Genomic DNA, 138,125 nt, shown 5'->3' with positions numbered 1-138,125 from the left:
AGGTCCCTGCTTTGTGCAGATACATCAGGAAAGACCCTTCAAAGCCTGTGTGCTGGAGAGAGAAGTTTCTCATAGTCTCACTATTGCCAGGACTGGCAGAGGCAAAGGGCTTGATTGTGAAATATGACCTGTACAAAAACCCACACTGTGTCCTGTGTCCATCCTGGAATGTCAGAAGTGAAGATGCTAGTCTTGTTTGATGGAGTTTTACACCAAAGCCCTGAACCCTTATGTCTGATTGAGGAATGGGTCAATTAATCTCCCTTTATCGCTTGTGCTGAGCAGAGTGGTTGTTCCCGGAGCTCCCAGTCTGTCCCTTCCTCATTGTGCCATTGGTTTGGTAGTGACATTAAAGTGAAGCTACTTGCTGATTCTGTTCTAGTCTGCTGTGTTCACGTGCTTCAAGCTTTCAGAAATGTTCTCCTCTTCAACTGCAATTTGCACATTTGGCCTCTGCTGAGAGCTGATGCTTCAATGGGATGCTGAAGTCTGGTGGTTGGAAAGCAGTGTTTCTAGAGACACACTGAAGCTGTCTTGTTTTGCATATGTGGTGCCCACTACATTTCCGTTGCTTAAAGGTCCTATGTAGCTGCTGGATGCTGGTCCACAGTCTGCAAATACAATGCTGGAGGGGGTGGAGGAGGAATCAAAATTATTTTTTTACCTGACAAAGTGGTTGGAGTTTCTTGCAGAGGGAAGGCTAGTACTGTATCTGGCTTGCAGAATCATATCAAGAAACCTGGGGTGATCTTGTTGATTTGTCATAAGGACATGGCTCTGCTGTGCTAGTCCATCATGATATCAACAATTCAGACTCTAGCTAGGGAAGGACTCTGAAATCAGGAGACAGATTTAACATTTTAATTTTTTTCCTCTTAAAGTCCTCCAAGAAAAGTGCATACTGTCTGTAGTGGTCTCTTTCAGCTTTGTTCAGCCACACTCCACAGTTTTCTGATGCTTGCTTCCACTTTGGTGCTCTCATCGGTGAACCTTTCGTTATGCCTGTGTCGGTGCTTGTGTCCTCAATCTCCTTGCTGATAACTGGATTTGGGAAAGAGCAAGCAGCAGGCGGTAAAACCAAAAGCCATCACCTGCTCCTGGAGTTTGCTGCTGTCTGCAGCCCTTTTGATTTACACACAGCAAACGTCACTGAAGCAACAGGCCGTTTTGGCATGTTTGCTTACCCTGTGTATTGGTTTTGAGCAGCATGACCTGTATGTGGTGTCATTACTCAAGAACGGTAAAATGAAGCTGGGGGTGGGTTGTAGCAGCAGGACCCTCAGTTCTCATCTCTCTGCAGTAAAGGGCAGGAAGGCCATAAAGCCCATGCCAGCCTCTTCCTGGGCACTCTTGGCCACTGTGGAGCCTTTTTGCTTGCATTTATGTTGGTAGCTGTATTGGGACTGGCCACCAGCAGGACCATCTTCTCCTTTCTTTGGCCAAAGTGGCTCGGAGAGCCTGAACACCCTTTCCAAGGAGAAACTTGGTCTCTCTTCTGAGCCACAGACCTGGGGGATGATGTCATTTGCTGACACAGCAGCAGCATTGGCAACTCTGCTTGGGTCCTAGGCATGAAGATTTTGAGAATCCAGACTGGGAGCGCCTGTATGTCAGTGCTGGCAGCAGATGGCAAAGCAGGGGGCTCCCACAACAGGAGGCCAAGGTCCCTCTTGATGAGGTGTCTAGTCCCATCCCAGGGTCATCACCCTGGGAACGGGTGGTTTGCCTTTCTGCACCATTAGCTGTTGCTGCCCTTAGATCTGCTCATGGCATTTAGAGGTCTCATCTGCTCTGGGCTGCTATGTACCTGCCTGCAGCTCGCAGGAGAGACCCTAATAGCTGAAGGTGGAGGACGACAGTGATTCCTCCCTGGACAAGGCATGCTAGTGAAAAATAAACTGGATCTGGCCAGGTAAAGTCTTTGAATGGCACCTACAAGTACTGACAGGGCTGCTCTGTGATGGCTGCACCTCCAAGGGTCTGTGTCCCTTTGGACTCAGCCAGGAGTTGTTTGCAATGTGGAGGAGAGTGGCAGGCATCATTCGGCTTGTGGGGAGTATGTGAGAAATGTGATGGAGCTGGCAGAGTAGGGAAAGCCTGTGTCTGTCTGTCTGGTACAGGCATACTCCCCGGGCAGACAGGGCAGAAATGGAGCAGGGCCTTGTCACCTGTAGTAGCGTTTACTGGTGTGTGTGGGAAGAGCCAGGATCTGCCCTTCCTTAAGGGGAGGCGAGAGGACCCGCAGCACTCCTCGCCTCTGTGCGCAGGGGAAGGCAGTGGGGCTGGCGTGCCTCTCTTCAAACTGTCCCATCGCTCCTGGTCTGCAAACTCTCTTCTGCTTGCTAGTTAATATTAGTATTCAGTTTGTGGAACGGGCTATGCAATTAACACAAAGGTACAGTCATTCATTCTGACTGGAGGACTCAAGGGATCAGATGTACTGGGGATAGGAAGCGGAGGCTTTCTGCTGGGAAAGAATGTCACAGCACAGCGGACACAGAAATGAAAAGCTATTAATAATGATCCCGGAACTTCACTTCCATCAGCTGTTTATTTAAAGGTGCTCCGTATTCAAAGCCTCCTGATTTATGTGGGCAATAACACTCACAGTCCTGGGATCACTTTTTTAAGCAAGGCTAATGGGGTGAAACCATCATACTGCGACAGTAGAGATCAAGCTGGGAAAATGATACTGGAGAGAAAAATAAACTATTGCCTAGATTATCCAGGAGCTATGCTGGGCTGGGAGTTGGTGTGAGCTCTGTGCTCTTCCAGCATTTATTAAGGCTTTTACTTCCTTTCTTCTTGTTCTTTGTGAACAGAATTTACTGGGCATGGAAGGATATAAAAATTTGATTCTACCGGACAGGATGCTAAAAGCTTCTGGTTTTGCATTCAAGTGAAGTTTTGTCTGTAGTGCAGCCATGTGTAGCCGTTCTGTCACACAAGGCCCCGGGGCAGACAGCCTCCCTGTCCTTGTCTCCAGGGGTTCCCACCCTGACCCAGCCCTGCTCCTGAGGGACTGGTCCCTCCGGGGAAAGGGGGTTCTGCCCTCTTCTGTCCCTTGCTTGGTTTTTGCTTGCCCAGCTGTGGTATCAGGGCACCTGCCTTCAGCTGTGTGCCTGGAGGGGTAGAGGTGAAATGTTCAGGGTTATGGCAAGTAGGGGGAGAAGGGGCCGCTCTGCTCTGGGGGGAGGCCGCTTTCCATGCGGATTCTCTTCACGGGGCTGTTTGCCCCGGCACTGACAGTGAGGACTGCTCGGTGGGGCCATGAGCGCTGGGCAAGCACTGCCCTGGCTGATGGATTTGGCACAAGGTTGTGATGTTTACCTCTTCCTGCAGCAGGGAGGTTGGGTTGTGAGTGCAAGAAGGGCTTGGGGCGGGAGGAGTTGCGAGAGTGCTGTGCCAGGTTCTTCTGAATCTGCCAAGCGAGCTGTTGGGGGACAGTAGTTGGTTTCACCAGCTCCCTCTGGACACCTGGCAGTGTGCAGAAGGAGTGCCAAAAGTTGGCCATCCGGAGTATACCTGATTTTGTGGTATCTGCAAGGGAGTGAGCAGCTTTTGGCAAAACCCGCCTGTTTTTCCTGGGGAAGTGAAATAGCACTTAACGCTGCCAAGCTGTGGTGCTGGCAGTCGCGGTTCGTGTTGCTCTGGACAGGGTCTGACTCCTGGGACGTGACTCCAAGTGCTGTGCATCATCAGAAGCTAGTAGTGGTGATGTAATTAGTAGAATGAAGCAAACGATTCCAAATAAATAATGCATCTGTCATTAATGATCAAATGTGACATTTAGCCTATTGCTGTTGTCTGCAAGTTGCCTACAAGGGGGTTGTAATCTTGTGGTCTGTCATAGGCTGGAGAAAGCCTTTTCTTCTACAGCTCTTTGGTGAACGGTGTGCTGTGAGGATTGCTCGCTTAGAGTCCTAGCCCATCTGCTCCAGCATGTAGGTCTCTGGTCTAGCAAGAAGGTCACATTCCTCCTGGTGGTGCTTTGGGAGGCAGAGGTGGGCTTTGCTTTGAGCGAGTCTCTACCTGGGTGACCATCCAGAGAACCTTTTCGGTCTGTGAAGCTCTGGTGCCCTTTCTCAAGAGCACCTGCTCGTTACTGGCGTGTTTCTGCTCAAACTGCAGCCTTAGACACCCAAGGAGGGACCTAGCAGGGCTCTGATCGCCTGGGGCAGCCCCAAGGGGTGTGCGGTCCCTCAGTTCTTGCTGTGCTCCTCTTAGAGACGCAGACTTTCAAATAGACTTGGCCAAAATGTGCTACCTGTGTAGGAGACTCAGCTACCAGGGATTTCTGCCAATTGTGGTGGATTTTTCTGGGCGGCGCTGCATCTTAGCAAAGCATATTTGCTTCCTGTTTGGGGGATGAGGCTGTGCAACATTCAGCTTCAGGTTCCTGAATTTCTGTGGTATCAAGATTCCTTCCTTTCTCCCCAGTGTGTTTGCTCAGGAATTTCTGGAGAGCAGGAGGGTATGAGGCTGGAGCCTCTTCTTCCACGTGCCAGAAAAGCCTGTGTTTAGGCAGGGCAGTATTGCTCACGTGGTGGTGGTTGATGGTGATGACAGTGCATTTGGGAGTGATGTGTGCTGGCGTGGTGCTCTGGCTGCGGCATCGATGCTACAGGGGCAAGTCTGGTAGCCTGGGTGGCTTAGGAGTGCAGATGCAGAGCAGTGGATTTTGGCAGGGTGTTGCTGCAGAAATAATTTTCTTATCCATTATACTATCTTGTTTCTAATTCCTATTTAATGAGCTCCTCTGAAAATAGGAAAATCATTGTAACAGTTTTCTTAAGTGTGAAAGATCAGTCTGAAATTGGCATTAAAGAGACTAATTACTCTCATTCTTCCACCTTTCTGACAGCTGTTTAGTGCTGCAGACCTTGTCCTGAAGTGCCAAGGAAGCCACTTGCCTCTTCAGGCTGCTTTTGGCCTAAGGTACCTGCAACAGAAACTTGGTGCCTGCTTCAAATCTGGGCTGTGCACAACTTGATCATCCTGTTACATGGGAAAAAAGCTACTAAAGCTGCAGGTGTGAGACCTGTGGTGCAACTCCCCCAGGTCTTGCCCTGCTTTTCACTGCTCTCTTGTCCTCCCTCGTGACCTCCCCACTTCAGTGTGGGTCATCCTATGCTGACTTGGTCTTAGTCTCAAAATGACAGTGTGCTGCCACAGGGAGAGACTTCCTTGGTCTCACACACTCTGTAAAGAGGGATAACACGCCTTCTATCATGAGGACTGAGAGATTTCCAGGAACAAAATTGCGAAATGTATAGGGAAGAAGAGTGAGCAGCAGCGAGACCTTCCTGAAAGTGACATGTGCCTGCCATAGTATTTATTTAACCAGAGGACTGAGTCTGAGCCTGACCTTGAACCCTGAGCAGCAAATTGAAGGAAGTTTCTTTGAACCCTCCTGGCTCAGTAGAATACCCACTTGTTATTCTCTGTAGGAATTTGGGGAGACTTTCATGAGAGGTGGAATGTTGCAGACAAGAAGCTATGAACATCTTCAATTTTCCATTTAATCACACAATATTGAATGATAAATAATTCATGCATCTGCCAAACATTTGCTTAAAAGAACCCAATTCCCTCCACATTTGTCAAAGTGTAAGAATTCCTTTTTTTTATTATTTTTTTATTTTAATCTATCCTTTGACTCCTATCCAGATGCCCACTCATCTGGGCTATCAGCTTTGATTCCACTCGCCTGGTTTTGGGCAGTCCGGTGCTCGAGCCTTTCCTTTCTTGTCACTTCTGCTGGCCTCCGAGGTCCAAAGAAGTGGCAGCTTGCAAGAGGGGGAGTGACGGTGGTCCCTGTGCGTCCTTGGGCTGTGCCACGGGGACCAGCGCTGGTGGTCATGGTGGAGGCTTGTGGGTGTTCTCTGCCCTGCTGTGTGGGAGCATTTCTGGCTCCTCATGAGGTAGTGGGGCATAAAAAACGCGAGGCTGTTGGGAATGCAACTTCTGTACAGGGCGTTTGTCAGGGGATGACTTTCAGATGCGGCTATCTATCCAGATCGTGAAATTAAAGACCTGCTCTGAGCTCTGGAGCTTTTTCTCCACAGCAGGAAGAGAACTCTGTCCACCCCAGCAGTTGTGGCAGAGATGCTGTGATGGCTGCAGACATCTTCCCCGTAATCAGCACCGCTCACCCTTGGCCTGTGGGGGCAAAGGATCTCTGATGCTTGCTCTGCCAGTGGTGCCAAGCCTAGAGCAAGGCTGTGCTGCAGGCAGGCGTTGGAGGAGCAGCAATGTCGCCTTGTCCTTCTGCCCAGCTAGAGATAGGGTCTCCTTTATGTGCTCTCTTTCAGCTTCACCTGGGTGTTAATGCCAATTTGGCACTGACTTTCAGTTCCTGTTTGGCCAGTCCCCTGGCTCAGTCCAGTTCTTCAGAAGTTTCTCGCAATAGCCTTGACTAAGATAATCTCCTGTCGCTTATGGATTTTGCTTCCTACATGGGGTCCCTTGTCATTTTCTGCCAGGTCATGGCTGAACTCATTGCTTGTTTTTTCCCTTTCAGTTTTTGTATCAGCTTTGGATTTGTGGCGATGGGTCTTCTCTTTTTTTTGTTTGGTTGGTTTTTTTGTGTCTCCTGTCTCATTTTTTTGTCTCCCCTCAGCTGTTGAGAACTCTGATTCTTCTGCCTCTGTTAATGATTCTGTTCACAAGCCTTTGAGAAGCTGGACAGATATGTCGTGTTTTCTTTCTCTGCTGAAGCAATTGGTGGGTCCTAGCATGCACAGTGCTTAGCAGCGTACAGCTTTCTTATGCAAAGGAAAGACTAGCCGTGCCCTGTCAGATCTGAGTGCTCAAGTGCTTTGTTTTGCTTTTTTGCTAGCACTTCAGGCAGTTTGTCAGGTTCCCAGGAAAGAGTGACTCGTCTGCTATCCCTTGAATCATCCCTTGGGATCAGCCTTCTCTCTCCCATTGGGTCAGAGATGCCAGCACTCCTGATGTGTGGGGCTCAGTGGGATGGCAGCAGGGGTTTGTGCTCCAGGTGTTTTGCTCTATGCCAGTGTGTGTCCAGCTGTGCCAGTGCTGATGGGTGTACCCTGAGCTGCTGGATGCCCAGGCTTCAGTACTGCATCAAATCGGCAGAGAGGGATGAAGGGGCCAGTGCCTGCTGGTGCTGTGCTGTCGCTCGGGTGTCAGAGGTTCTGCCTCTGGACCTGACTGGGGATCCGTGAGGCTGGGGAGACTTCCCCTCTGGGAAGCAGGAGGGAAACGCCTTCTGCTAGTGCTGCTTTGAAGCTGCGCTGAGTGTTGCATGCATAACTGCAGCAAGCAGGATCCTGAGGGGAGCAACGGGAATGTCCAAGGAGCAGGAGGGACTGGCGTGGGGCTAGCAGAGCTGGTGTGTAATGGATGGGCTGTGCAAGCACTTGCAGTCCCTGTGCTGAACGGCAGGAAGGGACCTGGTGTGTTCAAGGGCTCAGAGCGTGAAAGCTGGAAAGGGGAAACCACAAATGGCATAGAGCAGTGGCTGCTGTCTTTGGGGTCACGCAGTTCCTAGGCTCTGGACGTGGACAGCAATCCTCTCTGGGGCTGTGATTTCTCCCATCTATCTTACTTGCCTTCTTGGCACTCAGAGGCAGAGTTTGTGCAAGCTCAGCTGGGACAGCAGTTTGTCCTGGAGGCCGATTGTTCTGCCTGGTTAGTCAGAGCCTCCTGAGACCTGTGGTCAGCTGGCTCCTTGTCTGGGGATTGGTGCAGATATGCTGGCTTTGCTGGTGCAGCTTGCTTTGCCCGATGTGACTAGCTGCGCTGCAGCCTGCAGAGGTGTTAGGTGCAGGGCGGCTCCATGCTTTCTGTTCCGTCTTGGCTTGGAGGTGGTTTCTCCCAGGCCTGGCAGAGGGAATAGCGTATGTATTCAGGGCCACAGGAAGATGCCTTTGCTTCCACCTCCCCTCAGAGATTGTTTTTAAAGGCAAATTAAAAGTATTGTGTTCACGTAGACAAGGCATGAAAATTCCATATTTGGAAAAGAATTGCTGCAGAGCGAGACCGTTATGGCTGTAAAACCCTCTTCCCTAAGGCATGCTTTGAGATTTTCTTTGCAATTAAAATTTCTTTGAAACTTGGACCAAAGAAGATTTGGAGGAAAAAATCTCCTGAACTTTGAAAAGACTTTTTTCTAAACAATGCTTGTGTGAGAGCTTTAACACAAATACTGTTCCTCCCAGTGTGTCTGATAGCAGAAAGTAACTGAACATGAGAAGTCAAAAGGTTGTGAATAGCTCCTGCTCTGACAGTTGTTATGCTCTTCTATTAGAATTTCTCAAGGCAGCATCAAAGGGGACAATAATTAAACTTAAAGCGACTTAAAAAGAAGGGATAAAATGGATGTTTAGTCATACAGTCCTGAGCATTGTGTAGGTAGAAATTCCTCTGGAAAAACTTTACCTGGACTGTGTGCAAGTTTATCTGAGGAGAAAAGCAGAGGAAGAAGTCCCCTGCTGGGAGAGTAATTCCAAGGAAACAGAAAGAAGAAACCCAGAGATTTACTTCAAGAACAAGCATGACTAAACTTTTACTAAGTATAATGAGCTTTCTGCCCTGTTGTCAAAGCTGAGGCTAGGGTGACATTAGTGAGAAAACTTGATTTTATCATTATCTGCCTGTCTTCTGTGCTCTGTATCAGGGCTGAAGACTTGCTGAAAGGCAGATTGCTATCAAACATTGCTTTGCACAGTCTGGACCTGCACTTGGGATGTGTTCATCCAGTAACTGTGGTTACACAAGCCTTTCACTGCATAAGTAAAAATAAAAGTAATTTAAATATCCTCTTTCAAAAGCCTCTACAGTGTTGAATCCCTTGGCCACTTATCACCAGCATTTGTACACACTGTGATGCTATGTGCCATCCAGATCAATATCTCCAGCCCTCTCTTACTTGATTGGCAAAATGCATTTCAGCAGAGGGATGCTATGGGGTTTCCAGAGCTTGCAGTGGTGAAAATCTGTCTAGCTTGCAGTTGCTCTCTGTAGCATCACGGTTTTCTGACACGTTGTCCAGCTTTCTTTTATCTGAATGTTGGGCCTTAAATGCCACATCGCTGATGGGATCTGCTATGGAATGGGAACTTGCAGTGCAGTGGCTATGATGGTAATCTGTCTTGATGTGAGCGGGCATCCCGCACCTTTGCTCTCGCCAGTGCTAACGTCCCTTACAGAATTAGCAGTGTGTGTTAACATATTCCAGCCAAAGGCACTTGTTTTGTGGTGGCTGTGGATACTGCAGTGGTGCAGAGGGAATTGGAGCAGCAGCCAGGTTGTGGTGGTGGTCCCTAGTGTTTTAAATCTGCAGAGCACTCCCTGTACGCCTGGGGCTGGATGCCCTGACTGTTCCATTGCCCAGCCAGAAGGCATAATCATAAAATGCCTCTTGGATGCTAGGAAGGAGCTGTGGGAAGTTATGGGGATATAGGTGGGCATGTTGTCAGAGGCAGCCTGTGGGATGTTGGATGCCTGCATGTGATATATTTGCCGTGTGGCCTAGTCTGGAGTTGATAGTATCTTATGTCCAGCAAGATTGCCTCCTCCCTCGTCTCTAGATTTCAAGGAGAAGTTCATAAAAGAAAAAAAAAGTATCTTTGCCTCATCTTGTCTTACAATATCCAGTAGAGAAAGTGAGCTCCAGAGAGCCTGAGTTCATGTCTTAGCCCTAGGCCTGGAGATGATGAACCATCTTCAAGGTTTGCAGCAGCCTTGCCATGCTTGTATTACCTCCATACAACAGATACTGGAAGCATGCTCTAGCCAGCCTGTTCCTTTTCCCAGGAAGGGGAGCATTAAGTGGATTTGAATTCTGTTTAACAGGAGGAGACGTGGTTACACACCGTGTGCTGCATTGTAGGCAGTATTAGAGAAGAATTGCTGCTGAAGTAATTGCAGGCTTTTTGCTGCCCCGTTTCGCAGCAAGGTCTGTCTGAGGCTGGGCTGTCATGCCGCCCACGCTCTTGGGTGCGAGGCAGGTGGGCTCCCTGTGGATGCAGACTGAGCTGGCGCTAGCGTGGTCCCCAGAGCTGCTGTTTTGCTTGCACGTGGCCTCAGCTGTTCCCTTACGGCTGATGCAGCTGGCACGTGTGGATGGTGCTGGACCCAGTGTTTACCCTCTGAGCTCTCAGGTAAAGGCACATTGGGGTCAGGAGGTGCTAGGCAGAGAATGGATGGGCCTGGCTGGTGCTAGAGGTCTGCCCTGCTATTTGGAGAGGGTCTCCAGGTAGACTTGCATGTTTGGGGAAGGAGCTGGTGTGAAGCTGTGCTCTTGCTGCTCCAACAGCAAGGCATGTCTGGCTGCTTGCTGGGGAGCCTAGCAGGAGCTTTTGTCCATCTGACTGCTGTTCTGGGTCGTCTCCAAAGATGCTGTAGTCCTGCCTGTTGGAAGCAGCACTGCTAACTGCTGACAAGGTTGTGTCATACATCTCCAACCTGCCTCTTGCATCTCCCCGTGCTCTTCTCTCCACCCTCCCTGTGTAGCAGCTACGCTCAGCGCCAAAGCTGACAGAACAGTGCTGGACCAGCGTGGCTTCCTCATGACTGCGGTGAGAGATACCAGCTCCAGACCAACGAGGCAGACCTTGGGATGCAGGCATGCCACAGCTCTTCCCCAGCCCCCTTTGTCATTGCGTGGTCTACCCTTGGGAACCCAGGGGAGAGCGCAGTGTGAGGAGCAACTGTCCAGCAGCACGAGTCCACAAGCTCCCAGTTTTCATCTGTGAGGTTGGGCTTCTGCATGCAAGTGCTGGAAGCAACTGCTAGACCCTCCCTGGAGGCCATCCCTATTGTGCTGCTGTCTGCTCCTTCCTTGTCTTTGTTGGATAATGGGGCTGGAGCTGGGTAACTGGTACTCCCAGTTTGAACTCATTCTGCAGATAGCTAACTGAGCAATGAGGGCCATGTCCAGGACCATGGGGGTCAGGACTGAGCCACTGTCTCTGGGCAGTGACCTTCCTGCCGTAGCCTCCATTTCCTTGTGTCCTTTGGGGTATGGGTATGCCATGGAAAAGCAGGAGAAGGTCCAAGCTTTAGGGAGCTCCTGTCTTATGCTTGGTATGCCTTCTGTGGGTCTGCCTTCCCAAGGGTGGCACAAGCAGTGCCTTACTCTTGCCTTACTCCTCAGCAGCTTTTGTAGCATCCTTGTGGCTGTTCTGAACAGACAGAGCAGTCCTGATGCTCATGCAGGTAGTTCATGCGACTCTGCTGGGAGGTGCTAAGAAGCCAAGGCAGTGCATCCAGGCCTGCATTAGCTCAGGTGGCAAGCTGGGGTTGACAAGGGAGAGCTCTCCTGCTCTGTTGCATCTTTTGTAGCTGATGGGGAGCTCTGCATTTTCTGCTGATTATAAGGGCTTGTCTCAGAGGAACAGTACTGGCGTGGCAGTCCTCCCAACAGACCTGCAGGCACGGGGAGCGCTGTATGAGCTCCCAGGGTGCTCGTCTGGCCTCTGGTTGGGTTCACCCCTCCCTGGGCTCCTGGGGTACCACTGCCCTGACTCTGGGACTGCAGCAGTGTTGGGCAATAGTATAGTCTGGAGGTATAGGACTGTAATGTATTGGGCAGTGCTATCTTTGCGTGCTGTTGCCTGCGTCTTCCCCCTCCCCCTGCCTGCTTTCCCCTGCATCAGCCTGCATTTGTAAAATGAAATAAATATTGACACGGACGGGATGCTATTCAATTTGTCCTGATCACTGGGCTGCGGTGAGTTCTGACAGAGCACAGTGTAAAACATAAGCTCAGGATGTAATTTCTACTGTCAACATGATGTACAGTATGGCTGTGCCAAACACACACCGACAAACTGCACAAGCTCTTGGGGGGGGGGCGAGTTGTACTGATAATTGGGAAGTGGGGATGACAGCCACAGGAGAGAGGGCATCACCCTGGACCTGGGGTCGTGTGAGAGTCTGGGGCTTCATTGCATGCATGAAAGCCTGCCTGGCACAGCAAGTGCCTGGGCACTCTGCCATGTGGGTGCATGCGTGCTGTGCACCTGCAGCAGCATGCTGCTGCCTGCTTGGGATGCTGTGCTGCAGGCTGGTTCTGGCTGCAACGGCAGCAGCTCCCACTAGTTATTTATGGCTCCGCTGCTCACGTGTGGCAGAGAGAAGTGGCGCTTCCAGCTGTTGCTGAAAGGTCTTCAATAACACAGGGAAATAAACGTTGTGCTAGTCTTGGTTCCTGTGCACGGGACATTCTGTGGTACTTTGCAGACCTGGGGTACTTTGAACCCTGCTGCAGCGTGTGCAGGCTGCCGCAAGGGCACAAGCAGGACTTGGGTGGGGCTCTTGGGTCTGCTGCCTCTGGAACAGGTCTGTGATGTGACAGCCAGAAACTGTGCACACCGAGGTGAGACATGACGCTGACCCTGGCTGTGGCCTGAATCTGTGACAGAAGAGAAAGAGGCTGAGAATTTATGGGTGGAGAAGAATCCGGTTTGTGGCAATGAACCTTGCCACAGATGCGTCTCTGGGTCGGTGTTTCTGGGTGGCTCTGGGTACTAAAGGCTGGAGCTCGCAATAGGTTGTATGGATGGGCTTTGCAGTCTGGGACCCGAGTGTCTTAGAGGTGCATCGAGGCAAACTGGGTTACACCACCTCCATTGCTGCCCACAGAGCCAGAGCATGCAAACAGCTCAGCTGAGCGTAGCTGAACTTTGGACATGCGAGACAGCCACCAGCGAACCACAGCAGTCCGGATGTAGCAGTAAGATGAGAAATCTGTTAAATGTAAAAAGCAGCATAATGTCTGAGACTCTAAACACAAGGTTGTGGTTCCCACAGCAACGGCAGCCCAGCCCATGCGTGCTCAGCGGGACTCTCCTTTCCGTGGCAGTAGCTGCTCTGTGGAGTGCTCAGATGCAACAGGACTGAGCAAGTTGCCTTGGGAACTGTGGGCCAGCTTGCCTGCCAGCCGGGGAGCAGCTCTGCTGGAGCTGTGCTCGCCCACTGCGGCATCTTTTGCCCTTGCTTCCTCTTCTCTACCTTGCTTTAGTGTGTGCATTTAAATTGTTGCTTTTACCGGTTTATTGATACTGTTTAGGGTTTAGCTGCTTCCGTTTATATGCTGTAACTCTAGCAAGGCTGAAAGAGGCAGCTCGGTGCCTGTCCATCCCTGCCTGCACGTAGGGCTAGCTCCAGTATGTGGCTTGGGTAGTCAGGTCATGGAGGAAATCGGCAGCTTGCAGCTGCCACTCGTGTGAAATGGTGCGATGAGGGGAATGCGGATGGCTCCTGCTGCCCTCACGGAGCCAGTGTCGGTGCTGTCTGCCAGCTGCGTGCCCTGAGCACTGTGTGCTGGGGACAGCCAGGGCGATGTGCTGCCATCCTGCCAGCTTGGTCAGGGCCCTTGGATGCTGATGTTACCTGTAGTGCCTGGACTTGCACCATTGGGCTGGCTTTCTTTCAGCCTCCCTATGCGTTCAGGAGGTCTTCAGTGGTTGCAGAACTGCTCTTTGGCAGTGGCATTGCTGCCTTGTCAGGTTGCTGGCAGGGCTTTATAAACCAGCGTGGAGTAGCCTGGATGGCAAGGAGAGGGTGCTGGGGTGGGCAGAGTGGGAGACGTCAGCAGCTGGTGACTGCCTCTCCCCAAGGCTCGCTCCCCTAGGTACAGTCCCTGATGTTAAATATTTTGATGTTTGATGATAGGGCTTCTCACCAGATGTGGTAGTCCTTGAGAACATGTGCAAACAGACTGTTTGTTAAGTTCTCTTTCCAGCAGTTGCATTTACCAGGTACAACCCATTTGTACTCAGACTTTGGACACATGTGGAGGCATTGCCTGCAAAAGTGCTGCAGAGTGGCAAGGGCAGAGATGCTGGATAGGATGTTCTTCCCACAATTACTGTTTGCCCTGGGTGCTGGCCTGAAGCTCTTGCTCTAGCACAGCTTGTGCTGTTCAGTTTATTGACATCTGTCACTATCTGGGGAACTTACTCCAAAATAGCTGCAAATTTCCCAGATGTGAGAAATTGGAGAGATGCTGTTTGTGGCAGTGGTGCGCTATATCTTGTTACACATATCTTCTAGATATCTATGTAAGCGTGATAAAACAGGTTTGTACGTGTCCTGTTATTGTCATCGTGAGTGTCTTGCTCTGAAGTCTGCTGCAGGTGGGGCAGCCTCAGCTCTGCTGCTCCAGAGCAAGGTCCTTTTATAACTGTGTTTGATCAATGAAGGCTGCAGTTACCTTACCCTGTGAGATTCCTGACAGTGGGAAGGAACAACTCAGTCTGTCACCCATCTACAGGTCACCTCGCTCCCCTAGGTACAGTTTCTGATGTTAAATATTTTGATGTTTGATGATAGGGGTTCTCACCAGATTGGCAAGAGTAGCTGGCCCTTCAGGAGCAGCGGCAGGAATGGCTTCTGTGTGGGGAGGCCTGACTGCAAGAGGGAGTCATGCTATTGCCAACGACCTTACGTGGCTGGTGCGGAGATGTCTTAATGACAAACGGTCTGGCAGAGAAGAGGGGTGGGGATGAATGCTAGTGCTTCAGTATCGTGATTGCTAACATAAAAATACACTGGAGACCCTGTGTCCCTTGGAGCATGAAGTGCACAGGACTTGCACACGTGACAGCGGACGTGCATGTGTGCATGGAATATAGCACGTGTATATTGAGGGGAAAACATAAGTGTACACCCAAATGAGGGACAAATATGGACAAAAGAGCGTGCCAGCGTGTATGAGTGCAGTTAGCTGTGCATGGGATGGAACATGAGTGCAAGCCCTTGTGTGTGAATACGTTTGTGCATGTTGCATGATGCACTACTTGTGAACCATAGGCAGTGTGGAATGATGCCTGGCACTAATGCCCCGTGTTTCTCAGTAAGCGTTTGTCCAGACGGGCAAATGCAGAAATGACAGTGCAGCTCACTGGATACTTTGGGAAACTGCCCTGTTGGTGCAGTCACACTAGGGGAATGGCAAGTGCAGGGAAGAGCTAGGGAAATACTTGCGAGCTGCCCCTGCTCTGAACTGCTGGGGCTGTTTAGAATCATGCTGGGGGCTGTGCAGAGCACAGTCCAGCTCCCCTTCTATAGGGAATAGATGGATATCTAGTCCAGGATCGTCCTCCTTTCCATTCATCCTCTTTCTCCCTCCTATTTAGGGTAACAGATGACAGGAGATTATTTCTGCAAACCGGTGAAGATGTGCATGTTTCATGAGTAGTTCTGGCTGTGGCTGGTGTCGCAGAGCTCTGGTGGAAGCTCAGCATGTTGGTGCAGGGAGAGATGGATGCTGCATACCCATCCCCATCTCCTGATCAGGCCTCTTCTCCCCAGGTGCTCACTGAATGCAGTCTACCCTTGGCCACAGGTCTCATGTCTTTATCCTTAGTCCCTTGCAGGTGGCTTGAAGCTTACTCCAGAGCCCTTTCGTAAACTCTTAGCTTTTAAAGTCAGCCAGGTGGCAAGTCCTTGAACAGATGCTTTTCTCCTAGCCCATGGATGCAGAAGCGAGATGCCAGGAAAACTTCTGCCAGGAAGACCAGCAGCAGTGGCTGGACAGCCAGCACATCCCACTGTCAGGCACTGGCATCCCCTGGCATGACTCTCGCCTGTGCATGCAGGACTGGTGCGGTCTGGCCCTCTGCAGGCAGCAGCAGCTGTGCAGCGCCAGGGGTGCTGCCTACACATCTCCCACCAGCACTGGCAGCGATGACCCCCGCAGCAGCATACCTCGCTCCCTTTGGCAACCAGGGCAGTGTGGAGAGGAGATGCCTTCGACAGCAGGGCTCCTTGGTCTCGGAGTCCCTGCTGGAGCAAATGTCCATAGTGATGAGAGTGCTGCAGCTTGCTGCCCTCCCTTCTGGGGTACCTGCTCTAGCAGGACCTGCAGGACTGGGCTCTGCTGTGGGGAACCTGGGGCAGGACAGGGTGGGAGATACTGACCAAGGCTGCACGGGCAGCGCGGGGGGGCATGGAGCCCTGCTCTCACACCAGCACTGACACCTTGGCCTTTTCCAGGCTCCTGGGGATGCTGCCAGCTGCCCTGTACCTCCCTGCGTGAGCCAGCAGAGGATGGAAGTGACCGGCATCAGCTGGGCAAAGGACGCTTCGCCAGGTGCTGGGATGTCATCCCCCTGAAGATGGGAGTTACAAACGGGCTTGTGAACCGCACGTGCGGCACAGGCGCCTGTGCTGCCAGACCCTTTGCGCAGTAGTCCAGGGCCACCGTGGGACAGGCAGACGTTGGCCACAGCAGCTCGTCCTGTTAACTCCTCTGTGAAACCGCACGTTGGAAAAGCTTCCCTTCGCTTCCCGCGAATGACGGTTGTGGGTGCCCGTGCCCTGCGCGCGGCTGTGGAGCTCCATGCCTGCTGGCAGGGTGGGCGGCAGGCTGTGCGTGACCCCGCTCCCCAGTGAGACCAGCGGCAGCTGAGCACGGAGCCGTGCAGCTCTGTCCCCAGGGACAAATGCCAGCTGCCAGACTCTTCTCCGGAGACCCAGGAACAGCCTGCGAGGCACCAGCGCTGGCTGCTCCCGTGCTAGCAGCGGGCAGTCCGGGACGCCTGTTGTTACAGATGTGACTCCAGCCTTACTGGGACAGGAGTGCTCCAGCTGCAGGACACAGCGCTCAGCAGGGATGGGGATGCTCTGCGTTGACCGGTGAGCCCCACGCTGCTGGTGTGGACTTTCCTCCTCCTCTTCCCTAAAGGATGCTAGTTGCCTATCCAAAAGCTACTGCTCATGCAGTCTCCTAGAGTGCCATGGCGAAGGGTCTGCAGGGCTTCTCGTGGACCATGCTGCTGCTGTTCTGCGCCATCCAGGAGCTGGGGGCCTGGGCCATGCACACTGCAGTGGAGGGTGCTGGCCTAGGGCAGCCAGGGGACCCTGCGCTGCTGGCCGGCGGGCGAGTGAAGCGTGGCTGGGTCTGGAATCAATTCTTTGTGGTGGAGGAGTACACGGGCACGGAGCCGCTGTATGTGGGGAAGGTAAGGTAACCCTGTGTCTCCATGGGACTGGCCAAGCCAGTGGCAGAGCAGGGCATCCTGGCAGCATGGTCGAGCCTGGTGGGGGAAAGAGGGCCTGCATGAAGGTTGCTCATGTGGGCCTGGTTAGAGGAGTACTCTGTGGACTGGGATGGCAGGAGCCTGGGCCCTCCTGGGGGGTTGTGAGGTTAATGTGCTCCCAGAGGCTCTAGGGCAGGAGCACGCCAAAAGTCACATCTACGTTCTTCCAGTCGTGTGCTGGGTTCCTGTGGTGTTTGGGGAGCGTGCAAGAAGGGGTGCAGCTCTGGGTGTTGTAGAGGCTGTGGGGAAGGCTCAGCCCCATCTCTGTGGGGGAGGACCTGCTGGGCTGGAGCAGACGTGCAGGGCAGGCATCTGCTCGTGCTGGTCCCTGCCATGTCTTGGGAGCCAAAGTGCTGCTGTAGCACCAAGGGCCTTCCGGACCCAGCAGTTGCTGCCGTAGTTGCAACCCCGACTTCCCGACGATGGTCCATCCCTGGCCTGTAGCCCTTTCAGCGTGGGGATAACGTGGTGGGTTTTGTTTCGTGGCCCCTCCCTGTGGCTCCCTCCTGGTCCTGGAAGGACTGTGCTCTGTTGGACCCGCAGGCTACAGCGGCTGTTGCCGAGCTGATTATCTCTGGAGATGGGGGCTGGCAGAGGAGATGTCCTACTCTGGCTGTGGCACAGAAATCCTGCTCTTGTTTGTGGCCAGAGCGAGGTTGTTGCAGGATTTATGTATCTCAGGCTGGCCTGCATAGCGTGGTGTGGAAGGTGCTTGGTGTGGGTATGCAGGGCTTGGAGGGACCCTAAGGGCCAGCACTGGTGAAAGAGCTTTCCTGGGGATTGCCAGGAGCTGTGCCCATCAGGCCGGTACTGTGGGCACTCCTGTGTGCCAGCTGGGAGCCACACTGTGTTAGCAAGCTGCTCCCAGGGCCAGATCCTTGCTGGGCTTTGCAGAGACAGCGGCACCGATGAACTTGCAGGGAGAGGTACTGGGAGGCTTCAGGCTTGTTGTAACCAGTGCATCCTGCTCTGCTGTGAGAAGGTGTGATCATGGTCACTGGAGCACGCTGGTCTCCCTGTGCTGGAAGAGCCCTGATCTCTCTCCGGCAGTCTTCCCTCTCTGCAAGGGGGTGGCTATTCGTGCTGTCCTGGCTCTTGCCATTGCTTGCACGCCCTGTGGAGAGGAGTGCCGGCAAACCTGGAGCTGCTGGCAGATAACAGTGCCTTGCTGGGCAGGACTGGGTCTGTCCTTGGGAACTTGCTGTTTTGCTGGTGTGTGACCTCCTGGGGTGTGGGGAGGCTGGACGTGGACCTCTGCTCCCTCTACTCCTGGTGCCCTGAGGCTGAAGGAGCATTTTGCCTTGGGGTTGCTGGGCTTTGTCCTTTTCTGGGAGCTGTGGAGGAGATGCCCTGTGGCTCCCATGTGTTGGGAGGATGTGCTATTTGTATACCGATGAAGGCAGTGCTAGCTGTTGGGACCAGTCAAAGCAGTATGCTGCAAGCCAGCTAGAGCTGCTCCTGGGGCATGGGCTCTCCTCAAAGGAAAATGCCCAAGAGCTCATGCAGCAGGGCTGTCTGATGGCCTCAGCCGTCTGGTCATGAGTGTAGAGGAGGCTTGAAAATGGGCTTCTTGGCTAGGGGCCAGCTGGGATTTCAGTGGTGATTTGTGTCCATTTCAGCAGACACTCGAAAGCCGCACTCCTCCGCCACGATGCTCAATGCAGTTACAGCTAATTCACAGCTCCCCTGGGAAGTGACTCGAAGCATCAGGCCCTGTCAAACTCCAGAGGTAGCCTAGCAACCGCCTCATCTCCAAAACGAACCCAGGAACCTACAACTAACCCATTTTACAGCCCCTTTCCACATCATTCACCGCATCACCCAGCCCGCTCAGAATAAACAGCCAGCCTGCACTGAAATCCGTTCCCCACGAATATTGCTCCCGAGGGCTGAAAGGAACCTGGGGCCGGGCTTTTCCCTGGGGCTGGGACAAGATGGGGTGCCCACCTGGAGCTGCCAGGGCTGGGGTGGCCCCCAGCTGCCCAGGGCAGTGTGCCAGCCCTCCTGGCACAGCCTGTGGGTCCGGGAGCCTTCCCACGCGGCGGACCCACGGCTCCCTGTGGTGTAGCTGGGGCTTGCCCTCCGTGGATGCCTCTTACACACCTATGTGTGCTTTTTGAAGGGCCGATACCATTTCCATAAAATCTGGGTTCTCTAGCTAATCCTTCTTCTGAACTGTAATTTCCCCTGAGGCTGCTGTCAGTTTGATGTGGATTTCTTTGGGTTTTTTAAATAGAATTATGGGGTCAGCACTAGTTACAAACTTCTGCATGTGGACAGATCTATTTTAGATAGAGGAGAGGATTAAAGGGAAAAAAGCAGATTTAATTAAGTTGGTAATATTTAAAGAAAATTGATGAACTTGGGCTTTATGAGTTGGAGCAAACAGAGTGCGCCTTTATTACGGGCTAGTTTTTATTTGATTTTCTTTCTTTTCCAGCCCCAGAGTCATTTTTTATTTGTGTATCTGTGCTTTCTGTTTAATCACTTTTAATAAGGAATGTGCACCTCTGTTCACATTTAATTTTGATTTAATTATTAGTAAGTAATTAATGGCTTCGTAAAATTCCTGGTTGTAGCCTTTTAGGACAAGGAAACTATTTTCCTGTTTTAACACACTGAACAGATCAGCCTTTTGTCCACCTTCTGGATGGCCCTGGCTGCTGTGGACCCTCTTGTCCTTGGCTGGAGGAGCTGAGCCGCGGGTGGGGGATTCCCTCTGCCCCTGGGGTGCAGTGCTGTGGGTGGCCCCCCGGGCTGGTGGGAGCTGGGGGGAAGGTGCAGTGGGGCCCCAGGGCTGGCACGGGTCTGCACTGTGCCAGGGCTGCCCAACTTTGCTTGCCTGCTGTGGCCGGTGGCAATGGGGGTCCCCAAACCTGCGTGGGAGCATGGTGCTCCCTGAGCCTGCCTGCTATCATGACACGGCCGGGCAGGAGAGAGCATCCCTGGGATGTGGTCTGGGCCTGTGGCATCTCCCCTCAGATGTCTGTACTCTGTTATCCAGCCCTCCCCCATTAGTTGTTGTTTAGCCAAGCAGCACAGATTTAGCTCTTTTAATCTTCCCTTGTAAATCAATCTCTACAGCCCCTTGAGCCCAGGCTCCATTTTTCTTCCTAGCGTTCCAGTTTGCAGGGATGCTGGTGTCTGCTCCAAGCAGTCAGCGATGAGTAAATATGTAAAGAGGATGTGCTGAGAGCACAGTGTGGTTCTGGGAAGAGGTGCTGGGTGGTTTCTCTCTGGCCTAATTATTAATCATGAGTCTGGTGTTCAGCAGAAAAATGCAGGTTTCTGTTACCTGTGCTGAACAGACCAGGTGCACCTTTTTCGTTCTGAAAAGCTTCATCTCTAGCATAGTAGTGAATGTTAGGGAGAGGATTATAAAGTGGAGGGGGCAGCAAGGTCTCCAGCAGCCAGTGGGAAGGGCTGGGGCAGGATCGCCAGGGCAGGATGCTCCTGCAGACGAGGGCAGACCACCCCTGCAGGCACTTTCGAAGAGGTGCTGCCCTGGCAGGTCTGTGGCCAAGCCACTGCAGCGGTCTCAGAGCACTGCTGGGCTCACAGCCCAGTTTGCTAGCTGAGTGAAGGTCTCCTTCCCAGACAAGCCTTGGGAGATGTTTCAACGTGGGCAGTAATATGTGAATGTTGTGTAAAATGCATTGAATTGTCTAACGTGTGGGCCCCTCACTCGTGAAATAAATATATAAACTGTATCTAACAAGACAAATATAATGAAGGCGTCATAAAAAAGAGGCAGCTCTGGTATAAATTCTTGCTGGTAGAGCTGTATGTCTGAAAGGTGGATTATAGAACTGCAGTTTGGAAGATTGAATGGCCCATAAACATTTTCATATTTCATTAGCCGATTAATGGACGGCTTTTTTCTTTTTCGGGGGGGACACACATGACTTTGCTGATTCTAAGCAGAAATTGTAGGAAGCAAATGAAAGCAGCTGATGAAACCTTTCCGGGGGCCTGTCCCGTTATGGATTGTCCCAATTAATGCCCATGCTGCTCTCTGTCAAGATGCATTCTGCCTGTCCAGTTACTGTTAATAGATTTCTCATAAGTGGCTGGATTGTAAAAACCTCATAACTCAGTTTAATGCCACCGATAAAATTATCTCTGGACGTCTGGCCTGGATTCCAGTCAGCTCCTGGTCTGTGGGGAGCTGCTGTTTACCCTTTCTTTTCCTAATTTCAAACAGTGTCTTAATTAGAAAACGAAGCGGAGATTGCCTACAAAAGCATCTTCCACAGGGTCTGTTTTTCAACCTGAACATGGGTCTGATTTGCCACATTCTCCTGCAGGCTTTGCTCAGGTGGGGGGCTCTGGGTGTGATGTTGTGATGGGTTGACTCCCCTGTTACCTTGCCACGTAAAGCCAATACAGATGTGCAGCGAGTACGTGAGCTCTCAGGCAGGGAGACTTGCCAGCACCGACTGCCCAGAAAATGGAGGGTGGCTGTGGCTGGGGCAGAGCAGGCAGATGAGGATGGGCTTTGGGCAGCTGGCTGGGTAGATGGGGACAGATGCTGGTGGGGAGCTGCCTTTACACCCCAGTCTGCTGTGCAGCTTGGGAGAGGTGATGCCACGCTGCCAGGGTCCTGGGTCCTTGCCCACAGGGAAGCCTCTTTTTTTGGAGCACTGTTGAATTGACCTTCCCTTTTCCATCATCTCCTAACCTTGTAGTGGTGGGGTTCGTCCCTTGGTTTGTGGTGTGGGTGGGTGCTGGCAGGATTTGTGATCTGCCGAGCGCATGATGGCATAGGCAGGACTGAAGTTCCAGTTTATTGGGCCTTCCTCCATGCACAGGCATTGTTCGGTAGTGCTCTGTGCCGCTCTCCGGTCCAGCAGTAGCTGAGGGAACAGATGGGCATCATGCAGTGTCCGTGGGCACCTTGTGCAGGGGCTCCACAGCCATGCAGTCTCAGCCGTGGGGGCACAAGCATGGCCCCAGCCTGCTCCCACCCTCTCCCTCTTTCCCTGGCAGATCCACTCGGACTCGGATGAGGGGGACGGCTCCATCAAGTACACTATCTCCGGGGAGGGCGCAGGGACTATCTTCCTCATCGATGAGATCACAGGTGACATCCATGCCACCGAGCGCCTGGACCGGGAGCAGAAAACCTTCTACACGCTGCGGGCTCAGGCCCGCGACCGGCAGACGGACCAGCTGCTGGAGCCTGAGTCAGAGTTCATCATCAAGGTGCAGGACATCAACGACAGTGAGCCACGCTTCCTGGAGGGGCCCTACATCGGCAGTGTGGCTGAGCTGTCCCCCATCGGTAGGTCTCCTGGGTGGGAGGAGGTGGGTTGGGAAACCTGCGCCTCTCTCCTGTCAAACCTTGAGCCTGCTGTACCCTGCAAAACTGCCTGCAAATCCCAGGGATTCCAGCTGAGATCAGAGCTTGGGAGCCAAAAGGGAAAAATAAATAAGGTGGCTTAAGGAAAACAAGTGAATAAATCCTCTGAGCTGATTGCCAGCCTGTGGCTGAGCGCTCAGTCTCAGCCCTAAGCTGTGCCCTGGAGACAGGTCGTGGCAGTGCCAGCTGCCCGCTGTGCATTTACCCTGGTTTTGCACAGCCCCCTCGCTCCCAAATGCTGGGGGGGATGGACTGAGCCCTTGCGTGCCGGGGGGCTCACGGCTGCCTGTGGTTCAGATTAGCCTGAGTGGTGTTTCTCTCTGGCTGCCTGCGCCCCAGCCCCTCCTCAGGCCATCCTCTGTGATTCTTTGCTGCTCTCCAGAGCCCTGTGGCTGCCCGGCCATCCCCCTGTGCATCCCCACGCAGCACTGCCGAGCCCCTCTCACCTGGCTTCTGGCCTTCCTGCGAGGGGCCAGGCGTTGTTGGCTGAGATTGGGGAATTCACGTCCCCTGTGACAGGAGTATGGCTTCCCTGAGTTACCGTTAGCCTGCCCGTCCCCTTGCCACCAGGCATCTTTTAAGTCCATAGGTGATCGGCTTTGCTGAAGTGCTGATGGCCAGGCTGGGACGTGTGCCAGGAGGCTGCATGAGTCCATCCCCGCAGGCATGGCGGAGCGGGGCAGTGAGCTTTGCGCTCACCTGAGCCTCAGGAGGGGAACAGGGACGTGATGCGTGAGCTGCAGTGTTGCTGCCCTCGCTCTCTGTGCTGGCCCGATGGTGGGTTGCCATGCTGCTGAGCACAGCTCGAGTCCAGGGAGAGTGGCTGGCTTGCTGCACTGCCCAGAATGTCACACCGTTCCCCATCTGCATTGGGCTATCTGTTATCCCCCATTGACTAGCCAGAGCGCGTAGCAGATTGCGCCTGCCGGCATGCGCTGCGAGCAGGGGACTATAAATCACTGTTCTCCAACGGCTGCATCAAGGTAGAAGACAGCCTGCAAAAGACTGACATCAAAGATAAGGCAGGTCCCCAACATTGTCAGCAAGGGATGAGTCAGCAAAGGGGAGAGTGACAGTGCCAGGAAGGCAGTGAGCTCCCGGAGGGAGAGCACCGGGGCCGGAGGGGGGGTCCAGGGCTGGGGGACCAGGGCTGAGCCGCAGGAGGGGCTCGGCAGGTCAGGCGAAACACCGGGTGCTGCTGGGCTTGTGCAGGCTGAAGAGGCTGGCTGGCTGAAGAGGCGTCCTGGAAGCAGAGTACAGGGGATGGTGCTCGGGTCTGTGCTGCCTCAGGACAGAGCTGTGGCTCTCCACGGTTAATGTGCAGCATATGGTGAGACTGGTGCATGGCCTCCAGCAGGTACAGATGTGCAGGAACTGCCCACACCAGAGGAGCTGCTGCTGCCTGGATGTCTGTTGACGGATGGCGAACAAGCTCTCCTGAGGCATCCAAGCTCTCCTTCCTCTTCCATTACCTGCACAAATCCTTTCCCGAGTCAGAGAGTGACCCCTTGAACTACAGCCATGTGCTCCTGGAGAAATGAAAGACAACACGTGGGCAGCAAAGCAGGAGGCATCCTGTTCCCAAAGGGAAGAAAGAAATTAAATTAATCTATTTTGCTTGAACAACATTTAAAAAGGAAGGAATTCTCGACTCTGAGTATTAGACAAGGATCCCAGTTCTTTGAAAATCACTAACAATTATGGAGCTGCCTGATCAGACTGATGTGAACAAGACATATCAAAGGAGACAGTTTCTATGCGAAATTGGAGATCAGAGGGAGAAAGAAACACTGTTTCACAACATGAAAGGAGGCGATTCCTGCAAATTAAAATACTCAGAAGTTTAAAGTAAAGAGAAGTGCTGTGAATGGCGTGGGCTGTGCTTCCAAGCTGCATGCTCAGAGTGGGGAGCTGGAGCCAAGAGCCTGTTCTGCTTCCCAGGCTGATGTCTGTCTGTCTGCCTGCTACAGCTTTGGAGCTTTCTGTAGCCTGGCCATCCCAGGGAGCGTAAGGGCTCCTCTGTAGCAGCCTAGCCCCGGAGATGGCCCAGCTAAAAGGGCAGGGAGAGCTTCACACGGCATCAGGCGGTACTGCCGCATGGTCCCCTGCAGTATGAATGCAGAGCTGGAGGGTACCCACATGCTGCTGCTGCTGCTGCTGCAAGTCCCCAGCTCCCTCCCAGTTCTCCCTCGGCTTACCAATGGTTTGCCCAGGAACAGACAGCACAAAGAACAGGATGGACACATCCTGGGAAAGCATAAGCAAGCAAGCCTGAGAAGTAGCTTTCTCCTCAACCCTCTGGGGTTCAGCAGCTGCCCTGCTCCTCCACTGTGGCCCTGGTGTGGACACAGAGGGAGATGGAGCTGGTCATGGACCTGGTGTGTGTGAAGTTCAGCTCCTGCTGCTGTAGGAAGGGCTGAGGATGCAGGACATGGGATGCTGCCTGGGCCAGGGAGGTGAAGTTCAGGACTTTCTTATGGGAAATACCCTGGCAGGGTATTTGTGTGGGAGTGCTCCTTTTGTGGCATCAAGGCCAGATGCAGCTGTGATCATGGCCTTTTCTGTGATTGCTATTGGTAGTGATGTTTGCGGTCTCTGAGCTGGACACATAATCTCCCCTAGACCTGAGGGGTATTTTTATAAGAGTGAATGGGGAGCATGCCTTGCAGCCTTCCTGAGTGTGGATGGATGTGATCCTCTGTACTGGCCAAGCAGGGGTAGGAAGGCTGGGCAGCTTGGGGAGAACTTGGATTGGCTATTAATACATCAAAATGAAGGTCAAAGCCTGGGGACCTGCTGGCAAACATGCCTGGTCTCGGCTCCATTTGGGTGCAGATGTTTTCCTGGATCACCAGTGTTTTGGTTCAGCTGTGCTCTCTGCTGGGGAAGGGGCTGGGTTGGGGCCACCCCAGGGGGCAAGGCTACTCTCCAGCTTGGAGCTTGTTTGTAGGGAGCTGCTCATTCCCTGTCTCTGCTGCTCTGCAGCCCAGCCTGAAAAATGAAGGGTGGCTGCCTCCTTCTTCCTCTCGTGCTCCTGCCTTCCCAGACCTTGCTGGGGTTTGTGCTTGGGGCCGCCCAAGTGGGTGGTTTTTCTTCTCACTCATGGCAGCTATCAGCCGCAGCTCTCCATTCCCTGCCAAAAGCATAGTCCCAGCTCCCGGAGGTGCGTACCTTCCTGGGGCATAAAGAGGAATAAAACAAATACGGTCAGATCCGCTCTGTGACAGCAGGAGCAGATCAAAGGACATTATTTGCATAATGAAGGAGCACTAATTGGGAGGGAAAGTCATTTGATTTCCTAGTGTCTAAGAGGGAATAACAAATGAGAGAACTGCACAAACTCTCACAGAGTAGCTGGGAGTGCTTTGCAACACACCTGCCCCTTGCTCTGAGCTGGGGCCAGGACAGCACATTTTGTAGTGACAGCATACATGCTGCTTGAGACTGTAAGACTACGTCGGGATGGACTACAGGTCTCTTTGTTCCAGGATCTTGTCTTGACAGTGGCCAAAGTGGATGGTTACAGAAGAGGAGGAACAGCACACACAGCATGTGTGATGCTCCTCTTAATATTCTCCCAGCCAGCAACCAGTTTCAGCTTGGGGATTTCTTCAGCTGTGGGTGGTTTCTGTGGGTTTAGTCAGCTTCAGCCTCTGTCTTCCATGAACTCATCCAGACTCACTGTAAACCTCTGCAAAGGGAAAGGAAAAGGGGTTGCTATTGCTATCTGATGGATCAAAAATGGCAGACGCAAGACGGTCAGGAAGGTAAGGCCAAAGTCTGGGATTTGTAAGGGGCAGAGGTGGTGCTTGGAGCTAACCCCAGCCCAGAGAGCCAGGCTGAGCATGTGCTATGCCCCTGGAGAAGTCAGTGTTTTCTACACACAGAGCACAGACCTGAGGCTGGCGCTGAGCTCCTGCACTTAGAGGAAGCACATCCAAAATGGAAGCTGACCCAACAGTTTTACCTGGGCCCCCTTGGCATGGCAGGACCAGCTGCGAGAGCAGACTTCACATGACTTATCTTTAGAAAGCTTATCTGGTCTGGGGCTGCTGGAGCATCAGGAGAAAGAGCACAGCTGCTGAGGACCGTTTTGCAGACAGCCGGGCACAGAGCCGTGGAATGGCGCTGTCGGGGCGCAGAGGCGGCAGGTTTGACCTGGTGCTGTGTGAGGCTGGCAGGGAGGGCAGCTGGAGCTGCAGCGGGGCAGAGGGCTCTCCCTGCTCAGCCCCCCAGAGGGAGCAGAGCCTTGTCCTGCCTCAGGGCTGGCAGCAGCTGCTGGGTGCGATGCGCTGGGTCCACCTGGGCTGAAGAAGGCAGGGGCTGGTGGTGCTGCCTGGGACTGTTTCTGCTAACTCCCCCTGTGCCCGCCACCAGGTCAGGACAGCCGACTGCCACGCAGGCACGTGAGCTAGCCGAGGAGCAGTCTGTCTGCAGGACGGGGGCCTGAGCGGCAATCCCTGTTGCAGCCCCTCTGCTGTCCTGTCACCTCAAGAAGAAACTGGGGGCTAAGAGTTTGCAGGCTGGTCTCTGCTGGTAGCTGAGGCTCGGCCTCTGTGGGTACCCCAGTGCAGATCGCTCCAAAATGCTCGAGTTGAGCAGAGTCTAGTAGCAAAGGAAGAGACCTGCAGAAGAAGGTAGGGTGGGACCCAGCTAACTGCCTGGGAACTGCAGGAGCTTCACCTTGTAACAGGAGATGCTAAAATTAGCTGTATTTTGGGCTTCTTTCCTGAGCTCCCTGGGGTCTGCTTAACAGCTGTTTGCCGCACACAGGCATGAGCCCAAATCCAGCACACAGTGCCTTCCTGCAAGACAACTCTGTTGGTTGCACAGAGTGTGTATTGCTGCCCAGAGCTCACTTCTGGGCTGCTTGGGGAGCATGCAGAGCCTGGAGTGAGGGACATGCTGGGAAATGTGCATCCTTTCATCAGAACATCACTCCTCGGTGCATTTTGCACTCCTTATTTCTCTGTGTAGTACCAAGTCCAGATTAGAGACGATTTGGCTGTAAAGATGGAAACTTGGGGTCAAGCCCTGACTCTAGCACAAAGCTGGCTGAATGCAGAAGTAATTATTGTGAAGAGAAATTGTTTAATCTCCACACTGGAAGCAGAGAAAAATACTTTAACATGCAGCCAGAACACTTGCAGGCGGTCTGATCTTTTTTTTTTTTCCTTGATAGAAAGTGCTCAAAACACTTGTGTGTATCTGGAAGCTGTTGGGGCAGCAAGTAGCTGGGAGCTGGGGCTTGCCCTGCCTGTTGGTCCTCAGTAAGACCACCTCTTCCCCTTCCCCACTGCACTCTTGGTCACGGTGCAAGCCCTGAGCCCTCTGCCCTGCACGTCTGAGCACCTGCTACACCCTCTCATCCAGTCTGCATGTGCTAAGCCCCACAGGGAACCTGTGCCCCTAATTTAATGCTTTGGTTTGCTCCCCAAGACACCACGTTCACCTGCTTGGTGCCAGGGGCTGGGGTGCAATGGGTTTCTCTGGCCAGACACCCTAAAGGATGTTTCCATAGTTGTGTTTGAACGATTCCACCACAGCCAGGTTAGCTCCCTCGGGCTTGTCCTGCGGGGCATGAGGGCTGTGCAGTAAATCTCCTCTGGGTTGGATTTGGCTTTCTACCAAGTCAGGATGTTTCTGAGATTGCAAGAAACTCACTTCTGCTCCAGTAATTTTCAAGCTCTGGTTTATTTTCTTCCCTGATGTCCTGCCTGCTTGTTTCTGGAGTGCATCAGCCACTGCATGTGTTGGGGCAAGATGAAAGCTGTAAATTGCATTGTTTATAAAATCTTAGCTGTCCCCTGCCCCCACAGCAACCAGGTCCCTGAGATGGGAGTGCTGCACTCTGGCATCAGTCCAGGGCGTGTGGCTTTGCATGACAAAGCTCTCCTCTCGGGGTCCTTTATATTCTGCAGGGCTGAACTGACCATGTGCTGTCCTGGAGCTGGCTGGATCTGCACAGAAGGGTGCTCTAAGCAGGGGTAGAGAGTTGTCCTTTGGGCTCAGTCTGAGCTGGAGGTGCAAGCTGCGTCCCCAGAGCTGGTCTGGAGAGCGGCTGGAAGCTCCTACCCCTACCAGGGAAGGATGAAGGCTGCCATGAGGATGGGCAGTCAAATTTAGCAAGCATTGGCTTTTCCTGCTACCCGTTTGCCTCTTTGCAGGCCTGGAGCCTGGCTGTACTTCTGTCCCTGGGGAAGTGACAGGTCCCATCGGCTTGCTTGTGGATTCAGCACAGGGCCTCTTTACTCTTGGATGTGTTTAGAGTTTGCCTGTCAACGTTTCTTTTAGCTAAACGTGTTTGGAGCGAGTGGCATAGTAAGTGGTCTGGAGCCATTAGCTTTCTACGTGCAGGCGGATGACACCTCCCAGGATGGCTGAAACTGGCCCCAGAGGCTCTAGGTCCTGCAGGGAAGGTGGTGACGGATGCTAGGACAGGTCTGCATTAGTATTCCAGAGGCGTTCTGCAGAGCCCTGTCCATCCGAGCCAAGGCGCTCCGGGCTGAGCTGCTGTTTGCCAGGCCAGCCCGAGGACCGCTCTGCGCGGCAGCGTGCCGCGGCGGGGGCAGCTGCGGGGGGCTGCTCTCTGCGCTCACGGCCGCAGCAGGAAAGGACCTTGCGGAGAAACAGCTCCTTCATCCCCCCGGCTCCGGGGGGCATCGCCAGGTGCCTTTCGATGCTGGGTGCCGGCAGCCCCTCTCTGCGCTGCTGATCCCGGCTCCATGCTGGGTGCAGCAGAGACGGGATTAATCTCCCTGGCCTGCGGAGTCGAGGGCTGGCTGATGTCCCCGGCGGGTTTCCAGGACGGCTCAGGGTGTGGAATGGGGACAGCCCAGGCAGGGCTTGTGGAGCTGGAGGATGGCTGGTGGCCAAGGTCTGTGTCCCCTCCTGCACCCAGCCCGCGGGCACTGGGTCAGCCGGGTGCTCTGCGGCCCCAGCATGGGCTGTGGGGGAGGATTGCTCTGGGAGGGAGGGTCTTGGCCCCCCTTTCCTCTGGGGGGAAATGCAGTTCATTTGATCTGCTGTGCCAGATCGCACCTTTGCAGTGGGAGAGTAAGAGATGGACTCGACTTGTTAATTTTTATGTAAAATTGTTGGTTTCCTCTGGTTCTGTGGGGTTAGCTGGCTGGGGGAGGAACCGAGGTCTTCATCTTGTTTTACATGTCTAATTATCTCTCTGGATATAAGTTCAGGCTTCCTGGTTATGGGAGCTGGGTTATGCAGTATGTGATGGATGTTTACATTTTATTTATTGTATCTTTTATGGCTAAGGCACATGCCAGAAAACTAAACAAAAGCCGTACACGCTGTAGTTGCTGTGGGCAGTGCCATGCTTGGAGAGAAGGTACTAATGTCAGAGCAGGGGTGGGAGCCGGTGTTCCTAGGCAGGAAGGAGGGGATCAGGTTTAGCTGGAATTCAAGACCTATGTTCTTCACATTGAAAGAGACGGGGAGGGAAGGGTGGAAAAGTGATGATTGGGGGTTAAGAGAAGATGCTGGAAAGTTGGACTTCTAGATTCCCGATATCCTATAGGTGACCTTGAGCAGGCTGCATTGCATCTTTGCAGACTAGAAGTCAAGGCACAAAGCGGGGTTCATGTTCCCTAGCTGCCTGTTGTTGCTCTTCTGTTAATGAGATGCTATGGGAGCAGGTGAGGAAAGGCAGAACCTTCATCACCTTCAGGGTTGCTGGCTGGAGCATAAGGGCAGTATGCCATGATCCTGCTGCCTCTGAGCTGAAGGTGCCTTGCTGCAATGCTCCTCATGCTGCTTGGTTTCCTCCTGCACTGGAGTGGAAAGTGCTGGCCTCAAGCGTGAGGCTCATGCCTGGGACCCGGCAGCCTGGATCTGCCACCCCGCAGTCCTGTTGTTCCAGCGCTTGGGAGCACCCAGCAGCCGGAGGCAGCCCTGTGGGCCAGGAGCCTTCTGTGCTGCCTCTGGAGAACTGAGGGCAGCAACCCACCTGGCTTGTCCAGGGCATGGCTTAAAATGGAGAAACAAACCCCACCTCTGGGTGGGCATGGATCCTGTCTTCCTATTAGACACTGACACTGATGCAGTTTTGCAATGTTCAGGTACATACTGGAACACAAGGAGTATAGCTGTTTGTCAGAGAGATGGATTAGCTGGTGAATTATACAATTGAGTGAATGCATCTGGGGAGAAGCAGCATCAGATGCAGAGCCTGATGCAAACTTTTACTGGCTAGCCCTCCTCTTTAATGATCACTGGGCTGGCACCTGCGGGGTGACAGCACTGAGATGGCTGGGATGGAGGGTTGTGGCATAGTCCTTGGGGCACCAGCTCTGTCTGCATGCATGCAGTCCTGACACAGGTTATACTGTATACACGGCAAGTGCAGGCAAATAACTCTGGGTTCCTGTACATGTGGGTGAGTTTTTGATCTCCTAACCCTTTGCCTCCTGAGGTGCCTAGGCAAGACCAAGTGGTTCTTGGAGTGTGGGGTGTTTGTGCAAGGTCAGCAGGTTCTGCCTGTGGTGATAATGGGTGCAGGAGTGGGTGCTGCTGTGGACACTGGGCATGGACTCTCAGCTGGTTGCTGCCAGGCTGGGCACAGAAGGAGCCCTACCTGTTGCCAGGGGAAGGTGCTGCTTTTTGTGATTCTCGGACTTTGGCACCTCTAGCATCCCTAGCAGGGCTTCTCTGCTGCAGCTGGGAGAGGGATGCTTGGAGACCCCGGTGCCATGTACTTTCCCTTCTCTGATCCCTTCCTTCTCGGCTTTCTGAGCAGAAGCTTCCCAAGGGAACATGCCAGAGTGCCCAAGGGGATGTGCAGGTGCTGGTGTGGGGTGATCTCCTTTGGTCATATGTGGTGAAAGAGTTGTGTGATGGCACACAGGGGCAGGAGGAGGCAGGACAGACCCTTTCAAAGAAACACATGCAATAGTATTTCTTAAACAGTTGTTTGCGAGGCAGGGAGGCAGTGTCGCTGTGGTGTAATCTGGACGTGGCTGGCAGGGATGCACCATAACTTCACTGGAGACAGCAAAGCATAAATAAGTCGACTTGAACTAGCTTGTTGCTGAAGACCGATGAGGGGGATTCTCATGTTATCAGCAGAGCTGCAGCTCTAAGAAGACGGCCAGGGAGAATGAAAAGCAACCATGGTAACTGCTCATTTTCTTCAGTGAACACCCTTTTCAGGAGATCAGAAGCAAACTGGTCTGGGGGGAGCATGTGCATCCTAGCTGCTCACAGCAGCATTGCTATTTCTGCTGTCTTGTCTCCTGCCTGAATACAGGCTGGGTTGGTGCAGAAGCACCCTGGCTGCCTGGCTTGCCTGCAAGCTGTGGGCTTGTGGTCTTCTGACAGGGGAAGAGGAAGGCACCATGAAGTGGAGCTCCTCATTCTTGATCTGGATGGTTCCAGCTCCATTTCTGCCTATCATGACGTGGGAACAGAGGCTTCTTCTGGCTTTGTGTGTACCCCTGGTGTTTAGGAATGTAATGGGTCTAGACTCAGATGCTGACAACTAGTAGTAAGCCTGGCTCTGGGTTATTCCTGACATGGGTCTAGCCAAGACCACCCTGTGACATTGTCTTTGCAGCATGTGGATGGATGCGCTGCAGAACAGAAGGGTTTCTGGACCAGAGTGTGGTACCTCTTGTCCTCAGCTGGTGGCACAGCAGCCCTAAAGAGGTGTGCGAAGCAGAGCAGAACTGCTGGATGCAGCAGTGTGAGCTGTGAAATGCTCTCTCCTGGCCCTTTCAGTTTGGGCTGGTCTTATGCCCTGGAGTCAGCTCTGAAGCAAAACCTACCTTTTAACTGTGTATTGGGTTTGCATTGCAGGGTTCTGGTGGCAGGGGGGCTACAGGGGTGGCTTCTGTGAGGAGCTGCTAGAAGCTCTCCCTATGTCTGATAAGAGCCAGTGCCAGCTGGCTCCAAGACGGACCTGCCACTGGCCAAGGCCAAGCCAAGCAGTGACAGTGGTAGTGCCTCTAGGATAACATTAAGAAGAAAAAGAAAGTTGCTGCGCAACAAGAAAACTGCAGCCAGAGAGAGGAATGAGAATATGTGAGAGAAATGACTCTGCAGACACCAAGGTCAGTGAAGAAGGAGGGGGAGGACGTGCTCCAGGCGGTGGAGCAGAGGTTCCCCTGCAGCCTGTGGTGAAGACCATGGTGAGGCAGGCTGTCCCCCTGCAGCCCATGGAGGTCCACGGTGGAGCAGACATCCAACTGCAGCCCTGAGGAGATAGATGCCCAAAGGAGGCTGTGACCCCATGGGAAGCCTGCACTGGAGCAGGCTCCTGGCAGGACCTGTGGAGCTATGGAGAGAGGAGCCCACACTGGAGCAGGTTTGCTGGCAGGACTTGTGACCCCATGGGGGACCCACGCTGGAGCAGTCTGTGCCTGAAGGACTGCAGCCCATGGAAGAGACCCACGCTGGAGCAGTTCGCCAAGAACTGCAGCCTGTGAGAAGGACCCAAAGGTGGGGGAGGAGTGATAGAGCGGCTTTGGTGGGCACCTGGCATCCAGCCGGGGTCAACCTACCACAGACTGCAATCATTGCTGAGGGATCTTGTCCATTATAAAGGCTTCTCTGCCACCCTTGTCAGCTCTTGGCCCTGGCAGTATCTTGCAGCGGGGAGTTTCCCAGTTGGTTTGATCTTTCCTATGAACAGCTCAGGGCTCTTCTCCCCATCCTGTACTTCATCCCACCAGAGAGGTGACTCGTGCCAGTGCTTGACCTCTGGGTCAGGGATGTTCTGAGTCTGGTGCTAGAGGTGGAACTGGGTAGCCTGTCCTCACAGGTCTTTGGTCACACCATCTCCTTTCTCAGAGGTGTCTGTAGGTAGGATTAGGCTTCCCCTCCTTCCTCTCTTCTGTTGTCCCTGTAGATCTAAGTCCCTTTGCTCCTGGCCCCATTCTCATCTCCTGGGTCCTGCTTTTGTCAAATTGAACATGATGTCAAATTAAAACCATCACAGGGACAGTTGGAGTGAAGCACCCAGTTTAATGAGGCAGCGTTGAAAATCAATAACTTAATTGCAGATGTTTGATGGACTTTTATCCAATTTATAGTCCTTCTGCCCTGCTACGTGTAGAGCATGAGGACACAGTGCTGTGTCTGGCTCTGGGCACGCGAAAGCCTTTCCTCTCCCATGGTTGTTGTCCCTTTGCCGGTCTGTCTGCTGCAGAGATGTGGTGCTGCAGTGTGGATCAGGCCCTGGCTGGGATATCCCTCTACGGGCTGGAGGTGACTGTGTTGCTCAGTGCTGACAGGAAAGGGGCAGCTGTGGTGGTAACATCTTGTCCCCAGCTCCTTCCCAGATGGTCCAGCAGAAGTCTGCTGGGAGAAAAGCTCCCAGCTGTTCAGATTAGTGGTCTCCTGGAGAGCAGGTCCTGTCTAGACAGCAGCCCTGAGGCAGCCCAAGGTCCGGTCCCTTCTGCCACTCTGCAGGACAAAAGGGGCATTTGCAGCAGTATCTGGAGTCTTGGCTTTTGGGGGAGGCAATGCTGCATTTGCACCCAACTGTTCTCGTTTCCATCAGCATGTGTGAGTGGTCAGTGTTGGCCTCTGCTCTCCTGTTCTGCCAGCCCCTGGCCCTGAGGTTTGGGTTGCTCTTCTCGCCTCCTCCCTGACTTTTTGTTTTCCTCCTTGTCCCTGCTGCAGGCACCTCTGTGATGCAGGTGATGGCATCTGATGCTGATGACCCCACGTACGGGAGCAGTGCCCGGGTAGTCTACAGCGTGCTGGAGGGCGAGCAGCACTTTACTGTGGACAGTAAAACAGGTGAGCAGCACCCAGCTGGGCTGGGGCGTTCCGTGGGGGTGTCAGGAGACCAGACCGTGGCCACGCATCCCGCCTCTGTCCGGCGCACGGCTGTGTGCCAGCAGGCCTGTACCTCTGTGCTGGCCGTTGATGCTGGGGTACCCATGCCACGGGCATTCCTGCGTGTTGGAGAGGGAGCTCGACAGCTGCTGCCCGGCTCCGCGCAGTGCCTGCAGCAGGCAGCACCGTGGAGCAAGACCGGCAGCTGCCAGCCTGAGTGTCCTGCCTGTGCCTGCAGTGGCCAGAGCTCCTCTGTGTGCTCTATGCCCAGAGCAGGAGTGCACCTGCAGGCGCATAAAACATCAGTGTGAAAGGTTTAAGTACTACCAGAGGGGCCTTACCAAAGGCTGCATTGTTATCACCAGGGCTTTGATTAAAGGTAACACTTTAAATTAAGGATCGGTTTATAAATGTTCTATTAATATTTAATGAAAGAACAGTAGAAGCTGCTCCATTCCTTAATAACTTATAATAGAGCCTGTTGTAAAATGCCTCTGTAATAAATCCCTAGCAGATGATGCTCTGACATACTGGTTAGAGTAGACCATAACCAGGAGATGTCGGGGTATATATTCTCCTTGCCTCCCAGGAGTGTGACTCTCATTACCCTTAATGGGAGCCTTGCAAGCTTTCTAAGGAGGGAAGACACTCAAATGCTAATAAGAGGTATTTAAGGCACAAAGCATGCAGTAAAGTACCCACAGTTTAATGAAAAATTGTCAAAGGACAAGCAGGATGGGTAGCTGCAGCTCTTGTTGGAAAGCTGGACAGCAAAGTGTTTCCCCTCCCTCCGCTGCTGAACCACAGTGACCCAGGCTGAGATCAACCCCTGGACTTGAAGTTCCAAGTCTCTGTCAGGCTAACATGTGTCTGTGCTAATTGATATTTTCTAAGGCTGTTTTTATGTAAGAGTGAAATTTGTTTGGAGGCTCTGGTCCAAGGAGAGTGTAAGGAAGGTGTGTGTGCCTGAGCCTCTGCATCTGTGTGAAACCATGCACCTCCTGAAAACTGGTCTGGTGCACATGGGCAAGCCAGTCACAGCCCTGTCTGTGCCACCACCCCTGGTGAAAAATTTGGTAGCTCCTAAGCACACCTGACAGCAGAGCTGGGGTACACAGTGGAAAATGCCATTGTCTGGACAGAGGCTGGTATGGTGGGGAGAGTGCACAAGAAGCAGCTTGGGGCTGTACCCGCTCCTGGCCCAGAAGCTGTTGCACCTGGGCTTTCTTCTCTCCCAGATTTGCTTTGTTTTACTGCGGGGGGACCACGGTGGGGGAGATGGATGAACAATGGGTTAAACGCTGAAAATTCAGGTGCATGTGAGATCCTGTTGTCTGAGACAGTTATGTGTGAGTGGAAGCCTGACTACTAGAATGAAGAGGGACCACTGGGAGCAAAATGCACAAGCCAGGACGTGCAGAGGCTCAGCTTCCTGCAACAACATTAATGCTCTGTATTAAGGCATAAACTAAAATGTGCCCTGTGGGACTGTGGTGAGAATTAATGTCACTCTGGGAATGCAAGCTTCTTGATTCCTTGACTTTTTGTGTCTTAATTCTCAAGCTGGCTGTTTCATATGCTGGGGGGGTTGATTTACTGTTCTACTTGCTTGTGATTCATAAAACCAGAACTGCTGACGGTCTGCAGAAGAGCCCTTGGCCCCTCTTGAGCATGTCTGTTTCCAGAATATCCGACCACTAAAGCAGGTATTAGGGCTGACTCTTTGGTGATGTCTGAGCTGCGAATAGCCTTTCGTAGCTGCCTTGCCTGGGCTCCGGGAATGTGGTGTGTAGCTCTGCCCGTTGGCTACTTAAGATGCAGCTGCAGTCTGTCCTGCACCGCGTGTGGCTTCGTGCCTGGCACGAGCTGCGTGCCCCGCTGTCAGCGCTAGCCCGCATGGACGCACTGCTGGGGGCAGCAGGTACAGGGCTGGCGGTGCGGAGGGGGGATGTTGTTTCATCGTGTCTCTTTGGTACTGGCCAGGAGCCAGCACATCAACCCAAGCAAATCCCATCCCACTCCCGCTCTGTGCTTGAATAGGTTTTTAGTGCTCCACATGGGAGTCCTGGTCTGGCTGCCCTGGGTGGCCCAGCTTCTGCCCTGAGCATAAGATTTAATTATCCATAGCAGCAGCATAACTCTCAGAGCCACCATTGTTATTAATGGCCATAAAAAGAACCATAAAAACCTGGCATGTTACATTTCTTATAATATATGGTAATGAAGAACAATTTGTTTTCCCTTTTTGGTTTTGACCTCCTTCTCCGCCTTTTCTTGCAGGTCCGTACATGCATGTGCTGCCTTGCACACCACCTAAGCCTGTGACTCCTTCCAGAGCGGGTTCTCTCTTCCTTGCCTTTACAACCAGCTCTTTCCACACTGTGCTTCATAGCATAGGTGTTGCATGTGGTTTTCACACTTGAGTACAGGATATGGACCATGTGTAGGTTGCTTAGTTTGTCTCCTGTTCTTGGATGTTACTAGCTGTGGTATTTGGCTGGGATTTCGGATTCAATGGACCTTTCAAAGGCAGACCCAAACCGTCTGGATGCCATGCTATGCCAAGTCCTACCACTCAATAAGCCCTGAATTCCCATAGTGTCTTAGACACCTTTTTTGGAGGGAGACAAGCAACTAAATGGCCCCACCGGAACAGTGGAAGCTGCAGTATGGTATTTGCTGGTGTCCACAAAGCTGTGGAGAATAATTCCAGTTTCTGCAGTGTTGAATGATGGTGAAGAAAAAGCACAGCTAATGCATATGAGCTTTTCTTTATTTCATATACACCAGTCACTATGTCTCGTGCTTTGAGAAATAAGTTTCAGACACTGAAACTGTGAGTGGGTTTGTGTTGTGTACCCCAAATCAGGTCCCAGAACTTACCCTGCACATGTTGAAGGTCTAGGCTGGTGCTTTTGGTGTAGGAGTGGGGAGCTTTGTATGCACAAACTTTGGAGGCATGATTTTTTCTGTTAGCTGTGAGAATATCCCCTAGGCTTCTTGCAAGAGCCTGCAGGCATTAGCCATATTTAGGCTTTGTGCTGCCTTCCTCGTTTATTCGCCATTTGCAGATAGGGTGCAGCTGATCTTTGTCTGCTCTTTGTAACAGGTGAGCTGCATTGCACTGTTTTGTGGCTGCCCTGTTGCTGCTGGAGGAGGCTGTGCTTTTACAGTAGTCAGCAGGTATGTGTGCTTCGCTGCTTCTGTTGGGAAGCAGCCACTTCTGCCTTCAGCTCTGGGTGAGAGCGCTTCAGTCTGACTGCAGAGAGCCCCTCTCTCACCCTGCAGCAGGCTGCTGACTGGCTGTGGGGCAGGCTTGCCGCTGCAGGGGCTGTGAGCCCCGGCTTTGCCCAGCACAATGTGGGTCAGGAGGTTTAGTGCTAGTTCCTGTTCTAGCTCCAGGAAGCCTGTCCTCACCAAGATCCTTCTAACTTATGCTTTTCAGATGCTGAGATAGGTACAGAGAGTCCGCGACTCCCAGTGCATTTACATGAGAGGAGAAATCAGCGTGCATTTAAATTTGCAGGCCAAATTTTCATGTTGCTTTATATCACCCTGCACTCTCTGTACCTCTGCAGGTTATTCACCTTTATAGGGGCAAATATCTTCTTTGGCAGGCAGCTGTGCCTGCCTGCTCACATCCGTTCCCGTGTTCTTTGCAATGCCCTTTCTCATCTCTGGCCAGCATGGCTGGAGACTTGCTGCTACCTGCAATCCCTGCTCGCAGCCTCGGGAGGAAACCTGAAAATACTCAACACTCGGAAGGGGTGCGCAACCTGGTGCCCTGGGCTCCAGCAGTCTTGTTCATCCCTTTGCAGGGATATTGACTGCTACAGAACAATCATAGCAGGTAATATCATAGGCCTTGTGATATTTGGTGCTTTCCTTAAAAGCCCAGCTTGTCAGTTCGGGAGCATGGGAATCTTGCTTTTTACTGTAAAGGAAGAGGTTGTTCTTAAAATCTGTCATTCTGCTGTATGCAGGGAAAAAAAGACAGAAGGACTCAGAAGGTTAATTGAAATGCAGTCTGGCGTTTATGATTACTTAAAACAGCTCCTGAGTTCTAGAGCCTGTCTCCTGATTTGGAGACTTAGCCAGTGAGGGCTTAGAGGTACTTGTGCCAGGAAGAGCAGGACAAGAAATACTGGCCTGCTGGGATGAAGTTGATGGTTATTTGAGTGCAGTCATTAGTTGTTTCATCCTTACCTGTCAGCCTTGCCCTGTTTGGAGACTGACCACAGCCGTAGTCCTGGGGTAGTAACGGTGCGCTGGGAGAGGAGTTGTTGCTGGGAACATGCTGCATGCTGAATTGGGTTGATGAACTGTTGCATTTGTGTGATGCAGTGGTGGGAGGCAGAACGTGTGGTTTTTCTGCTGCTCTTGCCGGTTTGTTAAAAACGCTCCTCGGTGCCTGGAAACACAGATACCGGTACGTGCGTGTTTGTGCGCTCGTGGGTTTATGCAGGTTTGTGCCCCATCCCAGAAGCTTATTCACCAGAGCTGTGCACAGGGACAAGGGACTCTGAGCATGGGTGATAAGAGTCTGCAGAGAAGCCACGCTTATTTAAGGTGATTGCTCTTATTAGCAAGACTGAATGTTAACAGTCCTTTCCAGAGACTGGTGCAGGAACTTCAACTGGTTTGGGACCAAATTGTATGTTTGGTCATCTTGAGGAAATTAAGGTGTATCTACTAATGTGCACTGGGAATTAATATTAAACGATGAGGGATTTGGCTGCTAAAAGGGACAAAGGAAGGGTAAGTGTGCTGGCCCATCTGTCAGAGCTCACTGCGGGTGCCTCCCTCCAGGGCACTGCTGCCTCTGTGCTGGCATGGGCAAGGCTGATTCCAGCCAGGAACAAGGCTCTGCTAGGTGCTTCTCTCTGAGCAGTGGCAGTAGCTCTGTCTCTGCAGGTGCTATCCTAGGAGCTGTGGGGCACCCTGGTTTGAAAAGGACTTGGCCACCCGCTATGAAAGGTACTGTGTTAGAAATCTGCAGGCTGCAGCATCCCTCAGCCACAACAGTTGTGTGATTCTGTGCCCTTCCAATTAACTTTGCTTGGTTATGCTGATGCAACCATAATGTTTCCATTTCTGCATCTCAGCTCTGTACCTTATTTGCTGAAGAGCTGTGAACCTTCTGAACCTTGTGTCTAGTATCTTGCTCAGACTGCCTGTAGCTTCTGCCTCCCAAATTGTCCTGAGCTGAACGACAGGAAGGGGGGCTGTGAATGTAGGGTGGATGAAGTGCTGGTTCTTGGGGCTAAGATCCCATCTGCAGGGGGCTGACCTCCTCCAGGATGTATGCCTCAAGCAGCACTTGTGTCTTGGCAGATACGTTGGTATTTCTGTGTCTCTGCAGGCAGGTGTGGGCATAGGTGAGGAATCTGCAGTCTATTTGTAGGTGCCTTGTCACCCCTGGGCTGAGGCAGAGATCTGTTTGCTTTAACTGACCAAGGTGCTGGGAGGAGTGAATGTGTTTTATCCAGCTAAATGGGAGGGGATAGAGAAGACAGATTCAGACTCTTCTCAGGCATGCACAGTAAAAAGACACAAATGGCAGGAAAACTTGTCGCCATGAAGGTGGCATTTCCATCTTTGGAGATACTCAAAACCTGACTGGACGTGGCCCTGAGTAATCTCATCTGCCTTTGAAAACCAACTGCTTTGAGCTGTAGTTGGACCAGGGATCTCCTGAGGATACGTCCATGTACATCACTCCACAACTTTCTGGCTTTGTGGCAGGGAGCATGTTGCTCCTGACTGCCCTCAGCTGGAAGGTACCTTCTCCAGAGGGTCTTTGAGAATGTGGACATCTGAGCTAGAAGTATCTGAGAGCAGAGCAAAGCCCATAATGATGGGATTCCTGGAAGGAGGTTACCTGCTGAGTACTTGGTCCTGCTTTGTTTTTATCACCCAAAGAGTGTCTGCTGTTTGAGCAGATTTGATGGTATTTATGTGATGCCGTAAGTGTCCCCTTGCCTGGTAATTATACTGATTAGTCTGGATCATGCTGGAAAGCCACATGTGCCTTGTACCAGAGGGTATGCCACCATGCGCCTGTATTATTCAGCTATAACAGATGCTGACAAGAACTAGGGAGATGAGTCTGAGCTGGAGGTTGTTCTTGCTTTGTTAGCAGTGTCTGGGAAGGACAAAGTTTGGCAGTTTTTCCATCTGGAAAGAAGGTGAACCTTGGGAGATGATAGTGAGGACTTTTCCATGTTCTACGTACACCAGCAGAGGTCCCTGCCTCTTCCGTCTCTGCATCCTGAGAACAGGTCTGCCACCATCACTTGCTGCTGCTTTTGCAGAGCACCTGGGGGTCAGATTTTTGGAGCAGAGGCTATCCTGGCTCTACGAGATGGGGCCATGCAAGTTTGCTGCTGGTGGGTGTTTATGGCGGCACTTAGACTGCCATATTCAAGGAACCGGTACGGAGTGTGTCAGGAGACCCTGATTTGTCAAGGCCACTGGTAAATTGTAAGTGGTACCTCAGCCTGAAAGACAAAACCAGCCTGACGTTTGGGGTGGTAGCCTGGCGTGGTCCATGCAACTTTAGGGAGAACAGCTTTCTCAGTGACAATCCTGCTGGGGCTCTGAAGAGGCCTGGGGCATGGGGCAGTTCATCTGCACCAGATCCCCACTTTTCCAGGATGGACTTGGACAAACAGCATCCCGGCAGGAGATGGTTCCTGTTCAGTCTGCACCCCCACCAAAGACAAGGATCTTGTCTGCCTTGTGGCACTAGAAGAACCAGAGCTGGCTGGGGCTGTTTGTCTGCCCTGCTCTGCATGTGCCAAATGGCCTGGACTTGATCCCCGCTGGGACGGGTGACCTTGGAGGTGTTCTGGGAAGAGCCTGAGCACTTTCCTCCCATCTTGCATGGCGTATTATGAGCTATATCATTACGAGCAGCTCAGTTAAGTCATTACAGCCTTGGTGAATGCATGAGCTTTTTCCCTCTCATCCCAATTCATCACTATTGTGCTGACATGAATCATTTTCATTATAAAATGCTTCAGACCCTGTTAATTAACAGGATTGCTTAAATTCCAATGAGATAGTGCTTGCCCAGAAATAACAGTTTTGTATTCATAGTGGAGTGGCAGGAGAAGCCTATAAGCACAACCAGCTGAGGCCAGTCCCATGCAGCCCTGGGCGCTTGTGCAAGGCCAGTCCCGCCTGCTCTCCGGTGGGAGGCTGCGGTTCTCAGTGGGACGTTCATTGCTCCCTCGTGGGTGCTCCCTCAGCCCCTTCGGGTGAGGTGGGGTGGGACTCCTAGTCAAACGGCTTCCTCTGAACAGACCCGGGATGAACGAGGGCGCTGGTTCGGACCCCGGGCCCCATCACAGGGTCAACACCCGCTGTCTTCCTGCAGAGGGGTTGGGATGCTCCCTGGCAGAAATTCTGCAGTGCTCTGTGCTGCGTCTCACCTGCGTGCTGGCCAGGAGCGTGGACCTTGGTGATCAAGCAATAGAAGGGCTGAGAGTTACCTGAGTGTGTAAACAGGCAGATGCTGGAAGTGCTTGAAAGATAGTGGGTGAGACAGAGCCTCCTTTCAATTCGTGGGACTGAAGGCAGTGGGAGTCCAGGTAATTACAGAACTGAAATGGCAGAGGGACAAGGGAAGCTGGGTAAAATTGTGCCTATCCGTGAGAGCTGGGGGACTGCAAGGATCTGAAATGGTGGTTATATCTTTATTATAAATGCTAACAATGATAATCGTTGGAATAATTGCTAGTTTCAGAAAGCAAGGAGAAATAAATGTCTCCCGAACAGTGTTGCCAGCTCCTGCTGCACCTGTAATGTCATGTAAGGCTGGGGGGTGGGTGGGGTGCGGTGTGAATTTCCTTCTCCCGCCTCAGTGGCATTTCTGGCTGCCTTTGGACCACAGCACCAGTGGTTCCCTGGTGTGAGCCGTCCACCCACAGCCTTTTTCAGGAGGTGCCCAAGGTCATGCCAGAGGCATGAACGGGGAAACTGTGGCAGCCCGCTGGCTGTGGAGGGCTGATGCCTGGAAGCCTTGGGGTATTCCCCTGAAGCCACATCTTGTCTCCTTGCAGCTGCTGGCACCCAGCTCTCCCCTCTGCTGTGCTCAGGTTATGTTGAAGCTTCCCAGAAGTGTCTGCCTTGAGCCAGGTGGCTTGGATGGCTGTGATGCCCTGCCATTGCTCGCTTTGTTGCATGTCAGCAAATGTCTTGCAAGTTGCTGAGAGCAATTGGACGATTCTCTGCTGTTCGCTTGACAGGGGAAAAGCTCCTTGTTCCCTCCAGGTTGGACCCCCTCACTGGAGAGACACACCACACAGCCAGGCAACCCCCCTCCAGCATCCTCCCTAACACCAGGCAGGATTACTGGTGAAACAAAGCAAAGATGGATTTTGCAGTTCACAGCAGGAGGAGGTAAAGCTAATGGTTAAACAGAAAAGCCTGGAAGAGAGAGCAATTACAGAAACATAAACCAACGTCTAAATGTGTGGGAATGTTAAGAAACTGAGCTGGAGGGGATTTTAAGCTGATTCCTAGCTGTTCTGTGGTGTTGCTGGTATAGTGGGACTGTGCTGCTAATGACCTTGTATCCATGTATGTACTCATGGGTGCCCCTGGTGCCACCTCAGGGCAGAATCATTTCTTTCTTTCATTCTCAAAATATTTCTTCTCTGCTTTGTTTCCATGTAAATGAAACACTCCTGGGTGACATAGGAAGTCGGGACTTCTGCCATTCACAGTGTTTTCTGGGGTTTACTACTCTGTTTCTTGTTTTATATTCCTTTAAACTTTAGTTCTTGTCACTTCCCCAAACCCGGATGACTACTGAAGACCTATAAATACTTCTTTTTAAGAGACTTCATTTCATAAAAAGTACTAACATACCGTAGATTTTGTTAAGCTTTATGGTCTCTAGTGCATTCTCAGCCCCTGACACAGGACATGTGTATCATCTCCGGTCCCCTTAACTTAGAGGGACAGTTGAAAATGAGGGGTTTTGTGCAGACAGACTTTTGGAAATACACTGACACCCCTCATTCTCCAGATCAAATAGGGGGGGCCTCCGGGCATGCTTGGGCCAGGAGGCAGCTGTGAAATGGAGCTTGGGCTCGGAGCACCCGATGTTCTGTTAGGAACACTGCGGCAAGCCTGGCTCCTGCTTGAGCAGATAAGGATAAGTGGGCTGTTGCAGATTTGTGCCAAAGGGGTTTCGTGACTCAGCCTGGGCTTTTACACAGCCTTTCTGTGCAACCCTTGAGGCTGGCCCCAGTGCAGCCCCCGCATCTGGGTGAGTCCTCTCGCTCCTGTGCCTCTGGCTCCCACCAACCCTTCACCCCGCTCCTGGTCTCCCTGGAGAGAACAAACCTCCTCTGAGCTGGAGTTTAACCCTGTCAGAGCTACTGGCAGCCTGCAGTAGAAGTAGCAGTCAGGAACCTTCCATGCAACATGCCCATGAATTGGCTGCAGAGACTTGCTGGGATCAGGTTGGGCCTGTGGCCATTCCTGGGCTCTGAGGGGATTTTCAGGATGTTTCTGCCTGGCTGACAACCCCCTGGGCTGCTGCTGCTCTCCAGAGCTCTTTTCTCCACTCAGTCGGCTTTTGCTTATATGATCTCTGTAAGGCTGCAAAAGGCTTTGCTCCCCTTTGCACCGGGGCCCAGAAGATGCTGTTTGTTGTTGCCAGAAACGTGCTCCTATGGCAAAGGTGGCCAACGGCACCTAGGGCTGCGTTAAGAAGAGCATCGCCAGCAGCCGAGGGAGGTGACCTGTCCCTTCGACTCGGCACTGGTGAGATGATGTGAGTGCTGTGCCTTGTTCTGGGCTGCCAAACATGAGAGAGACACGGGCATATCAGAGTGAGTCCAGGGAAGGGCCGTGAAGATTGGTGAAGTATTGGAGCATCTGTCATATGCGGAGAGGCTTGGGAGATCTAGCTGATGCTGTTTAGAGCTGGGGCTTGGACAAGGTAATCTCCAGCAGCCCCTTCCAGCCTCACCCTGTCTGTGACTCTGCGACCTGCCTGTGCTCACACTGTCCTGCTGGTTTCCAGGTGTGATCCGGACAGCCGTGGCTGACCTGGACCGTGAGACGCAGGACCGGTACGAGGTGGTGATCCGTGCAACAGACATGGCAGGACAGCTGGGTGGCCTGTCTGGATCCACGACAGTCACCATCGTAGTCACCGATGTCAATGACAACCCACCGCGCTTCCCTCAGAGTAAGTCCTGACAGCAGTGGGGGTGAGCACTGGTCCTGGCCCCTTGTGGGTGCTGGGACAGACGGTCAGCTCCCAGCACAGCCTGGCACACATCTGCAGGGTGAGCCAGCCCTGCTGCTCATGCCACTTGCAGGGCGGCAGCACCGAGGTACCATAGCATGCTCAGCTCCTTGCCTGGGTCCGAATGTGTCCCTGCTTGGCAGGACGGAGGGGCAGCTGCCTTGGCTGAGCCTGTTTGGGGCCCTGGACGAGACCCCTGCTCCTGGTGCTGGTCCTGGGAGTGAGCAGGGGTGTGTGGTGGAGAGAGCAGAGCTGGCCCTTTCCTGACCCTCTCTGAGCAGTGCTGGGGGAGAAGGCAGCCTGGTCTGCTGTGCTGCTGTCTCCTGGGAGCTCGGGCAGGGACTCAGCTGTCTGCTGCTGGCCTGGCCTCTCCTGGCTGCTGTGTCAGAGCTTGGCACGCTCTGCCCCAACGTGAGGCACAGTGACACTGCCCACCTCGCAGACAGCAGTCTTGTCACAGGACAGCTCTGTTTTCCAGGTCACTGCTAGTGGCCTGTGGCTTGTGCTTGTCTAATCTAAAACCCTCCACAAATGAGGAGGGTGGGCGATCGTGCTGTGAAGAGTGGGCTGTGCAATCTCTGCAGTGCACACCAGCTGCAAAGACCAGCAGCACGTGGCTGGCAGACCAGAAAAGGTGCTGCAGCTGGAGGAGGCTCAGCTCTTTAGCTGCATCTCCTAGAAGTCAGAAATGGTAAAGTTTGCAAAGAATCAGAGAACACTGATTGCAGTGTTACCAAAATCCATCAGGGCAGTGTCCATACAGAGGAATCAGACCGGCACCTTGAAACATCAGTGCTCCCCAATTATCTTCTCTCAGCCCTTGTTTTTGGCTGGGGTGTGTGTTTCTCCTGGTAGGGCATTCTGGACTATAGACACTGGTAGAGTTTGGGCAGCCCTCATAGTCCAAGGGTGCCCCCAGGGAGGTATGCAAAGGGCTGTATCAGGCTGGAGGGGGTTCAAAAGCAGAAGCTGTGACCCTGGTACCTTTTTCTCCTCCAGAGATGTATCAGTTCAGCATCGTTGAAACTGCCCCTGTGGGCACTGCCGTCGGAAGGGTGAAGGCAGAGGACTCTGATGTCGGGGAGAATACGGACATGACATATCAGGTGAAGGATGAGGAAGGGGTGGAGATGTTCAAAGTCACCACGGACAGCAATACCCAAGAGGCTGTCATCACAGTACAGAAGGTGAGAGAGGAGGAAAGCTGGTGGGGTAGGGCGGGTACAGATCTCCTGGGTCCTTTCCTTTGGGGATTCCCTCTGCTGCATTTGAGTTAAAATAAATGCTCCTCTGAGCACTGCTCTAGCAGTAGCAGTTGCGTTTTTGTGCCTGCAGGTGCAGGAAGAGACCTGCCTCTGTTCTGCCTGGATGGCAAAACACAGACCTGTGTCTGGGAGGAAAGGCTGAAAAGGAGCAGCAGCACAGTGTCTGCTGGAGCCTGCACAGGGCGGCTCCCTGGGTGGCAGGGAAGAAGCCAGCTGTGCCTAGGGCTATGGAGATGAGTGCTTACAGCTGTTATTAATAGCACCTGTTAGGGGAGAAACATGCCCACCTAATTCCTATACCTGACCAACAGCACTTTGTATCTGCTTTTGGTGGCAAAAACAATCGAGCAAACACTTGGTGCAGGCAAGATACAATGATTGTTCACCAAGGCCACTGCATTCAGCTTGTGTCCCTTGTAGAAATAATAGCAGGGTGATTAATGATCAAAACCCACTCACTTGCAGCACACCGTGTGCTGTCTTCCCAGTGAATCCTGGCTGCCTGCACCCCGCGCAGGCTGGATGCCCTGTTGGGGGCCCTGGGGGGAGCAGGCTGGAGGCTTCCTCTTCCTCCTGCCCCCCTCAGTGTGGGTGCTGCTGGCCGGAGGGTAGAGCACGAGCTCCCGGCCTCCTCTGGAGGCACTGTCTGGGGAGCGGGTGGCTTTAGTGCTGCTCCTGATGTCTCCGGTGAAGGAAGGGGCAGCAGGGGGGTTCCTCGGGCTGGGTATGGCTAACCCTCTCCTGTTGTCCCAGCCTCTTGACTACGAGTCGAAAAAAGTGCACACTGTCGTGGTGGAGGCCCTCAACAAGTTTGTAGACCCACGGTTTGTGGACCTGGGCACCTTCCGGGACCAGACCATCGTGCGGGTCTCAGTGCTGGATGTCGACGAGCCCCCCGAGTTCCGTCCCCCCTCCAACCTGATGGAGGTCCAGGAAGACGCGGACGTTGGCTCTGTCGTGGGGGTGGTCACCGCCCTTGATCCGGACACAGCGAACCATCCTGTCCGGTAAAGCAGCTGCCTAAACCTCACATCATCTTTCTCACAGCGGTGGGCATGGGGTCACCCGCGAGGGACACACGTGGCCCGGGGGCGCTTGTGGCCGTGGCTGGGGCAGCGGAGAGGTGACAGCAGAGGAGGAGGGTCAGTGGAGGTGAAGGTGACAAGTGCTGCACATGTGGCCAAGCGTGCGAGGGTGTCCGATGGGACAGGCAGCTGGCAGGTGAGTGGCAGCCTGTGCACAAGCAACTGGCAAGCAAGAGCAGCCATCTCACAGGTGACGGATACGTCACTGGCGAGTGGTGGGTTTGTGAGTGGCAAGGGAGTGTTGGGGAAGGTGGCTGGGTGGTGCTTGCACGTCCTTGGTGCTGACAATGAGGCATCCGCAATTGTGCCTGACGCAGGCCAGACGAGTGACCAGAAAAGACAGGAGGGCAGTGATGAAGGACGAGAAATGAGGTGAGGCTTAGGAGGTGCAGAGCCACAGATTGGCTCTGTGTGCGTGTGTGTGCATGTGTGCACAGGGATCAAAGATCAGAGGAGTTTATATTTGGGCAGGGGACATAATCCAGGCAGCAGCTTATCTGCACAGGACATTTCCCATTTCCATTTAATTTGTGGCTAAAGAGATTGTTACCTTGTTAAATTGTTATTACCTAAGGCACAAAGCAGCCTTCTGGCTCTGCCAACTGGCCTGAGTCACAAGCAGTTGGGTTGGAAAGCTGGTGTTCAGAAAACATCCTCAATGTGTGGAAAATTTCCTTGAAATGTGTGTTCTCATGCCAGGTGATGGCAGGAGCTGCAGGCACCCTGTGCACACCCGCTCGCTTCAGATGAGCAGCGGTGGCTTTGCATTTGAGAGCTCTGTAGGGAGCCCATCCCAGGCAGTGATAAACTGGGATGCAGCAGGGACAGGGACATGGTATGGAGGAGGACGTGGCCAGGGAGGGCTCGGTTACAGTACTGATCCCATTCGATGATGTCCCTGCTGGCTGCTCGGGGTGCTGAGCTCCAGCGCTGTGCAGCCATGGGGAACGCACTGGTTCACGGTGGGGTGAGGGGTATCTCCTGATCTTCGTGGAAATGAAGACTGAGATGTTTAGAAAGCTCAGAAAAGAATTTACACATGGAAAGCTGCCATGTACAGATGCCTGGCAGCTAGCAGAGACTACTGTGTCACAAAGCTGGATGCTGGAAGTTGTCTTTGGGGTGAATGTGAATGAAATCAGCCTTGGCATGCCAGGAACTACGTATCTGAGCGTTGCACCGCTTGCAGTAGTTGGTGCTGTCTGTTGGCCATGTTCTCAAAGTAACTCAGCTCACCTTGTCATGTGGCTACCCTCTCCATTCAGGCTACGTGTCTGATATCTTTCTTTGTGGCCCACCCCAAGCATGTGGCTGTTAGCTTGCACTCTTCAGATGTGTGCAGTCTTTCTAAACATCTGTGTGTGTGTACATGTGTGCATCTGCTTTTTCACTTGACTGTTTCTAGCAGTGCTGCAGAACATAGATCTTATTTTCTGATCTGTAATTGTAGGAAAAGGGCCTTGGGGACAGAACTATTCTTATTCTCATTTTTTCTTGTTCTTTCTGCTGCTTCCCTGTGGAGCTTGTTGCATTGTTTGCAGACAGAACAAAAGAAAGCAGTGGAGGGAGGCTTTCTACTGCTGTGCAGAAGGTGATGGGGACCTCGAGCAGAGAGAGGCAGATTCAAGTACTCTGCAGGAGCAAGAGGGTTAGAGGCTGAACTTTGCTATATGAGTGTCTCTCTTATAGCGAGCTTAGTGCCAGACAAGGCAATGCCTCGTGCACAGGCACGAGGGCCCAGCCAACAGGACTCCCAGGCATCTGCTGCAGCTTGGGAATTGCAACGTGTTTTCCCTTGTCAGGCTCGATGCATTCAAATATGTGTCCTCCCTCCAGCTATCCCGAGGCAGGTAGCTCATCCTGCATCCCCCATGCTCCCCTGTGGCATTTGGTCTCTATTGGTCCATCTCTTACTCCCCTCTGTTCTTGCAGTGCCTGCTGTCATGAGCAGTGGCAGCTCCATACCCTTGTGATGCTCCCTTGGCGCTTGTCTGAGGAATGTGAGTGGGTGAGCCTTCCCTGCCATTTTAACATGTACCAAGTGGAGATGCAGGTTTATATTGGTCACGCTGATGTGGCACCAGTGCAGGAGGAAGGTGCTGTTGGATCTCTCCTGCTTTCCTGTCCTCTGGGTAGCCAGCTAATTTAATAAAATAATTTGCCACATAGGTAGCTGTTCACAGCTTCAAAGTGGTGCACAAACATTAACGCAAGCATCCTGCAGCACCCTGCCGGGATGTGACACTAACCCATCAGCAGGAGACGGCAGTAAGTCACCTCACTCTTCAAGTGAGCTACTCCAAAGTACAGTCACAAGAAGCCAGCACTTGTACTTCACCTCTGATACATTAGAGAGCAACTGGTCCTGACAGCATGACCAGTATTTGATCCTCAGCTCCTTGAAGTCGGTATGAACCCTTTCAAGTTGCTGCAGTTCAGTGGATCCCTTTAACTTCCTGATTCTCGTCTGCCAGAGGTGGGAGCAAAGACATGCCTGTGTTTCTGCAGTGGCTGCTGTCTCCTGGACTCCGGTCTGTGTGTTGGCTCTGCCCTGTAAATAGGGGAGAGCCACAGCCTTCTATCATGACAAGATGCACTCTCCCCTTGAGGCAGGAAAGAACAAGGATTGCCAGAGACAGCAGAGCCAAAATCGACTCTGTCAGCGTTTCCAGGTCCTGCTGACACCAGGCTGCCAGTAACAAGGTTTGGGAAGTATTTTTAGCCAAATGGGAAAGGAGGTGCCCTTGGCTCTTTGTTTTCATCCCCAGGCCAGCACAAACAGGGCTGTGGGGCTCCTGCTGCACCATCCAGCCTAAAGCAGGGGCGCAAGTGACCTGTTATGCACACACAAGTGTTGAAGGGGCATCCCACTCCCCTGTTGATGGGAGGTATCCCTGAGGCACTGCTCGCTTCCCCTCTCCCAGCTGCATATGGATGTAGAGCCCCTGGCAGCCGCTTGCCTGGGTGGGAGGAAAGCTGGGACTTAGGGTGACTGAAGAGCACCCCATCTCTCTGGGTGAGCAACCCCAGCTTATGGCTGCTCAGAGAGGGACACCCTCCCTCTGGTGCTGATGCTGTGAAGCAGGGAGTTGTGCTGAAGTTCAGCATGGCAGAGGAGCTGCATGCATTCTTGGGGCGGCGGGGGGAAACACAAAACCCACCATGGTACAGGCAGTAAATGCCTTTCTAAAGGGCTGGTGCTTTTTATTTTATTGCATCCTTGTTTGTTGCCTAACAAAACCTGGAACCACTCTTTTTCAGAAAGAATTTCATTTCCAGTTGGCTTTTTGGCTTTAGCTGTACATTTCCTGGGCGTAGTGCAATTTTTCTCAGCTAAGCCGTTGTGTGAGGTAATACAGTGATAGACTGTCTGTGTATGTGAGGCTGTTTGTATGGGAGCCTTTTGTTTTTCTCTCTGCAGTGGGAGCCTGTGCTCTGGTTGTGTGCATTCCAGGCTTTATCAGCACTGGGAAGATGTTGCTTGGGATTTAAGGTTCTCAGAGATATTCTTGTTTGGCATTTGCCAAATCTGGAGACACGTGTTGGACATGGGCATTTTATAGACTCCAACAGCACAGCAAGAGCTACAACCTGCTTCAACACAAAAGAGAGAGGAGGAAAAAACAAACACAACAAAAAGCTTTTCACACAGTGTTTGAAAAGCTCCCTATTAACAAAACACATGGCATAAAATGTGCTCCTTGTTGCATTCAGGGGGAGAAGTGAAACAAACTGCTTGAGAAATGCATTCACGAGAAAGATGAGCACCAAGAAAGCTGTCTAAATTAAACAGTCACTTGTAACATCCAAACCAACAGGCAGTGCCAGCAGAAAGAGAGGAAAATGGATTACAAGGTCCGCATCCCAATCAGAGCTGGGGACTGCAGCTCCAGATATGGAGCACCAGCCAGCTTTAGGAGGAATGAGCATATGCTCTATCTCTGAGTACCTGGAGGACCCAGGGATTAATTGCTACCTCTTCCCAGGTGAAAAGCACCATTTTACTTCAGTGGGACGTATAAATGTGAAGCTGGACTACTAGAGGTGGAGAGGCTTGTGATGGTCAGCACAGACTTTGGTTGGTAAAGATTGTGTTGCACAAAATGATGTAAGCTGAGCTCAGTGGATAGCGTCTCATTCTAGCTGCTCTAGCACGGGGTTAGCCATAAGCTCTTGGAAGGGGAGGTCTGTCGCTGTGTAGAGCAGTGTGGAGCGGGTTGATCCGCAGCTCTGAGCGGGTTATGGCTGTGGCTTTGTGGGGACAGATGGACATCCCTGTGCCCCCTCAGTCCCCAGCTCCAATGCCAGCCTAGTGCTCCAGAGCCTCCACAGCACTCTGCACAGATGGAGAGCTACAGACCCACCTGGACTGGCCACCTCCAAAATTGCAGTCCGTAGAAGAAAATTTTTGTGGCAAAAGCAGGCAATGCTCAGAGCTCTTGTTGTCTTCCCCTGGCACAGTGTTGGGAAGGTGGTGGCTCTCTAGCAGTGGTGACAAAGGGATCAGATTTCTGGTTTGGTTTGTGTCCTGCCATAGGGTATGGGCAGTCAGTCCTCAGCAGACAATTCAGAAGTGACAGAAGACAACCTCAGCAGCGAAACAATTAGAAGCATAAGAAAAGGTTACCAGTGGCATGACACAGAGCGATCCCCTACCAGCCTCCTGCCCTCTGGCCATGCAGGCAGCCGGTGTCAGATGTTTCCACGCTCAGTGATGTCTCCCATCGCTAACTGGGTTTTTCTGTGTAGCTATTTTTTGCGGACATCTCTGTTTATGCAGCAATGACATGAGTGTGAACAAAACAGTCATGTGCTTATGTGAGAAACGAGGAAGGCATATGGAGAGTGAAGTACCGTCTTGAACTCTAATGGTATTAAAAAGCAGAATGGAAGACAGGATGTGTTTGAGGTCAGGTGATGTGGCATAACAGTGGAAACCGTTATGCAAATGCATCAATTATGCTATTGGAAAGATATAAGGTGTCGTCATCCTGGTTTCTGTTCCTCCTTCCAGCAGTACATTGGTCTGATGTGTACAAGTCAGAGCGGCCAGACCTCTCCTTTCCCTTTGCAGTGAGCGAGCACAGAGTGGATGAGAGGCTGCAGTACATGCCAAGACAGTGTCACTGTCCCTTCTGGAGCTGGCTACATGCCTGTAGAGGCTCTGTTTCCAGCTGGGAGTTAGGGCAGAAAATGCAGGTTGGCTAGGAAGTCCCTGGCAGTTGATTCAGAGATGCCTAGGCTTGTACTTGGCTTCGTGTGGCAGATCCCCATCACCTCTAGATGCAAGGAGCGGGGAGGAAGCCAGCCATATAGGTGCAGAACATGCTATATCATGCATGTGTGTGGTTGCAATATAGATAGTGATTTTTGAACGTTTTTTCATTAACTACAGGCAAGTGCTGTTGTATTTTTTTCTCTCATCCCCCTGTCTGTCTGAAAGGGAGAGAGCTAAGGAATGTAATTTGGTACTGTATAACACTTTAAATGGCGTAGAAATGCCTTGGTGCCTCCATCAGAGCGAGCGAGCTGCCGGGCTGTGTGGATAGGTGCCCCTCAGGAGGCACTCTCTCATCTGCAGCTGGTTCCCCCACCCCAGGGCACGGGTCAGAAAGGCATGGAGGCCATTGATTCCTCTGTGCAGAGTGGTCGTCTTTGCATGCAGAAGGTGAGCTGGTGTTCCTCAGCTGTGAGCCGTGTGGCTGTTGGACCCACAGACCACAGATGGACTGTGCCAGGCGAGATGCAAGCACTAGGGAAAGCCGCCCTGCAGTGTGCGGAGCGCCTACACCATCCTGAACGTGCTTCTAGCCTAGAGCCGCTCCTGCTCTGCTCCTCTTGTGTGACGTGGCCTCTCAGTACTGTCCTGTCTCGTCAGCTTTCCAGCTTGCTTTGTCCCTACATTTATCTTCCTTCTGTTGTTGGACATGTGACTGAAGGCTTTAATTTATTCACAGCCCTCCTTTTGGTAATTTATCTTTTGTACTCTTTGCTGTCTTGTATTATTTAATTCTGTAAAGCACTCTGGGATGCAGTGTGTATGAAAGATGCTGTACACAATAACATTATGCTATATTGTTTGTGATTTGTAGGCCTTCTGGATTTTTAATTCTGATTGCAGTGTGGTGTTTGTTATTTGTGTTACGGCTGTGCTCAAGGGCCTCAGCTGGATTGGGCTTCCCTTCCCGTCCCTTCCTCAAGCAACACACATCTAATTGTGCCCTGATTTAGCGTTAGCTTGCTTTATTCCATGTGTGAGGTGTGTAATGGTTGGAAATGCAGGGTGTGCCACTGTGACTGATTGTGTGGGCTGTGGTGTCATGGCTAAAGCACAGGACTAAACCCAGGTGTCTGACTCTTGTTGTGAGCTGTGGGGTTGCCCTTTGGGAAGAGCTGGGAGTCGTGCTCTCCAGAGGGGACACAGGGAGCGGGTGGGCTGTTGGTGGGGTGCCCAGGGAGGGGGCCATTTGGGGCAGCACTGCAACAGCTGAAGGAGAAGAATGAGAGCTGCATGTGAAGGGTCTCTGCTGAGCAGCTGGAGCCAGCTGGAGGTTGAGGAGCTCTTCAGCCTGCTCCCGTGAAACTGGGAAGCCCAGACTAGGGCAAATCTCACGGCTGCTGGGGTTGATGTGCTGTGTTGATTGTGGGGATGCTGGCCATTGCCCGCCTCTGTGCTGCCAGGGTTCTTGCTTCGGTTGCACAGGTTCAGTCTGGATTCAGAGGAGACCTTGCCATTTGTAACTGCTGTAGCTGCAGTTCAGGTTATCTGCAGGTCTGGCTCAGAGCCTGCCTGTGTGCTGCTGTGCTGTCCTCCAGGTCTCTCACTTGGGCGGGTGCTGTGACAGGATCAGGAGAGAGGGTGGTAGGTGAAGTGGGGTCCTCGAGAAGGGGTGCCTTCCTTCGGTTTGGGTTGGTGTTTTTCCTGAACATTTAGCTCAGAAGCTTCCCAGAGTCATGAATGTAGTTATAGCCCATGATATCTATATCGCTCTGTCTATCCTGAGCATAAGGTTCCCATCAGAGCAGGTTTCTCCCCTTGTCCACAGTCTGTGCTTAGTTCCACTTTATGCACCGAAAGCCACACTTGAATTTTACTTGAGGGCTCTGGGCTTGCAGCCTGGTAGAAACATGGCCTTCATGTACCATGCTGCAGCAAAGGAAAAGTGAGAGTCGTGATATAGGCCCTGATGCATTAGATCCCTATACTCCTGGGGCTGATGGCGAGGTTGGGCTTGGCACATCCGACTGTTCACAGTTTCCCCTTTTGCCTGGTCTCAGGTACGCCATCGACCGCAGCACAGATGCAGAGAGGATCTTTGACATTGATGCCAACACAGGTGCCATTGTGACAGGAAAGGTCCTGGACCGGGAGACGGCAGGGTGGCACAACATCACCGTCCTGGCGATGGAAGCAGGTGAGATGGAGGAGAGCTGTGGGGAGCAGTCTGTGCTGGACCAGAGTGGGGCAGAGGGGGAAATATGGGGCGCGTTCACTGCAGAGGTGACCAAGGTGCAAGTGTTGATTAAGACTGAAGCGGGGGAAAAAAAAAAAAATATGCAGCAGCACTGAGTCTGACATCTCCCTAGACAACCTAAAAATACTCTTCCTGACTTGAGCATTAATAAGGGAGCATGGTCGAATAGTATATTTGATGAACGCTAATCAAATTTGTGTTATCTATGCGCCAGCTCTGCCAGTCATCCCTGTGCAGCTCGCTCCCTGCATTCACACCTGCTGAGCGGTTCTGGGGGCTCCCAGGGGGTCTGTGTTCACATCACCCGCAGCCCCCCGTTCAGTCACGTGCTGTGGGTGGATGCCCCATCAACTGGAGCCCTGTGGCACAGATGGCTGCCAGCGCTCGCTTCTGCTGGGGGCTCATGGTGGCTGGGATTTGCAGGCTGTACCTGCACACTGGGTTTGTGGCTCTGGATGCCTTTCCTCCTTGGTCTCCCTGCCCTTGGTGTAGCTGCAGGCTTGGCAAGGCACAGCAAGGAGTGGATGGGAGGTCCTGGCACTGCAGCAGTGGGAAGGGGCTGTGGGTGCAGAGTGTCCCTGACCCCCCGTCCTGGGGACGGAGAGCAGTGGCGCTGCCGGGGTTGATACCACCAGGCTGCTTCGGCTCTGGCCGCAGTGCTTGGCCTCACCCTGCAGCCCACCAGGAAGAGTCTCGGGCAGAGGGTGAGGTGAAGCTCTTTTGTCCTCTTCTGAAATTAGCTCCTTTCTGACCCTCCCACGAGAGCCCTGGTGATGGTCTCTTCCTTCCCTTATAGCTGTGCTATCCTTTAGCCTGTACTTACAGTAACTGCCAAATCTGCTTACACCCAGTTGGGAGAGCTGGGAGGGAACAGCTTAGTGGCTCTGCAGGTTTTGTTATTTTATCTTCCCTCCACGTGATGGGGGTGGCGGAGCCTGGCATGGACGCTTCCAGCAGAAGTTCTGTTTGTCTTTTCATCTCCAGTTAAGAAAGAAAAGAACAAGCCTGGGTCCTGCTGCTCAAAGAAGCTCTGAATAAACTCCTCTTGAATGAAAAGAAAATAATAGCAGCAAAGAGCAGGCTTTGCTTCCCCGCAGGTGCTCCACTGTGGGTAGGAAGCTGCCCTGGGCATCCTGCTGCCCTCCGTCGTGTTTGCACAGTACCTTGGGTCATGGGCTCTGCAGGTCCTGTGTGTGATGGTGTATCTGGTGCTGTGGGCCCCAGGGAGTGCTCTGTGTTCTGCCCTTTTTCTGAGCCTGAAGATGGAGAAGGGGCTTCAATCCCAGGCACCGTGCTGGGAAGTAGAAAGGCATTGCCATATTCTTCAGAGTTTTCCACATTTTGGATACATAAGTCACCAGGGCAGCCTGGGACCTGCCATGCTCTGCCACCCCACAGCAGCTGGTACTGGGGAGCTGCTTTGGTTGCAAAGCACCTTCTGACATCTGCAGACGTGTGCCAAGACCCGTCTGTCTGTGGGCAGGAGCCTTCCCCAGGCTTCGCTCCAAAAGACCCCTCAGGAGTTCTGTGTCTCATTTCTTTACTTGTTCTTGAGCAGGAAGATGCCGTTCATATTCAAGGAGCTGGGTCGGAGCCTGACTTGGAGCCCAGAGATCGATTCCTGCTGCGGGACCACGCCGCCGTGGCGGCAGCCATCCGCTCTGGCCAGGCAAGGGTGCAGGACCTGCTGCCCCAGGAGAGGAGGGGGCAGCGGCCCTGGTCAGACCCCCATTGCCCTGGAGGGATGTCTCTGGCTCTGCTGGGGGGTTCCAAGCCCATCTCTGCACTGATGCTTTGTGCCTGCTGGCTGGGGTGACCTCTGCGCTGTCTGGCTGCAGTGCTGTCGTGAGCCCTGCCCGGCATCGGGCAGCGATGGGCAGGCGTGCTGGCGCTGCCCGGCCACACCGGAGGGACGGTAGCCCGCTGCAGAGCCGTGGCACATCTGGGGGGCTCCGCGGGGAGGGTCTGCCTGCGGTGGCCAGGGAGGAGGGGACCACAGCGTTGCAGCACAACTTGGCATCCAGAGAAAACGTGAGGTGACAAGAATCAGAAGGAAAATATTTACACGCAGCGGCTAGGATTTCAGAACAAGTCAGTAAATGCTGTGGCTCCCCTCCGGCGGGGAAGCCTGTCAGGCTGGATCGCTTCAAAAGCTGGGGAGAGTCTTCAGCGCTCTGACTTCTCCCGTGGTGAGCTCTGACTCATCCGTTTTAACTGCCCAGACATTCCTCCCAGTGACATTATCCTTAACGTTTTGTAATCATGAAATATTAATGACTGATATTGAATTTAAAGTACAATTTATGTCTGAATCCTCTGGCGGAAAGGGCAGTTGTAAAGGTACAGCCTTCCAAGTGATAGAGGGGTTTTGGAGCGGGGCTGTGCAGCAGCTGTCAGGCCGTGTCCGGCGCAGCGGGATCAGCCGCGGCAGCGTGAGTGTGGAGCACGAGGCGGCTGGAACCCTCCGTGCTGGCATTGGCGCATCCAGTGTGGCAGTTCCCGGCACGCAGCAGTTCCCAGCATGCGGGTGTCTGGGGCCGGGGAGAGCTGGCAGGGCTCCACGGTGTTCGCTGCGGGCATGCAGGTTGCAGCTGGCTGCCGTAGGGTCTGCTGCACAGCTGGGTTGGACGTTATCAACTCCAGTGGAGGCAAGCGGTAAAATATTCTTCCTCTTTCCTCGGTGAGATGTAAACTTCGCAGAAGGGATGGAGTGAGCCCACCAGGCATCTTACTGCTTGGGCTCGTGCCCAGTGCCCCAGCTCGTCAGGGCTGGTGGGAAGCCATGCCAGCTCGATTCCCGTGGCGCCGTGCCCACTCGATTCCTGCGGTGCACGGGCACGTGGCCCAGAGCACGCTGCACCAAGGTCTTGCCTCCCCGCAGCCTCCTCGAGCTGCCCTCCCTGCCTGCTGGCAGGACTGTCCTGAGAAGGGTTTAACAAGCTGGCAGCTGATGGAAAGCTCACCTGCTGACAGCACTTGTTCCCGCAGGCAGCCCGTCTGTGAGGTTCGAGCAGCCCGATACAAGAGCTGTCCTCCCAGCTTTGAGAGCCCTCTCCGGGACCTGGTGCCGCTGCAGCAGAGACGGTGTCCAGGGGCGCGTGCCCCACCTGCAGATAACCAAAGAGAGAGTGTTCGCATCCGAGGAGCAGTCAGAAAAGCTGCAGAAGGTGCCTGGCTGCATCTGTGAGGCTGGCTGGGCTGCCTGCTGCTGGCGGGAGCAGAGGAGGGGCAGGTCTCCCCCCGCGGAACAGGCGCTCCCCAGCACGAGCTGCCTCGGCCGGCTGGTGGCCAGCAGAATATTTGGCCTTGCAACGTGGCAGCCAGCAGGAAGCACGGGGGCTGTTCAGCAAATCTGGCCTGGGACCAGGCCAAGCGTTTCCAGAGATAAATCTTCATCTCGCTCGCAAGCTGTTTACCTTCCTTGGGCTAATATTAGTGATTCTCTTCCTGCTTTCCTCTTTGCTCATGTAAAATGATGAGGCCTTGACTGCTGTGTCCACTGCTGGTAATTGAGATGATAAATCTTCCTGCTGGAGACTGGCTTTAATCAGAGCATTGTGTTTGGATGCGATTTAATGACTCTCATGCTGCTGAGTTTGGGCAGGACTCAGGAGAGGTGAGAGCCATTTATATGTTACTTGGCTTTAACTGCTGCTTCCGCTTTGCTTCCTCTCAGCTGGGAGCCACGTTTTCAGCTCCAGCCTCTGATGTAGCCGCCTGTGTCCAACGAGCCATACCCCTGGCATGCCCCCGCTTTGTCCTTGCCATCAGCGCTCTGCTTTGCAGTCAGGCAGCTGCACCGACATCTACAAAACCACCCTGTGCTTCACAGCTGTGGCATGAGTGCTGGAAAGCGGAGTAGCCCATCCCGGTCTTCTATTCTGCATTTTGTTCTCCTAATTTGCTGAGATAGGGAGGAATAAATTCCATGCCTGCCTCTTCTGGCTTCCCAACTAATGTAAGAATTTTGAATTCAGTAGTGTATCAATTTGGTATTGACGCAGAAGAGTGGGTCGTACGCTGTGCCCAACAGCATCCGTGAGCTGTGTTTCCCCAGGTGCTGCAGCCACGAACAGCAGCCCACAGTCCTCTGGGCTTTCCTCAGACTGCGCTTCAGACCCCAGGAAAGCTCCAGAGTGCCTTTCTGCATGTGCTATCGCTACATGGCTATGTGTGCAGGCAGGAGTGCAAATAGTACGTGTGCTTCAGCAATGGTTGGCTTTGGAGCCTCACAGTAGAGGTTTGGGTGTAAAAATGCGAAGTGCTTTATTGTGAGTTTGTGCGAGGGTCTGGAGGGGTAAGGACTGGATCCCAGTGCAGCAGTAACCACCGATCCCCTCCTTTCCTGCCACGACAAGGTGGCCGAGCCTCTCGGCAATCCCTTCCCACCACTGTGAGCTTCTGCTGCAAAGCTTCCAGCGTTTGAGAGCCGTTGCCCAGAGCTGCTCGGAGTCAGTCCTGCAGGCAGTCGGCCGACTGGAACCCGGGGAGAGGGCAGGTTGTTGGTGTTTTGCATCTGAATGTTTAAGGCAAGAATATTGTCCTGTTCAGATTACTTTCATGATTAATTAAATTAAGAAAAAATACTTTGGGATGTGGCTGGAGGTTCAGCTGGAGCATTTGAGTCTCGGCCTTAGTGCTGCCACGCAGCAGGGCTGTGGCTTTCTCTTGCTCCAAAGCCAGGGGGCTGCCTGCTGAGCGGCGTGTCGGCACGGGGGTCCGGGCAGCGCCTGCTGCTCATCCCGAGCTGTGCTGTTTGGAGCATTGAGGAAAGTGCAGACGCTGCAGCGTGGAAGCGATGGGCAGAACTCTGTCCCCCACCCGCCGGCAGGCTCCAGCAGCTCTGAAATAATTCAGCCCATGTTGGCAAAGGCAGCTGCCAGTCATCAGCCTGGAGCTCCTGTACTGCACTGCTGTGTTTCCAGCATCTCCCCCTTGTTCTGTGTATTTTCCATGTCTCTTTCCTCAGTCTTTTCAGATTAATAGCATTCCAACTCCTGAAGGAAATGCAGAAAAATGGCATGTTTAATTTTAATTTAGGAAAGCGTTTAGGTAGCAGCCTAGTTTCCTCGCTGCTGTCAATCAGGTTTTCTCAAGGCTGACATCAATTAGTTTAAAAATATTGAATGTAATTTTGCCTGACACAACATATTGCAGCCACTGCAAAATATAATTTATTTTAGAAGAAGAAATAATTAAACTAATTTGCATGTCAGTCAGCTGAGCTGGAATACTGAGGAGAGACGCAGCAATGGAAGATGACTTTTTTTTCCTCTCCAGTCGCGCTCAGCCTGGCATGTGCACCCCTCTGCCCCGTCCACTGGCCAGGTGCTGCTTGGCAGAGCACTTCAAGGGCACGTTTCTGTGCCTTCCTGCAGCCCTCATCCACCCAGTCTGCTGTTCTTCCTAGCAGTGGTACATGCCTGCTGAGCATTTGTTTCTGTGTGCCGGAGCGTGTGTAGTGGTGCGTGCATGCATTTTTCTGCATGTAGAGGAAGCACAGGTCAGAGCTTTTGGCCTTGCAGATGTGAAGTCTGCATTAGTTAGGCGCATCATGCCTTTCGTCATAGATATACTCCAACAATCTTAATCATGCTTCTGACCATCATAAATTCAGTTTATGCCCCACAGTTACAGGAAACATATTTCAGAGATGTTTTGGAGATAACTTTTTTCAAATACATCCAACCATTTTTCATATTTTCCACCCGTAAATCCAGGTACTGGCTCAAAGGAAGAGGGAGGTTGATAAAGAAAGCATTTGAGGAACCTTCAAATAGATCATGGTACAGCCAAAATAAAAAGAAGCTGATGTGTGCCTCACTGGAAGAGTAGACAACAATGCAATGGTTGCATTTCTAACCTTGATGTTCCTGGAGATGTCAAATTTTAACCCTGTCACTGAGCCAGGAGTAAGCCTGAGCCTCAGGCTTCAGCAACTTCAGAAGGGGCGAAAGGAGAGCTTTTTTATGACAGGGTGCATTTAGAAAGGACAACTGTGCTTTGAGCTGTGCTCAGGGGAGTGGGTTGTTAGTTATGGCTCTGGCAGAAGGGTCGGCACGGGTCTGCGGCACTGTGCCGTGGCGCATGGATGACCCACTCGCGTGCATGGCATAAAACAGTCCTGGCAGCTGCTTGCTGATGCTGTGGAAGAGGACAGACCCATGGTTGTGCCCAGCTCCAAATACACTGATCGCGTCCCTCCTGATGAGGCTGAGAGGTGATCTCGAAGGGAAGCTGCCGTGCTCAGCCTCACGCAGGTCTCCTGACCTGGCCCCACAGGGTGTCCGTGGCACGCGCTGTGCCGAGAGGTCCTGGGGACGGTTCGGCAGCACTGGGCTCGGCTCCTGCTTGCGGCCAGTTTGGGTACTGTGGGGCACTGGGGGAAGAATGGTGCCTCTGGATCGCAGTCAGGAAGGGGAAGAGATGGGGTCCCAAGCCCTTCTTCCTCCCTTCTCTTTTTGCCTTTCCGCACCTTTCTGTCTGCCTTGAGGGCAACGCCAGCTTGCTTCAGAGCTGAGCAGCAGGGACAGTTATCCATCTTCCTGTGGGCTGAGGAGGGGGTGATGAGATGCTGTCGTCCTTCTTGCAGGAATTGAACCCTTTTTCCTCCTGCTTGTTTGTGGCCCTGGTGAGCATCAGGTGCACCCCTCTGCCTCCCCCGGGCTCCCTTCCCACCCCGCTGCCTCCCCCTTCCTCTCTCTCCCCGAAAGCAATTGCAGTTTATTTCACTGCACCAACACGCCTTTTAAAATAACACACAGTTCCAGGCTTTTAGTCACGACTTCTGCCTCCCTCCCCTGAAAACAACCATCTAATCACCAGAGCAGCTGGTCTGGGTGAGAGGGAGTGATAACACGAGAACAGGGTGAAGGCAGCTCTGGGGAGGGGGCTTAGGTTCCTGGCTAATTATGGAGCAGTGCTAAATCTCCTCTCCCCTGGGTCCTCCCCCACCTGATCTGCGGGGGCCAGCATTAATTTTGTAGACAAACAGGCAGCAGAGCTCCTGCCCGAGCGTGGAGAGAGGCATTGGGTCTGTCACAGTTGCAACCTCTGGCTAAAACAAAGGAGATGGAGTATGAGGGAGTTCGCATTTCTGGAAGCGCATGAGGTGCTTCAGAAAACATTAGGCCCTCTGGAGTGATTTATAATCTTATTGCGAGGGCTCAATGTACCTTTGCGGTGCGTGCGTGGGGTAGAGCGGCACGGCAGTGAATGGAGCTGTAAATGTAATCCCCATCCCGTGTGTGGAGTGAGCCTGGAGCAGCACCAGCGGGTGCAGCCCTGGCCCAGCCAGCGGCTCCCTGCACCCCAACAAGGGGAGCGGGCTGCGAGCCCCCCGGGACCACTGCCTGCGAGAGGCACGGGCCTGCGAGCATGGGGATGAAGGGGCTGCCCTATATCTTGCTGCGTGACCACCCCCCCACCCCATGCCCGCTGGCAGACGGCGCTAGGTTCAAGTTCAAGCTGCTGATGGTAATGCAAAAACCGGTGTCGGTGTGCAAGGCCTGGGTCCCAGGGCAGGAGCCTCACGCCTGGACAGGGAGCGTTCGACCCCGGATCACCTGGGTGCAGCGGAGGTGCATGTGACGGATTTCACCGCTGTCCTGTGCTCTTAGCTGAGCCCTGCTGTTTCGTGTCCTGGCTCTGCTCGCCCACCTCTCGGCCGTTGCTGCTAGCTCCTGGGGTGTACGTAAGGGTCAGGATCCGAGTGGGGGTACGATGTTCTCGCATCTGAATTTGCCTGTTCCCTCTCAGTGCTGCCTGGCTGCAGCACAGATACTCATCAGTGGTGACTGACCCTTATCACAGGGACTTGCTCGGAGCTGCTCAGCTTTTCCAGGGGTAGATCAGGCCAACGGCAGCGTTTTGGGAGTCCTTGGTACGCAGCCTAGGGGTCGGGTTTCTTTACTGGAAAACGTGTGTAGTGAGGCTGAGCGATGCTCTGCGGGCACCACTGGCCCACGGAGACGGTCAGCGCAGCGGGCAGGTGGAGGTGCGGTGCTGTGCGACCCTCTGCGCTGGCAGCAGCTGCGTGGCTGCACTGGCCGCTGGATTGGATGGAGATGAGGAGGGTTTCCTCCCTGCTAGCAGCAGATGGCCCCTCCTGCTGAAGCTGCTTTTCTTTTTTTGTTTCAGATAATCACTCGCAGGTATCGAGGGCCTCTCTCCGTATCCGTATCCTGGATGTGAATGACAATCCGCCCGAGCTTGCCACCCCCTATGAAGCTGCTGTGTGTGAGGATGCCAAGCCAGGCCAGGTAGCGAGTGTCCCCCGGCCCTTCTCCTGGGTCTCCATCAGTGCCTGCAGTGGTCTCGCGCTGCGAGCAGTGCTCTGGACCAGTGCCAGCCTGCCCATCCTTCCCCTTCTGCCTGAACGTCTTCCCGTGCAGCTGTTGTTATGCTGGGAACCACTTTGCTGGTGTCCTACAGCTAAGCCCGTCTGCAGGGGCAGAGGCTCATCCCTCACTGTGGCAGAAGCCGCTGATGCTCTGTTGGGCCAGACCCTGTGAGTGGGGCCCATGGGAGAGGCTGCGGAGGCAGCACCGATTCTCGCCTCTGCTTTCTCCCCACAGCTGATCCAGACAATAAGTGTTGTGGACCGTGATGAGCCTCAGAGCGGCCATCGTTTCTACTTCACGCTGGCACCTGAAGCCACCAACAACCACCATTTTTCTCTGCTGGATATTAAGGGTAAGCCCTGCTGCACCCTTCCCAGTCCTGCAGCCTCCAGGCTGAGTGGCGCAGCTGGCCGCGGGGAGGGAGACGGGGCCGCTGGCTTACGGTCCATCTGTGCCTGATGGAGTTCGGGATGCTCTGGGCACTCCGTAAGGCTCCTTGCCAACCTTAAAATGGTGGGACTGGTCACTTAGCAGTTTGGATTTCCTCAATCCTAGCCCTGTTAGTTTTCTTCTCTGCTGCAGATAGGTCCAAAGCTCCTCTCGTGCCGTCTGGTTAGCCTTCAGCGTTTTCAGGGCGCTCAGTCCCTTTCTTGATGTGAAATCTCCAACCTGCCTGCAGGCAAGGAGATGATGTGGATTTACAGATAAACACGCTTCCGCTTTGAGCATTATGATTTATCCCTCTCCAAGGTAAATCCTGGAGCGTGGGTCATCCTGGGGCCGCCGTGCGGGTGGGCAGCCCCTGTGCCCTCGACAAGCAGGAGCAGCTCAGGAGTCCTGGGAGGCAGCGGGGCTGTGCAGCAGCCAGCCCTCGGCCGCTGCAGGTTGTCTGGGATGCGGCCAGCAGAGCCGGATTCCCCATTAGGTGGTGGCTCAGGAGTGTGGTTCCTCTGCATTTCCTGAGGCTCATCCTATCCTTTGGGAAACACAGCTGGGCAGGGCCCATCTGTTCCTCTGGGAAACTCTGGGGTTCTTTGCGCCTGTGGGCTCAGTGGCCCCCAATGACTTGTTCCTTGCCTGCTGCTGTAACCGATGCGGTGCGATGCAGGTTTTGCTGGCTGAGCCCCTGGCTGCCATTTGGCTTTGCGGACTGCAAGGTCAGGCTGCATTTGTGTGGACGACAACAATCCAGAAAGGTAGTTATCAGGCTGTTTCCTATTTTTGACTGGTGTTTTGGGTTAATTTAGGCACTGATTACAGCAGTAAGTACAGGAGGGACCCTTGCAGATACTGGGGTCTTCTCCAGCCAGATGTGCACTTCCTTGTCAAAGAGGCCAGCCCAGATGGAAGCCAGCAGACCACATTGAAATGCTTCTTTGTTTTTGTTTTACTTTTTTTAAACCTTTTTTTTCTTCTGTTTTTGCAGCTTCATCTGTCAAAAGCCTGATTTAGTTTGTTCTGAGCTTATCAGAGGAGCCTTCTGCTGATGTAAGATCCTGCTTGCTCAGTTTGGTTCAGCATTATTAGGGATAGTCAAAATGGAACTTGCAGCAAAAAAAGCTTCAGACATAATCATAGAAGGACTGATACTGCTTTGTGTCCTAAAAAGTGCAGCTGTCCCTGACCCGAGTCCCTGCACTCACAGGGCAGCTGTTCACAAGACCTTTGCTTCTTATCATGTAAGCAAGCTTTAATCCTCTGCAAGATTTTACCCCACGCCCAGCGATTAACTTCCTTCACTTACTCTGAAGGACCTTATGAAAACGTGCTTGAGCGCGCCGAGTTACACAGTGGTGTCCGTCCCTACCCAGACCCCTCCAGAAGCTCTGAAGGGCCCAGGGCCGCGCTCCCTGCTCCGAGCTGGGATGTTTGCCGTGGCTGGGTTGCAATCCCAGAGCCATCACTGCTGTGTTCTGCCTGTCTGGCGGGAGGGACCTGGCCAGGGGCGGCAGGAGCTCAGTGGGGGCTGCTTTGCCGCCCAGCGCTGTGTGGGGATCGCCCCCCGTTTGTGCAGCCAGGGTCCACCAGCAGCAACCCAAGAGCCGGCGTTGCAGAGGGTGCAGGACACAGGCTCGTGTGCCGCTGCCTCCTCCAGAGCGGCTGCTCTCTTGAGTGGGACGAGGCTGTCATTGCACAGGGTAATCCTTCGTGCTAAACGATCCCACAAACTTTGCGTGTGGTGCAACACTGCATAAAATGAGTAAAAGCTGGCATCACCTCCCGCCTTCTGCTCTCGGGAAAACAAATGCTGTTGCTGCAGGGTTATTCCCAGGGTGTTTGGAGACGCTCCCAATTGCCAAGCAATGCTGTCTTCCACAGAAAGAGGAGGCGGCTGCCTGTGCAGATGGAGGCACCCCTCATTTCTAACCTGTGTGTGTTTTAGTGCCATCTCCCTTCTTTTGATTTCTCCCCCCACCCTTTCTCCAGTCCATTGAGTGCCCTGGGTTCACTCACCTTCGCCCTCTGCTCTCATGGGTTCCCTTGCTGCATCCTCCTTTGTCCCCTTTTTTGCCTCCCTCTCGTGTGTTCACCCCTCTTGTACTTGTGTCTACTCCTCCATATAAATATCAGTGGTGACAAACTGCTACCACCAGCCCATCTGTTTCTTTGTACAAATTTGTAGCCAGTTTTGAAACGTGATTTATAAATATTGCTTTTGCAGCCAAGGAGTGACACTGATGGATGTCAGCACAGATGGATTCGCTAAGCTCTTGCTTAAATCCTTCTCTCTTTTGCTTTGCACCTCCTTCCCTCAGCTCCTGCAAGGCAGCAGAAAGCCACCTCGGGAGGGTGGCTTGTCCTCAGCACGGCAGGGACCAGCATCCACTCGGGAACGCTCCCATTGGAGTTCATCAGGCAGGGCAAGAGCACCTGGCTGCAGCAGGGCTGGCAGGAGGGCAGCCTGGGTGGCTTTGGCCAGCAGCGAGTTCGCTGCGAGCTGCCGGAGAGGCGTCCGAGGCTCCGAGCTGGCCGCAGCATGGAGGGGCTCCCTCGGGGGGGCTGCCAGGAGCGCGAGGGGCGGCTGCTCGGGCAGGCACCTTGCTGGCAAAACTGACCCAGTAGGAGGCTGGGGAAGCAGAACGAGTGAGGGTCCGTTAAAGGTTAAAGCGCAGAGCCCCATCACATAGGTGGAAGCAGAGTCAGGTGGGGTCGCCCGGGAGGGCAGGAGAGGATGCTGAGCACTGCCTAGGCTCTTCTAGAGCTCCTTGTGGGCAGCGTTGAGGAAGCCTGCGAGCGTTTTAGGGAAAGCCCAGAGTGATTGATGGGGCAGCCTGTCCATCAGATGAAGAGCTTGTGGAGTACCCACTAGTAAGCGGGCATACGGCAGCGGTCACAGGACAGGTCTGCTGCAGCCTTGTACTGCCACGATACAGTCACGACACTGCCGCGTGCCCAAACCCTGCTGGGTCAGGGCCCACTGCAGCCAAAACTGCACAGTGGGGACGGCCCTGGCGAAGTGCCTGCAGCCCTGCTCGTCCGCTCCCAGCAGCACACCGAGCTGCCTTGGCTCTGATGGTCCGGGTCAGAGCTACAAGATCAAAAGGTGACCCTGCAGGAGACTGCGTTAGCTGAATTATAAGCTGGTTTGCAGGAGTCAGGCTTTTAGAAACTGTGCCGTTTCCTACTGGTGTCTCTCTTTCCTCGCTTTTGCTCTGTCCAAGGGGGTGCTCAAGCACTTCCTAATTCATCAGACAAAGAATAAATGTCATGTGTCCTAACAATGACCATGATCCAAAAGGAAGATGCCCAGCAAATGAAGTGTCTAAAGGAAGAGAGAGAATTGGAAAAGCTGACCTCACCCAGGTCCAACTGGTGCCATTCCAAAGGCATTCACTATCCTCTGCCTTCTAACTCGCCTTTTGCTGGGTCTTTCCGGCCTGAGAAAATTGATTACAGAAGGATCAAAGGCAATTAAAGCCTGAAATCATGCTCTCCAAGAAATACTAATTGCGTTGGAAGGGATGGTAGAAAGCATCCAAGCCCAGTAACCTGGAAGGGGTGCTAGATAATATGGAGTGACACATGGAGCTACTGACTCCAGAGCTCAAGGGCTAGGCGAGCAGATGTCTGAACTCTCTGCAGGTCTCATTAAGAGCATGTAATGGGTGATAGAAGATCTGAAAATCATAACAATCAAAAGCAAAATGTTAGGATTCAAGGATTGCCTCAGGATAGAGGAAGCCTCCTCCAGCCCCGCAGGGATGCTGTTCTCAGCACGAGCAGCGCAGATGCTGATCTGACGGGGAGGTGAAAAAGAGCATTGAATCTCCACAGGGGCTGAGCAAAAGGCAAACGAGCAGCAGTGGTGCTGTGGCCTGGCACCCAGAGAACTTGGGAGAAGGAAGAGGCAAAAGGGAGAAATTGGATTTTTCTCCTACCAGCTGCACCCGCCTGGGGCTGCTGGGGGGGGTCTGCTCCTTTTGGGCAGCTCTGGTGGCCACGGGTCCAGCCAGGAACTGTGTGCATCTCCCCGGAGCTGGCGTGCCTGGGCACCAGAGCTGCAGAACAGCTGCCAGAGAAGGGGAAGGCAGACACTCGCGGGGCCCTGGGAGTGTGGGCAGGGATGTTGAAATCCAAACTGAAGGTAGCTTGCTCCCTTCTGCTCTCCTAGCGCTGTTTGAGATTGAGTTATGAGAAGGATTTATTAGTTCTGTCTTTGAAGCTGCCAAGAGCCTCTTTGGAGAGGGAGTCTGAGAGACTTAATTATTTTATTATTCCTAGTGATGTTATGTTACCACCAGAGTATATTGCGTTCCTAAACTTTCCTCTTACAGCAGTATTGACGGGTCCCTGCACGCTTGACTCACGTTGGTTTCTGCCTTGTCTGGTGACTTGCTCCTCAAGCTGGCAGAGGTCTCATCTCCTGTCCGTCGCACAAGGCGATACCGTGCGACCTGGGATAACATCACTGTGTGGTCAGGGAGAGGGTGGCATAGGAAACCTGCAGAGGACATGTCAGTTTGTGTAGCAAGATGGCAATGATAGTAAATGGTTTGGCTTGGGGCTTCAGAGAACACCTGGCACAACCTTTAGGGTGATGTGACCGTAGCACAAAGTGCAACTTCGTGAGGACTGGGCAGGAAAACATAAGTGTGGAGATCCAAACTCATCTGTGCAGGAAAGCTGTGGATTAATGTCTGCTCAAATTTCAGTACCACCTCCTAGGAAACACTGCTCCTCAACCTCGTGACCCCAAAAATGGACTTAGCAGAAAGCTGCTACAGAAGAAGAGACACAAGAGGCTGCAGGGCTGGGTCTGCCCGGCTTTTCTTTGCAACTACTCGAGCTGTGCCAATACAAACAAATCTACACCAAGACACGCATCCTGAAGCAACTGCCTTGGGTCAGCTGCATGTAGAGATACAACCGTACCAAGAGAAATTATATTGTTTTGTAGGAGGTTGCCTCGGATGCGTTTTCCAGGGTATGTTTTCCCAGATCTGGGCAAAATTTTCTTCACTTCTATGGTCAAATAGTCTACGTTGCATGGCAGCAGCACTGCTTTTTCTGGAGTATCTCGGAAGGGAACACAGAAGAAGTTTGCAAGTAACAGGGGTGTAAACACCCAACAGAGAAAAACAGTTGTCCAGGGTGCCTGGGGAACCATGGGCGCAGTGGGTGGGCGGCAGGGAGGTGGCTGGAGCCCTCACAGTGCCTGGAGGGAGCTCTGGCTGGGGTCTGGCTGTCCAGCCTTGTTGAGCAATGTCGTAGGTGTAGATGTGAAATTTCTGTAGATCTCCTTCCTGTAGGAAGTGCTCATGTCACCCTGTTTGAGAAAGAAAATGTAGTTTCGTGATGTTTGAAATAGTGTTTTGTAGTTGTGATTTTTGTCTCTCTGCATAGCACCAAGTTTTGGATTACAGAGCAAGACCTCAGCCCTTTCCTGAGCTGAGGTTTCTCAGAGCAGAGCTGTCTGTTATGCTGCTGATATATTTAAGTACTGGCTGCTTTATTTTGACTTTGTGGGTTCAGCAATGAAAATACTTCTCCTTCCTGTACCTGGAGGTGAGGGGGCTCAGCGGTGCAATGTGCTGTCTGAGCAGTCTCAGCTGAGCTGAGGTTAGTGGCTGCCTCTCTGCAACTTGCACATGTATTTCCCCTTGATTTCTAGAGACTGTTTCTAAAAATACAGTGTGCCTTGTGGCAGGTCCCTAACAGGAGCTGGAGCTGGCTGTAAACAGAAGGGGAGTCGCCAGCCTTCTGCTGCATTTCCAGAGAGGTGAGGAGCTGGTGCTACGCCTGCGTTTACGCAGCACTGAAGGGGTGCTCGCCCGGGTGGCTGGGAGAGCTCCCAAGCACAGCGTTTTATCGCACCTGGGCCAGAGATGGGCTGAGCAGTACGTGGAGGTACAGGGCGGTGTGGATGGGGATCCTCTGAGCCAGGGTCTGGCCACAAGCTCAGGCTGGTTACTTGACTGGTGTGATGGTGCCAGCAAAGGTGACCTTCCTGGGCTGAGGGCCAGAGCCTTGCTCGATCACAGCAAGTTGGTCTGTCCCCTTTGTCCTGTGGGTTCATCTCCACTGGATCCAGATGCCCGAGGCTTATGTTTAGCTGGGCTAGCTAGGAGTTAGTCCTGGCCTTTTGCTGAGATGGTGCCATTAATGTTATTTATACCTCCCTGCTATGCTGCAGCAAGCTGAGGGAGCAGCACCAAATGAGATCTTGTTACCTTTGTGCAAATGATTAGCATAACAATAATTTTTTTTCCTAGCTCATCCTTGGTAGGCAATAGGCAGCTTCTCAATAGACTCAGCTGCCGGCAGGCTGCCACGCTTGCTTCAGCCTCCCTGCTGCCCGAGGGGCTGGTGCTTCTCTGCTCCTCCTGACAGCTCTGCCAAGTTGCCTCTGTGCTGGTGCCACATGCTGCTCCAGGAGTCCCAGCCCCAGTGGCAGATGTCCTGCAGGACCAGGTGGCTGCCCAGGCAGAGGGTCGGTGGTCCCTGCCTCACGTACAGAGAAGCCGGGCAATGCGTGTGGTGCAGAAAGATCGTGCTGTCCGCTGTGGGCAATCCCCTCCATTGGCTGGGGATGCCGCAGCACTCGAATCATGTCTGACTCGAAGCATAGGTCGGTGCTGGGTGCTGCAGCCTTGCAGGCAGAGTGCTGACACTGCATACAGTATCTCCCTTCTGAGGCAAACTGTCCCCAGATCAACTCGTACAAGCATTTGCCTTATTGCTGTCTTCTGCTCTGTGCTCCTGAGGATGTTGCCTGCCTGAAGTCAGCTGCTGCGAGCAGGGATGAGTGTGGTTACCTGGAAAATTCCCTTAATGGATAAAAGATGCTACATCCAAAGGAAGAGTTTTTTTCTAGTGACCTGCAGCACAGTTCTGTATGCATGAATAAGATCTGGTTTTGAATATCACCCTTGTGGCACTCAGTGCAGCCTCCAAACGTGGGCTGGTGTGGTCTTCTCTCCAGTGTCCTTGCCTTTCCCGTGTTGAGATCTTCAAGGTAGACCTGTGCTCTCAGGTGAACTGGAAGAGATTACTTTTTCCCCGTCTCCTTTACGCTGGAATCCCAGCCCTCCCCAGCTAGGGTGCCCAAGGCTTTGCTCTTCCCAGCAATACGGCTGTATTTTGGCAACACAGAAAATTCTGGTGGGCTGAGTCCAGAAACCTGATGCTAGGAAGCAGCAATCTGGTATTTAGCACCATGACAGCTGAGCGCTCTTCTGGGCACAAGCCCGTGCACTGCTGCCTCCCCTCTGGGCACAGACAGCCCATCTTCCTCGCTCTTGCTGTACCTCGCCATGCTCGCCTCCAGCACGCTCTGGGTGGGCTTTGCCTCTGCACCTGCGTGTCAGCACGGAGGGGGTGCAGATTGCCCCAGCTCCTCCTCTCCCAGACTGCCCTGAAGCAGAGACCAGCCTTGCCCTCGCTTGCCCTTTGCTGGGGTTGGTTGCAGCAGTCCAGCAGGTCATCTGTGCCTCTGCTGGCAGAGCTGGCTGAGGGCTCAGCACTGGGATCCTGGCAGACTCTGCCCAAACTGCTTTGCCCCCGGCCCCAGGGGGTAGGTGGGCTCTGCGCTCTGCTCTACCCCGGCTGCTGCGCAGTGCCCCCAGGATCTGCCCTGCTTCCCGTCTGGCCAGTGGATCTTCCCTGTCCCGCGGCTCAGCGTGTGCCTGCCCCTCTGCTCCGCTCTTGGCTCACCTCCTGTCCCCGGCGTGCCCCGTGTGCTCCCATGCAGCACCCAATCCATACAGCAATTTCCGTGGTGGCAGGCAGCCCAAGAGCCAGAATTAGAATAGATGTCTTTTCCGATCGAAGAGCTGATTGATACAGAAAGGGGCTAGTCCGGCATAAATCAGGTGCAATGAGGAGAGAGTCTGTAGACAGCAGCACCTTGCTGTGAGCAGGCCAATCTATGTTTTATTAGATAAAGACTGCAGACAGTCGGTAGCAACTTCTGACATCTGGCCGCAATTGTTCAGCTACTATTCAATCCCTTCCTGCCTGCTCTGCTGCTGGCTGGCAGTGAGTAGCACACATGAGCAGGGAGCCAAGCTGATTTTCGGTCCCTGTTCGTACCCTCCCTGCTCCAGGTCATCTGGGCGCAGCTGCTGCTTGGGTTCATCTCTGGCACCGGGGCCCTGGAGGGTCCCGTGAAGTGGCTGTGTTAATGGGATCGTAATGGGTTGTGCTGTGCCGGCTGAGCCCCTGAAACAGCAGGGTTTGAGCAGATGGGGAGGAGGACGGCTGGCTCGGCGGGGAGGCTTGGAAGGAGCTCTGCCTGCTCCTTCAGGAGTCACAAAGGATCCTAGGGGTATTTGGCCCTCCAGCTGAGGCAGGACCCTTCCCCCGCAGGTTTGGAAGCAGTAACTGCTTTTGCAGGTTCAGTGCCACCTGCAGAGCCCCATCCGCTCTGGTCTCCATGTCAGCAACTGATTTTTATCCTGATTCCTTCTCTGTACCGCTCTCAGAGGTCTTCCAGAAGGTTTTTTCCCCTCTCTCTGCTCCAACTTCATTGTTTGTCAGTGTGGCTCAGACACCCGTGTGCTGTTGCTCCTGTGTTGGGTTTGCCATGCCCTGGGCACACTGGCAGGTGAGATGCCGAGCTGGCTGCCTCTGGCTGCTTGGGCTGCTGAGGGGCTGTGGCGCAGGGGACCCATGAGCTGGGTCCCTGCTCCCCCGTGATGGAGAGGAGGGAGGCCTCGTCCCCTCTTTGGGCGGTTGCTGGAGTTGGCGCACGAACAACCGCTGTTCGTCTTGAGCACAGAGGAGCTCACAGTGAGTCCCGCTGGTCGTGCCATGGGACTGACTTTGCTGTGGGTTTACTTGTTCCCTGCAGACAACACGGCTGCGGTGCACACGCAGAGAATGGGCTTCAATCGCCAGGAGCAGGACGTGTACTTGCTCCCCATTCTGGTGGTGGACAGCGGCCCCCCAGCCCTCAGCAGCACGGGGACTCTGACCATCCGCATCTGCGGCTGTGACAGCAACGGGGCCATCCAGTCCTGCAACAGCACAGCCTACGTCGTGTCAGCGACGCTGAGCCCCGGCGCCCTCATCGCGCTGCTGGTGTGCATCCTCATTCTGGTTGGTGAGTGCCCGCCTGTCCCCCGGCCTCCTCCTGTCCTGTCCCGTCTCCTCTCCATCCAGCATCACGCAGACGAGCCCAGGCGGTTGCTGTAGGCACGGTGCAGGCTCCTCTGCCGCCTGTCTCCCTGCGTGGGGGGCAGAAAGCCCGGCCCCTGCCCGTGGTGGACCGTCGGGGAAGCTGCCGTGTTTGCCCCTCGGCTGAGCAGGGCAGCCAGAGCAGGGCTGCCGCCCGGCAGAAGCTGGAGAGCCGCTGGCTTGCTCCCCACCTCAACGAGCAGGAGCCGAGAGCTGCTCGCTGACTGCCGTGCGGTGCCCGCAGCAGGCGTCTCGCAGCAGATGGGGCGCATGTGCGTCCCAGCGCGGTGCCCGCAGGCGGCAGGTGTGGGGCGCGTGGTTGCGCTCTTACCTGGGCAGGGTCAGCGTTAGAGCGTGTGTGAGCGTGTGGGCAGGACGGGGAGCTGGGGTGCACGCAAAGCAGAGCGTTGCCCGGGTCGGGACCTGCACCCTGGGAATGCTGCTGGCTGCCACTGACACACTGGCACGAGCTTGTGCTGGGCCACCACGGCACAGCACGAAGGTGCAGGGGAAGCGTGGGCTTGCGTGCGTGTGGGAAGGGGCTCTGGGAGAGGGGTGTTGCAGCGCCCTCGGGTTTAGCATGGGGCGGCTGATGGGCGCTGCTGCTGAAAGCCCTCCGACATCGGTGCTGGCTCACAGCTGGCTTCTGAGGGCTGTCTGGACATCTGCAGAAGCCAGCATGTTGTTCGGTGAAGTCTCTCCTTGGCACATCTCTGCTCCCCGTCTCCTGCTGTGTCTCCGTTTAGAAAACCCTTTCCCACAGGGTGCACTTTACACTGGTTTCATTTTCCAACGCAGCGCAAACAAATTTCTGCCTAATTGCCCAAACGAATAAAGTGCACATCGGTGCTTTAAAGGTGATGGGATGAATGGATGATGATCCAGGACACAGCTGTGGCTCGTTGCTCAGGCTCTGTGCCATCTGCTCCACATTCACCCTCCCAACATTTGGCTGCTGCTGTGATTCATGCACCCCCTTTTCCTACTCATCTTCTGCAGAATCCATCCGTTTGTCTGTCCAGCCGTGCGTTCATCCATCTGTCCCTCCTGTCTCAGCGGTCGCGCTGCATGGGAAAGGAAGTTCCCGGTCTGCACTGGAGCCTGGTGCAACAAACCTCTCTCCAAGCCAGTGACACAGCACAGCTGCTACTTGATGAGCCTGGCTGATAGGAACCGGCTGGCATGCTGGCGGTCTTGGCTGCGGGGGTCCCTGTGCCGGAGGGTGCTGTGTCTCTGCACCCTGCTGCCGAGCACGGGCTGTCCTCGCCCCCACGGGAGTGCAGCTTGCACGAGCCCCTGCGCCCATCTGACCATCTCTTCCTTTCCCAGTGCTGGTCCTTCTGATCCTCACGCTGAAGCGACACCACAAAAGCCACCTGACATCCGAGGATGACGAGGACATGAGGGACAATGTCATCAAATACAACGACGAAGGGGGTGGCGAGCAGGACACAGAGGCCTACGACATGTCAGCCCTGCGCAGTCTCTACGACTTCAGTGAGATCAAAGGCGGCGACGGAGGTGGCGGGCCGGGAGAGGGGGGCCCGAGCGGCAACCCGGCTTCCGAGCTCCATGCCCTCCCGCAGTGGGTGCAGAGTCCAGACCTGGACTTCTCCGTGTTCAGAGACTACATCTGCAGGAAGGTGGAGCAGGCAGACGAGGACCTCTCTGTGCCGCCCTACGACTCGTTCCAGACCTACGCCTTCGAGGGCTCGGACTCCCCTGTGCCCTCCCTGAGCTCCATCAACACCTGGTCCAGCGGCTCGGAGCAGGACTTCTCCTACCTGGGGGGCTGGGGGCCGCGTTTCCGGCAGCTGGCAGCGCTGTATGCTGGGCGCAGGGGCGAGGAGGACAGCGAGGAGTCCTAGCCGTCCCACCGACTCCCCACGAGGCTCCAGGAGGTGGACCGGGGCTCCGTGCCACGGGGTGACGGCGCGCGCCTCCGGCCAGGCTCCGCAGCTGCCGGAGAGGGGCTGTGCCGCGGGGCCAGGGAGCGCCGGGCAACCTGCTCCTTGGTGGCTGCCTCCTGTTCGGGGCACCTCTGCACCGCACGGTGAGGCTGGAGCGCCCAGAGGAGCCACTGTGGCCGTCATCTCCTTGACACCAGTCTCCATTAAAGCACTACGCATTAATTGAAGCAAGAGAAAAATCTAATTCAAGAGAGTTTGGAGGGGGCTTCTCCCCCACAAATTATCATTTAAATAGATCTGTTCAGTGAGCCCAGTTCAGGAGAGGAAGAGCAAACCGGGAGCCTTTTGTTGTCTAAATTGTTTTTGTCACTTGAGTCAGAGCATTTGAAGTGCTTTGATTTCTCTAAGAGCTTTCCTTGCAGAGAGAAACAAGCTTTTAACTTCTGTTCATCTTTTCCCCCCCGCCTTATGTTTGCTCGCTTTCTGGAGTCGTCCTTCTCTCTGCGCGTGGGCTTCTCGGCAGCACCCGGCTGCTGGCACGGCGTTGGAGGGAGCGTGCCACGCTGGCGATGCACGTGCTGGATGTGGGCTCCAAGGCCACATCCTGCACTGAGCGACCGCTGCGCTTGAGTTCACTTCAAAACACACTTCTCCTCCAAGCTGCAATTGCTTTGCCTCTCAGTTCTTAGACCTTGTGGTTATCAAAGATGCTTGTGATTTGAAGGGCCTCGCTGCCTCCCTGCACAGCGGGCATTGTCTACAAGGTCCTGATGTGCCCCACAGCCCCGGTGACAGAGGGGGACGTCCCGCCTGCCGCCGAGGCACGGTGCTGTGGCCTGAGCCGCAGAGCAGCCGCGGCGCTGGGGAGCGCCGTTGGCGGGGCACGGAGTGGCATTCCCTGGGTCGGCTCTGCCAGCCCCTCGGGGCAGGCTGGGCCCGGGTCTGCAGGGCTCTGGGCCAAGCCGTAGCTTTCTACCAAATGGCGTGGGCTGCGCAGAGCAGGACGTCGGTGCACCCTGGCCTTCAGTGGTGGGGGAGAGCTGCATCCTGGCTAGCGGACCATGCTGTAGGGTGCGAGAGAACCCCAGCCCCCTGGTTTGGAGGGATAATTCCTGCTTATGCCCAGCTGACAGCAAAGCATCACCATTGGTGATAGAAAAAACATCCCCAGGACATGTGTATAAGGCCAGACCCTGCTAGCGCTGCTGCGTGGTCAAGCTGGTTGCTGCAGGCTGGGCAGCGGGTCTGTGACACCTCGGGGTACCTGGCCCTGCAAGAAACTGGCATGAGCTCCCGCAGCAGGGCCGTGTTTGCACGAAATCTTTGGTTTTGGGAGGCAGGTCAGGAGGAGGCTGGTGGGATGTGCTGTTTCTCCTCAGGCTGCAGATGATGCTGGAGGAAACCACTCACTGCCCTGCACCTTTCTAGCCTGCTGACTTCCCCTGGGGTAAATTGAGCAGCACGTTGATCAACACGCTCGGGCAGCTTCTCAGGCCATGCTGGTTAGTGTAGCTCCTTACCTGCTCATGTTGGGAAAAAAAAGTCAATTATATCATTGATAGGTAACTGATAAGGTCTCCCAAGGCCTGACACATCCTGGGCTTGTCATTGGGTTTGTCCTTTTAGTTTAGCCACAGACAGTGTTTTCTCTCCTTGGAGAAGGTTTAACTGTAAATGTACATGCGTGTTCATTTTTTTACTGTGTTTTGCTTCCCGGCTGCTGGTGTTGGTCCTTTGGCTGCAGCGCAAGACCTGACAGCGGAGAGGGGCAGCACACGGCTTTTCCCTGGCTCCTGCCCTCAGCTGCTCCTGCCCGCTGCCGCCACGTCTGCCCACACGGGAGCCGCAGCTTGGCTTTTGCGCTGGGACCAGGAGCTGCTCGCTTCTCAGGGTCTCTCTGGTCCCCCCCCCAAGGAGGCGGCGGGCACCCGCTGCTGGCACCCGCGCCCCGGCAGGCTGCTCGTTCACTGTGATGATGCTGGGGAGGCAGCGGGGCCGATGGGATGCTTCACACTGGCCCGTGAGTGCCGGCTCTGGCCATGTTGCCTCAGGCAGGTGATGCCCCACACCCCGGAGCAAGAGAATGGAGAAAGCCCTCTCTTTCCTCAGGAACGTGTTTGTGTTTTCCCTCCGGGCTGAAGAGCTGTGCCCGAGCCCCTCCAGAGCTGGCCCTTCCTCTAGCAAAAGTGTTGTGCAATAGCAGGGCTCTGTCCGTAGGAGATGGGGTCTGACAGGGTATGTATTTAGCAACCCTCCCACCGGGTTATTCCCCATCCCCGATCAGCCAGTCCTCCCCGGCGCGCATGCACGCACGCTTGCATTTTAATTTCTATCCCACATGTAGATACGGGAGGAGCGTGGTGCCGAGCAAGCCGGCCGCTCCACGCGGTGCTGCCCTGCACTCCCTGCCCACCCGCACCCGGCAGGAGGAGCTGGCAGCTGCCACAATGTCTGATGGAGTCACTTTGGTTTTCTTTCTCTACCCAAATGAAATTAGGAGGTTGATTTCCTCACCCTTGTTATTTTTTCAAGGTCTTTCTAGGACCTGGAAATAAATTATTTCCTTGTCGTCTAGCCTGAGTCTTATTTGCTTATTTTGTCTTGTTTTGTTTCCTCATGTTGCACTGTCAACGTGGTCCCATCAGCGCCTTCCCAGAGGGACCAGGCTGGCTGCTCTGCCGGCAGGACAGGCCATGGCACAGCCCAGCGCAGCGTGTTCCCTGCCGTGAGCCAGCAGCTGAACCGCCTGCCTCCCGCAGCACGTTCCCACTGGCAGGATGCTGCTTCTCTGACTTCTTCCCATTTTTCATTGAAATACTCATCAGAAAAACCTTCTTCAAGAGAAGGGTCAGTTTTTCTGTCTGAATTTGAAGGAAATGAAAAAAAAAAACGCCCTTGGCTTTTTCCATCTCTTCAGGAAGAAAAAGTCGGGTTGTGCTTTGAGTGGCCCGAGGTGCTGGGTGCGTGCTTCAGGCTGGCTGTGGTGCCTGCCTGCTGTGTCTGCGCCCAGCAGGAGCCACCCCAGCAGCAGGGTCCGGGGTCTGAGCCGCCGCAGCCGGGCACAGGCTCCTCCGCGTGGTCCCAGAAGCACTGCCCCTGTGGGAGAGCGGCAGCAGCTGGTCTCATCCTGCAGAGCAATGGCAGAAAGAACAAGAGGCAAACTGCACGCCACGCGACAAAAGAAAGTCTGATGATGCATCCTCGTGATCTTCCTTTCTCAGCCAACAGAATTCCTTAATGTTCTTTAAAAAGTGCATCTTTAGTGTTGTTCTCTTGAAGCCACGGACAGCCTCATAGCTGACCAGCCTACCACTCACGAGCACGGATCCCGGTCATGTACTTCTTCCCAGCTTCAGTACAACTAGGCATTGTTAACGGGATTTATTACCATGACCTGTTCTCATGTTGGTAATGGCATGTATTATGGCAGCGTTCAGTTGCTGGCTGCAGCAAAAAAAAATCCCCTTCATACTCAGTTTTAATACTGAAATGATGCAAATAAATTACACTCTAGCCTGACCACAGATAAATCAATCGCTGATGGCTTTCTTGATGGCAAGGGACTGGGGAACGATCAACGTGCTAATGGCAAACAAGCGTGAACCTCCCTGGGCCCTGGAAGCCTCATCAAGGCACGCAGCTGCAAATCCTCCGGCACCCGTCGGTGGTGATGGCACGCTGCAGAGGGCTGGATGCAGCACACAGCAGCTGGCCGGCACAGAGAGAGGGGGACATGTGCTAAACTCTGTGGTGGCATAATGTAGGTCAGCAGATAGCACAGGCGGAATTTAAACCTCTCCATAAAGCGACAGTCATTTAAATAGCATCTTGCAGTCCTTGCTCCAAAACAGGCTTATTGATCCCTGAGGTCTTTAAGCATTTCCGTATCCTTCACCACCCCTGTGCCTCCACTCCCATCCTGCTCCCTTGATTATTCACTAAATGTTATGGAAGAAACATCTGGTGACCTTTGACGACAGCAGTTAGTGGGATGCTCTAACCGACGGGAGGAGTCTTGAGGCTGGAGGGTTTTTCAGATGCTGAAGGTGTGCTGCCAGACGTCAATGTATGCACTATTTTTCTTTTCACAGTTGCAGCGAATGCCTCTATAGCTGCCAGCCTTGAGGAGGCCTTTTGGCAAGCAGCATCATTAATTGCCCACACACAGCACGCGTGTCAGTGGTGCACTCACAGCTGTATGCTCCAGCAGTTCTGGAGTTGGCCAGTTGCTGTTTGCAGAGAGCTACTGATGGTTGCTGTGTGTTTGCACCCTGGGTTTTCAGCCCAGGACCTTAGAAACAAGAGCTCTCGTGTTCCAGCTGCAGCCAGCACAGAGATGTGCTCTCTTTGAACCTTGCTGTCCAACTTCAGGCACCCAAACAAGCAGCCTAGTTATCTTGGGACTGTGGGGATCAGGTGGGCTGGATTGTCCTAGGAACTCCCCATTGACAGAGGAAGCGCCTGCAGTTAGTGAGCTCCTCACAAAGGAGGTAACAAGTGCCTAGCATTCAGCGTGAGGAGCCTGGGCCATGCAGAAGGATTTGCTGCTTGATATTGTGGAGGAATGGAGAGAGCTCAAAGCAACAAATTGCCAGCCAGAACCATACCCTCAACTACAAAAGAGGAGGATTATTGAGAGCTCTGATTGCCAAAGCGTCTGTGAAGATGTTTTAAGAGCTCCATGCCCCCTCAACACAGCACCTTTTGAGGAAATTTTTCTACAGCAACTTCTCTCTCTTCAGCAGTTGCACAGCAGCCTCTGGCTCCTCGCAGGGCAGTGCAAGGGCAGGTTGATCTCCTCCTTGCTCCTGCAGGAGAGGAAGCCAGTCCTGCTCTGCAGACTGGTGTCCAGTGACAGGACTATCTCAGATCCAGGGGCTGAGCTGGCTGGCTGGGCAAATCCAGGGGCTGCTCTCCTGGCGAATGTGGAGCGAAGATGCTTCTTCCAGGTCGGTTTTCTCACATCAGAGGCAGCCCCGGGGTGTGGAGCACGCAGAACCATGGGTCAAGGGCTCCCAGCTCGTTAATGATGCCCACATTTGTCTGCGTGGAGCAGGGCAGTGAGTGCACAGAATAGGCAGTTGCTGGGCAGAGCGGGCTCCTGTAGGAGCAAAGCAGGTGCATGTGGAGGCGACTGCTGCGCGCTCAGAAGGTGATGGCGGCAGTCGGAACGCGGCCGTGCTGTGCCCTGCGTGACGACATCTGCAGCTTTGGGTGTTTCTTTGCCTGAAGGAAGTCTGCTGTGGCCAGCTGCTTTGCAGGAGCAGAGCGTGGCAGCTCCAGTGGTGCTGCTTTGTCCAGTGTTTTTGCTAAGGAGCGGCTGCTCCCCGGGTGCCGTGGCTCCCACGGTGCTCCATGTCCTTCCACAGGGCTCCTGGCACCTGCGCGTGAGTCCACCCCGCTCCAAGGCTGAGGCATGACCCTCGCCACGCGGGATGCAGCCTGCGGCTGTCTGCTGGTGGAGGACGGTGGCGTTTGCCGCTATCACATGCTGAATGAATCCCGCAAAGTTTGTGCCCCTGTGCTACGGTGGCAGCTGGATGCTGCAGCTCCACTCCCAGCCCCAGCACAGAGACGCTGCAGCGGTCACCTCTAACGCCTTCGCTCTGAGCCATGGCGAGCTCCAGAAGGCAAGGTGTCCAAGCCTCCTCCAGAGAGTTATTTACAAAAGATGGATGTGATCCGCTGGGATCATTAAGGGGAAATGAAAAAAGGGCAGTGATATCTGCACCCCCAGGAGAAAAATACATCTCTGGTAACTGAGTGCAAGCGAGGCCATGTAAGCCTCTGCCTCCTGCTTGCATTGGCAATATGCTGCTTAGGAAGGTGATCACTTTTTCCCCCATATCCTCCGAGGAAGCTGCCCTGTCGCCAGAAAGCTGACTCCTTTAACCACCTCTGCCACAGCTAATATCATAGCTCCCTGCATCCTTTCAATTACCAAGCCCTTGAGTTTCCTTTAGGGTTGGTATCAGAATCTCGCGGCTCAGCGTAATCTCAGTTTTGCATCTCTGCTCTTTGTGCTCAGTGCAAAGACAGCAGCTGTGTCTTGTTAGGGGTTTCTTGCTGTGCTGCAGTGCTCCAGTTTGTGCTTTCTCCTGCTGTGGCTCCGCTGCCTCCCAGCCCATCCCGGGAGTGTTTCCAGCATCCCGGAGGTGACCTAGGCTTGTGGTCTGCAGCAGCAGGTATTCCTCCCCACTCACTGGCACGGACGGGAGCTGAGTTTCCAGGCAGCTGTCATGGCTATGTATTGCCACAGCCAGAGGAGTTAGAGAGAAACAAACCCGCTTTTACTTGGCCTTGCAATCTTGCTCCTGGGCAGTCAGTCAGTGGGGCTGAAATCTCCCCCTCGTCTTGCTGAGCACGCCAGTGCACTGAGGTGGAGAACGGGCGTTCCGGCTGCCTGCCAGGACTGCTTCCCACTCAGGACGCCGGTGCCGTGTGGTGTGGCCAGGCTGGCTATCAGCTACTCAAGCATCCCAGCCTGGGCTTTCTCCCGGCCTCATGATTCTTTTGAGGATGAGCATGGATTTAATGACTGTTCTCCAAATTCTTAGGGAAAGACCTTGGGCTTTTTTGCAAAGCTGGATCCAACACAGGCGGGCAGAGTCTGAGGCAGTTGGGACATGCAGCCATTGTAGCAAGACAGCAAAGCAAAACCAGCCCGTGCAGTAGTCGCACAGCCCCAGCTTTACAAAGGGCCTCAGTCCAGCCTGCCCTTGCCGTTGCCCTCACTGGTGCTGGAACCCAGGTGTGGGGGCTCAGCGTCTGGCATTTAATGTCACGACATTGGGCAGCAAGGAAGGGTAAAAATGGGAGCAGGAGCCAAGTGCCTCAGCATTTGCCTCCCCTGGGTTGTGCAGTGTGGCACGCTGCCCATCCGCCTCTTCTGCTACTGCGTTTGCCAGTCATTTGTGGTTAGGATGCCAAGCGGTTGTTCTTAGACATCCCTCATCTATTGCCAGCGACAGCGAGTGTTTGTGCCTCGGGGATTGTTAACTGCCCTGTCCAGCTACACTGAGGTTTTATGGACATATATTTTTCATCTGTCTGAATCGCTGCTGTAGAGGAGCTGCTCAGGTGAGCATGAATTAGTCCAGCTGTTCGCTGGGGGAGCAGACACCAGCCATTTCTAAGCAGAATGCATCCCCTTAGCTAGTGTTTTAACCACGGTAATTGGAGAAGTTTTAATCCCTCTTCTGCTGCGGGAAGCACGCACTGCTAACAGAAACGATCCACCCCGACTTATCCCCAGCTGAGTCAGCCTACAGCAGCTTCCTCCGCGGTCAGAAGTCACTCACCTTTAGCCAGGAACCAGGCAGCTGTTGAAATCCCTTCACATTGCACGCAAATTAGGCATTGAAAATACTCATTACAGCCAACATGACACGCCTTCATTATTCCAGAATAATTGTCTGAAAGGCTCAGCTCGCAGCACAAGCTTCACTTGGTGCAGAAATGTGATAAAAAGAAAACAGGAAGTGCAATCAATGCTTGTAATCCTTTTAAATAAAAAGGTACTTGCTAGTAGCTGCCAACATCTTTAAAAAGCTGTGATTTCCCTGGAGAGAGCCCTTATCGGCTATGACTGCATGTCATTCTGGCTGTCTGTCAATCCATCAGACTTCAGTGCCACTGACATTAAGAAGCCAGGCGTTAAGATTATCACATTTAGCCGTAATGTAGCACAGATTGTGTTGACATTTGGAAAGTATTCCACCACAGGAGCCATTTGACTTCACTACTTTCTTCCCGAAGAAAAAAATGCTTTGAAATATTTCAGGGAGGGCGCCTGCTCTGCCTGCGGGGTGCTGGATGGCCTTGCCCCCCTGCCGTCGCGGTGAGCGGGAGGAGGGTGAGGACGGACGGGTGCGATGACCACGAGCAGGAGGGACCGCGGCACACACCGTCGGTGCAGAGGGCAGGCCCTGGCTCCGAGGCAGCTGCCAGGCAGCAAAAAGCTGCACTCTGCTGCTTGCAGCTTTCTCCAGAGCCCTTCTGTGCAGCTCTGCAAGGCCTCTCAGCCCGCACGCATCCAGTCTGGGCACGGCTTGCTTTGGAGGTTCAGCTCCCAGAGCTGCTGCCCAGCCCTGGTCTGCGGCTGGGACTGCTTCCCAGAAACGCGGCTCCCCAATTCCTTTGCTGCACCTTGTGCAAAGCTCACTTGTGCTTTCGTTAGCTGAGGAGGGGTCCCCTGTGCACGCCCTGGGCAGCACTTGCTTTGCCAGCAGGGACCGGGAGAGCAGCACCCTGTGCACACACCATGGGGACAAGGGCTCCTTCCCTCCTCCTGGAACACCTTCTCCCGGGAACGCCTCAGCTCTTCCCACGATGGAGAGGGGGATATTCCAGGCCATGCGCTGGGGGGAGGCTAGGCCATAGAAACAATGGCAAATGACCTGAAATGAACTGATTAATCTCTTTAAATAACTGTGAAACCATTTTCCAGAAAAAGTTAATCTACTCTAAATGGCTCTGGTGCTTTTCCTGGGCTCCAATCAATATGTGGTCGCTTGCTTTTCATGTGTAATTCACAGTAATTGCAAAAGAGCATTTTCTGAAGAAAATGACATTCTGCAAGCAGAAATGCAGAGACACTAGGACCAATTAGCTTTAAATCCCAGAACAAGGCATGCTGTCGGATGCACGGGCGAGCTGGAGATGCTGCAGACAGCTCAGTGACCTGGGTTCCTCTCCAGGAAGCCGCTGAAGGTGCTGGAGGTGCTGGAGCGTGTTATGCGCAGCCGGCTTGGTCGGGAGCCTCTGCTGCTTCCAGGTCTGGCTGCCGGGACCCTGTCCTACCCCTTCGCCTCCCATCTCCTACTAGGTTTGCATTTGCCAGGTTTGCCCCAGTCTGCTAGCACCTGCCCACAAAACCGGCTCCTGGTCTGCACCACCCCGGGGCTGAGGAGGACTGGCGCGGGGCGGACAGGGAGGCAGGTGGGTGGCTGGGTGGATGGACAGATGTCCCCAGCCTGGCAGAGCTTCCCCAAGGCTGCCCAACGTGGGGTGCTGAGGTGCTGCCCAGCCTCGAGCCATGGCTGCCTGACAGGAGGACAGGCACCCCCTTCCAAGGAGTCCATTGCTTTTCTGACATCTGCTGTAAAACCAGAGCATAATTTTCCAGGATGTCATTCTAATTCTACTGGGAAAGCTTATTACTTGTGATTTACCCATAAAAAAGCCTGGTGACTTATAACTGTGTGTCTGTGGGTTTGCCCATCAATCCATCATGGGGGCTGCGGGTGGGCTCTCCGCAGGGCAGGGAGAGCACGATATAGGGACTGAAGTGAGCATGCCACTGTGATTGACATGCTGCTTTTACTATCTGTAAAGCCTCTGACATGTTCCTTTGGCTCGGTGCAGATCTGCACTGCTGAGCTCCAGCACAAATGTCATTAAAACTTGTTCTACCCATGGTACCTATAAATAATTGAGGCAGCAGGTCTGCACTAAGCTCTGTGCTGCAGCTTTCTGCTCCTCCAGTGAGGGGGCCCAGGAAGATGACCTTTCCTTCTCCCATTTACCATCTTTGAAATGAAGGGGTGCCTGGCACTTCGTCCCCACACTCATTTCTCTGCTGTATCCCCCAGAGCGTGCAGAATGCTCCCAGGGCTTGGGGGTCTGGTGTGCTCCCTGCAGTGAGGTGAGCGCAGACCGGTCGGGCTCCAGACCTTGCCCTTAAGGGCAGCCAAACAGAGGGTGGTACAGAAAGCTGTAAGTGGTGCCTGGCTCCTGCCCTGGGCACTGCTGCACATGGATGGGTGGGGAGTGCCTGGCACCCAGGCAGTGGGGTCCAGTGGTCTCAGCGACCGCGGCCTCCTGGGGTCGGCAGAGCCGCAGCCCCTGTGCCGTCACAGCCCGCAGTTCCCAGCTGCTGATGCCCACCGGTCCCCCATCTGCACGAGGTGCCCAGAGCTGCCCAGGGCAGCGCCTGCAGGGCTCGCTGCGTGATGCGTGACCTGCACAGGTGTTGGTGCATAGTAAATACCATCTGAAAGAGCTTAATGCACTCGGATGCATTTCCAATATTGTCACTAAATATGTGGGAAATTCACAAGCCTGGCAGGGAAATCCACGGCTGAGAATGTTTGTCACTGCTGTGGCCTTGGCAGTGCCTGACATGAAGCAATCAGTCCGTAAGCACAGCTTTCCTTGCCTGGCCAAGGCTGACGGGAGCATCCCATCTCTGTGTGAGACCCACCAGGGTGCTGGCACTGTGGGACGGTGCAGCGCCTGCCACCCATCCCATTTATGGGACGGACTGCCTCGGCCCTTCTGCATGTCCTGGCACAAAGGGCAAGTGCTGTCCTTGATCTGGGCTCCTGCAGGCCAGCAGGCATGGACCATGGGCTGGCAGATGAGCTTGCAGACAAGGCAGCAGCTTGGGACACCAGCGTGGGACACCAGCAGGCTGCTCATCCTCTGCGAGCAAGTGCCTGTCTCTGGTGAGAGGGGCGAGCTCACGCCTTCAGCATCAGCCCCCCCGCACCTCCCGTCATGCAGGTGCTGGCTCCCTCCATGCCCACGAGCAGGTTGCTTTTTTTCTCCCTTCTCATGACAGCCACCAGCTCCCCCGTGTCAGTGGGAGTCATTAGCAAGCATCACGTTGGGAACATGCAGTATAAATACCGAGTGCTAATATCACCGCTTCGCGGTGCTGGCAGCAGTAATCCCAGCGTGACGCTGTCTCCCCCCAGAAGCCTGTGCCCTGCCGCCCCTCAGCTCCGCCAGCCTGCAGCCAGGCTTCTTCCAGCTGTCTCCCGGCTCCCTGGAGTTCAGGTGAGCGCACATGTGAGAGCTGTCACGGCCACAACCACAACGGGGCACATCCCCATTGCCCAGCACAAAGGCATGCACGGAGCCATAGCAAGGTGTTCTGGGGATGGAGGAACATCCTCCTGCCCCCGGCGGCAGACCTGTACCACCATGCCCTGGGCCAGGCTGGCAGCACCAGAAAGCAGGGCTGAGCGTGGCTGTCCGCCCCCCTGCACGCAGGCGTGCACAGCAGTCATGCCTGCACAGCCGTGGGCACGTGCAGAGGCAGGTGCTGCTGTCTGCATGTGGAGGCGTGCAGCCATGCAGAAGCATGTGTGTGCTGATGCACAGATGCTAGGCTGCGCAGCATGCATATGCCCTGACAGATCATGAAGGTATATTAAATAGCAGCTGTCGGGCTCTTTCTGAGCACAGCGGTAACACAGTTGGGACCATTGTGATGTCTTCTTAATTTAAACTCGTGTTGTCTTTCAGCCACGTGCTAATGAGGGCTAATGGGGAGATCAGCTTGCTGTTCGCCAGCGTCGCTGTGTGCTTTGCCATGGCCCTGTCACTCCTGCAACCTGGCTGTCCTCACTAGCTGGTGCCTTTCCCTGCTTTGCTGCTCCAGTGGGGAGGAGGACTCGGGGTCCGCTCCCCAGGGAGCGAGCTCCAGCTTGGCGTGTCAAAACCTGTTCCACTGAGCCGTCTTCTCTGACCATGGAGCAGCAGGACCGATTCAGGGAGTTAAGCCTCCTTGTGCTGTTCGTAGGCAGCCCCCTGTGGTCTCTAGGGCTCCCTTGTATCGCAGCATCAACAGCCCCAAGAGCCCTGATCAGACCCTCTGGCTGGGATGCCCGTGGTGCTGGGATGGCCCCTTCTGCCCCTGGAGCCCCAGGACAGCTGCACCCTTGGGACCCTCCTCACAGAGAAGGGGCAGCCGAATGCTCGTGCAGCCCATGTCAGCCTCTCGTAGTGCCCCACCGTGCCTTGGGGTCTGCACGGGGCGCAGCGTTCTCTGGTACCCAGAGGAGCGATAGCCCTGGCTGGTTTGGCCACGGCTCAGTAACTTTTCGTCACCTGCGTGCCTGTCCTGGCTTGCCTTGCTGTGGTGCTCGTGCTTGTGGATGGAGCAGCTCTGCACGGGAAAGGTCTGCTTTGCAGGGCTGCTGTAGGCTTCACAGGAAGGATGGAGCTCTGGAAGCAACTCCAGGGGCCCATCATCCCTCTCCCTGCCTGTCCCGCGCTCCAGGACTGCCTGCTCTCCCCTCTCCACAGCCGCAGGTGCCGGCTACGCGGCAAGACCTTGTCCCAGGGGCTACAGCAGGGACCCGGCAGTGCTGTCAGGCACAGCTGGTGGACGGGCAGCCAAATGGGTGCCCGCACTGGCCAGCGGGAGCAGGGCACTGGAAGGTTGGTGGTGGCAGCATCCCTGGAGCTTCTTCTCCCAGCCCAGTGTACCCAGCCCCTGTAGCACTAATCCACATATTTATCAGGATTAATGAAGCATGCAACAAATGTATAGGCGAGGCAAAGCAAGCAGCAGAAAGACAATGGATGACAGCAGGCGAGGAGGAAGATAATGCAGTGTATTGTGCAGACCTGGGGAGCAGTTCGAAGCCACATGTGCACTCGCTGGCCGGGGCTGCACGTGAGCAATGTGCGCTCCCAGCGTACATGCTCCCAAATACCTGCACGGACACGCAGAAATGCTCGTTTGCTCACCGTCATGTCTCTGCACACACAGGCATAAAGAGAGAGAGACTTACCAGAGATCAGCCATCAATGTTTAAAAAAAGCCATTGAATACTAACACAGCCACTTACGCCATATTTGCATACTTGCTTAATAAAAAATTATGGCTGTTCAAAGCCCAATCATTAATTACCCAGCATATTTTCTTTTAACTCCCTCCCTTTTTTATTACAGACTAAGCTGTTTTCCTGCTTATTCAGCAAAACCTCCTCACTATTCCACCAGGACGAGACGTGCAATAAATATGTACTTATTAAGTGTGCATTACAACTACACAAGCTGGGAGAAGTAATAACAGGCCCAACATAAAGCTGAAGTATTTATGCATGTACCTAGGGCCACTTTAGCTATTTATTTTCACAAAGAAATTAAATTAGATAGTTTGATAGCTCTCAGTGTGATTATGGTGGGAATTTATGTAGGGCCCAGCCTGTCAGGCGGAGCTGCGTGCGAAGGAACAAGCTTACGCCGAGGATGGGCTGCGCTCTGCCAGGACAGCGGGCTCCTCGCAGGGCGCGATGCCCCTCGGTGCGGGCAACCGCCCCGCAGCGCCCGGCCAAACCGCCCTACCTCCCACCCCGGCACCCGGCGCGGACAGCGGGCAGCGAGGGTGCGGCCACAGGCACCCTCACGGCGGGGACCACGCCGCGACGCTTGGTGCGGAACGCGGCCCTGGGAGAAAAATTCTTGGGCCGTGGAAGAGGAGCAAGTTCTCTCGGAAAAGTTGCCTTCGGAAACCATTTTCGGTTGCAAGAATCGCAGCGTCTTTGTGGGTTTCTAGCGCTCGCTCTTTCTAAATGCTTTGGGACCAAAGAAGCGGCATCTGCCCCGGAGGAGAAGCGGCGAGGATGCGCAGGGAAGGGCGGCCGGTGCGGCGGCCCCGACCCCGGCCCCGACCCCGGCCCCAGCCCCGGCCGGGGCCGCCCCACCGCCCGCCCGCTGCAGCCGCGCCGCCGGGCGCCCTCCAGCCATCCCCGCCCCGCAGGAGGCCCGGCAATTAGCGAGCTACCTGATTAGTGCTGATTGCGCACCCCGCCGCCCCGCAGCGGGGGGAGCCCGCCCCCGCCCCCCGGGCCCGGCGCCGCCGGCGCTGCCCCGCCGCGACCACGCACCGGCCCCGGGGGGGACCCCGGGGCGCAGCGGGGGGCACCGAGCCCGGGGGGCACCGAGCCCGGGGGCCGCCCGCTTGGGCGCTCGGGGCCGGGGCCGCCTGCAGCCCCCCCTGCTCTCCGGCATCCCCTTGCGCTTGTCCCCGAGGTGCCCGATGTCCCCCCGCGCCTGCCCTGCGGGTGCCTGATGTCTCTGCGTTATTAAAGACGGGATTTTTAAATAGCACGGAGGATGTACAAGTTTTGCGGCGTCAGCACGGGGAAGTGACGGGGAGCTGCTGGGAACCAGCCCAGCTCCTCCAGTGACAGTGTCCTTTAATAGCAATGGATAACCTGGCACCTGCCCCCCTTAGCACTCAGCAGTGCATCACCTTGCAGTGGGACAGTGGGCGCCCCAGGGCCCATCCTGCCGGTCCCCCGGACTCCGGCGCAGTCTGCTCTGTTCCCCGCTTTGCACAAATTTTATCTGATCAAAATGAAACATTGGCAAGATGCCTTCCAAGGAGGCAGAGGCATCTCTTGGAGAAGTGCCCTGTGCCTGCCCATCTGCGCATCCAGTGGCATGGAGGTGCCTGGCACCCTGTGCCCTCTGGCAACCGCTTCCAGTGGGGACTCCTAGAGGGACCAGCAGCGTCCGGGCACGGGAGGTGGTGTTTGTTGGCAGAGGGAGTGAAAGGAAAACTGCCTCTGCCTGGGGCACGGCTGGGGTGGGAGCAAGTGGGCTCATCGTTGGGGCTGACCACGGGATGTGCCGGCTTGCCAAGAGGAGTGTAAGAACCGCCGCTCTCTGGTGAAACAGGAGGGAGCACAGCTCAGCAATTACAGCACAATTAGCTCAAACAGCAGGTTGATTGTAAATTGCAGCTCTGTGCCAGCTACACGTACGGAGCAAACAGCAGGCGGGAGCTCTCCCACAGCCCTGCTGTCTCTGCTTGGGGCCCCTGCCAAGATGGAGGTGTAGGGTCATGGCCCCCAGCATCCCCCGTGGGGTCTCCTGGCACCCGGCCCCACTCCCCCACCCGTCGGGCCGCTGCGGACGCAGGAGAGGTGGTAAGGAGCCCCATGGGCTCGCTGCGGCGCGGTTCCTCTGCGGGAGGGCTGCCAGGAGCGGCTCCGCAGGCACCCGGCACAGCTGCCGTGGTGGGTGTTGTTGGCCCTTCCTGGGACTCCGGGGGACGGGAGCCACGCTGCCTGCCTGGGAGCGTCCTGGGCCCCGGGCAGAGCTCCTGGGCAGCCCCCGCTCCCTGCTGGGGCTCTGGGGCTCGGCCCACGGTGCCAGGACTGCCTCTGGCTCGGGGCCCAGGTTGAGTGATGCCACCGACTGCCTCTGTCACGGAGCCCCAAACCAGGTTTGTGGGGTGCGGCAGCCTTACTGGGAAGCTGATAGTTGTCACACTCTCCTGCACTCAGGGTGGGGAGCAGCTGGCGGCGGGGGAGAGCACCTCAGAGTGAGGGGACCCCCTCTGCCCGGTGCCTGTGGTGGCAGGGAGGGACGGGGCTGAGCGTGGGCTCGCCTTGCAGGAGCTGCCGCAGCAGAGCAGAGGAGCGCGAGTGTTTTGCTGCCACGGGGATGAGTGGCAACTAATGCTTGCCCTTTTCCTGGGAATGACCCTGCCTCAAAGCAGCCTGCTCCCTGCCGCCATCCCAGGGATCTGTGGGTCTGCAAGGTGCCAATGCTGATCTGCCTGGCGTAAACTGGACAGCCATGGCCAGGTGACAGAGAGGGGGTCCCGGGGCGGGTTGTCCCTTGTGCGCAAGCAGGCGTCCACCCAGCTCCTTGTGCAGAGTGCGTGTCGGCCCAGCTGCTCCGTCCTGTGGTGGGGATGTGGCAGGGCTCCTGTGCAGCCCTGGGGAGGGGGAGGCTTCTGGGGACCCTGCGCTGGAGCCCCCCGCACTCTGCTGTGCAGGGAGAACCCATGGCACAGGTGCAGGAGGGCACAGCGCTGCCCACGGGGCTTGCAGCAGCCCGTCCCCAGGGACAGCAGCCCTCTCAGGGATGGCTGGGGTGCTGCTCCCAGACGGCTCTGGGGACGGCCGTGCCTTCAGCGGGGTGTCCCATGGGCTCTGTCCCACAGATTGTGCCGGCGGTGAGGCTGGCGTGCGTGGAGCCATGTGCTCGGCCAGAGTCAGCAGACAGTCACCATGTCTGTGCTGGGGAGGGGCTCCTGTACCCCGGCTGCCCCTTCTGCGTGGGATGCGGAGGGGCCTGGGGCTGGTGGGGGGCAGCGCCTGTCAGCCTGCTGAGGCTGATGCCTTTCATCTCTGAGTTACTGGCTCGTGTCAGGGCAGAGCTGGAAATGTCAGGGACTGCTGCAGGGTGACCGTGCAGAGTGGCAGATGGTCAATGATGGATTTGTCACTTCAGATTCAGGCGGTTTTTAAATATTCAGCAGAATCGGAGGTGACAGCTCATGGCAGCAGGCAGAATTTCTGTACGTCTCGGTAAGACCTCCTGGCCCCCTGGGAGGGGGAGCACAGCAGGACAAACTCTGGCACCTCGAGGCAGTGGCTGGCGACAGCGCAGCCTGGGACTGCACCACGCTTGGCCAGGGCTCTCTGTGCTCCCATTGCTGGTGACCCGGTGGCTGTGCGGGCGTGAGGCCAGCGTTGTGCCTGCTCTGCCCCTGGCTGCTCCCTGCGAGCCCAGGGGCTGGAGCATCCATGCAGCACCCGTGCTGCCCGTGGCTGCCATGCTTTGTGAGCACCAGCCGGGCCTGGGTTTGTCTCGAGGGCGCTGGGGACTCTTGCCAGCTCCACGCGGGGGGGGGGGGTTGGCACACCCCAGCCCTTTGGTGATGGCGATGGCAGCCGCATCCCAAGGAGAGATCCAGCAAGGCTCCCGGGCCCAGAGGAATGAGGGGCCCAGGGAGGCCAGCAGTGCCAGGAGCACGGGCAGAGCCAGCCGTGGGCTCGGCTGGGTGTGCGGAGTAGCCTGGTCAGCAGGGAAGGGCGATGTGGCACAGCACAGCCTGCAGAGCCACCCTCCGGAGAGACGTGCCTCCGGACAGGGAACCTGGCGACCTGTCACGGCACACACCGAGGCTCTGCAAATTCACGGTGGCAGCAGCATTAAGGCAGGAGCCGGCGCTACCGTGGTGCTGTGCAGCAGTTGGCAGGGCTGCTCAGGGCCCGTCGAGGAGCAGGCTGTCAAGAGAGATTCTCCTTCCAGAGCTGCTGGCAGCAGCCCTGATCCCACTGATGGTTATGGGGGAGCAGTCACCAGCCGCTTCTCCCAGGAGCTTAGGAGAGCCCAGCGGCACACACTGTTGTGCAAGACGGCTTTGTGCCCAACCGGGGTCCTTGTGGGGTTTGGGGAAGGACGTAGCCCTGCAGAGGGACGCACAAGCCAGGGAAACGTCGCCTGTTGCAGGAGGAGAAGAGCCAGGACAGAGTGTGGGCCCTGGTTGATGCGAGGCGTGTGGGGCTTCCCCTCCCTGGGGAGATGTGTGGCTGTGGCTGCGCTATAGATGCTGGCAGGAGAGGGAGGCAGCGAGGTCAATGCACTAACGAACACGCTGGCCTTTGAGGGCAGGCGATGTATTATTCACTGCGTCCCATGCGCCTGCTGCCTAGCAGAGAGCTCTTGCTCATGCCAGCTTGATTGGCTCGGCTGTCCTCGTGCCGCAGCTCATCAGGTGGAGGCCCTGACTGCAGGGCACTGCCGACCGTGCGCATTTTCATCAAACTTTGCTAACGGTGTCCTCCTCTGGTGCTCACGTCTGCCACGTGCACAGAGGTGCCTTCGCGGCACAGCCTGGCTGGGGGAGATGAATGAGGGCGGACGGCACGCTCTCCCTGTCCCTCCTCTGCTGCAGGCAGGTCCGTGGTGCATGGAGCTTATGCAGCCGCAGGGGGACACTGCCAGTGTGGCTGCCAAAGTCTGGTGCAACGAGTGACCCCCCCCACACACACAAGGCAGGACTGCACTTGCTGGCAGGGCAGGTGCAGGGCACAGGACAGTCTGCACCCCTGGGAGCAGCACTGGCCGTGACACAGTCTAGCCAGTCCCAGCAAGCCTTTCCCTGGGTGCCAGCTCAGTCCGGGCAGGACACAGGCTTGTCCTCATCCTCAGCAGGCTGGGTTCAGTCTTCCTCTGCCTCTTGGTGCTGAGGAGCCTTCCCGTGAGGCTGGTTGCATTCTCTGTGTAACTGGGGAAGCTGACCTCCACCAGCCCCTGCTCGTGGCATGCTGCAAGGAGACCTCGCCGAGCAGGCAGCCCCCGTGCTGGGGACTGATGAAGGAGGACCGTAACATCTCTGCCTCCTCTCCGGCACAGGCCAGCGCACGCCCTTGCCGTCCAGAGCTGCCAGCTGGGCTGCCCACGCGACCCCCCTGGGGTGTCCTGCGCTGTGCTGGGACTGCCCCATCGTGCAGGGCTGTCGCCCGGTGCGCAGTGCAACACCCTGCCCTGGCAAGGCAATGCTGACAACCTGGCCAGCCTTCCCCCAGCCCGGCCCAGGGAGAGCCGGGCGCCGTGGGAGCACCTCGGGTCGGGAGGTGGGACGGGCAGCATGCTGCCAAGCCTGCCGGACCTGGCTCTGCTGCCAGGGGCAGAACTGCAGCCCCTTCCTACCGCTGCCTCTTCCCTGCCAGGACCATGATAGACAGTCAGTGATTAATGCTCAAGTAAAGTCAAAGCCAGTGGTACCAGCCCTTCCCACCCTCTCCAACCTTCAAAGTGCTGTGCAGCAGCACTGCAGCCAAAACTAATGACTCCCCAGGAGCCAGCGTGTTCACAGACCACCCCAAATACACCCCAGCTGTCTGCAGCACTCTGTAGCTTTGCAGAGCTGAGTCCTCTTCATTACTGTTGTCTGTTGTCAACAGCTTGTGCCTGTCTTCTGCAACAGCCTGTGTGATCACAGCAGCTTCCAGCAGGGCCAGTTCTCTGCAGCCCAGTGCCAAACTCCTCTTCCTCCATTAGGTGCTTCTCTGATCAGCAAGCAGAAGGCAACTGCTGGCCAAACTCTCCTGGAAGAGCTGAGCTTGGCTCTGGCTCTAGCCTGCGCTTAGAGCAATTTAATAGCAGCAGCAGGAGAGGATGGGGAATTAATTTTGGTTGCTGCCACCCCTTTGGGCCACACCTACAGGTGCACACGTAGTGCTACGAACAGCTTCCTCTGCTCTCACAGCTGCTTGAATTTCCTCACCCTGCCTTCATCACTCCTTGCATTAACTGTTTCTTGGCCATCAAACACTCAAAGGACTGCAGTCTGCTCTGCCCAACAGGCTTTTCCCTTCTGGTGATGGAAAAAGCATGAAGCTCTCAACGAAACCACAGGCTATAAATCAAGGGCAGCATCAGCCTCAGGCAGCTCTTGGCTCTGAAGAGGCCGTGCAGGACTCGCTAGCAGAGCTCAGGTGCTTGGTGGTAACCATCCACTCCGGGGCATTCGAAGTCCTGAGGGATACAGGAGGAAATTGCTGTGGAACTCTCACTTGGGTGCAAAGTCAAGGCTTTACCGCAGAGCCAGGCAGCGTAAAAGCCAGGCTCTGTGAAGCGGAATGGCTGGCCAGCAGCGTGCCCAGCCCGTTACAGCCCTGCCTGCACACGTGCCAGAATCTCTCAGGAAAGGATGGGGCAGGGCTGCCTGCCGTGCTTTGGGCAGGCTGAGCTTGCCGGCGGAGGTGGCGCGGTGCAGCAGCAGAGTGTCAGGCAGGCGTCGCACAACACGCTGCATCCCCCTCCCCAAGAGGCAGTGCAGGATGTGCCCCAGCCTGGGGCTGGGGGTGGTGGGGCCGTGGGGGGGGCTGCTGTGCGAGGCAGTGGGTCTGAGCACTCACCCCACAGAGGGGCACGCAGCTCCAGCTGGCTCTGAAGAGGTTAAATCTTTCTAATCACTCGGTAAGACCTTCTCTAAGAATTTATCTACTTTCTGCCTTCCAAGAACATATGGATAAAATCCCCCTGAGCGGGACTTACATTTATAGCATCTATTACTGAGATCAAGGTTAATCCAGAGTAATCTAATGGGGTGAAAAGGACTTTATATAAATCTGTTTTAATCTACAGGACATGATAGCCTGACAAGGCCATCAGAAAATTCGTGCGCCGTGGCTGGGGCAGGGAGAGGTGCCAGGGTTGCTTGGGGGATGCATGAGGGAGAGTTGGCTTGTCAAGCGCTTGCATCTCCGTGGGGCAGTGTCGGGCAGCCGGCAGGGCTGGGACATGGCTCACGGGGCCGGAGCCGTGCTGGCTGTCCTGGTGTGCAGCTGCTGCTGGTGGCTTCGGAGAGATTTAGTGGCTCTGTCCCTGTTGGGGTGTTGTGCCACGGGACAAGGAGGCTGTAAATGCTCTTCCCACTAAGTTATGAGCCATCCCTGCCAAGTGTAATGTATCTGCGCTTAGAAAAAGGGGATGTTCAGCAGGGGGAGACAGAAGGTGAACTTCTCACGGCTTCCAGCACTGCGGCTACATCCTGCATGTGTGCCCCATGCTGAGGACCGGTGCTCCGCCGGGGCCCAGTGCCTGCAGAACCGTGCATGGGGTGCTGCCAGGCAGGCAGAGCAGAAGGACTTCTCCTGCCTGGATATCACGTTGTGGTCCTTGCCGCACCCCGTGTCCCCCACGGCCAGCCCAGCGTGCCCTCTCTAAGCTGTCTGGTGCCAAGCGCTGCTCCTGCTGCTCCCGCTGCTCCCGCTGCCCTCTGTCCTGCCACCTCTGGACTTGCTCCGGCTGCTCCCCATGCAAGTCCCGCAGCGCCGTGCCCAGCACCTGGGGATGTGCTGAGCCCCGTCTGGGCCCAGCGCCAGCAGGCAGCCTCACATGGCGCTGCCTGCCCGGGCCAGCCAGGCGCAGGAGCGAGTCCCGCGGACACGGGAGGCCAAATAAGACAGTTCTCCAGAGCACGGCGTGTCGTTTTACATCTGCTCAGATGGAGACTGAGCTATCCAGGTCCCTGAGTCCCAGACCCGCCAGAAGACAGTATCTCAGCTAAACGATGCAAAAATGATTTAATGGAGGGAACTAATCAAGGAATCCAAGAGAGACTGCTCACCAAGGGCTGATGCAAGATTCAATTAAACTGCAGCCTTTGTGGGCTCACCATTTTAATTTTCCACAAATTAGCTTAAAAAAGGTATGGAAATGAAGATATTAGATTTTTTTTTTAAGTCGAAAGGGAAAATCCTTTGAGGATTATATTAGCTATTTCGCTTTAACAAACATAATTTCTATACTCATTTTCTTGTTTTAATCTCAGCTGTTGAGATGCTGTTTCCATTTCAGCTCCAGTGTCAGTGTTTTGAACAAGGTGGGGAAGGCTGTTAACTCTTCCAGGAGCAGGCCCTGCAGCCCAGCTGCCGCAGGTCCCCAGGCTCCCACGCCAGCCCCCAGTGCTGCAGCGAGGGGGAGTGCTGCGGCACAGGCAGCCCTGCCCACCCCCTCCTGGGGCAGCTGGGTGCTGATGCGGGAGCACTTGCTGCACCTCCGAAGGAAGCTTTGCAGCACCGGCAGGTACAGCCCAGCTCTGCAGTGGTGCAGCCGGCGGTGGCACGGCTGTGCGGGACCGGCACGGCAGCCAGGTGCCCCCCGCTCTGCTTGGGACCTGCAAGCCCGTCCTCACAAACACTGTCCCCCATGCGCAGCTGCATCCCTGGGGGGCACCCCCCTGGTTCGTTAGCGGCAGCCGGTCCTGCCCCAATGGTAGCGATGGAGATGCCTGCCCAGCGCAAGGGCAAAGCTCTGCTCCGTCCCTGCCTGCAGCTGGCTGGCTGGGCAGAGGCTGGTGGTGAGGGAGCCCAGTGCTGGGGCAGGATGGGCCCGTGGAGCCACTCAGGGCTGTGGCAGTTCTCGCCTCCAGCCGTCCCACGTCTCCCGTAACTTCACCCGCTCCTGCCCTCAGGCAGCTGGAGATAAACACAGAGCAACAGTGTTGTGTGTCGGCTGCAATTTGTCTTCTGCGAGAGTGTGTCTTGCGCTAAGGATCTCCCGTGAATAGCAACAGCTGCCGTTACGGCCGTGCCTCCGCTGGCATCCGCTGGCCTGGCGCGGCCGTCATCTCCCTGCCCGGTATGGCGCAGCCCTTTGCGCTGGCTCCCGCTCCGCCGGGAAGCTGCAGCACCAGGCTTGGCTGGAGGCTGCTCTCCGTCAGGAATGGTGCCTCGAAAGTGGTAGGGCTGGTGGCCGGTTGAGCGGGCTTTGCCTGGGCGGACAGCCTGCTTCCCACCCCAAGGAACTGTGTTCCCGTCCCTGGGTTCACTGCTCATCAGTGGGAAATGAGTCCCTGGCAGCATCGCTTACCAGTGTGGGGGCTGGGGTCTGGCAGGGCTGCCCTGGGCAGGACTGGCATGGCCGGGCCACGGCACTTACCACGGTGCTCCGGAGCATCATCCACAGGCCCCCTGCTCCCTGCCTGTCCTCTCCGGGGGTGGGGATTTCTCCCACTCCCCCTCTCCTCGCACCACTGCCTGCACCTCCGGCATCACCCACCCAGGTCCCGCATCCACCGTCCTGCCCTGCTCGCACCCTCCCTGCACCGTCCCCTCCCAGCCCCATGGCAGCATCGTCTGGGTCCTGGGTGACCTTCAGCTCGTGGCTCCTGGAAGCGCTTCCCTGCCCCCTTCCTCCACGCCTCGAGCTAGAAGGGAGCTTCATTTGTCACTGTCTCTTTTAAAAGGTCCAATCTCTTCCGCGGGGTCACCTGGCTGCTCTGCCAGCAGCTCCTCGTGCTGGCACAGCTCTGCTGCAGCCACCGCAGCTGCCAGCCCGGTACACGTCATCCCTGTCCCCTTGTCCTTGGGGTCCTGCCACGGTCCCCCTCTCCCCGTGGGTAGAGGAGCGCTCGGAGCCGGGGACCGGGGGGTGCCCAGGGGTGGCTGCAGCCCCCACCGGGCCCTGCAGCCCGTGGTCGGGGCGCGGGGCAGCCCCTACCCTCCACCAGCCGTGGAGAGGGGCCGCAGAGCCGGGGTGCGGCTCCCGGCCGAGGGCAGCCTCCGGAGACGCGGGGTCTCTCCTGCGCCGCCCTCCAGGAGACGCTCCCGGAGCAACAGGCTGTGAAGTCCCGGCTTTGCCCCACGGACTCTGCCGCTCCACCGGTCCCTCCCCGCCTTGCATACGCTGAATGGAGCTCAATGCAGAATTAATTTGTCATATTGACACTGATCGTTTATTACGGAGCAGAGTGGAGCCCATTCATTTGAACAGAAAACATTTCATCTTATCTCCTGCCTTTTCATGCCTCAGCTCTCACTCTTTAACCTTGGACAACGAGACATTCATAATTTCCTCACTGGCTCTATGGCTCCTTTAGATAAGAAACTTATTTTTTAATCTTTCTTTCTATTGAATTTTAAACATGTTCCATTACAAAACCTGATGCACATAACAACATATTCTGCCCAGCATTAATGTGGCCGCGTTGTGCCGCAGCCTGCGCTCTGAGCCAGGCTCCAGGCCCCGCTGTGCCCCAGGGGGTCCGAGGACCAGCACTGCTTTCCCAAATGGCCGTAGGGGCTGCCTGCAGCGCTGCATGGGTGCAGGCGCGGCGCAGGCAGCAGCCTGGCTCAGCCGTGCTGGGGCCCAGCAAGCACCAGGTCTGGGGGACAGTGTGTACATGGGGGTCCTGCCAGCAGCCCCGGGGAGGGTGCGGGGGGCTGCGGGGCTGGCTCGGCCCGTGCCAGGGATTGCAGCCCGGTGGGGCTGCGTGAGAGCGGGCGGCCAGGATTGCCACGAGAGGAAGATGCTGTCACCAGCTGATCGGTTTCAGTGGTTCCCGTTGGCGCGAACATAGTCTGAGCTTGGGGGAGTGTTTGTTGTTCGGGGACAGGCACTGGGGAACGACTGCGTGACCGGGAGCCTTTGCAGCCCCATGCATGAGCCCTGCTGCAGCCTCAGGCACAGCAGTGCAGTGTCCGGCTCGCCCCAGGGCCACATGCAGCCTCGGAGGGACCGATCACATCTCCAGGCCACGTAGCCACTGCTCCGACAGTAAATAGCCCCGTCAGGGCCCCTACAAGGAGAGGCCACGATTGCTTTCCGTGTGCAGGAGAGCCACATAGATAAGGCTTTCACCTCCAAGGCTCTGCTGAAAAATTAGGGACGGGAGGTGGGAGGGAGCAAATTGAGATAAATGAGTGTGCTGCATGGCATCCTGCCCACAGGATGCTGAAATAAAAAAATCAGTAAATAAAAAATCACCAGTCTTTATCTGGTCAGAGCCTGAATGGGCTGTGTGATAAGTATAACGGATGAGCTTGCCGTGAGGGCCTGAGAGAGGGACCTGCCGTCCCTCACTGCCATGTGGGAAGGCACCTACTGGTGCTGGTTTGCTGGGGGAATGGCTGCAGTGTGTGCGAAGGGCCAGGGCGGGCAGCTCTGCTGTGGCACGCCGGGTCCTGTCCCTCTGAGTGTGCCGCACTGGCTGCCGTGCCGGTCCCAGGCAGCTCTGGGAAGGGCTTGGATCCTTCCTCAGCGTGAAATGCACTTTTCCAAGTCGTCCTTCACAGCGAGGGAAAAGGCAGATCAGATGCCGAATTAGCCTGCGAGAGCCGTGTTCCCGTCTCTCTTATCTAACTCACTGTAACAAGCTCTTTGCATTTATTCTACCAAATGTGCTGCAGAATTGCGTTACAGCTCATGGCTGCGAGCCATCTGTGGAGAGAAATCCAGTTATACCTTGTATAATAAGTTCCTGACAATCTTACAGAGGACTCCGGGTCATAAAAGTCTCCCAGTTTTATCGCCAGTAACAGACACGGAGAGAAATTAAGTTGTCTTATCAAATTTAGATAATATATATCCCTCTGGAGTGGAAGGTTTCTGATGGATCTTTTACAGTATTAGAACATTTAGAGGGGTGAATAGAAATGCACAGCAAGGGTGGGAGAGCACTGGGGAGCAGAACACCCCAGGGGCACCCAGGGAACAGCAGTTTGGTAGCCGCTGGGCAGAGACAGGTCTTGGGGAGCCCTTGAAATGCAAGATGAGGCAAAGGCTGTTTGCGAGCAGGAGCCACGCTGAGACATGGGCTCTCCTCCTGCCTTGCTCACCTCAAGCGCTTGCATGCCATCTATTTACGAAAGCAATAACCTCCAGCAGTCCTGATATGCAAACTCCTTCCCCGCTGCCTCCTGTGCTAGTCGTTGCAGGAAGAAAGAGCCACGGGATGTTTGCTGAGTTTCTAGGTCCCGGGGTCTGCTGAAATCAGCAGCCAAGCCCCTGCAGGGAGGCTGGATACGGGATGGCTCTACGACATATCTCCATCCCTGGGGTGCGTCTCCTTTGGGCCGGTGCACCGAGTGCCCTGCAGCTTCCCTGCCGCAGGCAGGCACAGCAAGACGGCCGACACAGGGGAAGAGGATTCACGGTGCTGGGAAGAGTCCCGCTCCTGCAGCCTTTGCAGGGCTGGTCGGCGCAGGATGAGGCCTCAGCTGGGCTCTCCCTGCCACTGCTGGTGGGGAAAGGAGCTCTGCTCTGCTCAGGCAGTAATTTTAAGCTCCTTGGAGAAGGGTCTCCTGCTGATCCCATCACCCAGGGCTTGGCCTGGTCCCTGCCCCCTTGGCTCGGGTGCGAAGGCTCCCGCAGCCAGGGCTGTGGGACGGGGATGCTCACCGCCTTGCCCAGCCTGCGGCCCCGCGGCCAAGCGCTCCCTCCCAGGGGACGCGCTGATGGCTTGGGAGGGCTGGGATCCTCCACGCACCTGCTCTCTGTTCAATATTTAGTTTTCTGCAAAAGCAGAGTGCAGTAGTCATGGTAATGAAGCGGGCAGGCCCAGCATCGCTGGCGTGCCATTTATTAAGAGCTGTGCAGTCTCAGGCACTGGGGATGCAGACGCATGTCTCCCCTGAGATCCCTGGACTAATAAAAAAATGAATCCTCACTTACTGATCTCTGTATTTTTAAAGACTGGTTACTCCGTCTTTTCCTTTTTTATTCACTTTTAAAAATCTATCTGGCCCTTCAGTGCAGAATTATCTGTTTAGCACCATCGTTACTTTAATCACAATTAGCTTTCCCACTCCATTAATAAGACTCTAAATGGTGGTAGATCATGGGAATGGGCCTTCGCAGCCATCCCAGCATTTTGCCAGGTCTGACACCCAGGGTTTGCTCTCCTGCCAGAGCCAGCAGTCAGTGCTCCCCATGCTGTGCTGCGCATTCCTCCCCGGTCCCTCTGGTCTCTGAGAGGTGCTGAGCCCTGCGGCTGGGCAGGCTCGGGGACGGGCAGGCACTGGCAGCGCTTCCCTGGCAGGCTGTGCCGCTGGGCTGGAGTTGTTCCCGCTCCTTGTGGCGGGAGCAGAGAGGCTGGGAATTAGGATTTAACCAGAAGAGTGGGTCAAGAGCCTGCCTCGCCTCCCCACATCTTTTCTTCAGAGCATTTGGTGAACAATGCATGCAGAAGGCTTTTTATTTTTGTGTAGAAACGTGTGTCTAATGAATTAGCCACGGATTGGAGCCTAACATGGGTAATTTACACTGAACATTCGCTCGCTCAGAATCATCCATCAATTTCTTACCACATTAAAACGAACGTCCCGCCCTGGGAGTGCACGGCTGGTGCTGCACCCGTGGCTCCTTCCCAGCGCACGCCTTGGCATGGCGCGACCACCCGGGTCCCCTCCGTGGAGGTGGGGACCAGCATGCCGCGGCCCGCAGTCACTCCGCTCCGGCCCCTGCCCAGCTCCGTGGGCAATGGGCCGTGATGTGCCCAGGACCTGTCGGCACGAGGTGGGCAGACGTGAGGACGGGCACAGGCTCCCTGTCCTGCAGCCACAGGGTGCCAGCGGGCTGGGGGGGAAGGGGGATTTGCCACTCCAGCAGGCTGGGAGTGGGGCTGGGCACTGCAGCAGGGTGGCCGGCATGGCCCTTGGCACCCACTGCCCAGGTGTGGGAGAGGGCCATGGAGTGCTGGCCACGGGAAGCAAAGCCCCTGCCCCGAGGCTGGGCACCGTCTGCTGCAGCCGGTGGGAAGCCCTGCCATGTGCAGAGCCTCCCCCGAAAGCATAGACAGCTTTTTGGCTGGGACCTGTGTCCTCTCGACGCACGGTGTGGCATGAGCCTAATTTCCTTGCCTGGGGACCAGCGCCAGACCCAGGGGAGGATACCACCAGAAGCCACTGCAGCCGGAGCAAGGCATCTGCAGCAGGGCAGGCGGTGGGTGGCGGGAGCGCACCCGTGCAGCCACTGGTGGGGGGCAAAGGTGGGGCTGGTGCGTGGCCGTGCCCAGGGTGCAGTGGGTCAGCTCACCCCTCCGCTCGGCAGCACCGGGGTCCCTCCTCCTGCCCACCACTGCAGGGACACCCCCAGGGGAGGGATTTCACGGGGCAATCGTTGGCGCAGACGTAATTGCTGAGATGACTGCTGATTGTGGAGTTTGCAGGCAAAAAATGGAGTGTCCAGGGTCAGTCATAATTGGTAAATATTTGTCTAGCTAATCAAAAGGCCTTTTAATTAACAATTTTGTTCTTGCAACTGGTTTAATTTTTTTTAAGAACTTCTGCAGGAAGTCAATTAGACCCAACAGATGGTGAAGAACATCCCAGCATCAGCACATCCTGCCATCTGCCACCGCTGGAGAGCGGCACGGCCCTGCCAGACCTACGCGCCCCATGGCAGCCCCCTCCCCGGGACAGGGCAGCTGTGGACCCTCACCTCCACCACGGGGCCACGGTCAGGAGGGTTCCCCTCAACAGGAGCCATGTGCAGCCGGCACTGCTGCAGGCGCAGAGGGCGAGCGGAGGGGCCAGGAGTGCCTGAGCCATGCGCGGCTGGGCGCTTTTGGGGCAGTTTCGCCTCTCCCTGGGCAGCTCTCCCCAACCCCAGCCCCGAGCGAGCGGCAGGTGGAAGGCACAGCTCTGTGCTCTGCCGTGCCTCGGCGCTGGCTCCCTGGCAGCGCCAGCAGCTGGCACAGCTCGGGGCAGGCACAGCTTGCCCTGCCGGCAGGCTCTGCTCCCTCAGCTGGCGCCCCTGCCCTCTCCTCCCCATGGGGCTGCCTGGCACCGGGTCCCTGGGTGGTCTATCCCTCCGCGGCTGGAGCAGAGCTGCCCAGCAGTCAGGAGAGAAATGCCTGCAGGGACACAGGCCACTGCCGCACAGGTATACAGGGCACACACCGTGCAGGGACACAGGGCATTGCCACGCAGGGGCACAGGGCACTGCTGTGCAGGGACAGAAGGCGCACGCTGTGCAGGGATGCAGGGGACACGCTGTCCCACATCCCCCCTGCCTTCCCGCTGCCCTTCCTTCCACCTCTGCAGGCAGGGCTGCGTCTCCGCAGGTGAGCTGGCAGCGCCCGCACCTGCTGCTCTCCACAATCAGGAGATTGCTTTGCACAAGAGGCATCTGACGTGTCTCTTCCTCAATCAGCGGCTCTTCACGCCCAGCTCCGTGCCACTCGCTGCTGATTGCCCTTTGTCTCCTGCAAGGCCACGCTCTGTGGCAGCGCAGGCGGCAGGGCCGCGGTGCTCCCACGGCAGGCAGGCACAGCGCTGCTCCCAGTGCAGCTCTGCCTTCCTCTCCCCACATTCCCTGTGTCCCCCGCAGCTCCTGGTGGGGGAAGATGCTGGGGCTGTCCCAGCTCCGGGGGCTTATCCCAGCGTGGGCTGGAGGGGAGCCCCTGCTTTGGGCTCTCTGCCGGGTGCTGGCTTTGGCCCCACATGGGTGCAGGACCCTGCTGCTCCTGCCCCAGTCCTTATCTGCGGGAAGGTGGCCGGAGAGCACGCGGCCGGCCTCGCCTCCGGGTCTGTCTGGCGATCAGGCGTGGGGTAAGCAGCCGGTCCTGCAGCTGGCAGGGCAGGAGGAGGCGCGGGCGAGCAGAAGGCTGGACTGGGCACTGGGCAGAGCGCCCATGCCTTGGGGCTGAGCCGGGAGCAGGGCAGGAGGGGGCATGGCCACCCGAACATCGCTGCCCAGCTGCGCCGCTGGAACGTGTCCAAGGCGCCCGGGAGCAAAGCACCTAAATCTCTCCTGTCAGGCCCTCCAGAGATGTCCCCCTTTATTCACAACTGCTTTTTAATTGCCTTTTGTCAATTACAGCGAGATGGATCGGGTTCCTCGGGGAGGCAGTAATTAGCGCGGGGATGAATGCCGAGGCAGCCAAGCTCCCTCTTCACACAGCAATGGTGATTTGTAAACCTGTCACCCAGACACTGAGCCCGGCTCCCCCTCACCGCCGCACGGCCTCGCAGGGGCAGCGGGAGCACGGTGCACGGCGCGGGGAGGAGTGAGCAGGACCTGGGCGCCCACCCCAGCCTCCCCCTGCAAAAAGCCTCGTCGTGCCCCCCAGCATGCAGGGCACAGTGCGTGGCTTTGCGGAGCGGGGGGCTGGCTGGTTGGTGTTCCCCTACCAACGGGCAAAGGCTGCGTGTGTGAGGCAGGAGGGGTGAGGACTGGGGTACAGCTGTGGGCAGCTGGGGAGAGGAGCTGCTCTGGGGAGAGTGGGGTGCCGGACCCCCTCTGGACGGGGTACCGCTCCCGCCAGAAAGAATTAACACCTACAGTTTCCAGCTAGCTGTGGCCAGCCTCCTAATTAGGTTTGGTGACAACGGCAATTAGTCATCCAGGTTCCCGGTGCAGTGCCTGGGACCTTCAGGAAGCTCTGACCAGGTCGCTGCTCTCCACACGGCGATGCCAGGTGTCCTGCCCACGGCTCAGCCTGCATGGACGCTGTGCCTGCCGCTGCCTGGCCTCCACGGCCAACTGTCCTCGAGCTCGGGATGCTCTCGCTCATGTTGCCAAAATTCATCCCTCCAGACAACCTGGTCAGTCATGGGAGAACCTGGACAGTGGCTGGCTTGGCTGCACCCAGAGACGCAGCCTGCCAGGGGCTTGCTCTTGCTCAGCCCCGTCTCCTCCTGATGCTCACTGACATCTCCCACAATCCTGGCCCCAGCTCTGCAGGGCTTGGGGCACCCGGGGGATGTGGCCACCAGCCACGGGCCATGGCCAGGCTGCAAGGACGAGCCAGCACGCTGGCCTGGCCTGGCTCGGATGAGCCCAAAGTACTCTGCAGACAGCGGCATTGCTCGGCCAGCGCTGAGATGAGGCCAGCCTGCAGCCGTGCTCCTGGCAAGTGGGAGCTGTGCAACCCCCGCCATGCTCAGCAGCACCGCAACCGCAACGCACGGCGCTTCGGCCTCAGCAAGTGCAAGTCACATCCCAACCCATCTTCCCAGAGTGAGGTCGGGGCAGCGCAGACGAACGTCCTGCACCCCTCGCAGGTGACAGTACGGGGGGGACAGCAGTGAATGCTGTCCGCCCCACAGACTGCGGAGCAAGGGAGAGCCCTGGCAGCTTATGGCGCAGCAGAGGCTTCCTGCGGCGGCAGCGCTGGGGCAGGAGGGAGGGGAGCAGCCGAGGAGTCCCCGGCGCAGGGTGCGCGGTGCTGGCTCTGGGAGGGTGGAGGCTGCTGGAAGGTCCGGCTGGAAAGAGGGCAGCCGAGCTCTTCCCACCGTGGGGCTCTGCCGGGGCTGCATCATCAGCCGTACCCGTGCTGGGGCTGCCCCCCACCCTCCCTCTCTGCTTCGTGGCTTTTGTCTAATTCCCTACGCCCCTTTCCTATTTTTCTTCTTGACAGAAGAAGCAGACTCATGCATCTAGAGACTCCACAGCCCTTTCTTGTAGCTGTAGATTAAATTTCCCAGCTCAGCGTCTGCTGGCCTCTGGCTGAGTCAGTGTGCACAGGTGTCCTCCCCATCCCCGGGAGCAGAGTGCAGTCCTGGCAGTGCCGGGTTCTTGGGAGAGGGTCTGTGCAGAAGCATGGGGCGATCACTGCCAGCTGAGCCAAGCCGAGCCGAGCCAAGCCAAGGAGAGCCAAGCCAAGCCCTGCCAGCCCTCCAGGCCATGGCTTTGGGCAAAGAGCAGGGGTAAGTCTTGTGTGGGCCCAGCAGCCAAACTTTGCTGAGCATCCACCAGCTCCTGCTTCCCTTGCTCTGCTCTGTCCTTGACCCTGGGGAGGGTGCCACGTGTGGAGGGAGCCCGGCTGCTCTAATTAAACCATGTTTGCAAATTCCCATGGTAAGCATCACTAATTATAATTAGGGAGAGCAGATCTGCCTTCCCTGCCTCTTGGAGACGTGAACAAGCTCCCTGCATGCCGACCAGGCTCGGAGGGCACTGAGGGCTGGCACGTGGCACTGCTCAGCATCCCCAGGACTGGGCACGTGCCCCGGAACAGCCCCCATGGGGCGATGGCCCCATCAAGGGCCCTTGGGCTGGGGGTGCCAGGCCGGGAACAGGGCACCGCTGTGCAGCTGGCATCCACCCCTCCATCCGTGCATGGCGTGACTGCCGCCCCGCTCCCTCAGCACGCTCTCTTCATGCTTGAACCATTGGCCTAACGATTTCAGGTTTTTCCCCATTTTCCTGTATTATTATTTGTCGTTGTTCCTGTTGCAGTTCAGTGACCATGAATTATTGAACGTCTGCTTGCTCAGTAACTCTTTACTTCCACCTCGGCACACTGCTGCCTTGCTGCCTGCGCGGGACGGCCGCCAGCTCCTGCCCCCGGCCTCGCCGCCTGCTGCCGCAGGACCCCTCGCCGTGCCGTGGCACGTGCGGCACAGCCCCGCTCACTGGCGAGGCTGCGGGCAAGGGGCTGCGGAGGCTTCTGGGTCCAGCAAAGCGCCTTTTCCTGGCTCCGCTTCGTCGGCCATAGGGGCTGGGGAAGGCCAGGAGCTGCTCAACTGTGGGAGCCCTGGGTGAGATGTGGGATGCACTGGAATGCACTGGGAGGCTGTGCGAGCAGCAGGAGCAGATGGCTGGAACTCACTTGTGCCCTGAGTGGGTGTGACCCAGGCCATTAGGTGCACATGGGGCTGATTTAGGGCTGATTTAGGGCAGTGCTCACCACGTCCCTGCCAGGTGATAAGAGGAGAGGGGGGCACTGCCTTCCTGCCCAGCCTAGGGTGGGGGTGGTGGGAGGAATCCCAGCCTGCTCCTCCAGGGAGGCTAACAGTGCTCTGCAGGCAAGGAGGGTGCACGCAGACAAGGTCTGGCCCTGGGATGCGATGAGCCTGCGCCACTTCTGAGGACCGCCGTGGGTACCCAGGCCACCAGCTCCCTGCAGCTGCCCTCGTGTTTGCCGTGTGGATGCTGTGTGCTGCAGCTGCCGTACCTGTGCAGGTGAGTCTTCTCTTGCTGGGCTCCACCTCTGCTTGCTCAGGGCCAGGAGGGCTGGATCCCTCTCTTGCTGTGCTGCAGAGACCCCAGGTGCTGGGACAACCCTTCCCAACAACCTCGCCAGCTTGCCCTGGCAGGGCCAGGGGCTTTGCAGTGAACGCTTGCTGGGCAGTGCGAGCAGGCGTGAGGGGGGCTTGCCCGGCATCCCATCCCTGCTCTCAGGAGCTCTGGGCCGGGATGCGTTGGTGCTTACTGAACTGCCCCGGTGCTGGTGGCAGGACGGGGGCTGGAGCTGGGGCTGTGTGGCAGTGTTTGCAGGAGCGGGGAGGCTCTTGGTGGATGACAGCGTCTGGCCAGGCCATCAAAACAGGGGGAAGGCTCTGGCAGAGCCCCCAGGTGCCCTGGGGCCGCCCAGGGTGAAGGCACAAGTGGCTGGGGATGAGTAAGGGAGCTTTTTGCCAGCACACAGCCCTGCCTAGGAGGACAGGGCTTTCCTGGGGCTGGGGAACGCTTCCCTCCCCTGTGCCGTGCTTGGCGTGCGTTTGCTGGGGGCAGAGGGGAGGCACTGGGTTTAACAGGCCCTGTGAGTGGCCCTGGGTGGGGGCGAGGACGTGGGTATGCCCGGTGCCAGGCTGAGCTGTGCCAGTGGGAGCCGGCCCCGCCAGCACTGGGGCGGCCGGGATGTGCTGTGGCTGGAAGCTGGCTGGCATCTTGGCCCTGCAAAGCTGCTGCTTTCTCCACACTGCTTTTGTGCTTAGGGCAGAGCTGAGAAATCTCTACTGGTATTGTGGGATTTCACAGAATTGAAGAATAAAGTCTCTGAACTCCCTACAGCTGCATTTTCTGAGCACTGCAACACTCTGATACCTCTGAAACACTATTAAGCACCTGGTGCTGGGTTGTCTTTGCAACCATGTGTCCTAAATAAATCCCTTCCCCATGCTGAGCCGTGCTAATGGCCTATTGTTAAATGGCCAGCCAACACAGTATAAGATGAAGTCATTATTTTTTCCAATTGTCTCGGAGGGAAAAAAAAAAAACCAAACAAACAACTCTCCAGCATCTTTCTTGTAGGATAAGACTGAAAATGGGAGGCTGCAAATCCCTGAGCAGTGCACTGTGGGGCTGGGCAGCCCTCAGCGATGCCAGGGCTGGGGAGCAGCACCCGCTCCGCTGGCTTGCCGCTTCGCGTCAGCTCCTCCGTCGGGGTGGGCTGACAGCACCCACAGGGATGCCCGGTCTCCTCGGGCTGTCTTGGATCCACGGGTCCCGGTGGCCTCCCCCGTGGTGAGCCCGGGCAATCACCACCCGCTCTGCCAGCGCCGTGCCCAGCTGGGCATCCCACGGGGCCAGCAAACCCCCATCCCTGCCCGCATCTGCCCCCCGCTCCTGCCTTGTGGCTGGGCCGTGAACCTCGGCGGCATGGCGTCGGCTGGGCCGGGGCTTGCTCACCGCTGCGACAGGGCAGGGCCACGCCGGCTGGCATGCACTTGGCCCTGGCCATTTGCGTGTGGGTGTGCAAGGCGCTGCCGCCGGCCCGCGGCTCTCCGGCACCCGCGCTTGTCTCTGTCTGCCGCCGTCTTGCACGTAAGCGGGCTCCCGGGGAGACTCACTCCATTTTTTTCCTTTAACCTTGAAATGCAATTTCCTCCCCAAAATACCCTTTTTCCTGTAAACAACATCTCTTTAGTGAGATTACAGCAGAAATCCCTGAGCTGCTGGGTCCTGGGCGCTTTATCACCCGGTGAGCCCCATCCGTCACGGCTGCGCGTGTGTTCCCGTCGCCCCGCCCTTGCCGCCGGGTGATGGTCTTTTCATCATTTTTACAGATTTATTTTACAATAATTTAATTTCATCCTCAGCCCTGGGAAGACGAATTGGCCCCTGATGTGACTGGGGATTCAGAGCCAGTCTCATAAATTTGCTGCCTCTACACAAAGCTCTTTCTGGAGTCCCCACCACAGCCGTGAGTGAGAGTCTTTAAACAATGGGGGACGAGCTGTAAATCTCGCGCGGTGATGGAGGGGTGCTGCCGGCTTCTCCCTGAGCCTTGGCCGGGCTCGGTGGCTCTGGGCGGCCAGCAGGACTCCGCAGGCTGCCCCAGCAGCTCCCCTGCGGCACTGGGCGCTGCCAGCGGCTCCACGGGAGCTGCCGGCGGCCGCGTGCCGGGGCTCTCGCTGGGCTGCCGGGATGCAGCCTGCCCTTGTGGGCACCCGCTGCTGGGGGTCCAGGAGCGGCCAGTGCCCGGGACCCATCTCTGCAGGCACGCGCCCCGCTTTCCTGACTCGGCGCAGCTGGTGCTGTGCCGGTGCTGTGCCGGGCACAGGCTTCGGGGCGGTGCCGCCAGCCCTGCTGCGGAGCTGTGCCCGCTTCTGCACATCTGCGCTCGCCGCATGTGGGACTCGCTGTGCTTTCGTTGCAAAAGGCTTGCCAATGTAATTAAACTCGAGTGACTCCCCTGCCCCCAGGCACAGCCCCTCATTTCCCTTTGATTTATTATGTCTTCTTAATTTATTTAAATGAGTCTCGGTGTTTGCACAGGCTCGGAGGGTGCTGGCTGGAGCTCTAATTGCTGGAGTGAAGGGAAGGCAGCAGGAGGGGCTCTGCGGGGGCTCAGCCCGGGCCAGGCAGCCATGTCCACCCCCGGGCACGTTTGGGGCTGCAGGAGTGCGCAGTGTGGGGCAGGGGCCTGCGGGCAGACCCCCGGCTGAGCCCCAGGCATGGGAAGCACCTTTGGAGCAAAGCTCAAGGCGCTGGGCTGTGCCAGTGCCCGGGGCTCTGCCTCAGCGGGGCTGCAAGGGGAAAGGCTGATTAGCTTTTGGGGCCAATTTAGGGGCATCTTGCTGGGACCCCGCAGGGCAGCGGCTGCCCTGGCTCTGAGCTGGCAAAGGTGGGGGGACGGCAGAGCCCGGGGAGGGACCCCTGCTCGGCCCCGCTCCCGGTGTGCGCAGGGGTTGGGGTCCAGCCGGATCTCGCCGCGGTTCCTGGCCAGCACAGGAGAGGTGTGGGCGACCCTGGGAGAGCTGGCGGCACAGCTCCGAGGGCTCAGTCTGTTCGAGGCCAGAGGAGGTTCCTCTCCTGTCCACAGAGCCTCTTGCTCCCTCCATCCGTTCGTCTTGCCTCCTCGTGGGCCCTGCTCCTCTGGTTCCCAAAGGACCACCAGGCTGAGCAGGCAGCGCGCCTCCTGCCTGCCCCATTCCTGCCCGAGTGCCTGTGCGGTCTCATGCCCGGCTGAGCTCCGTGCCGCCGGCCTTGCCATCCCCAGCCTGTGTTTGCACAGCTGATTGTTCCTGGCTCAGCGTACTGCCTTGCACTTGTCCCTGTTGAATTTCATCCTATTTTTTCCAGTCCATTTCTCCAATTTGTCAAGATCATTTTGAATTCTAATCCTGTCCTCCAAGATACTTGTAGTCCCTCCCAGCTTCATGTCATCTGCAAATTTAATAAGCGCTTTCTCTATTCCATCATCCAGGTCCTTAATGAAAACATTGAGCAAACCAGAACCAGGGCGAGCCCTTGGCCATCTACGCAGCCTCATGCTCACACCATGCTCACCATGCTTGCTGCCCAAATGTGATGGGAGGTGGTGCCAGAGCTTTGCCGTGTTGGCTGTGCCTTGCTGCATCCCCCAGTTCACGTGGGACCTCTCTGCTTTGCTGCCCCGGAGTGGTGCTGGGACCACGATGTGCTGCGGGGGGACAGGGGTGCCAGAGCTGGGGTGAGGCTGGGAGGGGACAGAGGTTCGTCTCAAGGAGGGCTCCAATTCGAGCTGCTGTGGGCCGGTGCGGTGCCAATGCCTGGGGCCAGCCTGTGGGTCTGCACGGTGTCCCATATAGCGAGGAGCCCAGTGGGGCCTCACCCGGCGGCTGTGTGGTAAACACCGCAGGGTTGTGCCCCGCAAACCCCTGCTTGTGGGCAATGCGTGAGGAGGGCATGCGGAACAGTGCTGAGACATGGCTCCGGCTGTGGCTGGTGCATCCTGAGCTGGGGTGTGTGGCAGTGACTGTGGTCACAAGCGGGATGCAGAGGGGAGCAGGCGTCTGGCAGTGGGAGGGCAAAAGCCCCTCACCCAGGTAATCAACGTGGGCATAGGGGCAGCAGAGCAGTCCCTGATGGGCCGTCGTCCCCATCAGCTGCAGCCCAGGTCCTTTTCTGCTGGGTGCAGGCTCTCCCCAGCCCTGTGGTCTCCCTGTGCTGAGGCTGCTCCCTTGGGGGCCAGGACTGCTTCTCTGGGCTGCATGGCAGGGACCTGGAGCCAGCCCAAAGAGGAGCCACCCTGTGTGTGCTCCCCCCCCCCGCCACCAGCCATCTCTTTTCTTTAATTGATTGTAGAAAGCAATTCACAAAATACAGACTGCTGCCTATGCCAAGCTCTGTGTGTCCAAGCGTAGCTTAATTTCACAGTAAAATTTCAAATGCAATGAATGGCTTTTCCCAGCACCAGTCCATGTCCAAGCCAAGAGCCTTGCAAGCTGCATGGGCTGTGTGGAGCAGCCCAGAAACGGCTCTTGCACTGCCCTGCAGAGCATGCAGCTCCCCGGGTTGGCTGTCGTGACAGCCGTGGCAGCCCTGCCGGAGCTCATGTGGCTGATGCTGCCCAGGTTGGCTTGGCTGTGCAGGGCATGCTGTGGCCGCAGCCTGGTCTGCGGGGAGCAGCAGGGTCTGACTCTGTGCAGCAAGCTGGATGCTGCAGGCGTCCTGTGCAATGCTGCCTCTCCGCACAGCCGTCGGGGAGGTGTCCCAGTAGGGCTGGCCAGCGGTGCAGTGGCAGGGGCTCAGCTGAGTTGTGGTGCTCCTGCTCTGGCTCCTTTCACGTCAGAGTTATAATTTCATGGTCAGGGTCCAGGAGGTTTGTACACACAGATGCATTAATCCTGCATTTAGTGATACTTGAATAGTTGGTGTCACATCAATTAGATCAGTTCTTGGATACTGCAGTGGTAAGTGCTGTGCAAAGCCTCTGGGCTGCAGGAATTCCAGTGACAAGCAAGGCTGGTGGGGCTGGCGGCAGTGGGCAGAGCAGAGCTGGCAGAGATGTTGAATGCTGAGAGAGCGGCAGGAGTGCGTGGCACGTTTGTCCTTTGCAGGAGAGCAGTGAGGCCTGGGGCTCTCAAGGTGGTCGGTGCCTGGGGGTGCTGTGCTGGGGGGGCTGCTGCCCTGGCTGCACAGCATGGGGGTGCAGGTGTGTGCTCAGGGAGGTGCTGCCAACGTTGCAAACCTCTGAGCGTAGTCCCTTAGTCGTCCTGTCACGGTGCTCCTCTGTGTCGAGCCACTCGCTGGGCACCTAGTTCAGCATCAGCTGCTGCTTCCCTCATCCCTTTGGGCTGCAGTTGCAGCCCATGGCGTGGCTTTGCATGCACGGTGGATTTGCCGGCACAGTGCTGCCTGCCCGGCCAGCTAATGGGGAGGAGGCTCAGGTGGGTCCGGGGCAGCATGGAGAACCCCCGGGCTCACGTGCCTGCAATACAGATCAGCACTGTCAGTCCTATCACCGCTGTGGCTTGTAGGCAGAGGTAATTTGCAGATGACAAATATCCCCGACAGTAAATATTTTTCCCACCCTCATCTTTCTACAAGCAGATAAGGTGGCAGCACTGTGGCAATACGGTTGCTGGAGGGAGACAAACTCTTCGGCAGTCTTAAAAGTCTATTGTGTCCCCGCAATTATTTATAGATAAACAGAAGAAAGCCAATAAGCACAGGATGGAGCTGCACAGCTGCATTTGTTATGATGATGATGTTATCTCTCCTTCACACCCACACACGTGCATCTCCAGTGCATGGAAACTCGCTGCTGGCAACAGTCAAATCCCTATCCGATACGAGGCAGGACAGGCTGGAGGTTTTGCCCTCTCCTCGCTGACTTGCTGCCAGTCTGTTTTCCCCCACAGCGACCCAACCACACAACTCCTCCAGCGGCTTCTCACCCCCCGGACAAGCTGGGGAGCTGCGGCACCCGCAGGGTCCCGGGGTGCCCGTGCAGCAGTGCAGTTCCTCCTTTGCTGTGTCTGTTCCTGTCTGCAGCAGGATGTGGAGACCAGGTGGCCTTCGTCCTGGTAAACCAGTCCCCAGGGTGCCGGGTGTCTTGTGGTGAGGGGGTCCTGGTGTTGCTTGCAGGGAACGTGGGACTGGCTGGGTCCTCACCAGCTCATGCAGCTGGACCCCACGGTGTGGGTGCCTGTTGGCTTTCCCTGCCCTGTGCAGCCCTGACCTCTCCCATCCCACACCAGCTGCCAAGGACAGAAATGAGTGTGTTTGGAGGAAGCTGTGCAAGGGATCTGGGATTAAAAGATGTGGCAGGGAAGAGTGGTGGAGGTCGCTCCTAATGATTGTGTTTCTCCAGCCTGTGGAGCAGAGATGCTGGGGAGCAAGAAATGCAGACTCTGGCATGGGAAGGGGTTGGGACGCACCGTGCTCTCCCCATTCGGTGAGCACTTGGGGAGGTCTCTGAGCGCTGCGGGAGCCTGCAGCGAGGGGCCTGGGGCCTGGCAGAGCTGGACCCACCAAAGGGGAGGGCAGGAAAGTTGCAGGCTCAAAGCGCAGGGTGCCTCTGCCAGGCACCGGGGTCCCCGGGTGAGCTGTCGTTTGTGTGGCACTGGGGCCCTTGACCAGCCCAAGTCTCCCTGTGCCCCAGGGTGTTGCATGGCATCGGCTGGCTCCTGCTGGGGCAGGAGCCCTGCAGCTCCCTGGGACACACGCAGTTGCTGCTCTTCCCCAGGGCCAGGGGTTGCAGGAGTGCTGTGCATCCCTGCCAAGTGCTCAGCCTTGTCTCTGCAGGACCTTCACCCTGGGAAAGCACCGGGACAAGCTCTCCAGCTGCGGACAGCAGCTGAGACAGCGACTGGGAGCCCTTAACTGGACTGGAGAGTGGGATGATTTTTCATTGCTTCCTCGTAATAAGAGGACAGGAGTAAGTGACTAGTACAGTTCGTTCACTCGGTAAAGATTTATACAATCACTTCATCTGGTAATTGGTATTCTGGGGAGAGAGGGAGCTGCAGCTCCAGCATCCGCCTCTATTTGTTTTCTCTCTGTCTTTCTCTCTTTCTCTCCCCTTTTCAGAATGAGTAATTCTGTCCCTCACAATCCCATTTAAACAGAGCATTTGCAGAGTGAATAATTAGTTACATTCAATTAGGTCTCACGTGCTCTCCCTTCTCACTTTGGGGGACAGACGCACTAATGAGATGGCACATGTCTGACACGTGGGAGCAGGCATTAAACATGCTGCATGCCAGCAGGGAGAGGTCAGCACCGGGGAGGCAGGGAGCCAGAGGGTCCAGCCTGCTGCTGTGGGGCAGCCGTGGGGAGAGAGTCCTTTGGGGGCCGTTTGGGGCCAAAAGCTTCGTGTTTGGGGCCAAAGGCTCCATGTCTGTGGCCCATATGATGCCAGCCCTTTCCACTGGCAGGACTGGTGGGGCCAGCAGGAGTCAGGGTCAAGTTTGTCCCCAGGGCAGGGTATTTACTGGGCTGGTGCTGGGGGGTGGAAGTGGGGGAAAACGGACATGACACGCCGTGCTGCCCAGCCCTGGGACCATCCCACCGGCACTGCTGGGAGCACCGACCCTGAGAGGGAGAGCTGCTGACATGCTTTTATCTCCCTTATTAAACCTAACATTAGGTTTTAAGAGGAGCCTTAAATAATGTGCCACTGCCTTTACAGTAAAAGTCGCTCCGTGTTCCAGCTGCTCCTGGCTCTGGGATTTATGGCCTTTCTTATGCCACGCTGCATGTGCTCGGGTGGTGGTGGGTCACGGGCTGCAGCTGCTCCTGGTACCTGGAGCCCATGCTTGGCTCAGTGCTGCTGCAGACCAGCCCCATGCCGGTGAGTCAGGGCCCACAGCAGCTCTGCTGCTGCCTCCCCAGCACCCCGCAGCGCTGCCCTGCAGTGAGACGGGCCCCACGCTGTCAACGTAGTGATGGACTGGCAAGGCGAGGTGCACCGAGTCTGCCTGCTGCGGGCAGCCCTGCCCGCACGCTCACATCCCCTGTGACGCTGGGTTGAGGTCAGGGCAGGGGCGGTGGGGCCGTGTTGGACTGGAGCCCGTGTGCTCTCCCCTCGTGGGCAGGGGACAGCGGGTGGGAGCTGTCACGTTGCCCGGTGGCCGCGGGGGATGCCGGCTGCAGATGCAGGGGGACCATGCCCGGGGAGGTAGCGTAGGGAGGCTCTGGGGCAGGAATCAAGCACAGCTGACGGCATCTCTTCTCTTCCCTCCTCCGGTGGGAGCATCTGTCCTGGGAGCACCCGTCCCCAGAGCATCTGTCCCAGGAACATCGGCGCTGGAAGCGTCCCTCCCGGGAGCATCGGTCCCAGGAGCGCCGGTAGGCGTGAGGGAAGCGGGGGGGGGTCCCAGGAGGGGCCGCAGGCCGCGCTGCTCAGGCCCACTGGGAGAACAATGCAGTTTAAGTACAGCTTTTTGTCGGCGGTGCGGGGGTGGGTGGGGGGGAACAGTGCAGCCCAGCCGTTCCCCCCCCCCGCAGCGCCGTGGCCGGCAGTGCTGCAGCTCCCCCCGCGGGCGGCGGGGCCGGGCCGCGCGGCACGTGCCGAGCAGCGTGTCCCCACGCGTGCCGCTTGGGGGGGGGGGGGCCGCGGCGGCGTGAGACCCCCCTCCCTTCCAACCCACCCCGAGCCCAGCGGAGCCGGGCGGCGGACGGAGCGCGGCCGCGGAGAGCGCGGACTCCTCCCACCCCCCCGGTGGAGGCGGGCGCGGACCGCCCCACGCAGCCCCGCGCCGGTCCCGCAGCACCATCTCCCGGCCGCCGCGCCTCGGTGTCTGGCCGGGGGGGTCCGGTTCCCGCTGCCCCGTGCTCCAGGCACCGGTCCCTGTCCCGCCCGTCGCAGAGAAGAGGGCGGCAGGCAGTGCCGAGACTGCGAGTCCTGCCTTTATTTGTCCTCACGGAGCCCGGCAGCGCTGGGACGACACGGGGCGTGGGGGGGGGCCCGACACGCGGGGGGGGCCCGGTGGCCAGGCCGATATGGGGGCTGCTGCCCCTGCCCCAGGCTTCCACAGCACCCACCGGGCCCAGCTCCAGCGCGGGCTGCCCGGCTGGGTGCTACCGCAGCCACCCTGGGCGGATGGCTGGACTGCCCTCTGCCACGGTGGTCCCACACCAGTAGCCCGCACTCTCGGCCCGGTAGCCCCAGTGGTCAGGCAGACTGGGCTCTGCCCCAGGGCCTCCCCACGAGCAGCCATGCTGTGCCGCACCGCGGTGGCTGCACCAGGCTCTGCCCGGGGGTCAGCACAGGAGCAGCGGTGCCGCGCTCTGCCGCAACACCCCGGGCGGGCGGTGGGACCGGGCCCTGCGCTGCATCCCCATGCAGGCAGCTGAGCCTTGCTCCGCCGTGGCAGCCCTGGGCAGGCGGCCAGACCAGGCACCGCTGTGGCATCCCCGTGGGGGTGGCTGTGCTATGGTCCTCTGCAGCATCACCTAATTTGCGGCGAGGCCAGATGCTAGATTTCCTCCCCAGCTGGAGAAGGGATGGAGGAGACGGTGGCTGGCCCCGATCTGTGCTTCTGTCGGAGGTGGTGCCCTGCGCCCTCACAGCCTTTCCTGCTCTGAGATGCGGCTCTCCTTGCCATCTTCCTGGGCCACGGGCTGGCCCCCAAGCAGGGTCTCCTGCACAGGGAAGACTTCTTCCCCCACCTCCATGGGCTGCTGAGCCTCCAGGATCTCTCCAGGCTTCCTGGCCTGTATATGCACAGGGGCAGGGGTCAGAGGCAGGCAGCTACACCTCCCACTTCTGTGGCCCTGTCTTTCCACAGGCTCCTGCTACACTTCTGTGCAGGGCAAGGCCTCACCCTGTGCAGGTCCCTCCTGTCACAGCATTTGCCAGCAGCATCCCAGGGTTGCCCCAGCCCTTGTCCTGTCCCAGCCAAACAGCCCTAGGACAGCCCCCACCCCTCCTGCCCTGCAGAGCCACAGCCCCTGCTCTGTTGCTCTCTGCTGCTGGCACATCCCCAGCTGTGCCCAGGAGGGACGCCAACCCGCTGCTGGAGGACGGTTCTGGGTAGACTTACCTGCTTGTGCACCCGTCGCCTGGGATCTAGATGGAAAGAGGGACAGAGAAGGCAGCAAGTCAGGGGGGGAGCACTCCTGCCCTGCAGGGAGCTCTCGGGTCAGAGCCGGGGCTGGTGCTGCTGCACCACAGGTCCTGCAGCTCCCGTTGTGCCTGCTGCCACTGCCAGGCTGGAGAGGCTGGGGGCCACAGCGGAGGAGCTGGGCTGGACCCACAGAGCACTAGTGCTTTCCTCCAAGAGCTGGCCCGGCTTTTGGGCCGCAGTGGTGCAAACATGCCTGCTTCCAAGGACAGAGCCCACTGATGCGGCAGGGCAACGGGCTTGAGGAGCTGTGCCCTGGTGCTGTCCCCAGAAAGGCTGCCCCACTCTCAGCAGAGCTGCCACTGTCCTCCCTGCTGGGATCCTCGGCCCCGTATGGTCCCTCTGGTCAAGGCATCGCTTCTCGTGTCCCAGCCCCTTACCTGCATGGACCAGGCAGTAGATGCAGATGCCCAAGAGGCACGTGACAACCGCGGCCGTGATGGGGATCAGCACTGACAGGAAGGAGAGCCTGCCCGATTCTGCTGAGGGAGATGGGGTCAGTGAGGCACCCGCGTGACACTCCCACCAAGACACTGAGTGCCCCGAGCCACCCCCGCTCCCTGATCCCGTGGGGATCCCTCACAGGGACAGAGAGGAGCAGGAAGGCATCATGCCAGCGGTGCGGTCAGACTCTCCCAAAAACACCCGTGGGCCAGGCCAGCTCCTCTGAGTGCTGCAGGAGCCAGAGCACCAGGAGAGATCACTGCTCTGCACCGGCCCAGCCCAGGGCACCAGGCACTTACCGCAGATCACGTCCGAGGTGTTCGTCCCTTTCTCCTTCACCACCAGCCCCTTTTCCTCACAGCTGCAGGAAAGAACGAGACCATGTAACCACAGCAGCAGCCTGAGCATGCAGAAAGTGTCCTGCACTGAGCCTGCTGGGGTCTGGAGGGGCGAGTGGCCAGGGCCAACACTGGGGCCTGTGCTGCATGACAGGGACACTGGGTTGATAGCAGGGCCCCACCCCGGGGTCCCGGTCTGGAGCTGCTGAAACTGGTAGAGATGGGGACAAGGCACAGGAGGGAGTGGATATTTGACCCTTCCTGGTCAGGGAGACCCTAGGGCTTTGGCACTGCAGCTATTGCAGAACAGCTTGGAGATGACTCGATGACAGGCTACAAGTGGCTCCGTGGGGAGGTAATTTCTGGGCACAGATAAAAGCAAAGTGAAATCCAATGGCTGGCAGCTGAAGCAAGACTAATTCAGCCTGGAAATAAGGCTCACATTTCTACCAGGGAGTGCAATTAACCCTCGAGCAGCTTTCTAAAGACAGGGACTACCTGCCAGCCCATGACATCCTCAAAGCCAGACTCCCCACGGAGAGGGCTGGTGCCTTGGCTGATGACTACAGCCAAGGAGTGTGCTGGGAGGGAAAGCCTGGACAGGGCATGGGGGGGTCCCCGTAGCCCCTCATGCCTTGCTCCCCAGTGCAGACGACAGCGTGGACATCCCTGGAGGGGCACTCTGCACACATGCTGAGGGACAGTCACAAGTGCCTGGATGTCTCCCTCAAGCTCAGCCACACTGCCCTGGACCTCACCGCCCTCCCAGCTCTGCTCCTCTCACTCCTGCCCTACGCCAGCCTGATGCTGCGTCCCTCAGAGACCATCTGAGCTGCCCAGTCCCTAAGGAGACTGGCAGCAGGGGACGTGCTCACAGGGACTGGGCACAGCTGGGGATGGGTGAAGGATGTGGTCAGCACTCGGACAATACCTTGTCCAGGGATGGCACGGCTCGGTTTTAGAGGAGACATTGGAGAAGGTGCCTTCTGCACAGGGCTCGCAGGGCGATGACATCCGGGCCATGGCCTTGGCTGGAGAGGAGCAGAGGTTGCGAGAAGGTCAGTATGGACTGCGGGAGGTGAGCGGCGCTCCCTGTGGCAATGCTGCCAGGCACAGCGGCAGGCACAGGTCTCCCGAAGCACTGTGAGGGACACCTTGCTGAGGGAGCCCCCCTTTCCCCAGAGACCTGACATTAAATGCTGCCAGGCCATCAGTCCCGCTGTGAGGGAGGAGCTGGTCGGACTCACCTTCCACAAAGCCGAAGCCGTGCTGGCAGGGCTGGTTCTCCACACAGGTCTGGCAGCTGGTGTCAGAGCAGTGCATGCCGGCCTGGCAGTGGCACACCGTGTTGTGTGTTGCATTTCCTTGCCTCTTCACAATGAGGCCGGCATCTGGGCAAAGGGAGCACAGATGAAGTGAGACACTGGGTGGGTGAGCCTGGGCGGACACCAGGCCCTGCAGCCCCCACAGGCCGGGGCCAGTGAGCACAGGGAGCACTTACTGTCTTCACAGATATCGTGGGGGGCACAGTGCCTCTCCTTGGTCCAGCTCTGCTGATAGTGTCCGCTCTCACAGTGGGCACAGAGAGAGTCTTCTGTGCCATTGCATTCAGAGACCAGCTTTTGCCCTGCAATAGAGGCTGGTGAGGAGGGGGCAAGGGGGCTTTCCCCCTCTCCAGGCAGCAGCTCTGCCAGCAGGACAGGGAAGCACTGGCAGCTGTGGATGCCAGGGCCGCTGCGGCATGCTGCTCGGTAGCCTGATGCCGCTCTAGTAGCCAGGGCTGCGGGGGCCAGCTCGCCTGCTGGCTGTGCATGCTGCATGGGGCCAGGTAGGGAGGGGTGCTGGGGCAGGAGAGCGGGGTGGGAAGGCATTCACTGCCTCAAGCGCTCCAAGGACTGGGAAACAATCTGGCAGTGACAGCAGGAGCTGGCAAATACCATCATGATTTGGTAGTGCCAGCACTCTCCCCACAAGCTGCCTGTGCCGTGGGGTCCTGCAGCTGCAGGAGCACAGACAGTCCCAAGAGAGCTGTGGCAGATTTGGTGATGTCCAGGGGGTCTCCCAGGGCACCCACGAGGTCCCCAGTTGCTCTAGCACTGAGGTGACACAGGGAGGTGAAGCTGTCAGCACTGCTGGCAACAGGGTGGAGGGGTTCGGTCACACTGAGCTGGGCTCACTCCACCGAGGCCAGGCAGTGGGTCCTGGCACAGCCAGGCCTTGGGGTCCCCAGGAAGGGGAAGGGGTCTCCATACCTGGTGGACACCGGTTACAGCACTTGCCCTTGTGTTCATACTGCTTATCAAAGCATCTTATGGTGTCACCAGGCTCCCAGCACTGGAAGAAACAAGACCTGTGAATTCATGCTGCTCCCCAGCACTCCAGCACTACCTCGCTTCTGCAAGCGCATCTGTGCTAACCTGTGCACCAACCCACATCCCAAGGTGAGGGCTTCCTCTCACCACTCTTCCCATGCCTGCGCTAACCACAGACCGCAGCAGAGCTGCCTACGCTGCCTGATGCCACCCGTCCTTTCTTTGAAGTGGGGTGGCAGTGATTCCGGTAGGGTGGCCCCACATTTCCCCAGATTTCCTACCAGATAGTGATCACACATTGCGCCGTGCCCCTGCGCCTGCCAACAGGGCTGCGGTGTTAACGGAGGCTCGCCAGCCCACAGCACTGCCAGCCCCTTCCCAAGGCCGATACACCGGCCCTGAGGGGCAGGAAAGCCCCAGGCAGGTATGTCATCCATGAAAAGTCAGCCAGGGCCCTTCCTTGCTCCTTCTAGCAGGGGGCTGTGTGCATAGGGAAGGGTGGAGAGGAGGCAGGGAACCAGATCTCGGGCCAGTCCGGGTGCAGGGCGCCCACAGCACCGCACCCTCGTGCAGAGCAACCCCACGCTGCCCATCTCCAGGAGCCTGGCAGCCGCCAGCAGACCCGCCCGAGCCTGGCTGTCCCGGGGAGCGGGATGGGGGCTCCAGGGAGTGGGATAGGGGCTCCGGCAGAGCCCTGGAACGAGATGACCGTGGGGCTGTGGGCCGGCAGGTAAGGTAGGGCTGGGCAGGAGCTGGGGACCGGGCGCTACCGACCCCCGCGGGGACCCTCGGGCAAGCCCTGGCTCGACAGGGCCGTGGGGATGCCTGAGCTGGCAGAGGGGAACCGGCCCCGCCGTCAGGGAACGGGCCCCGCCGTCACACCGGTCCGACATCGAGCAGAAAGGGAAGTGAAAGGGGCGCGGGCAGGCCTCTCCCTGCACCCCCCGGGGCTGGGGGGACCCCGGCCGTGCCCGCGGAGCCCCGGGGCTCCACGCAGCCCGTCCCTTGCCCGCGGGGACCCGCGCCCCGTCGCCGCCCTGGCGCAGGGCTGGGCTGCGGTCCCCGGCGAGCCCCGCTCCGCGGGAGAAAAGCGAAAGCGAGGGCGGGCAGGGGGGGCCGCGGGCAGAGCCCTGCCTGCCCGCTGCCCTCTCCTCCTCCCCACGTCCACGCCCGCGCTCCCGGGCGCCGGCGGGGAGGGGGGGGATGGTCCCGGGGGAGACCGGACCCGGGGGGCTCGGTACGGCTCGGGCTGCGCCGGGCGGCGGCGCTGCCGGGGCTTCCTCCGCCGCCGGCCCGGACACGGACACGGCCGTGGGCCTCCCGCCGGGGGCGGGGGACGGGCCAGAGCGGCCGGACCGTGCCCCTTCCCGGAAAGCCCGGCGGCTGCGGGCCGGGACTCTGCCCGAGGGCAGGGAGTGAGGAAGGAAGGGAGGGAGGGAGAAGGGAAGGAAGGAAGGAAGGAAAGATGGGAGGGAGAGCCCGCGCCCCAGCCCCACTCACGCCCAGCAGAGCCGCGCCGAGGAGCCCCACCAGCCCGAGCTGCTTCATGGCGCTGCGCCCCTCGCCGCGGCCGCCCGCCCGCCCTATAACGCCTCGGCCCGTTCTCCGCCCAGGAAGGGGGCGTTGGGCCGCCCCCGGGGCTTCCCCGCGCCGCGCCGGGTCCGGGGAGCCCCGCCAGCGCCCGGCCGGGGGGGGGGCGGGCAGGCAGCTCCCCGCCGGCCCTGCCGCATCCCGGACCCCCGCCCCGGCCTCTCCTGTCGCCGTCCCAGCGGGGGAGCAGCCGTCCCTGCTGGGACCCCCGGGTGTCGTGTGTCCCCCCTCCTCGCCTGCCGCCCGGGGTGTCGGCAGAGCCGCTGGGTCTGGGGGTCCCTGTGGGGTGGCTCTGTGTGGCTGTCTTGCTGCCGCTGGAGGTGGGAAGCTGTCTCCAGCCAGCCCCACGGAGCCGCTGCCTTGCCTGCGCCTTCCCAGGTGCAGGCAGGGGCAGGCGTCAGATGTGGGCCACGGTGAGAGGAAAGCGTTTGTTCTGGCCCTGGCAGCTCACTCCTGAGGCAGAAGTTCGAGGTTTCACTTCCATTTTCCCAACGGTAACTCAGAGCCATGGCCCTGGAGAGCCCCTCATCGCTGCCCGCAGGCCCTGGTCTCTGTTCGGAGTCCCCACAAATACGTCAGCCCAAAAACGAGAAGGGGGCAAAAGCGCTGGAGGCCTGGCTGTGCCTCTGGCTGGCCACCGGCTTCTGGCTCAGTTCCCTCGGAGGAGTCCCCGAGCTGTCCCCGGGGAAGTTCCAGGCTCCCCTGCCCACTCTGGAGACTTTCCCTGGACTCCCCTTTCCCTCACGGTGTGCAGCCGGGCAGAGGCAGCAGCTTCTCAGCATCCCTCGGTGCCACGCGCCGCGCTATGGTGATACCTGCGTGGCCGCACCGCAGCGACAGCCTTCTGGGCCACGGTCACTGCCCCAGCCCCGGCTTGGAGGCTGCCAGCCATGCACCGCCGGCCGCCTGCGGCCTTCGCCAGGTCGCTCCGGCTCCAGCGTGGCGGCCGGTGGGAGGGGAGGGCAGCGTGCTTCCCCGAGGGCGACGGCGGGGCGGGCAGCGGCAGGAACCGCATGCTCTGGATTCCCCCAGCCTGCCGTCACTTCCCAAAACTGACTCAGTGGAGAGCGTGAAGGGTCCCAGGGGAGTCTCGAGGGCAGAGAGAGGAGGCAGAGGTGGGGAGGGGATTTCTGGGCCCGGGTCCCGCGGGCCGGGCCTGGGAAGTCCCCACAGCCCCGGGGAACCGGCCGCGCAGGAGGATCGCGTTTGCAGCTCCAGGCTGTGAGCGTGCTCCGCTCCCGGCCCCGAGCGGTGCGGGGGCGGCGGGGCCCGGTGCTCCCCGCCCGGCAGGAGCTTGCTGAGGCGGGGGGGCCGCGGCGGGAGCCTCCGGTCCGCGCAGCCAGCCCAGGTCCCGGTGCCCGCACAGCGGGGCAGACCCCCGCGGCTGGGGGCGGCAGCCCGGGGCCCCGCTCACGGCGGGCAGGGCCTGGCCCGCAGCCGCGGAGCCTGACCCTTGCTCTGGGCGGCGGGGGGGGGGCGGAACGACGACGGCAATGGCGGGGGCCCACACGCCCCGATCCCGATCCCGGCCACCGCGCCCCGCCCTGCCCCGCCCCGCCCCGCCTCGCGCGGGGTCCGGTGGCGCCACCCGGCGGCCGCGGCCGCCCACCCTCGGCGGGACTACAAGTCCCAGCCTGCCTTGCGGCTCGCGGGGCATGCCGGGAGCCAGGCAGGGCGCGCAACCCAGCGCCCGGACCCTTGCCTCGGCAGGCATGGCGGCGTGCGGTACGTCAGCGCGCCGCGCCGTAAAGCGCGAGGCGTAGCCGTCCCGGCGTCGCTCCTCCTCCTCGTCTTTGCGACGGCGCCGTACGGCAGCGGCGGTTGGCGCCTTTGTCCTGGCGGGCGGCGGCCTGAGGCGGACCGGGCCCGGCGCGGCGGTAAGTCTGCGGGCGGGCGGGTGGGTGGGGCCCTGCGGCTCCGGCGCGGCTTTACGCGGAGCGTTCGACTCCGAGACGAACCGCGGAGGGTTGAGTCCTTCCCGGCCGCCGGGCCGGGCCGGGCGTGCCCCGCGGCCTGCGGGCGGGCCGCGCCTCCGCCTCACCGCCCGGCGCGGCCGGGAAGCGGCAGTGGGGAGCGCGGGCTGGCTGGAGCTCCTCCGCTTCCCCCGCGGGGGCGGCCTGGGGCCGGCCGGTGCGCAGGCTTAACGGAGCCGAAGAGCGGCTGCTCCCCGGTCCGGAGGCGCAGCGGGTGGTGTCGCTGTCGCGGGGGGCGCAGCCCCCGGGAGTACCCGCCGCCGGTGCGAGGAGCGCGGCCGGCAGCGGAGCGTCAGGCGTGCGGCGTTCGCCGCCGCTGCTGGAGGAAGGCGCTGGGCAGAGCGGGCGAGAAGGGCCGTGGGCTGCCGGGGCTGGAGAGGGCTGGCTCGCGTTCCCGCAGCAGCAGCGGGATCCCCGGGAAGGAAGGCGCAAGCGTTCTCCGTGTCAGCGTTTTCCTTGTGTGCAGCGCTGCTCTGCCTGTCCTCCTGGGTGCAGAGGACTAGGGCGAGTGGATGCCAGCCCTGCCCTGAGGGACCCCCTGGCCCCGGGCCTGGTTCCCGGGAGCGCGGCAGGGGTGGCTGCCCGGTGGGGCTTGGTTCCAAGGTGCTGAGAGCCGCAGGCCGGTGCTGGGTGGGAAGCTCACTGCTCCTCGGCACCGTTCCTTTCCGTGGTGGCTGGTGGTATTATTTCTACCTCGCCCAGGAACTTCTTGCAGACTTCTGTGTCACGTTTCGTTTGTGCCGAGTTAGTTTCGATATCCCGCTTCAGCTGTGTCTCGTTTTCTGAAGCTGTAGCGGTATTAGTATAAGATTTTTTAGGGAAACATGGCTTTAATGAGTTTCCAGAGAATTTATTGGCACACGAGCTGACGTGGACTGTCCTGTGGTAGGAACCTGCTTGGCCTGGCAGTCGGTTTTTGTGCAGGGGATTGGCACCTTTAAGCCGCCCTGATGCGTGGCTGCATTTGTAGAAAAAGACTTAATGTGGAAACTAGTCATTCACCTGGTGTAGCGTGCCTAAACCTGGGACAACATTCATTTATTCTGGTCTTATGATTACTAAATGGCCCTTAACTATGTAATCTGCCAAGTGGAAAATGGTGAGAGGCAGCAAATCCTCTTATGTGAAAGTTCTCTAGTAATTCAGCCCATCTGAGTGTTTGGGATTTATTGCTTTGTTTTGAAAGTGACCAAATAGAAAAATAGCTCCCTGTTTTTTTTCATATGGAAAGCTCTTGTACCCTCTTCCCCAGCCACCCCCTGCTATCTCTACCCTTAAGAGAAAGAAAAGGGAGTTTCTTACTGCTTTTTGTACTGAAAGTGAAATGTCCCACCAGCAGCAGTTAATGGGTCTTGTTGATGTCTGTTTGCTGTGTGTATACATGATGTCTGGAGACTGTACGCACAGGTCCTGCTGCCTGAGCAGGTGCTCTGCAGGGGCTCCGAGTCCCTGTCCCTGGTAGTGCTCAGAGCCTGGCTAGAGAAGGCTGTGACAGCTGGATCCAACCCTGCTCTGAATGGGAACTTGAGTCTTTCCATGTTTTATAGCCACTTAATTGTTTTGGGAGAATTTTGAAAAATTCTTTCCCCTCAACTGATGAGAACTTGAGCTGCAATAGTAGAATAGAAGAGAAATCTAGTGCTTCCATACAGAAAAATGGGATGAGATTTGGTACTTCTGGTGGGGAAGGTAAAACTCTGTGTGTGGACAAACTTACAGGAGGATTGAAGGAACTATGGTAGAAGAAATGACTTTTTGTTTGATTTTGGTTTGCGTGTTGGGTTTTTTTTTCCTTCCTCCCTGTTCTGGCAGTTCAGTTCATTTTAAAAATTTTATTAGACTGGGAGGCTTTCTCTGCCTCCTGTCCCTGCAGGGTTTCCTAAAAGGAGAAAAGTGATATGAATGTAAAGTTGATTGATGTTAAAAAAACAAACGAACAAATACCCCCACCAAAACCAACAACAGAATTTTACATCTCAAATCTGGAGTAGATGTATTTTTCATGCCAGTGAAGTGTTGTAAAAGTATTTATGTAAAACCGTTTTATATTTCTGAACATTTGACTTGTTTATTTAGAGACTACTTTTAAGGTGTAATGAATATAGGTTACTGTTAGGGTGTTGGCTGTAGGCATCTCATGATTAACAGGAGAAGTTTCTGTTGGTATACACAATTTTATCAGTTTTCTTTTTCCAGGTTTCTTGCATGCTATAAAGAGAAAATTCCCATCCTGCATTTGTGTAGATGAATGTTTAGGAAGTATGACAAATTCATTAAATGGTTTTCAAACTTTCACTTTCAAGTTCGTCTTGGAAGTTTTGGTGTTTTTCATTTTTTAAGCTTTATGTAATGGTGACTTTTAAACCAGAAAGTATGAATCCTGGGTGGGATTTGGTGGGGTGTTTTTGTTAGCTTGGTAGAGTTTATGTTGATTTTTTGTTTGTTGGGTTTTTTTGCTGTAATTCTTTGGGTAAGTTTGTGCAGTAAATGTTGCTGACTGCTCCAGCTTTGTGTGCAATAGTGTGGGTTAAGGAAGTGTACTTTTGCCATGCTGGGGGAGGTGAGGTAGTGGCACAGCACTTACATGGGGGTGGTTAAATTCCCAGCTGTGGACCCGTCTTCTGTGGGAGCTGACATCTTGATGGGGACAAGAGTATGCTGTTTCATAGGGGTATGAATGAGAAACTGGCTTTTCTGGTATTGGAAAGCTAAGATTTCACATTTAGTGAAGTGATCCAAGTGTGGCCACTTAAGAGTGTTTAAACAGTACTTTCTGATATCTCATTCAGAGCCTGTATTTAAATATTTGGGTCCTGTTATGCAATGTTGCGATGAGTGCTTCCTTTCCGCTTATTAAAATATTGCATAAATTTCAACACTTCTTACCAGTGGACTGAAGAAATAGATATGGCAACAATGGGTATATGGAAAAGCTTAAAGTTAAGATGTTTTAGTGGAAAATGAGTTTTATTTGTATCTTAGTTCAGAGTTAAACCATTAAAACTTATCTGCAAAATAATTAGGTTTACTACTTTTTAGTGTTACAGAAAAGCTCAACCAGAATGCTGTGGTATATGTTCTTGCCAGACCTCTGTATTCCTTATATTAAGATTTCTCTGGAGTGAAGTTTGCGTCAAGCAGACCCAGTTGGCTTCTAGTCTGCAAAGCTGTTAAGTTTAATCTTGTTCCAGTTTAATTTTAATGTCATGGATTGAAATTATATGCATGGCCGTTTTTCTTTTTTGCGAAGAGTTGGATTTGGAGCGAAAGCAAAATGGCTCGAGGACGCAAGAGCAATAGCATCAAACAGAGCGACTTCACTAACAGCACCAATCCTCAGGATTTAGAGAGAAGACTTTTTGTCGGCAATTTGCCCACAGACCACATGAGTCGTGAAGAAATGGAAGAGATATTTTCAAAATATGGCAAAATCAGGGGTTAGTATATTATCTTATGCCTTTTTGTGGCTGGGAATTCAGTGAGAAATATAAATTTCATGCTTGTCAAATGCTATTTGGTGATGATGAGAGGAGTGACTAATGTTGTTCCTAAAAAGTGACCTTTTAATGATAATTTTCTCTGCCTGTATTTTCTCTGAAAAAGCGATTTCTTCAGTACAGCTGAAACGTAATGCGTATATATCAGCTATGTTTTAGCTTTTGGGGTTGCCGTGTGATGTTACAATACTCGTTCAAGTGACTTCGTAGTCTCTTAATCAAATCTTGGTCACTTCCTGGGCTGTATTTTGGTCACTGCCCTGTCAGAAGGAAGTTGATCTATAAAATACATTTCAGAGTCTTTAAGCTCTGCATTTTGATCTTGATCGATTTGATTTTCCCAAGAAACTTGCATAGTCGTTTCTGGGTAGAGCCCCTTTGCTTGTTCATCTGGTGGGGTTACGTGATGGCCTGGGTGTGGGTTAGTACTGTCCCTTAGTTGTAACTGGTCTTGCCCTGCTGTTAACTTTTCCAGCCCTCAGCATGTACCATGGCTATGGGTTCGTGCAGTATGACCGTCTAGAAGATGTCCAGGCCGCTCTGGACGGTGAGAAGGGTCGCCTTTATAAAGGGTATAGATTAGGTAAGGAAAACTGATCCGTGCTCTCCTACTGACCCCAGCATGCATTCTGGTAGAAAGAGTGCTTTTGTTTTAAAGCTCTCTGGAAAGATCACTATGTGGAACTTGCCTGATGTTAGTCTAAAATCACTTTTACTAGGTATGTATTTGCTTTCTAAGTTATTTGCTGCAAGTGCTGTGTGGTTCATCTGCAGTGTGGTTCGTCTTGCTACCTAGGTCTTACTCTGAACTCATTTTTATGTGTTAGCATTTGAAAAGCTCTATTACCCTGTATAAGAAACTGTTCAACATGTAAGCCCTGGAAAGTGGTCATTGAAACCTCATGCATATAGTTTTAAAAACATTTGTCAAACAAGATTGGGCTTCATCTTGACAGGTTCAGAGGAATTGGTCACAGCACTTAGTGGCTTGTTAGATAAGTAATCTTAACACGGGTGTTTTTGCATATGTGAAATCAATCTGTAAGTGGTGCTATAAATACTAGGTGCTTTAAAAAGGCCATTGTCATAAAGATGAAAATAATTCTGCTAAATATGCTGGGAGCAAACTTAAACAGAAATGAATGGTTAGAAATCTATTAAGTGCAAGCCAAAAAATTACTTTTGCAGTAAGCCTATGCTAATTTGAAGAAACAGTTTGACTTAGAAAAGAATGAAAGCAGCAATAAATAATAACTTGTGGAAAGGTGTGTATACAGTAACAAATATGAGCCTGAAGATGGAAATCAAGGCAAATAGGCAAGGAGGGTAGAAGGATACAAGAAGAAATTATGGCAGCATTGTCCAAGTCTAGAAGCTTAAATAGGAACAACTGTGGCTGTTTTAGAAGCTAAGGTGTAACTGGAAATGATAAAATTTCAGACTGGAAAGGACCACCTAGTAGTCTTCAGTTAACGCTTCTGCTGTCTATTTTTGAAGAGGCAGAAAGTGGTTTTAATATAACTTCCACTTCAGTAGCAAAATAAAAGAGGTAAAACAGCAGCTACCGAAACTAGACCTCTCAAAAGAAATTAACATCTATGAGGTTCAGTGAAAGGAAGACCTGCCTGGGCCATTAATTTTGTCTTTCCACAAGCCTTGGAAAACTAGGGAGTTTCCAGGGACCTAGCAGAGCGCTGTGGATGTGCCGGTAGGCAGTGTAAATAGGATGAGCCTGGCATCAGCCCCTGATAACAAAGGGATTCTTCCACCTGACACTCAGTGAGAAGGGAACTAATTAATGCCAATCAAAATAAATCCTGTCAAACTAACTTATTCTTATGATACTGCGAGCTTTGTGGCTGAAAATAGCAGTGTTGATGTAAGAGACTCCTGTAAGATGTTTGATTTGATTAAGAAACTAGAACAATTAAAAACAACATAGGGTTAAGTGGATTTCAAATGAATCTCAGTGTTACATAGATGGAATTGCTCAGTGCTTTGAGTGGTGTTCTGGAAAAATTGATTCCTGGCCATATAGTGCTTTCATAAGTCACTTGGAAAGAAAACACACAATCATGTTTTAAAAAGAGAATGAAATAATGAAGATTGAGTCACCGATGGTGAAATGACCTGGACTTCTTCCTAAGCTGGATGCAGGCAGAACTGAGCTTTCAGTAAAGCCAAAAGGGAAGGTCTGCACCCAGCTAGAGTGCTTTTGTCATCTTTAGCTGTACAAAACACAGATTTGTAAGTAGGGAGGTTTGGTACCTGTGGGGTTTTGCTGCTGGAATACTGTGTTCAGTTCTGGTATACCTGGTTCAAAAAGGATAATACTAAATGGGAGAAGCCTCAGAAAAACCTGAAGAAGGCTTAAAGAGTTGAAGAACAAGCCCTAGCAAAAGCCTCAAGATAAAGGAGTGATGTGATCTGTGTGTTACAGACAGACCTGGAGATAAGTGAGTTTTAATCTAGTAGGCATAGGTATGACAAGTCCTTAAATGGAAATAAATAGTTTTCTTTAACAGCAAAGTAATTTACTTCTGGAATAACTTATTGGAGTTTTGGTGGTTTCTGTGCTCTGAAGACTTTTAAATTGGAATTGGATGTTTTGCTAAAAGATAAGCTCTAGTTCAATGCCACTGCTGCACTTGAGGTAGGAATGTGATTCAAGAAACTTATCACCTGTGTTTATTCAGAAAGTTACACTGTATGATTACAGTGACCCTATCATCTCAAAATCCTACAGGACAGAAGACTTTTTTTTTTCTTGGAAGTTTTGTCAGTGTTCAAATACTTAAAGTGTAAATGCTGTTGGCATTAAATAAAATGTTATTAAATCTGTTCATTTTGCACAAGAGAAGGATCCCTGTCAAAGGTGTTTTTTCTTCTAGTAAAATATTTTTGTTCAGATTTAAATACTTTTTTTTATTTGAAAGAAATGTATGGTATTGAGTGTAAAAAAACATAATAGGTTTCTGCAATGGCATCTTAAAACAGAAAATAAAAATAATCTTAAACCAAAGAAAGCAGATAGTGTCTTGCTTAAAAATAACACTTGACTTTAAGAGGGGGAAAAAAATCTCAACTAAAAAAATAAATGCAAGGAGAACAGTTGCTTCAGTTTTACAGTCTGAGTATTAAATATAATTGCTAATAACACAATAAGGTAAAAGGCTTTGGGAGAGTTTAGCTCCTATGTTGCATTATACTAATACTTCCACAAATGCATAGAAGTGTTTTTGTATCTTTAATGAGTAAAACTATGTAGGTACTAAATGTCCATCAAATTTAGTTTGTGACTGTCATGGTTTAACCCCAGCTGGCAACTAAGCACCATGCAGCTGCTCGCTCGCTCCCCTCACAGTGGGCTGGGGGAGAGAATCAGAAGAGTAGAAGTGAGAAAACTCATGGGTTGAGGTAAAGACAGTTTAACAGGTAAAGCAAAAGCTGTGCACACAAGCTAAGCAAAACAAGGAATTTATTCACTGCTTCCATCAGCAGGCAGGTGTTCAGCCATCTCCAGGAAAGTAGGGCTCTATCGTGTGTAATGGTTACTTGGGAAGATGAACATTCCGCCCCCCCCCCGCCCGCCTTCTCATTCTTCCCCCAGCTTTATACGCTGAGCATGATGTCCTACATTCTGGAAAATCCCATAGGTCAGCTGTCCCAGCTGTGTCCCTGGTCCCAGCAACTTATGTAGCCCCAGCCTGCTCGCTGGTAGGGTGGCATGCGAAGCAGAAAAGGCCTTGACTCTGTGTAAGCACTGCTCAGCAATAACTAACACATCCCTGTGTTACAAACAGTGTTTTTTAGCACAAATCCAAACCATAGCCCCATATCAGCTACTGTGAAGAAAATTAACTCTATCCCAGCCAAAACCAGCACAGTGACAGGAGACAACGTGGCTGTATTTGATCCTGGAGAGAATGCTTTGCGGTCCTGTGGATGTTGTTATGCTGCATTTGTAGTTAATGTTCAGATTGTGCTTGCTTCTCTCCCCCTTCAAAAAGAAAAAAAAAAACCAACGTGCTACTTCTCGATTGACAAGAACAACAAAAATTAGAACTAATCCCTTAATTCTAATTTTAATCTTGAAAATAATGAAGGGTAGTTTGGGAAGGTACAGAATATGTTAAGACTGAGTCTGCCTAAGGACATTGTGGCATGTTTATTCTCTTGCAAGAGCTTTGAAAGTAGTTAGTGTAAATAACTAATAAGAAATTTTAAGTGTTGATAGATTCTCAGAGAGCAGATAGGACCTAGGTTTGTTTTGTTCTTTTCCTTAAAGAGGTCTCAGAGTAAAACATCTGGAGTCATTTCTGTTTGTTCTTGCCTCCCTCAAGTACATTATTTCATCCTCAGTCAGCTGTTATGGAAGGCTTTGTTGCTTCACAGTAGAACAATATGGGTCCCTGCCAGTTCTGGGCAACTTCACTTTTTCTGGTTGAGGACAAGACTGTTTCTTCAGCTCTCTTACTTCTTTGTATTTCACTTCATGGTGTTTTTCATGGAGATGCTCAGAAGCCAACCAATTTTCAAATTTCTGATCTGTTGCATCAGTTTGCATCATGTTAACAGTGGTGTTTTGAATGCACCATGTTGACTTCATAAGGAGCTTGTGCTTCAGGCTCCTTGGATCCCGTTTCCTCAGTGGTGGAGGCTGTACAACTTAACGCTGCAGCAGTCCCTTGGAAGGCAGTTGCATGTGCCACTTGAGAACCCTTGGATTATTTTCAACAAGGGTAGCGGCATACTCCATTGAACAGGACTGGCTGTGAACTTAAGACTGTGCTGGCCATCAGCTTCCTTTCTCGTTGGTTTTCAGACTCTGCTTTTTCTCCTAGAGTCCATGAGTCGCTTTCTGCTCGCTCATAGACTGCAGAAGAAAGAGGTTCTCTTATGGAATGAAGAGTCTGGATGTAGGCCTGAACCTAAAAGGTTAAAACTTCACCCAAGCTGTCCACCCTATTTTGAAGTCAGAGAAATCCATGAAAATTTCATTACATTGTACTATCTGAACTTAATAAAAAATTGTCAAAGTGACAATGTCTCTCTGCTGAATGGATTTTCTTGTACCATCTGGATGATGTTGAGCTTAAGTTGCTTTCATTTGAATTGTGCTGATGATCTTTTTTTTGTTCCATAGCATTGAACAGATGGGTTGATTATTCTTTACAGATATTAAGAAAGCAGTGGAAAGAAGAAATATGAATAAGGCTTCATCAAGGTCCAGTCCGGCACGAAGGTAAAGTACCTGGAAGCAGTGAGTTATACTAGGAAGGTCAGGCTTTTAGGGCATGAGCCCAGCGGCCTGTGCTAAATGTCTGTGTCTCTTCCCTACCGCCACCTCCCCAGTCAAACGGAGATGCTCAAGCGAGACAGTCGGGACGTGGCCGCTCCACTGCCAAGAGCCCTTCTGGTGCTGACACCTCAGGAGGCACGAGGGAAACCTCGTGTCTGCTGCTGTTACTACAGCTAAGCGTTATGTTTTGCAGCACAGGTTGTAAGAGACTTGTGAGGAAGAATACACCTGATGTTTGCTCCTGCCTCAAGTATCAGAGAAGCCGAGGCATATCTAGAGAACGCTGAGGGGCTGTAGCATTCCCAGTGCCATGCTGCAGAGGACTTCGGGATCTTGCCTCTTCTGAAGTTGAAAGCTTCCAATGCTGAAATGAGTCTGGAAAAGAGCATGTGAGCGAAGCACAAGACAGAGCAAACATCTCTATTGCACTGTGTCCTGTCTGCATGTGTGTTTGCGTTGTCAGTACCTGGAACCAGTCCCCTTCTGTGCGATTAGAGTGATGTGTACCTTCCCACCTCTCAGTAGGCACAGACTATGCAGCTCCTGCATATCGTCCGTGTGTGAAGTCATAGGCAAGTGAAGACACAGACTGTCCAGTCACAGGAAGGCGACTTCAGTTTCCTTTCCATGGCATTACTAGGGAGCGCACGAAGACGTGCTGTGGTTATGGTTTGGTACGAGGCATGCATCTTCTATGCCTATGCTGTAAAGCTTTCCACACAAAGGAGTGTTGCTTCTTGGACTTGAAGGTAATGAAGCTCTCACGTGTCTGGTGTGCTCTACTAACTCGACGCATTAAATTACCAAAAATGAGGAAAAAGTGCAAGACGTCTACCACCAAAAAAACAGAGAATGAGTAGCTGCAATTCTTGGCATCATCTAGGTCTTTTGTATGTGCTACACTTGCCCTGCACAGGGCCAAATGCATTTGCAGAGACCAGCATGTGGGTGTCAGGCCCAGGAAATGCTTTGGGCACACAGCTGGGGGTTCCCATTACAGATGTGGCAAGCCTTGCGCCTGGGCCATGTCAGGTGTGCTCAGTGCTGGCATGAGGAACCCAAGAATACTGCAAGTATATGAGCAGCAGGCACTGATGGCACATCTTTGGCCTCAGTGGCACCACAGGTGCATAACGCTGAAGGCGCCGGGCCACACTGTGGGTATGGGAGGCAGGCACCTATGCCATGGGCATTGGTCCTCGAACCACGCTGCAGAGGGACAAGCAGCGGGTGCTGATGCTGTGGGCATTGGGACCTGTGTCATCCTGCATGTGTGCAAGAGCAGATGCCCATGTCACGGGCCCTAAGGAGCACTGGAGGTGAGTGAGCTGTGGGCAGCGGTGCTGGACTGGACTACCGCCACGGCTGCCAAAGGCTTTGGTGCCACTGTGACAGGCACTGGATTCCAGCTGGCACTGCAGACACTGTGGCCATCCCATGTTACTAGCACCAGGTCCCAAGCAGCACCATGGGCATGGGTGGCGATGAGGTCGTGGGCATCAAGTCCTTGGCACGGCTGCCGATGATGGACTCTGGACGACACTGCAGGCATGTGAACGACGGCTGCTGATGCCCGGGTACAGAGTTGCATGCTGCGCCGCAGGCGGCGGTGCTGGGCCAGCAGTACTGAGTCCTGAGCAGATGCGGGCAGCGGTGCTGATGCTGCAGGAGTCAGACCGTGGTGACAGAGGTGCGGAAGCAGAAGGCTGCTGTGCCTTTGTGCTGCTGCCTCTCTGCAAGCAGCAGGGCAGCGATGCAGGTGCAAGAGCAGAGGGGACCCGTGCCACGTCTGTACTTCGTTGCAGTTGTGCGTTGTTCGTTCCAGATCTTTTTGTCTCTGCAGATAATGAGTGTGGCCTGTTCTGGTCACCCCCACTCCAGCTGGAATAAATGTCATATGCCAAACAATTACACTGCATCTGGCTGTTTTGCTATATAGTCTTACAGCTACAGAAAGATCAGTTACTCAATATCCATTAGAGCAAATCAGGAGATTCCCCTGAGCTTCTGCCATTGTTCATTGTAGGTTGGGGGGAAGGGGGTGATGATGTGTATCTCTCATGGGATGTGGTTTCAATACAGGTCACAAACAAAAAGCAGATTTGTGTGTCCAAGAGGCTGAGGGAGTTTACACTTGTTTGTGTGCAAATACAGTGTTTCTTTTACAGGAGAAGGCTGTCTATGCTCTTGGTGGCAACTCTGTAGTTTGTCCCAAGATCTGTTTTGTATCTGATGTAAAAGTAAAGAATGCCAGTGCTCCTGTGTATCCCCCAGCACAGCTGGGTGTCTAACCACCAAAGCCCATGCACAGACTCCGCACATCCGTCTCCTTACTGTCCGCTCTACCTGACACTGAACTTGGGCACATCTGACTCACTTGCTGCTTCTGCTGTTCTCTCCAGGTGACTACTACGTGAATGCACTGTAGTGGAAGCTGACTTATGTTCTGCTTATATTTCATGAACTAGATTAGGCTGGTAGAGGACTCTAAAAGTCTGTCAAGTTTTGGAAATAAAAAGATTCAAAAAGCTGGTTTTTTTCCCCAATGGTTGTCAGTATCTTGGGGAAAGAACATTCCAAACATGTGAAGCCCAGTAGTTTCTCTGCAAGATTTTTCTTAATGTTTGGCTTAGACAACAGTGAAGTTATGTTTTTTTCTGGAAAACAAAATATGACCTGGAAAAAAAACCCGCTGTGTTGAGAAAAGATGAACACTGGAATGTTATTCTTCCTTGCCTCCGAAGACAGTGCAGTACAAAGTCTGAATGAGATGGATCATTCAGATATGACAGAGAAGCCTGTTGCTGCTGAGGATGTGGTGCTGGTTGGGTTTAGTACCCTCTTAACATGGGACATCGTAAATGTAAGACTGGCTTTCTACGGAAACTATCCCTTCAAATCCAGGACACAGTGGTAGCTATCATTGCTTTCTGTTAGCAGCACAAACCCAACCACAATATGGAACCTACAGTGTCTTTGGTCACAGCAAGCTCCTTTTTTAATCACGTGCCAATAACAAATTATTTAAGGTATTCTGCTGTCACTGACTAGTGAATTTAATGGATCCCTTGAATGCTCCTGGCTGTTGCATATTTGTGGGTATTAGGCTACAGCACCTTGAATTCTCTCAAAGAATTTGCAAAAACATGTTTGATAGATGATCTGTGGCTGACGTTGGAGGCTGGAGGCCTTGAAATGGTGGTTTCTGAGGTGCCTGTTCACTTCTTTCATAGGTGCTCTACACTTGTAGTGGTGCTCCATTAAGGAGCTTTCTGGGTCTTGTTTGGCTATGATAAACATTAGAATTAAGAAGCTTCTCCAGGCTGCTTCAATAAGTAGGGTTTTTTTGGGCAATTCTTGCTGTTGTGGGATAGGAGGGAGGATTCAGCTGCTGAGAGAAGGGTCACTTTGGCACCTCAGGTAAGAGATCTAGGGGTAACTGTGCTCGTATTGTTAGCAGTCTAATGGAGTTTCCATGGTGTTTTCTTTAGAGAGCCATATGCCTACGGGGATGGCCGAGATGCTAGACGTGACCGCTCCCCTCTTCGGGGGAGCCCACGGAGAGACCCCAGAGATGGCAGGGATGGTAGAAACGGGCGAGATTCCAGAGACACTCGAGACATTCGAGCTAGAGACATGCGTGACGCCAGAGACCACAGGGACCCACGGGACCTGCGAGACCCACGGGATATCAGGGATCCAAGAGACTTGCGGGACCCTCGTGATGTTAGAGATCTTCGTGACCCACGGGAGCCACTGTATGATCGATACAGGGATCCACGGGATATGAGAAATCCACGAGATGTGAGGGATCCACGGGATATGAGGGATCCATGGGATATGAGAGACCCTCGGGACCCTTTGTACAGGTAATCTCCACGGGGTTGTATTTGCCAACGTTTTTATGGCATTCCTGCCTCAATGGCTGTACTGGTTTGAGTGATGTCAGGCATTTAAGATAAGGAAATTGCTCTGGCTGGGGACAATTGGGTGCCTACTTTGTGTCTTGTGGGGAGCGGGTGGATACTTCAGAAATTAAACTTGAGGAAGGACTGTGTGTGATGCATTGGCCAAAGTTACTGCCTGAGATTGTGCTGGAGCATGGAAACCCTTGCTGCTTCTGTAAATGTTGCAGACGAGATGAAGCTTATGACCGTTACCTTCGCCTTGAAGACTACTATCGGCGGAAGGATGACTCTTACTATGACCGTTACAAAGAGCATTTTGATAGAGCACCAGTGAATTCAGAAGGTGAGCATCTGTAATGTTTTAATGGGCAGATTCACATCCTTCCTCTGGGAGGATGCAGGAGATGCCTGCAGTGCTGAGTGCGTTGCATTCTGTGGTGCTCCGAGGGGGTCCAAAGGACATTATTTGTTCTGTCCCTGTGGCTTGCTTTCAGACCGTCTGAAGCGTGAGGAGCGGCGCCGAGAGGAGCTGTACCGTCAGTACTATGAGGAAATCAAGAGACGTTTTGATGCAGAGAGACCTGTGGATTGTTCTGTGATAGTGGTGAATAAACAGACAAAGTAAGAAAATAGTTATGACCAATTTTATTATTACATGGTAGAAGAAAACGGAATTAAACTTAGTCGTGCCTTGAGGCTGTTTGTCTTACAGGTTGCTCTTGAGGAATGTGGCTTTACAGCCCTCAGAAAGCTACAGCTCCTGTTGCTGTTCTAGGAATATATGTTGATGAGATGGAGAAATGTATCTTGTGCTTTACTTTTATTTCCTTCTTGTCACCTATCGCTATACCTTCTCCTGATACTTTTCTACTTACTCTTCATATCAGTCTACTGTCGTAACAGATTATAGTGGTCTGTATTTGTTATTCATGGATTGAATAATATGGACCTTATCATTACGTGCCAACCAGCAGATAGTACAGAGCAGCTGTCAGGGTGGAGTCCTGGGGGTGTTCGTTTTAGAGCTCCTATCAGATTAGTTACTAGGCGAGATACCAGTCGTTACCATTAATCCAACGTGCAAGAAATATAAAATCACTGCTGAACGTAGTCGTGAACAATATCAAAAGCATGTGTAAGTAGGAATCAGGGTAATCTCTTGTGGCAGTCTGAACACTTACTGAGCTAATGGGGCAGGTGCTGTGTTGGGAACAGGGAGGTACACCTACGCCTTGTACAGTGGGAGGGAGGCTGTAGTGATGGCATCAGTCTGATGTCTGTATCTTTACAAATAAATATATTGAAGAGTAGCAAATATGTAAATAAATCATAGATCTGGCTTGGAGTCTGAAGAAAATGTTTGTCAAGGGGAAATTTAAAACTCTGTCTCCTTAGCCCTTCGGAAAAAAGATCAAGAGTTGCTTTTATTTAACTTTGCTATATCTGTGAGGCAGAAGGAGCTGGTGCTGATCTGGTGGTAGAAGACAGAACAGGAAATTGGAACAAGGGAAGCAGTGAAACTAGAAATAAACTTCTGTGGTTTTCTTTTAATGAAGTTGATTACCTACTGGAACAAATCTTGAAAGGAAATTTTAGATTCTTTATCCCTTGGTGACTAAAAGTCTTTGGAAGATATTCTAATAGACCACAAGTTATTGTACTTGATACAGGGAGAATTTTTTTGTGCAAGAGGATCAGCTTAATATCCTAAGGATTGTTTTGATCTGTAACAGCTACAAATGTTAAGAACCAGAGCATGTTAATAAGTCTTGGGTATTGAAACATTGATGTCACCTACTATAAACCTGTTGTAAGATGACTCCCACATGACTTAGTTACACGATCAGCGTAACTTAGAAATGCTTAAAAAGACAGTTGGTGGGGGCAACAGTTTTAGTCACCATTACAATGTTTGCATCCAAGGACGATAAATTGAAGTTCTTTCCAAAGGTGTGGGTGCACGCAGACTAAATTTCTCAGAATGCATATGCAGTCAGTATTGCAGTTTTCAGTATAGTAAGCTTAAAAAAAGACTTGAAAACTTTAAGCTCAGCCATGTGACCTATGGTTTGTGCTTGGAATGGGAAGTCTGCAGGACAGTGGATACAGGAACAGTGGATCCATAGATGCTGTGTTGATGCTGGGTTAGAGCAGAAAGCAGCTAGTAGAACAAAAGAGCAAGACAATAAGGAATAAGGTGCATTTGAACAATTAAGATACTGAATGTAGCACAAGTAACTGACTTCTATAGGGTGGCTGCTCTGCTGTGTACCCCTTAGATCTCTGCAGGCATAAATTACCTCACTTAATGAGTTCAGTTTAAAAACATTTGTATGTAAACAAATTTATAATAGTGTAAATCCCTTTGCAAACACTCTGTTTCTGAGCTAAGCTAAGGCTTGATTTGTAATTTATTTCAGTTAAACTGAAATGACTGATTCAGATCAAAATAAGGGCTTTTGTATTATTATAATGAGATTGCTTTAATGCTGTCCTGTTAAACATTATGAAGTTTGGCAAGCCATCAGAAAAGCAAATCTAAGATGATGGAGAGGGTGAATGTGCCAGGGTTTCTGTTTCTGTATGTGACTGACTTGTTAAACTCTGCTGGCTTTGCTTTGTGGTAGGGAGTACGCGGAGTCAGTGGGGCGGAAGGTGCGGGATCTGGGCATGGTAGTGGACCTGATCTTCCTCAACACAGAGATGTCACTGACGCAAGCCCTGGACGATGTGAGCAGAGGAGGGTCTCCTTTTGCCATTGTCATCACCCAGCAGCATCAAGTTCACCGCTCTTGCACTGTTAACATCATGTTTGGCACCCCACAAGGTACTGAGGT

General features: G+C 55.1%; 3 protein-coding genes across 11 annotated transcripts in view; 2 read left to right on the top strand and 1 right to left on the bottom strand.

Moving 5' to 3' along the window:
• Positions 1–16,518: 16,518 nt before the first annotated feature.
• CDH22 (cadherin 22) lies at positions 16,519–77,653 on the top strand. Of its 2 annotated transcripts, none has more exons than XM_075022371.1 (11): positions 16,519–16,940; positions 22,008–22,302; positions 34,021–34,140; positions 44,222–44,389; positions 45,449–45,636; positions 46,468–46,721; positions 54,078–54,214; positions 62,414–62,535; positions 62,851–62,968; positions 71,909–72,160; positions 76,790–77,653. In XM_075022371.1, the coding sequence occupies exons 1-11, from the start codon at positions 16,716–16,718 to the stop codon at positions 77,380–77,382; spliced, it is 2,472 nt and encodes an 823-aa protein (XP_074878472.1). In that variant the 5' UTR covers positions 16,519–16,715; the 3' UTR covers positions 77,383–77,653. The 2 variants fall into 2 exon arrangements, with proteins under 2 accessions (XP_074878472.1, XP_074878471.1); XM_075022370.1 differs by lacking the exon at positions 76,790–77,653 and adding an exon at positions 73,564–74,198.
• A 37,032-nt stretch (positions 77,654–114,685) lies between these two features.
• On the bottom strand, positions 114,686–120,615 carry CD40 (CD40 molecule). 2 transcript variants are annotated; one of them, XM_075022644.1, is made up of 9 exons: positions 120,519–120,615; positions 118,959–119,040; positions 118,208–118,333; positions 117,954–118,097; positions 117,638–117,737; positions 116,668–116,729; positions 116,305–116,403; positions 115,844–115,869; positions 114,686–115,514 (listed from the first exon to the last, which is right to left on the bottom strand). In XM_075022644.1, the coding sequence occupies exons 1-9, from the start codon at positions 120,564–120,566 to the stop codon at positions 115,365–115,367; spliced, it is 837 nt and encodes a 278-aa protein (XP_074878745.1). In that variant the 5' UTR covers positions 120,567–120,615; the 3' UTR covers positions 114,686–115,364. The 2 variants fall into 2 exon arrangements, with proteins under 2 accessions (XP_074878745.1, XP_074878746.1); XM_075022645.1 differs by lacking the exon at positions 116,305–116,403.
• A 1,792-nt stretch (positions 120,616–122,407) lies between these two features.
• The window catches only part of NCOA5 (nuclear receptor coactivator 5), a 20,460-nt gene continuing 4,742 nt past the window's right edge, over positions 122,408–138,125 (top strand). For 2 of the 7 annotated variants that reach the window (XM_075022372.1, XM_075022376.1), the window contains exons 1-8: positions 122,421–122,485; positions 125,832–126,018; positions 126,554–126,661; positions 131,257–131,323; positions 134,872–135,249; positions 135,516–135,631; positions 135,783–135,909; positions 137,916–138,115. In XM_075022372.1, the coding sequence (XP_074878473.1) occupies positions 125,856–126,018; positions 126,554–126,661; positions 131,257–131,323; positions 134,872–135,249; positions 135,516–135,631; positions 135,783–135,909; positions 137,916–138,115 (1,159 nt within the window). In that variant the 5' untranslated portion in view covers positions 122,421–122,485; positions 125,832–125,855. Of the gene's footprint in view, positions 122,486–125,831; positions 126,019–126,553; positions 126,662–131,256; positions 131,324–131,573; positions 133,783–134,871; positions 135,250–135,515; positions 135,632–135,782; positions 135,910–137,915; positions 138,116–138,125 lie in introns of those variants that run through there. The other 5 variants (XM_075022375.1, XM_075022378.1, XM_075022373.1 and 2 more) reach the window with 5 other exon arrangements.

The sequence above is a fragment of the Buteo buteo genome, chromosome 2 (genome assembly GCF_964188355.1).
Source record: "Buteo buteo chromosome 2, bButBut1.hap1.1, whole genome shotgun sequence".
Classification (NCBI taxonomy): Eukaryota; Metazoa; Chordata; class Aves; order Accipitriformes; family Accipitridae; genus Buteo; species Buteo buteo.
This window is presented reverse-complemented; position numbering and strand designations above follow the sequence as displayed.

What these genes read in the sequence shown, in the direction of transcription:
- CDH22 (XM_075022371.1), top strand. Translation starts at nt 16,716, where the DNA reads ATGGCGAAGGGTCTGCAGGGCTTCTCGTGGACCATGCTGCTGCTGTTC. An exon ending in AGCCGCTGTATGTGGGGAAG is followed by an intron (nt 16,941 to 22,007) that starts GTAAGGTAACCC and finishes TTTCCCTGGCAG; the next exon opens with ATCCACTCGGACTCGGATGA. An exon ending in AGGATGCCAAGCCAGGCCAG is followed by an intron (nt 62,536 to 62,850) that starts GTAGCGAGTGTC and finishes TTCTCCCCACAG; the next exon opens with CTGATCCAGACAATAAGTGT.
- CD40 (XM_075022644.1), bottom strand. Translation starts at nt 120,566, where the DNA reads ATGAAGCAGCTCGGGCTGGTGGGGCTCCTCGGCGCGGCTCTGCTGGGC. An exon ending in CTGTAACCGGTGTCCACCAG is followed by an intron (nt 118,334 to 118,958) that starts GTATGGAGACCC and finishes CCTCTATTGCAG; the next exon opens with GGCAAAAGCTGGTCTCTGAA. An exon ending in CCACGATATCTGTGAAGACA is followed by an intron (nt 118,098 to 118,207) that starts GTAAGTGCTCCC and finishes CCCTTTGCCCAG; the next exon opens with ATGCCGGCCTCATTGTGAAG.